The sequence below is a fragment of the Muscardinus avellanarius genome, assembly GCF_963383645.1.
Source record: "Muscardinus avellanarius genome assembly, chromosome: 3".
Taxonomy (NCBI): Eukaryota; Metazoa; Chordata; class Mammalia; order Rodentia; family Gliridae; genus Muscardinus; species Muscardinus avellanarius.
Genome location: NC_137788.1, coordinates 147,228,878 through 147,350,870, shown reverse-complemented (window position 1 = coordinate 147,350,870; position 121,993 = coordinate 147,228,878). Strand labels below are relative to the sequence as shown.

Sequence of the window (121,993 nt, the reverse complement as noted above, 5' to 3'; positions counted from 1 at the left end):
ATGCTCCGGGCACAGTCTTGTCTGGCAGACATTTGTGGAGCAGCAGCTGAATGTTGGGCCCTGGTTCCCCGGTCCCTTAGGGCTTGTCCTCAGGAAGCCAGAGCCTGCCTCTGGTAGAGGTGGAAGGAAGGACCCTGTATCTGTGACCTCCATAACCTTGAGTTGCAACAGCCTGCAGCCCCTCCAGAGAGGATGGCCAGCCATCGTGCCTTCTTGTCCAGTTTCCCAATCAGCTGGTCACCTGGAACAGGGCTTTTCAACCTGGAGGTTTGTGACATCTTGAGCTGGGTCAGTCTCTGTTCTAGGACCATCCTGTGTCCTGTGGGATGCTCGGCCACCTCCCGGTCTCTAAACCCTCGCACCCCCACTCCCATGGCAACAACCCAAAAGGTCCCCAGACATTGCCAACATTCTGAGTGACGACCTCACTCCTAGCGGAGGGCCAGCGATACAGCGAGGAGCAGGACGTCACCGGGCGGAGGCAGATGTGTCAGAGTTGGGGGCAGCAGGAGTGGAGGGCTGAGGACCGCAGCAAGACAGTGCCCAAGCCCCGAACCGCCTCAACATGGCAGTACCACCCGGGCCCTTGGTGCCGAGGGCAGTCATGCGCATCTCATGACATCCGAGGACATCACTTTCAGAATATCAATGATAATGCTGACTCAAGGGTAATCCAAGTAGCCTGCGTACCTGTGGTCCTAGAACCAGGGAGGCAGAGGCAGGAGGGCCTCTGGAGTCCCTCAGTTTGAGGCCAGCCTGGGCAACATAGTGAGACCTCCATCTCAAAAATAATACACACACACACACACACACACACACACACACACACACACACACACCAGCACAGTGGTATACACCTGTTACCCCAGCTACTCCAGAGGCTGAGGCTGGAGGACTGCAAGTTGAAGACCAATCTGGTCAACTAAGTGAGACCCTGTCTCCAAATTAAAAATAAATAAATGAATAAAGCCGGATGTGGTGGCACACACTTGTAACCCTAGTACTTGGGAGGCTGAGACAGGAGGATCATAGGTTCACAGACAGACTCAGCTATTTAGTGAGGCTCTCTGCAACTTAGTGAGATCCTGTTTCAAAATAAAGAATAAAAGCCGGGCGTGGTGGTGCACGCTTGTAATCCCTGCACTTGGGAGGCTGAGACAGGAGGATCACGCAGGTTCGAAGCCAGCCTCAGCTACTTAGTGAGGCTCTCAGCAATTTAGTGAAACCCTGTTTCCAAATAAAATATAAAATAGGTCTGGGAGTATAGCCCAGAGGTAGAAAAACCCCTGGGTTCCACCCCCAGTACCACCAAAAAATAAAAAATAAAGAATAAAAATAGGGCTGGGGGTGTAGCTCAGAGGTAGAATGACCCTGAGTTCAATCCTGTCCCACAAGAAAATAAAAATAAATAAATAAATGAAAATAACTGGGCATGTAGCTCAGTGATAGAGCACCCTTGGGTTCAGTTACTGGTACAGTGAAATTGAATTGAAGGCAGACATGGTGGCAGATGCCTGTCATCCCAGTACTTGGGAAGCCGAGACAGGATGACCACAGGCTTGAACCTCAGCACAGCCTCAGCAACCTGGACCCTCAGCAACTGAGCAGGACCCTGTTTCAAGATAAGAGAAGAGGGGAGCTGGGAGTGTAGAATGCCCTTGGGTTCAGTCCTCAGTACAAAAAAATTAATCATTTAATTAATTTAATTATAAGGGCTGAGGGTATGGCTCCGTGGTAGAGAGCTTGCCTGGAATGAGTGAGGTCGTGGGTTCAATCCCTAGTCCCACAAAATAAGTTAACAGAACAAAAAAAAGCACCATCCTCGAGCCGGGCGTGGTGGCGCACGCTTGCGGTCCTCGTGCTTGGGAGGCTGAGACAGGAGGATCACAGGTCCGCAGCCAGCCTCAGCGACCTTGTGAGGCCGTCTGCAACTGAGTGAGACCCTGTTTCCAAATAGGGCTGGGGGGTAGCTCGGAGGTAGAATGCCCCTGGGTTCCATCCCTAAACCCGCCAAAAAAAAAAAAAAATACTTGCAGTTTATGGTGCGTTAAATATTATGCCTCATATGAAGCTGTTTTTGTTTTGTGTTGTTTTGTGGCATTGAACCCAGGGGCATCCTACCTCTGAGTTATTTCCCAGCCCTATTTTATTTATTATTATCATTATTATTAGTGGTATTGGGGATAGAACCCAAGGACATTCTACCTCCAAGCTACAGCCCCAGCCCTATTTTTTATTCTTTATTTTGAAACAGGGTAGCCGGGCATGGTGGCACACACTTGCAATCCTAGCGCTTCGGAGGCTGAGACAGGAGGATCGCACAGGTTCGAAGCCAGCCTCAGGTACTTAGTGAGGCTCTCAGCAACTTAGTGAGACCCTGTTTCCAAATAAAGTATGAAAATAGGTCTGGGAGTATAGCCCGGGAGGTAGAAAAGCCTCCGGGTTCCACCCCCAGTACCACAAAAAATTAAATTAAATTAAACAGGGTCTCACTGAGTTGCAAAAGGCCTCACTAAGTGGCTGAGGCTGTCTGTGAACCGCAATCCTCCTGTCTCAGCCTCCCAAATGCTGGGATTACAAGAGTGCGCCACCACACATGGCTAGTTATTTTATTCTTTATTTTGAAGTAGGGTCACACTAAGTTTCAGAGGGCCTCACAAGTTGCTGAGGCTGGCCTCAACCCTGCCATCCTCCTGTCTCAGCCTCCCAAGTACTGGGATTACATGAGTGTGCCACCAGGCCCGGCTATTCTTTATTTTGAAACAGGGTCTCACAGAGTTTCAGAAAGCCTCACTAAATTGCTCAGACTGGCTATGAACTTGAGATCCTCCTGTCTCAGCCTCCCAAGCACTGGGATTACAGGAATGTGCCATCATGCCTGTCTGATAGGTTTTTCAAATGTTGTTATTTATTTATTGTTTTGGAAAGAGTCTTGCTAGGTTGCCAGGAGCCTTGCTAAATTGCTGAGGCTGGCCTTGAACCTGTGATCCTCCTGTCTCAGCTTCCCAAATACTGGGATTTCATGTGTGTGCCACCATGCCTGGCTTACAGTGTATTTAATTATTTAAAGTATTAGTGCTTGAAGGGCATTATTCTGGAGATTCTTGTGGAGTAGCCCATTTCTTGACTGTGCTACGTAAATGAGTAGTCATTATAAATCCTTAAAAAGGGAGAGAGCGCCGGGCGTGGTGGCGCACGCTTGTCATCCCCGCGCTTGGGAGGCGGAGACAGGAGGATCGCGCAGGTTCGAAGCCAGCCTCGCTGGCTTAAGAGACCCTGTTTCCAAATAAAAAATATAAAATGGTCTTGGATGTAGCTCGGAGGTAGAAAGGTTCCATCCCCAGTAAAAAAATAATAATAATAATAATAAGATCCAGGAGTGGTGGTCCACGCCTATCATCTCAGTACTAGGAAGGCTGAGACAGGAGGATCGCAGGTTCAAGACCAGCCTCAGCAACTTAGCGAGGCCCTCTCCAATTTAGTCAGACCCTGTTTCAAAATTTAAAAAAAAGTAAAATAGGGTTGGAGGTTTAGATAAGAGATAAGAGATGTTCCTGGGTTCAATCTCCAGTACCACAAGAAAGAAAGAAAGAAAGAAAGAAAGAAAGAAAGAAAGAAAGAGAAAGAAAGGGAGAGAAACAACCATGAGTGCAGGGTTAGCCTAAAGGACAGAACAGCAGGCTCCGTGTCCGTCCAGCAGCAGCCTGTCCTCAGCTTAGGAGAGCACTGGAGAGTCTTTCCATTGGGTGATGCTATCAAAACATGTCTAGAACGGCATTATCAGGGGCTTGAGAAAGTAAAATAACAAATGGAGTGCTAGCTGCCAGGAAGGGAACAGATGATTCTGGAAATTACAGGCTCCTCCACTAACTTTAATCCCTAAAACAAACATTGCTGGGGAAAGAGTTACCTAATACCTGGAGGCGGGCAGGCGGGCACAGAGCACCTGGGAATGATGCGCACCTCCGGGAGCAGGTGCCGTCGCCGGCGCCGGCCTGCTCGTCACAGGCTGCCCGAGGGGCCACACTGGCAGGGAGGGATGCCTGAGACAGCCGGGAGGGACAGCTCCGGGAGGCGACAGCCAGGGCCCTCCGCAGGGCCCACCAGGTCCTCAGAGGCCGAGCTGGGCCGGGACCAAGGAGGGGGTGGTGGTAGGGATGTTACACGTGGGAACACAAACCTCTGCCCTGGAAGCCTGAGTGTGTACCAGCGCGTCACGCATTCGTTTGGGGGGTACCAGTTGAGCACCTACTGGATGCAAGACCTCTCCCAAGGCCCCGGTGTGGTGAGAGGGACTGACAATGCACGCGCGCACGCTCCAGTTAATAAGGGAGGTTCAGATTGCCACGAGTCCACGGGACAGCAAGAATACAGAGGGCGATGTGGCTGGTGGCGCACACCTGTTGACCCAGAGGATTGCACGTTCAAGGTCAGTCTGCGTAACTTGGTGCGACCCTGTCACTACGGTTCTCACTAATAAAAAGGGCTACAGGTGTAGCTCGGTGGTAGAACACGAATCCAGCATGGGTGAGGCCCTGGGTTCAACCCCAACACCACAGTCACAAAAAGAAGGAGTTAGCCGGGCGTGGTGGCGCACCCTTGTAATCCCCGCGCTTGGGAGGCTGAGGCTGAGACAGGAGGATCGCACGGGTTCGAAGCCAGCCTCAGCTACTTAGGCTCTCAGCAACTTAGTGAGACCCTGTTTCCAAATAAAATATAAAAAAGGTTTGGGAGTATAGCCCGGAGGTAGAAAGCCTCTGGGTTCCACCCCCAGTACCACCAAAAAAAAAAAAAAAAAAAAAAAAGGGGTTAATATGGGGTACTGGGGGAAGGAAGGGCGACTGTCCTTGGGGGTATCAGGGACAGCCTCTGGAAGGAAGTGATTATATATATATATATATATATATATATATATATATTTTTTTTTTTGCGGTACTGGGGATGAAACTCAGGGGCATTCTACCTCCGAGCTATACCCCCAGCCCTATTTTTTATTCTTTATTTTGAAACAGGGTCTTACTGAGTTGCAAAGGGCCTCACTAAATAGCTGAGGCTGTCTGTGAACCCCATGATCCTCCAGTCTCAGCCTCCCAAATGCTGGGATTACAACCGTGCACCACCATGCCCGGATCAGGAAGTAATATTTGAACTGAAGCTCCAGAAAGAGGCAAAGACAAAGATCTAGAGGGCGGGGCCTCCCAGGGCAAGGATGGGCCAGCGATTGGGCTCGTGCACCTGCAGTGCAGACACTGCTCGGAGCAGCACCAAGAGAGGCCAAGAGAGGGAGAGACAAATGAGGGGTGACAGGGGCTAGATCGGGGTGCACTTGGCAGGCTGCTAAGATGATGGGCAGTGTTTGGAGAATTTTACTGATTTACCTTTTTTGTGTGGTAGTGGAGATTGAACCCAGTGGGCATTTTGCCAATCTCAGCCCTATTTTTAAAATGTTTATTTTGAAACAGGGTCTTACTAGGTTGAAGAGAGTCTGCTGTCCCTGATCCTGAGATGTTCCTGTCTCCGCCTCCTGAGTACTGGGGTAACGGGTGTACACCACCACGGCCGGCTTAACTTTTTTTTTTCAGTGCTGGAGATTGAACGTAGGACTACAAACATGCTAAGCAAGTGCTCTACCCGAGCTGCACTCCCAGCCCTTTTAATTTTATTTTGAGATAGGGTCTAAGTTACCCAGGCTGGCCTTAAACTTGCAGTCATCCTGCCTCAGACTCCCAAATATCTGGGATTATGGTGTGGGCCACCACATCTGGCTAATTTACCCCCACTCTTTTTTTTTTGTACTGGGGATTGAACATATATGTCCAAGCTACACCCCAGCTCTTTTTATTTTGAAACAGGACCTCACAGACATGTGGTGGCACACACTTGTAATATCAGTATTTGGGAAGCTGAGACAGGAGGATCACAGGTTCGCAGCCAGTCTCAGCTAATTTTGAGGCCCTACACAACTTAGTGAGACTCTGTTTCAAAATAAAGAATAAAGCCGGGCATGGTGGCGCACACTTATTACAGTGATCCCGGTACTTGGTAGGCTGAGACAGGAGGATCTCAGGTTTGCAGCCAGACTCAGTAACTTGTGAAGTCCTCTGCAATTTACTGAGACCCTGTTTCAAAATAAATAATAAAATAGGACTTGAGGTTTAGTTCAGAGGTAGAATGCCCCTGAGTTCAATCCCCAGTACTGCAAAATAAAAAATACATAATAAATAAACAAACAAATAAAATCTCTCCAAGTTGTTGAAGGCCTCACTAAACTGCTGAGGCTGGTCTGGACCCTGCAATCTTCCTTCCTCAGCCTCCCAAGTATGTGGGTTACAAGCATGTGCCACTGTGCCTGGCTAAATTATGCTTTTTAAGGGACTCTGTTTACTGTGGAAAAAAAGAGATATAGGGAGAAAGAGTGGGAATCCACGACAGCCCTACGCAGAATGCACGCCAGGTGACCCTTCCCCGGTGTTGTATATTGGGAGCCTGGCTTGGGGGCCGAGTGACTGTCAACAACCAGTAGAGCAGGTGTTGGGGCCTAAGTAGGGCTGGGAAAAAAGGTCAGCAAGTCGGCACACGTTTCTCCTGGGAGAGGGGGTTTCTGCAGAGCACGAGGTGGTGAGGGAGCCGGGCCTGGGGTCCTGCCACCCAACTGATGCTTCTCCCTAAACCACAGCCCATGGGTATAGTTGTCAACTTGGCAACAAAGAGATGCTTTGAATTAAAAGCATCTGGGGCAGGGGTGCCACCATTGTCAGCTCTATTTTACAGACTCGGACACCGAGGCCTAGAGCGTTACTGGGAGAGCACTAGGAGGAGGAAGCCTCGGGATGGACGTGGAGGCACGCGAGTGGGAAGCCCACGCACAGGCCACGCTGCGGCTGACAGGCAGATCCGCTCAGGCGGGGCCACGTGGGAGACGAGCCTGTGAGTCACGCGGCCTGGCTCACCTGCCTTCTCACAATGGTCCACGGTGGGTTTCCTATTAGGTCTGTGATGAGTCATCACTGAAGTGCGCCCCCACCCCAACCCCACCCACGAAACCCGATGGCGTGCGGGTGGGCAGCCCAGTCTTGGATTCAAATTCAGCTCTAAAACACTCTTGAATGCCTACCCTCCCAGGGCCTCAGTCTCCTGTGAAACAGGACACCACGGTAGCCAGCTCATCAGGTGACAACCTGAAGTGGCTGGCACGACCCGGGCCAGCACCGGAGGCTGCCACACCTGCGTGACCTCCTCCTTCCTGCCGGACCCAGAGCTCTTCCAGCTGGCTGGCCCACGAGATTTTGCCAGTCTTTCTACTTTGACCTGAACCCAGACCTCCTGGGTGGTTTCCACCCCCCCCCCCCTCGGCAGTTCTTTTCCTTTGGTTTCTTTTGTGATACTGGGGTTTGAATGCAGGGGCGTTCTACTTTTGAGAAACCCTCAGCCCCCCCCCCTTTTTTTTTGCAGTACTGGAGATGGAACCCAGGGGCATTGTACCTCCGAGCTACACCCCCTGCCCTATTTTTATTCTTATTTTGAAACCGGGTCTCACTGAGCTGCGGAGGGCCTCACTAAGTAGCTGAGGCTGTCCGTGAACCACGATCCTCCGGTCTCATCCTCCCGAATGCTGGGATTACAAGCGTGTGCCACCACGCCCGGCTCTTTTTATTTTTGAAACAGGGTCTCACTGAGTTGCAGAGGGCCTCACTAAGTAGCCGAGGCTGTCCGCAAACTGTGATCCTCCGATGTCCGCCTCTGGAATGCTGGTATTACAAGCGTGTGCCACCATGCCCAGCTCCCTTTTTATTTTTTATTTTGAAACAGGGTCTTGCTAAGTTCCTGAGGCTGGCCTCCAGACCCTTGGTCCTCCTGTCTTAGCCTCCCAACTACTGGGATTCCAGAAGAGCCGGCACCGCCCTTCTTTTGGCGCTGTGGGCGGCTTCTTTTCCTAGGCAGGCGAGCTGCCAGACTCCTAGCACAGTGTGTACCCTCACTGCAGCCTTTGTGTGGCCTGGCGCCTGGCTAGCTCATGAAGTGCCCTGTGCCCCTTTTGCAAGCCACTTGACCCTTTGCCCCTGAGGTCAAAGGCCAACAAACAGTTCTCTGAGGCAGCACCTCCCCACTTGTTCACCTCTCCGCACATGGACCATGGCGCGGGTGGGTGCACAGGCCGGGCTGGTGGGGCCTGTAGGTGGCGCTGGGCCTGGGGCCTGCGTGGGGCGAGACGGAGGGACCTAGAGTGCATGTGAGGGACACTGGTGGGCAGGGCTCTCTGAGGGACAGTGGCTATTGCTAGCTTCTTTCCTCATGGGGTCTCAGCAGCTCCATCTTCCTGACCTGGATTTGGAGAGGAGTAACTTGCAGATAGGGCCTAGGGAGAGTGTTTTCCGGGAAGGAGACAGGGCTTGTTCTTACCAGGACAGTGGGTCTCAGGAAGGGGATTCTCGAAGCCTCCCAGTGCCAACATAATTTTTTTTAATGTTATGTATATATTCCTTTTTCTTTTCTTTTCTTTCTTTCTTTCTTTCTTTCTTTTTTTTTTTTTTTGGTGAAACCCAGGGCCCTTCTACCTCCAGACTTTATACCCAGTCCTATTTTCTTTCTTTTTTTTTATTTTATTTTTTTATTTTTATTTTTATTTTATTTTTTATTTTTATTTTTATTTTTATTTATTTATTTATTTATTTTTTGGTGGTACTGGGGTTCCTGGAAGCCCTTCTACCTCCGGGCTACACTCCCAGACCTATTTTTACATTTTTATTTGGAAACAGGGTCTCCTAAACCAGCACGCGCGGCTGGCTTCGAACCTGCGCGATCCTCCTGTCTCAGCCTCCCAAGTACTGGGGTTATAGGCATGTGCCACCATTTCTGGCTTATATATTCCTTCTTACTGCTTTTATACAACAATTAATGTAAGATGTACAGATAATACATGATTCAGAGGTCAAAATTACCTAGAAAAACACAGCCAGGCATGGTGACACATGCCTGTAATCCCAGTACTTGGGAGGCTGAGACAGGAGGATTGTGGGTTCACGGTCAGCCTCAGCTACTTGGTGAGGCCCTCCGCAACTTAGTGAGACCCTGTTTCAAAATAAAGAATAAAAAATAGGGCAGAGGGTGTAGCTCGGAGGTCAAATGCCCCTGGGTTCCATCCCCAGACCCGCAAAAAAAAAAAAAGAAAGAAATAAAAAACCCAGGCATAGTGATGCATGCTTGCAATCCCAGCATTCGGGACTGAGACAGGAGGATCGCACGCTTGTAATCCCTGCGCTTGGGAGGCGGAGACAGGAGGATCGCGCAGGTTCGAAGCCAGCCATGCGGGCTTAAGAGACCCTGTTTCCAAAATAAAAAGTATAAAAAATAGGTCTGGGAGTGTAGCCTGGAGGTAGAAGGGCTTCCAGGAACCCCAGTACCACACACACACAAAAAAAAATTATTTGGAGACAGGATCTCACTAAATTGCTAAGGGTGACTTCAAACTTGTAAACCTCCTGTCTCCGCCTCTGAAGTGTGAGCCACCATGCCTGGCTTTTTGGATTTAATTTATACATTCAGTGTTGCTTTTTGCGAGGAAAAAAAAGTAGGCACATCACAAATCATAACACATTTATCTTTTTTTTTTTTTTTTCAGAACTGGGGGTTGAACTCAACCACCATACCTGGATTTCTTTTCTTTCTTTCTTTCTTTCTTCCTTTTCTTTTCTTTTCTTTCTTTCTGTACTGGGATATTCTACACTCCCAGCCTGATTTTTTTCCCCATAACTGGGGTTTGAAGCCAGAATCATGTTACCTTTGAGCCATACTCCCAGCCCTATTTTTTTTTTTATTCTTTATTTTGAAATAGGGTCTTACTAAGTTGCAGAGAGCCTCACTAAGTAGCTAAGGGTGGTAGTGACCCTGCGTTCCTCCCATCTCAGCCTTCTAAATACTGGAATTACAAGCAAGCGCCACCACCCCCAGCTTTGATTTAAAATTTTTTTTTAAATTTTATTTTGGTACCGGGAACTGAACCCAGGGGCATTTTACCCCCAAGAGAAACCCTCAGCCCTTTTCTATTTTTATTTTTATTTTTTATGGTACTGGAAATTGAACCCAGGGGCATTCTACCTCTGAGCTACATTCACAGCCCTATTTTATTATTTATTAATTTATTTATTGAAGTACTAGGGATGGAACCCAGGGGTATTCTACCTCTGAGCGACACCCCTAGCCCTACTTTTTATTCTTTATTTTGAAACAGGGTCTCACTGAGTTGCAAAGGGTCTTACTAAGTAGCTGAGGCTGTCTGCAAACTGTGATCCTCCTGTCTCGGCCTCCCCCCAGAGTGCTGGGATTACAAGTGCATTTTTTATTTTGATACAGGATCTCACTAAGTTGCAAAGGGCCTCACTAAGTTACTGAGGCTGGCCTCAAATTTTCTATTACCCTGTCTTTGCCTTCCAAGGTCTGGGATTACAAGTGTGCACCACCATGCCTGACATATACATACATATATATATATATATATATATATATATATTTTTTTTTTTTTTTTTTTTTTTTCGGGTCTGGGGGTGGAACCCAGGGGCATTCGACCTCTGAGCTACACCCCCTGCCCTATTTTTTATTCTTTATTTTGAAACTGGGTCTCACTGAGTTGGAGAGGGCCTCACTAGGTAGCTGAGGCTGTCCACGAACGGCGATCCTCTGGTCTCAGCCTCCCAAATGCTGGAATTACAAGCGTGCGCCATCACGCCTGGCTCCTGGCTTATATTTTTACTTTTAAAAATTGTCTTGTTATGCCAGGCATGGTGGCACATGCCTGTAACCTCAGTACTTGGGAGACTTAGACAGGAGGATCACAGGTTCCAGGCCAGCCTTAGCATTTTAGTGAGACCCTGTTTCAAAATAACAAAAGGGCTTTGGATGTAGTTTACTCTTTTTTTTTTTTTTTTCGGGTCTGGGGGTGGAACCCAGGGGCATTTGACCTCCAAGCTACACCCCCTGCCCAATTTTTTATTCTTTATTCTGAAACAGGGTCTCACTGAGTTGCGAAGGTCCTCACTAAGTAGCTGAGGCTGTCCGCGAACCGCGATACTCTGGTCTCAGCCTCCCGAATGCTGGGATGACAAGCGTGCGCCACCGCGCCCGGCTTGGATGCAGTTTAGAGGTAGAATGTTTCTGGGCTTAATCACCAGCACAAAAAAAAAAAAAAAAAAAAAGAAAGAAAGAAAGAAAAAGGAAAGTCTCCCTAAATTTCTGAGGCTGTCCTCAGATGATCCTCCTGTCTCAGCCTCCCAATCACTGGGATTACAGGTGTGTGCCATCATGCCTGGCCTTATTTCCTATTTTGAAACAGCGTCTCACTAACTTGCTGAAACTGACCTTGAATCTGCGGTCCTCCTGTCTTAGCTTCCCAAGTACGGGGACTACGGGTGTCTGCCACCACACCTGGCGTCTGTCTTTCTATTCTTATACTCTCCCTTTTTTTAATAGGTGACATAATTAGTTTTTTCATTTAGCAACACATCTGCATGAGAGAACTGTGTAGTCTTCATGAAAACAGGGCCAATGCGTAGCTCAGGGGTAGCGATGCCAGCATCCGTGAGGCCCAGGTTTAGCCCCAGCGCCACAAACTGTTAACCAGTAAAATACAAAGCAGTAGCGTCCGGTTTTGCTCTCCCCACCTCCGCGGGCTAAGGACCGAAGGACTGAATTCAGGTTTATTTATTTTTATTATTATTATTTTTTTTTATTTGTGGTACTGTGAATGGAACCCAGGGGCCTTCTACCTCTTGGCTATACTCCCAAACCTTTAAAAAAAAAAGTTTTAAACTTGGAAACAGGGTCTCGCTGTGTTGCTAAGAGTCTCACTAGGTTAAGGAGGCTGGCTTTAAACCCGCCATCCTCCTGTCTCAGCCTCCCAAGTACTGAGGTTACAAGTGTGTGTCACCACACTCAGCAGCCTTCCTATCCATTTATTTATTTATTTATTTACTTACTTATTTTTTATTTATTTATTTATTTAATTATACTGGGGATTGAACCCAGGGACATTCTACCTCTCAGCTACACCCCCAGTACTATTTTATTTATTATTTATTTATTTATTTATTTATTTATTGGAACTGGGGATTGAATTTAGGGGTGTTCTACCTCTGAGCTACACCCTCAGACCTATTTTTTCTTTTTTTTTTTTTGCGGGTCTGGGGGTGGAACTCAGGGGCATTCAACCTTCGAGCTACATCCCCTGCCCTATTTTTTATTCTTTATTTTGAAACAGGGTCTCACTGAGTTGCAGAGGGCCTCACTAAATAGCTGAGGCTGTCCGTGAACCACGATCCTCCTGTCTCAGCCTCCCGAATGCTGGGATTACAACCATGCACCAGTACACCCGGCTTCAGAACTATTTTTTATTCTTTATTTTGAAACAGGGCCTCACTAAGTAGCTAAGGCTGGCTGCGAACCTGCAACCCTCCTGTCTCAGCCTCCCAAATACTGGAATTACAAGTATTAACCACCACGCCTGGCTATTTATTTATTTATTTATTTATTTATTTATTGTTTTCTGTGGTACTACGGATTTAATTCAGGGACATTCTACCTCCAAGCTACCCCCCCCTCAGCTATTTTTAATTCTTTATTTTGAAACAGGGTCTCACTAAGTTGCAGAGGGCCTCACTAGGTAGCTGAGGCTGTCTGCAAACCTGCGATCCTCCTGTCTCAGCCTCCCAAGTACTGGGATTACAAGCCTGCACCAATATGCCTGGCCTGTTTATTTTTGAGACAGGATCTAGCTAAATTGCCAGGCTGGTCTTGAACTTGTGATCCTCTGGCCTTAGCCTCCCAAGTCCCTGGAATCACAGGCCTGTGCCACTGGGCCCGACAGCAATACCAGTTTAATAGGAAGATGATGTTTGACGGATGCCAAATTGCTACTCACGGGAGACAGGCCTAACCCACGGCAGCGGGTCCCTCCTGGCTCGCCGTGCCGTGGAGGCTGACGGGTACCGGGAGTGACTCAGTCCCCCCGTCCTCTCTATTTGAATTACCGCAATAGTTCTGTTTGCACAGTGGGCTGTTACATCATTTGGTCTTCTCTTGGCTTCAACGCATCATTTACGCATTAAATCCGCCTCTGTTCTTTTCTTGTCAGCCAGCAGCAATTAAAAAGGACTGCTTGATGCCAACACAATCATAAACACAAACGCAAACTTGGGCAGTGAAATCCTGTGTCAACAGTAAATTGTAAGGTGGTCACGCGGACAGGAACGATAATGAAAATAACCGTAGCGGCTGGCTTGCCGTGAGCTGGCACCAGGCTGAGCGCTTTCCGTGTGGGTCTTATTTCGAAATAGCCTCCTGACATCCCTGTAAAGTAATCACAGCCTATTTTACATGAGAACATTTAGAGCTGGGCGTGGTGGCACCCGCTTGTAATCCCAGTACTTGGGAGGCTGAGACAGGAGGATCACAGGTTCAAAGCCAGCCTCAGCAACCGAGTAAGGCACTCAGCAACCTAGTGAGACCCTATTTCCAAATAAGAAATAAAATCAAGCTAGAAGCCGGGCGTGGTGGCGCACGCTTGTAGTCCCAGCATTCGGGAGGCTGAGACCTGGAGGATCGCGGTTCGCGGACAGCCTCAGCTACTTAGTGAGGCCCTCTGCAACTCAGTGAGACTCGGTTTCAAAGTAAAGAATAAAAAATAGGGCAGGGGGTGTGGCTCAGAGGTCAACTGCCCCTGCGTTCCATCCCCAGACCTGCAAAAAAAAAAAAAAAAAGAAAAAGAAAAAAGAAAAAATCAAGCTAGAGGTGTAGCTTGGAAGTAGAATGCCCCTGGGTTCAATCTCCAGTATCAAAAAATGAGAGAACATTTAGAAGCCGGGTGTGGTGGCACACAACTGTAATCCCAGTACTTGGGAGGCTGAGACAGGAGGGTCACAGGTTTGAAGCCAGCCTCAGCAATTCAATGAGGCTCTCAGCAACTTAGCGAGACCCTGTTTCAAATAAAAAAATAAAATAGGTCTGGGAGCGTATCCTGAAGGTAGAAGACCCCGGGGTCCCAGCCCCAGGGCAACAATAAATAAAAAAGGCTAGAGGTATAGTTTGAAAAAGTCAGGCGTGGTAGCACACACTTGTAATCCCAGCATTTGGGAGGCTGAAACAGGAGGATTGAGGTTCGGGGACATCCTCACCTAATTAGTGAGGCTCTTTGCAACTCAGTGAGACCCTGTTTCAAAATAAAGAATAAAAAAATAGGGCTGGCGATATAGCTTGGAAGTTGAATGCTCCTGGGTTCTACTCCAATTACTGCAGAAAGAAAGAAAGAAGAAAGAAAGAAAGAAAGAAAGAAAGAAAGAAAGAAAGAAAGAAAGAAAGAAAGAAAGGAAGAAAGAAAGAAGAAAGAAAGAAAATAAAAAATAGGGCTGGGGGTGTAGCTCAAAGGCAGAATGCCCCTGGGTTCCATTCCCAGTATCTCAAACAAACAGAATCCTCTGAGCAGATAAGTGACCTGCCCCAGGCCACGTGTTTGGGAAGTGGTAGAAGGGGCTGTAGGCCTGTGTCTGACTGACTTGGGGACCACCAAGGTTGGTGGCCACGAAGGCACCAGGCTGTGGTCTTTGCCCTCCGTCCCCAGCTGTGACTACTGCCCTTGACCAGGCTCTGCTGGGCCCAAGCCAGAGGCTGGGAGAGAAATGGCTCCGTCCCAGTCCCTGCTGGGGCCCAGACTCTGCGGAACCTTCTCCCCGGAGTCCTGGATGACAGAGTGCCAAGCCCGGCCACGTGTCCCTGAGTCCTCTTGCCCAGTATCAAAGTGAATAAACACACGCACACGCCAAAATACCATTTAGAAGATAATGGTCTGTGTCTGTGAGTGGAACAGTGACACCCTGTCAGGTCCTGGCGGAGGCCTCAGGGCTCCTCAGGAGGTGTGGCTCGGCGGTGGAGAGCTTCTGTGGGAGGCCCTGGAGTCCACCCCAGCACAGCGGGAAAGAAGCACACCCTCGGGCCGGGTCTCCTCCCCCCCACCTCCCGCCCCCTGCGCACCCCTGTTCTGGGCCGCCCCTCGTCCAGGTTGGAGCCTGAACCCCGAGCTGCATTCCGAGCCCGCAGGCAGGCCAGCCTGGAGTCGGAGGCCATGCTAGAGCCTAGTTCGGAGGCCCGACGGGTCTGAGCTCATGTGCTTTCTGGACACCAGGTGACCGTCCTGTCTGAAGACCACCCATGGTGTGTCCTATGGCAGGGGAAAGCCGCGGCCTGGAGAGCAGCCCCAGGGTGGAGGCGCCCTCCAGGGTCAGGACACTGGGTGGACCCCCTCTGGGTGTGACTCACACAGGCTCAGGCTAGCACAGGCGCTCTGTTCTAGGGTTCAAAATAAAATAAAAATAGAGCTGGGGGTATAGCTTGGAGGTGGAATGCTTCTGAGCTCAATTCCCAGTAACACACACACACACACATTAGTTTTTTGTAACTGGGCGCACACTTGTAATCCCAGCATTCGGGAGACTGAGACAGGAGGATCGCAGTTTGAGGACAGGCTCAGCTACTTAGTGAGGCCCTTTGCAACTCAGTGAGATCCTGTTTCAAAATAAAGAATAAAAAATAGGGCTGGGGGTGTAGCTGTAGCTGGGAGGTAGAATGCCCCTGGGTTCCATCCCCACTACTGAAAAAAAATAGATTTTTTGCATTACAAACAATGTACACTTTTTAAACTGGGTCTCTCTAGGTTGTTGAGAGTCTGACTTCTTGCTGAGACTGTCATGGAACCTCCATCTTCCTGTCTCGGTCTCCCAAGCACTAGGATTACAAGTGTGCACCACCACGCCCAGCCATCGCACATCTTTTATAAAGACGCTGTTGCAGAAACTCTGGACTAATTGGCCCAACACTAATTCGGGCGGAAAAGAGGAAGTTTATTACACCGGGGGTCCAAGTTAGGATCCTCCTGAAAGACTCTGGCCCTGATCTCTAGGTGAACACTCATTTTATAGAATAAAGGGGCAGTGGGCAGGCGGACTTGCAGCGATTGCATGTGTAACGCCTGCAAGGGGTCTCAGGTGTGATGATGTCACTGACTAGATGCGCTTCTCACCCTGTCCGCAGAATGACGATCTCTCAGATGGTCAGATCCTGTGAGTTCTTGTTCTGAAGGCAGGTGATACATACGTAGGAAATTAACTTTTCACCACAATACCACCCCCAGCCTCTCACCTCATGTCCCAGGGCCCACCACTGGCTCATTATTACCAACTCCTCTGGCCTCCTGCTGTTCCTCTCACCCTCTACCTCAGGGCATTTGCACTGGCCACACAGCTGCCCAGACCTTTCCCCTCCCACACCCAGTAATTTATCCCCATCATGTCTTTCAGGACTTTTTTTGTGTGATACTGGGGTTGGAACCCAAGGGCATTCTACCTCCGAACTACACTCCCAGCCCTATTTTTATTTTATTCTATTTTTATCTTGATAAAGTGCTAAGAGTCTCCTTAAATTGCTGAGGTTGGTCTCAAACCTGTGATTCTCTGGTCTCGGTGTCCCAAGTACTGGGATCACAGGCATGCACCACCACGCCGACCTTTCAGGACTTTTGAACATCACTTTTGGTGACTGTCATGTGTGAACGCACACGTGTGGCACCTCTACTTCCCTTTATTTATTTTAATTTTAATTTTTTTTTTTTTAGTACCGAGGACTGAACCCAGGGGCATTCTGCCTCCAAGCTACATCCCTATTTTTTTTTTATCTTTTATTATTTTGAAACAGGGTCTCACTCAGTTGCAGAGGACCTCACTAACTAGCTGAGGCTGGCTACGAACCTGTGATCCTCTTGTCTCGGCCTCTTGTCTTGGGATCGCAATCATGCACCACCACGCTGGCTCCTTCATTTTCCTTTAAAGCAGTCTCCACCACCGGACATCTTCTGTCTTCTCATTTTTGCTTATTGTCTGTCTCTCTTCCCCCACTAGAATGCCAGGGCTTTGGGGGCAGGCAGGGATTTCTGCCTGTTTTGCTTGCTGCCGTATCTCCCACGGCTAGAAAAGTGCCTGGCACACAGTAAATGTTCCATCAAAATATTTGCTGAGAAAATTATTTCCCTGTTGAAAACCTGATTCTATGTGAAAACAGAAAGAAGAAATAGAAGCTGCCTAGAAATAGAAGACCGCCATTCTTTCCAAGCGAGCTCCCTGACTCTGGAGGTCTGGAGGCGTCTAAGCAGAAGCCAAACAACCTTTGGGCGAGGGCTTTATGAAGGGCGTCTGCATGGGATTATGGGTCTCCAATTTTCCTCCTTTCAGGAAAATTCTGGAAGCTTGAAAAAAAACGCTCTCCCCTTCCCAGGTCATAGACTGGGAATCTTGGGCATGCAGACAGATCCCTCCAGCACAGGCCTTTCCCCAGGCCCTCATCCTGGGTGGGGAGACCTGCGACCCAGAAGCCTGGGCAACAGGGTGGAGAACAGTCACCTATCAGAGCCAACAAGGCTATCCTGGGAGGAAGTGCCGGAGACCTGCTTGGTTCTGCAAACAGTGACAGAGGTCGGTGAGGCCAGCCTGGACACTGACCACCCGGCGGACTTGAGGAACGGCAGGCAGTTCCCATGTCCCCAGGTGTGTCCCTCTAACCCCCCGCCACCGTGCCTGGAATTCCACAGTTAGGAACACTTGGGTTTCTGTTCTTAAAATGCACTCCTGAGCCGGGCGTGGTGGCGCACACTTGTAATCCCAGTATTTAGGAGGCGGAGACAGGAGGATTGTGGTTCCTGGACAGTCTCAGCTACTTAGCCGGACCCCTCGCAACTCAGTGAGACCCTGTTTCAAAAATAAAAAGACAAAAAAAAAAAAATAGGACTGGGGGTGTAGCTTGGAGGTAGAATGCTTCTGGGTTCCATCCCAGTACCGCAAAATAAATAAATAAATAAACTAAAAAATAGGACTGGGGGTATAGCTTGGAGGTAGAATGCCCCTGGGTTCCATCCCAGTACTGCAAAATAAATAAATAAATAAACTAAAAAATAGGTCTGGGGGTGTAGCTTGGAGGTAGAGTGCCCCTGGGTTCCATCCCCAGTACTGCAAAAAAAAAAAAAGGAGGATCTCAGATTTGTGGCCAGCCTCAACTACTTAGTGAGGCTCTCAGCAACTTAGTGAGACCCTAGTTCATAATAAAGAATAAAAAATAGGGCTGGAGGTGTAACTTGGAGGTAGAATGCCCCTGGGTTCAGTCTCTAGTAAACACACACACACACACACACACACACAACTGCGTTCCTGAGCCAAGCGTGGTGGCACACACCTTAGAATATTTGGAAGGCTGAGACAGGAGGATTGAAGGTTCAAGGGCAGCCTCAGTTACTCAACAAGTTAGCAAGACCCTGTTTCAAATCGCATGGTACTGGCACAGAAACAGATACATAGACCAATGGAGCAGAATAGAAGACCCAGAAACAAGTCCACACACTTTCAGCCAACTGATTTTTGACAAAGGGGCTAAAACATACACTGGAGAAAAGATAGCCTGTTCAACAAATGCTGTTGGCAAAACTGGTTAACCATATGCAGAAAATTGGAAATTAATCCCACTTTCTCACCCTGCACAAGACTCAGTTCAAAATGGATCAAAGACATGGAAATCAAACCAGAGACCTTGAAGCTCCTTGAAGAGGGCATAGGTCCAACACTGTAACACATAGGCACAGATAAACACTTTCTCAACAAGACCCCAAAGGCACAACAAATTAAAAGGCAAATCAACACGTGGGATTGCACGAAACTGAAGAGCTTCTGTTCAGCAAAGGAAACTGTCAAGAACCTCAATCGAGAGCCAACAGAATGGGAGAAGGTTTTCGCCACCTACACCTCCGATAGAGGACTAATATCTAGAATGTACAGAGAACTGAAGAAACTCCACACTAAGAAAACAAAGCATCCAATAACAAAATGGGCAAATGAACTAAATAGACACTTCACAAAAGAAGAAATTCAAATGGCCAATAAATGCATGAAAAAATGCTCAACATCACTGGCAATCAGAGAGATGCAAATCAAAACTACCCTGAGATTTCACCTAACTACAACTAGAATGGCCATCATTCAAAACACAAACAACAACAGATGCTGGCGAGGATGTGGAGAAGTGGGAACTCTAAAACATTGTTGGTGGGATTGCAAATTAGTGCAACCACTTTGGAAAACAGTATGGAGAATCCTCAGAAGAATGGGAACAAATCTACCATTTGATCCAGCAATACCACTGTTGGGTATCTACCCAAAAGAAAAGAAACCAAACTACCAAACTAATGCATGTGTATCTATGTTCATAGCTGCACAATTCACCGTAGCCAAACTATGGAACCAGCCAAGATGTCCATCAACAGATGAATGGATTACAAAACTGTGGGATATGTACACAATGGAATTTTACTCAGCCATCAAAAAAAACTCAATTACATCATTTTCAGGGAAATGGATGGAACTGGAGGACATTATGCTAAGTGAGATTAGTCAGTCACGAAAAATAAGAAATCAGATGCTTTCCCTAATATGTGAGAGTTAGGGAGAAAAGGGTCATAGGAGGAACTCTAGATGAAAAAGGAAATCCTATAGAGGAGCAAACAAGACAACCTAAATAAAGGGATGGGAGGGGTTAGAGGAAATTCTCTAAAACACACAATGTACTTAAACATATCGAAGTCAACCACTAAGCCAAGCAAGGGAAGGAGGGACGGGGAGGGAATGGGGTGGGAATTGGGTAGGGGTTAAATCGGTGATGTGTACATGTATGTCCACACAAGTTTTTTACCCCAATATGATGTATGAATATAATGCAACAATGAAAATTTTGAAAAAAGACCCCGTTTCAAAATTTAAAAAAATAGCCAGGCGCATGCTTGTAATCCAAGTACGTGGGAGGCTGAGACAGGAGGATCGCAGGTTCACAGCCAGCCTCAGCTACTTAGTGAGGCCCTCCGCAACTTAGTAAAATCCTGTTTCAAAATAAAAGAATAAAAAATAGGTCTGGGGTGTAGCTCAGAGGTAGAATGCCCCTGGGTTCAATCCCAGTACTGCAAATACATTAATTAATAAAAAAATAAAAGGCTTGGGGTATAGCTTGGAGGTAGAATGTCCTTAGGTTCAATCTTCAGTAACAACAACAACAACAACAACAACAACAAAAACACAACAAAAAACAAAACAAAACTAATCTTGGAGCTGGGGTGTAGCTTAGTGGTAGAGCGCTTGCCTGGCATGTAGAAATTCCTGGGTTCCACCTTGAGCACACCCAAACAAACAAATAAAATGCACTCCCAGAGGGTCAGATGACCCACCATGGCAGCCAGAGGAGCCAGGTCTGAATTTGCATCATCTCTGACTGGCCCAAGGGCGTCTGGGTTTTGGCACTGGGAGCATTCAGAAACAGGGCGCCAAAGCCGGGCGTGGTGCGCACACTTGTAATCCCAGCATTCGGAGGCTGAGACAGGAGAATCGGGGTTCACACACAGCCTCAGCTATGACTTAGTGAGGCCCTCTGCAACTCAGTGAGACCCTGTTTCAAAATAAAGAATAAAAAATTGGGCTGGGGGTGTAGCTCGGAGGTAGGATGCCCCTGGGTTCCATCCCCAATACAAAAAAAAAGAAAGAAAAGAGAAAAGAAACAGGGCACCTACAGGAAATGAGCCAGCTCTTCTCCATGACTGGAATCCTCAGAATGGAAGGCCTCAGATCACAATCGTGACCTCACAGGTGAACCCAGCGCGGGCCCTGGAGTGGTATCTGGGACAGGAAGTGGCTTCAAGAAGCAACGGAAAATTCCCCTCACTGGACAGCAGTCTTTTCCCCATGGCAGTCTGCACAGAAATGGGTCATGGGGACACCTCACCTCTGGGGAACTCCTTGAGGGTCGGCTGGGGTTACAGTCTGACAAACACAACACAGGTACATCCCCTTCTTTGGCCCAGCCCATGGCAGACATCGCTAATCCATCCCGCACAGCCCTGCTCTCCTCACAGGTGAATTCTGACAGAGGCTGGGGCAAAAAACCTGTGAGGTGAATTTGCCTGAGGCTGGGGCGAAAGAAGTGGTGGGCGTGGTGGCCTCTCAAGTACTTGGGAGGCAGAGACTGGAGGATTGCAGGTTTGCTGCCAGCCTCAGCTACTTAGTGAGGCCTGCTGCAATTTAGGGAGGCCCCGTTTCAAAAATAAACAATTAAGACAGGAGGATCGCGCAGGTTCGAAGCCAGCCGCGCTGGTTTAAGAGACCCTGTTTCAAAAATATAAAAAATAAGTCTGGGAGTGTAGCCCGGAGGTAGACGGGTTTCCAGGAACCCCGGTACCACCAAAAAAAAAAAAAAAAAAAGGGCTGGGGTGTAGCCCCTGGGTTCCATCCCCAGTATTGCAAAAAAAAAAAAAAAAAAAAAGTTGGGCATGGTGGCACACGCTTGTAATTCCAGTACTTGGGAGGCTGAGACAGGAGGATCACAGGTTCACAGCCACTTAGTGAGGCTCTCAACAACTTAGTGAGACCCTGCTTCCAAATAAAATATAAAATAGTTTTGGGGGTATAGTCCAGAAGCAGAAGGCCCCTGAGTTCCATCCCCAGTACCACAAAATAAAAAAAAAAAAAAGAAAGAAAAAGAATTTTAAGAATGAGGGCTTGGAGGTAGAATGTCCCTGGATTCAGTCCCCAGTTCTAAAAGTGTGTCTCCACCATCCGTGGCCTGTGGGAATCCTGAGGCTGGGATTCCACAGGAGAGAAGACCCACTGAGACTCAGGACGCAGTGAGGCTGGGCTGAGGTCACATGGAGCGCGAAGGGTGAAGGGGAGGACTGGTGGGGAGGAGCCTGCACCCGGAGGGCCCACCCAAGAGCTGGGAGATGGGAGTGCCCGTGCCCCACACCCAGCCAGAGACACCTTCTAGGCCCATGTGTCAACAGAGTGGGAAGCCCCAGGGTGCCTGGATGACCTTCTAAAGTTCAGACTTTCTGGGCTCCATGAGTCAGCCGGGCAGCAGAGGACAGAGGCCTGGGGCGAGGATGTGGCTTCTGATCCTACATGTCCATCGGAACCTTTTACCTGGGCCTGTATCCAAGGGCCGACTCCCAGTGCCAGCGCTGCCCAGCATGTGGGCACAGGGGCACACGTGTGCACTGTCTCCCAGGCGAGCTGTCCAGGCACAGGCCGCAGAGCCAGGGGCAGAGATGGGAAGACCAACGGCTCACAGGGGCAGCCAGGATGGCCTGGTGGACATGCTCACCCAGGACGACACTTTCTAGACGGGTCCACTACCTAGGAAGCTGACCTGATGCTTAATTTTCTGTTTTGCTTCTTGAGATGGAACCCAGGGGCATTCTACATCTAAATTACACCTCCAGTCCTATTTTTTATTCTTTTTTTTGGGGGGGGGTTGGAATCCAGGGGCATTTTACCTCTGATTTACACCCCCTGCCCTGTTTTTTATTATTTATTTATTTATTGGCAGGTCTGGGCATGGAACCCAGGGGCATTTGACCTCCGGGCTACACCCCCTGCCCTATTTTTTATTCTTTGTTTTGAAACCAGGTCTCACTGAGTTGCAGAGGGCCTCACTAAGTAGCTGAGGCTGTCCGCGAACCGCGATTCTCTGGTCTCAGCCTCCCGAATGCTGGGATGACAAGCATCATTCTTTATTTTGAAACAGGGTCTCAGTCAGTTGCAGAGGGCCTCACTAAGTAGCAGAAGTTGGCCATGAACCTGCAATTCTCCTGTGTCAGCCTCCCAAGTACTGGGATTACAAGCCTGTGCCTCCACACCCAGCTTATTCTTTTGTTTTGAAACAGGATCTCACTAAATTGCGGAGGCTGGCCTTGAACCTGAGGTCCTTCTGTCTCAGCCTCCCAAGTACTGGCATTGCAAACGTGCGCCACCACGCCTGGCCACCTGACACTTAATTTTGTGGAGCTGCAGTGTCTCCGTCCATCAAACGGAGCAATGATCCCTCCTCTGCTAAGATGTCACAAGAACAGGACGAAGTAATTCCATAAAAGGACTTTTCCAGCAGTGGGTGCCTGGCCCGCGCCTGCGCCTTGCCGTGAGTACCGGGCACCTCGCTCCTCTGTAGTAGCCGGGGCTGAGACGGGTCGGTCCAGCCTAGGGCTGAGAGATTCGGGCCATTGAATTCACGAGGGAAGGTGTGGGGGGGCCTCTCCTGCTCAGATTCCAGGTTGCCTGAAGCTGCGGGGGTCCGTTTGAGACTCTCCTGCTTGGCAACGGGAGGGAGGTGTAACTGCGCCCACTCTGGCTCCCCCAGGCCTGCTCCCAGATTCCCAGCCTTAAAACCACTGTCCACAGCGTAGCAGAGGGGACAGGGCCAGAACAGTTGGGCAGTTGGATTTGCCTGGTTGATACTGTGTGTGTGTGTGTGTGTGTGTGTGTGTGTGTGTGTATGTATGTGTGTGTATGTGTGTGCGTATATATGTGTGTATGTGTGTGCGTATATATGTGTGTATGTGTGTGCGTATATATGTGTGTGTGTATGTGTGTGTATGTGTGTATGTGTGTATGTGTGTGTATGTGTGTATGTGTGTGTATGTGTGTGTATGTGTGTGTATGTGTGTGTATGTGTGTGTGTGTGTGTGTGTGTGTGTTTGTGTGTGGTATTGAGAATTGAACCCCAGGGTATTCTACCTCTGAGCTATACCCCAAGCGTTAATTTATTTTTATTTTGAAACAGGGTCTTGCTAAGTTGATGAAAATGTTAGCCAGGCGTGGTGGCGCACGCTTGTAAGCCCAGCATCCGGGAGGCTGAGACCTGGAGGATCGTGGTTCGCAGACAGCCTCAGCTACTTAGTGAGGCCCTCTGCAACTCAGTGAGACCCAGTTTAAAAAAAAAAAAGGGCAGGAGGTGTAGCTCGGAGGTCGAATGCCCCTGGGTTCCATCCCCAGACCCGCAAAAAAAAAAAAAGAAAGAAAGAAAATGTTTCTGAGGGTGTTCTCAAACCTGTGATCCTCCTGTCTCAGATTCCCAAGTACTGGGATTATAAGCGTGTGCCACCATGCTCAGCTCTGGTTGATACTGTTTTAAAACAGAAAGTGGCCCACCATGTGAAATTAAAAGAAGCAGCTGCCCAGGCGTGGTGGCGCACGCTTGTCATCCCCGCGCTTGGGAGGCGGAGACAGGAGGATCGCACGGGTTCGAAGCCAGCCTCAGCTACTTAGTGAGGCTCTCAGCAACTTAGCGAGACCCTGTTTCCAAATAAAATATAAAATGGGTCTGGGAGTATAGCCCGGAGGTACAAAGCCCCTGGGTTCCATCCCCAGTACCACCAAAAAGAAAAAGAAAAAGAAAAGAAAAGAAGCAGCTGGAGCAGCTGTGATGGTGCAGGCCTATAATCCCAGTACTGGGACGATCACAGGTTTGAGGCCAGCCTCAGAAATTTAGTGACCCCTTAATAATTTAGTGAGACCCTATCCCCAACTGCAAAGTAAAATAGGGTTTGAGGTGTAGCTTAGAAATAAATTGCCCATGTATGACTATAATGCACCAATTAAAAAAAATTAAAAATACCCCTGGGTTCAGTTCCAGTACTACCAAAAAAAAAAAAAAAAAAAAAAAAAGCAGTTTGTGATACAATAAGATGTGTGAATAAAGTTTAAATCCACACAGAGAAAAATACCTGAAATAAAGATCCCAAGGGACTAATAGTAGTTGGTTGCTATTGGTAAAGGGCTGAGGACATGGTGGCCCGTGCCTGTAATCCCAGGACATGGGAAACTGAGATAGGAGGACTGCAGGTTCAAGACCAGCATCCGCAACTTATTCGGGATAGTCTATTTTTTGTATGTATGTGAGACTGCAGATGGAACCCAGGGGCATTCTACCTCCGAGCCACACCTCCAGCCCTATTTTTTTGGTTGTTTTACAGTACTGGGGATTGAACCCAGGGGCATACTACCTCCGAGCTACACGCCCAGCCCCATTTTTTATTCCTTATTTTGAAACAGGGTCTCACTGAGTTGCAAGGGCCTCACTAAGTAGCTGAGGCTGGCTTTGAACCCCAATCCTCCTGTCTCAGCCTCCCAAGTACTAGGATTACAAGCGTGTGCCACCACGCCTGGCTTCCAGCCCTATTTTTTTTTTTTTTTTAAATTGGTGGTACTGGGGGTGGAACCCAGAGGCTTTCTACTTCTGGGCTATACTCCCAGACCCATTTTATATTTTTATTTGGAAACAGGGTCTCACTGAGTTGCAGAGGGCCTCACTAAGTAGCTGAGGCTGGCTTTGAGCCTGTGCGATCCTCCTGTCTCAGCCTCCCAAGTACTGGGATTACAGGTGTGCACCACCGCGCCCCACTTAGATAGTCCGTGTATATGATCATTCTGAGCCCGGCATGATAGCTCCTGCCTGAAATCCCAATACTCGGGAGGCTGAGAGTCTGTCAGCAACCTAGCAGGACCCTGTTTCAAAACAAAAAATAAAAAGACCTCCTAAGTACCGGGATGCACCACACTTGGCCCTTTTATTTTTTATTTTAAAACAAGTGTCTTAGCCGGGCGTGGTGGCGCGCCCTTGTAATCTCAGTACTTGGGAGGCTGAGACGGGAGGATCTGGGTTTGCTGCCAGCCTCATTTGCTTAGTGAGGCCCTCTGCAACTCAGTGAGACCCTGTTTTAAAATGAAGAATAAGAAACAGGGCTGGGGGTAGAGCTCAGAGGTAGACTGCCCCCTGGGCTCCATCCCCAGCGCGAAAGAAAGAAAAAAAAAGAAGAAAGAAGGAAAGAAAGAAAGAAAGAAAGAAAGAGAAAGAAAGGCCTTGCTAAATTGCTGAGGCGGTTGTGATCCTTCTGTGTGCTCAACTCCAGCAAACACAGTCTTGAAACAAGAATGGAGGGGCCTCAGGTTTGGGTCCAGCTGTGAATCTGAGACTCCTTCACCGGGTCCCTTGGGTGTGGCCCTGGGGCTCAGGAGGGGCCAGGTCCACCGCTGGGAGGTGAGATCTAGAGCTCCTTCTCCCTCTGCCGGGGGCCCCGGGAGGAGCTGCGGCTCAGGACGCCCACAGGAGCCGACTCCCTGCCGGGAACTGGGTCTGGCGGGCGGACAGACGTGACCAGCAAGTGACGTTTCCCACATCCTTCACCAGCCCTCCCGTGTCTGCTGCTGAGTCAGGGTCCTTTTGGGCACAGTCGGTGGTGATGTGACATGACTCACCGGGCAGCCCCTGAGGGCCATGCGGGCTAGAGAGAAGGGGAGGTCAGAGGAAAGGCAGCTCCCTCCAGCAGACACTGCACGCGCGCGCACACACACACACACACACACACACACACACACACACACACGAAAACATTATAAGTTTTCAACATTGGAACAAAAAATCTGCATAATATTTTAATATATATTTATTTAATATGTAATTATTTTTTGTGGTACTGGGATTGAACCCAGGGACATTCTACCTCTGAGCTATACCTCCAGCCCCATTATTTGTTTGTTTGTTTAGTTAGTTTTGTGTAGTATGGGGGATGGAAACTTGGGGCATTCTACCTCCAAACTACATCCCTAGCCCTATTTTATTCTTTTATTTGGCAACAGGGCCTCGCTAAGTAGCTGAGGCTGGCTGCGAACCTGTGATCCTCCTGTCTCAGCCTCCCAAGCACTGGGATTACAAGCGTGTGCCACCACGCCTAGCTTATTTTTTTATTTTGAAAAAGGGTCTTACTAAATTGCAGGTTTGAGACCAGCCCTGGCAATTTAGTGATACCCTGTCTTAACATAAAAAATAAAATCAGATTGGGGGTGTATCTCAGAGATAGAATGCCCCTGGGTTCAATCCCCAGTAACACACACACACACACACACACACACACACACACACACGGTGTTGTTTTCCCCATGGCCAGATCTCTCTGTTTCAGGATGCTTGACCTTTGAACCCCTCTGCCATGTTGTGAGGAAGCACAGGCCACAGGTCAGGGTCACACGTAGAACAGCTGCACCCAGCTGAGGGCTCTGCTCATCTTTTGCTAGAACCAGCCTGTATAACACGGGGTCTCAGGACTCCGGCCCCAGCCTGCAGGTCTTTCAGGCCCTGTGGGGCTCCTCTCTAAAGTATAGACCTAACTCAAAGCCCCAGTATTTGGGAGGCCAAGACAGGAAGATTGTAGGTTCAAGGCCAGCTTCAGCAACTTAGCGAGGCCCTCAGCAACTCAGCAAGACTCTATCTCAAAATAAAAAGTAAAATAGGACTGGGGGTGTAGCCTCAGTCTCCTGACTCACTGAGCTCAAATTTGGCTTTATAGCTGATACTTTTTGTGCCTGTCCCAGTACTTGGGAGGCTGAGACAGGAGGATTGCTGGTTCAAGGACAGCCTCAACAAGTAGTGAGACTCTCATCAACCTAGTGAGACCCATTTTCAACTAAGAAATGCAATAGGGCTGGAGGTGTTACTTGAAGGTAGAATCCCTCTGGGTTCAATTCCTATTACCACAGGGGGGAAAAAAAAGAAAAAGAAAAATAGGGCTCAGGGTACAGCTCAGAGGTAGAATGCTCCTGGCTTCAATCTTCAGTACCAAAAATGAAAAAGAAAAGGCACAAAAAGTATCAGCTATAAAGCAAAGTTTGATCTAAGAGGTGAGGCAGAAGGATCACATGTTCAAGGCCAGCCTAGGCAACTTAGTAAAACTGTCTCACACTTTTTTTTTTGTTTGTTTTTTGTGGTACTGGGGATGGAACCCAGGGGCATTCTACCTCTGAGCTATACCCCCATCCCTATTTTTTATTCTTTTGTTTCACAGGGTCTCACTGAGTTGCAAAGGACCTCACTAAGTAGTAGTTGAGGCTGTCCTCGAATAGTGATCCTCCTGTCTCAGCCCCCCAAATGCTGGGGTTATAAGCCTGTGCCACCATGCCCGGCTTGTCTCAAATGTTAAAAAAAAAAAAAAAGCCTGGCATGGTGGTACATGCTTGTAATCCCACTTCTTGGGAAGCTGAGACAGGAAAATCACAGTTCGTAGACAGCCTCAGCTACTTAGTGAGGCCTTTTTTTTGCGGTACTGGGGATGGAACCCAGGGGCATTCTACCTCCGAGCTACACCCCCTGCCCTATTTTTTATTCTTTGTTTTGAAACAGGGTCTCACTGAGTTGCAAAGGCCTCACCAAGTAGCTGAGACTGGCTGCGAACCATGATCCTCTGGTCTTAGCCTCCCAAATGCTGGGAATACAAGCGTGCGCCACCACGCCTGGCTATTTTTTAATTCTTTATTTTGCAACAGGGTCTCACTGAGTTGCAAAAGGCTTTACTAAATACCAAAGACTGGTCAGGAACCCAGATCCTCCTATTTCAGCCTCCCAAATGCTGAGATTATGCCCAGGTCAGCGAAGCCCTTTGCAACTCAGTGAGACCCTGTTGCAAAATAAAGAATAAAAAGTAGAAAGGGCTGGGAGTGTAGCTCAGAGGTAGAATGCCCCCGAGTTCCACCCCCAGTACCGAAAAAAAAAAAAAAAATAAGGAAACGAGGGCTGGCTGTGGGTAGAAGACTCTAGGCCCCAGCAGCAAAAAAACAAGAAGTAAATAAACTGAATAGAAGTGAGTTATCTCTAATAAGGTGCCCAGAGGAGCTGTGTGGAGGCAGGACGGGCCTCTGTTAGATGGGCTCCAGGAGGGGCCTCCTGTGGTACCCTTCATCCCCATTCTGCTCCCTCCTCACAAAGGCCAAGGTGCAGCGGCCTCCTCAGCGGCCTCCCCGCCTCTCCTCCACTCTTGCTCGAGGCCTCGGACCAACGGCGCGGTGGCCACGTGTTCCTGTGGTGCAAAGCTTCTGCAGCTCCCCTGGCCGCTCACTTAGGTGGAAACCCTTAGCAGCTTCCTAGTCACCAGCGCAAAACAGCTTTATTGGGCTCACACTTGTGTGTGTGTGTGTGTGTGTGTGTGTGTTACTGGGATTGAACTCAGGGGCCTTCTACCTCTGGGTTATACCCCAAGCCCTATTTTTTTTTAATTTTTTTTTAATTTTTATTTATTTATTTATTATTTATTTATTTATTTTTATTTTTTTTTTTTTTGGTGGTACTGGGGTTCCTGGAAGCCCTTCTACCTCCGGGCTACACTCCCAGACCTATTTTTTATACTTTTTTATTTGGAAACAGGGTCTCCTAAGCCAGCGGCGCGCGGCTGGCTTCGAACCTGCGCGATCCTCCTGTCTCTGCCTCCCAAGCGCGGGGATTACAAGCGTGCGCCACCACGCCCGGCATTTTTTTTTAATTTAGAAACAGGGTCTTGCTAAGTTGCTGACAGTCTCACTATTTGGCTAAGGCTGTCTTTGAACCTGCGATCCTCCCATCTCAGCCTCCCAATTACTGGAATTACAAGCAAGTGCCACTACACCTGACCATATTTAATTAATTCATTAATTAATTATTATGAATTAATTAATTATTTTGCGGTATGGAATCCAGCGAGACTGTACCTCTGAGCATTCTATCTCCGAGCTACACCCCCTGAACTATTTTTGTGTGTGTGGTACTGTAGATTGAACCCAGGGGCATCCTACCTGTGAGTTATACCACCAGCCTGATTTTTTTTATTCTTTATTTTGAAATAGAGTCTCATTGCCGGGCGTGGTGGCGCATGCTTGTAATCCCTGTGCTTGGGAGGCTGAGACAGGAGGATAGCACAGGTTCGAAGCCAGCCTCGGCTACTTAGTGAGACCCTGTTTCCAAATAAAATACAAAAAAAATAGGTCTAGGTAGAAAGCCTCTGGGTTCCACCCCTAGTACCACCAAAAAAAAAAAAAAAAAAAAAGAAATAGAGTCTCACGAAGTTGTGGAGAGCCTTACTAAGCAGCTGAGGCTGGCTGGGAACCTGTTATTCTCCTGTCTCAGCCTTCAAAGTAATGGAATCACAAGTGTTTACCACCATACCCAGCTTCATTTTTTTAAATTTTGAAGCAGGGTCTTATAAATTGCTGATGAGGCAGGATGTGGTGGCGCACGCCTGTAATCTCAGTCCTTGGAAGGCTGAGACAGGAGGATTGCAGGTTCCCAGCCAGCCTCAGCGACTTAGGCCCTCTGAAACTTAGTGAGACACTGTTTCAAAATAAAGAATAAGATAGGGCTGGGGCATAGCTCTGTGGTAGAAGGTTCCTGAGTTCTGTCCTTAGTACCACACACACACTTAAAAAAAAAATTTTAAATAGCCAGGTGTGGTACCGCATGCTCGCAATCCCAGCATTCAGGAGGCTGTGACCGAAGGATCACGGTTTACGGACAGCCTCAGCTACTTAGTGAGGCCTTTTGCAACTTACTGAGACCCTGTTTCAAAATAAAGAATAAAAAATAGGGCTGGGGTTGTAGCTCAGAGGTCAATACCCCTGGGTTCCATCCTTAAACCTGCACACACACACACAAAACCCCTCAAATTAAAGTTAAAATAAAAAGACTAAACAATAGGGAGGGCTGGGGGTGTGGCTCAGAGGTATAATGCCCCTGGGTTCCATCCCCAGTTTTGAAATAAATAAATAAATAAATAAATAAATAAATAAATAAATAAATAGGGCTGGGGCTGTGGGGGTGTAGCTCAGAGATGGAATGCCCCTGTGTTCAATCCCCAGTACAGCAAAAAAAAAAAAAAAGATTAACTAATGGAAACTAAAATAAAATTATTGAGGAAGCTGGGCGTGGCGGCCCATGCTTGTAATCCCAGTGCTTGGGAGGCTGAGGCAGAAGGATCAGTTTTGCAACCAGCCTCAGCTACTTAGTGAGGCTGTTCTCAACTTAGACCCTGTTTCAAAATAAAGAATAAAACGCTGGGCGTGGTGGCGCACGCTTGTACCCGCGCTTGGGAGGCTGAGAGAGGAGGATCGCACAGGTTCAAAGCCAGCCTCAGCTACTTAGTGAGGCTCTCAGCAACTTAGTGAGACCCTGTTTCAAAATAAAATATAAAATAGGGCTGGGAGTATAGCCCGGAGGTAGAAAGCCTCTGGGTTCCATCCCCAGTACCACATACACACACACACAAAAAAAAAGAATAAAAAATAGGGCTGGGATTATAGATCAGAGGTAGAATGTCCCTGGGTTCAGTTTCCCATACCACAAAATAAAAGAAGGAAAAAAAAGGGAGAAAGAAAGTTAGTTGCTGAGGGTCTTACAAAATTGCTGAGTACTAGGATTACAACCACATCGGCTACAGGTTGAAATTTTGAAGTTCACTTAAAAGAAATTGTTCTTTACCCCGAGGTCATAAAAATACCCTCCTATATTTTCTTCTCAATATGTTAAAGTTTTGTTATTTGCTTGTGAGCCCTGAATCCACCTGGAGTGGCGGGTGCCGTGCTGGTGAGGAGCTAATTTTATTTTCCCATATGGATCCCCACTTGTCCCACTACATTTAGAAAAGAGTCTGTCTCTTCCCCACGGGTTGGTGATGCTTCTCTGTCACATGGCAGCGTCTCCTGTAGACGCAGTCCCATCTCTGGGACATTCTTTTGTCCACTAATTCTCATTAGAGCCGGATGCCAAAACTAGGGGCATTCTTCCTCTGAGCTACACCCCCAGCCCTATTTTTTCATTTTTTATCTTGAGACGGTCTCATTAAGTTGTGGAGGCCTCACTAAGTAGCTGAGACCAGCCACAAACCTGCGATCCTCCAGTCTTGGCCTCCCAAATACAGTGATTACAAGTGTGCACCTCCACGCCTGCTCTTTCTGTCTTCATATCTGTAAAAAGGTTTTCTAACCAGATGTGATGGTGCCCGCCTGTAATCTTAGTACTTGGGAGGCTCAGACAGGAAGACTGCAGTTTCAAGTCGGCCTCAGCAAGTCCTGAGGCTCTCATCAACCTAGTGAGACACTGTTTCAAAATAAAAATAAAGTAGGGCTGGGGGTATGGCTCAGAGGTAGAATGCCCCTGGGTTCAGTTCAGTACCACACACACACACACACACACACACACACACACACACACAAGCCAGGCGTGGTGGTGCACGTTTGTAATCCCAGCATTCGGGAGGCTGAGACAGGAGGAGCATGGTTTGCAGACAGCCTCAGCTACTTAGTGAGACCCTGTTTCAAAATAAAGAATAACAAGTAGGGCTGAGGTTGTAGCTCCGAGTTAGAATGTCCCTGGGTTCCATCCCTGGTATCATAAAAAAAGAAAGAGAGAGAGAGAGAGAGAGAGAGAGAGAGAGAGAGAGAGAGAGAGAGAAAAGAAAGAAGGAAGGAAAGAAGGAAGGAAGGAAGGAAGGAAGGAAGGAAGGAAGGAAGGAAGGAAGGAAGGAAATGCCTTTAGTTCCTAAGACATGGCATCTGGGCCTGCAGACGACTGGCCCTCTGGCACGCCTGCAGCCGGCGGGTGTCTTGGCTGGGCCCGGGCGGGGCTCTGTGTGGGTCTGTTTACCCTGTGGGCGGCCACAGGTGGCTTACGTATCCACGCAAGTCCAGGGCATCACCTACCTTCAGTCGCTTACTTACTGAATCATGAACCATTTGTAACTGGGTGTGATGGTGCACCCTGTAATCCCAGCTACCCAGGAGGTTGAAGCATGGAGAGGTCGCAGGTTCAAGGCCAGGCTGGGTAACTTTTCAAGATGCCTGGTTTAAAAATAAGAAAGAAAACCTGGGTGTGGTGGAGCACACCTGTAATCCCAGTACTTGGAAGGCGAAGACAGGATCATCCCAGGTTCCAGACCAGCCTCCGCAATTTAGAAAGGCCCCTAGCAACTTAGTGAGACCCTGTTTCCAAATAAAAAATAAAATGTTTTATTTTATTTAGAAATAAATTGGGCTGGACTTCAGAGGTAGAATGCCCCTGATTCAATCCCCAGCACCACAAATATATATATATATATAAAGAGCCTTTCTGCCAGGTGTGGTGGTTTATATCTGTAATCCTAGTATTTAGGAGGCTAACACAGGAGGTTTGAGGATAGCCTTAGCAACATAGCCAAGTAACTTAATGAGATCCTGCTTCATTTATTTTATTTATTTGTTGTGGGGGACTGAACCCAGGGACATTCTACCTTTGAGATATATCCCCAGGCTTATTTTTTTATATTTATTTATTTGTTTATTTATTTATTTATTTATTTATTTATTGCAGTACTTAGGAAGGAACCCAGGGGCATTCTACCTCTGAGCTACACCCCCTGCCCTATTTTTTATTCTTTATTTGAAACAGGGTCTCACTGAGTTGCGGAGGGCCTCCCTAACTAACTGAGGCTGTCCGTGAACCTTGATCCTCCGGTCTCAGCCTCCCGAATGCTGGGATTACAAGCGTGCGCCCCCATGCCCAGCGCTTTATCTTTATTTTGAAACAGGGTCTCTCTAGGTTGCTGAGAGTTTCACTCCTGGATGAGGCTGTCTTTGAACCTGCGATACTTCTGTCTCAGGATTACAGGCATGTGGCACAATGCCCGGCTGAACACATTTTTTTTTTGGTATTCAATATTGAACCCAGGGGCATTCTACCTCTGAGATATATGACTAGCTCCTTTTTTAAAAATCTTTATTTTGAAACAGAGTCTCGCTAATTTGTGGAGGATGTCACTAAATTGCTGAGGTTGGCCTCAAACCTGCAATCTTCCTGTCTCGGCCTCCCAAGTACTGAGATTATACATATGGACCACCACACCTGACTTTGAACAAAATCTTTAATTTTGTGTATTCTTTAAAAAAAAAAAATCTCTGCCAGGCATGGTGGCACACGCTTGTAATTCTAACATTTGTGAGATTGAGACAGGAGGATTGCAGTTTACAGCCTCAGCTACTTAGTGAGGCCCTTTGCAACTCAATGAGACCCTGTTTCAAAATGAAGAATAAAAACTAGGGCTGGGGGTGTAGCTCAGAGGTAGAAAGCCCCTGGGTTCCATCCCTAGTACCACACACACAAAAAAAGTCTTTGATGAGCATGGTGGTGTGTGCCTTTAATCTCAGTACTTAGTAGGCTGAGATAGGAGGATCATAGATTCAAAGCCAGCCTCAGTAATTTAGCAAGACCAACTTAATAAGACCTTGTTTCAAAATAAAATATAACCCCTAAAGCTGGGCATGGTGGCACACGTTGTAATCTCAGTACTTGGGAGGCCAAAAGGAGGATCACAGGTTCTTGGTCAGCCTCAGTAATTTATCGGGAGCCTCAGCAACTTAGCCAAAATAAAAAATAAAAGGGCTAATGGGATAACATCGAGGTAGAATGCCTCTGCTTTCAATCCACAGTACCAAAAACAACAGCAACAAAAATGTCCCCCAAACCTCATGTGTAGCTAATATAGCCAGGTCCAAAGGTGGGGAATGGCTGGAGGAGTCACTGGGACGGGCCTTGGGGACCGTCTGTCCCTAGCCCCCCTCTCTCTGGCTGTCTGTCCTGCTGGCAGGAGGTGGCAGCAGCTTTTCTTCCCTCCATGCCCGAAAGCCCAGCCACTGTGGCTTCTGCCCTGGAAGCAGCGGACAATGGACTAGAACCTTTGAAACCTCCGAAACCTGGAGCCCCCATAAAGCTCTCCTCCTCTGAGTTGCGCTCATCAGGTATCTTGGCTATAGCAACAATACCAAAACAAAAACCCAAACCGACTAAAAACAGGCCACCAGCATGTCCAGCCCCGGTTGCTTTCTGTAAGGGTTAAGACAGAAGGGTTATGCTGACTCAGGCCAACTGGAATCTTGTTTTCAGGAAAAACTGGTCTGTTTGGGGATCTGTCTGTCTTCTCAAAGCTTCGGTCTGACTGCGTGGCATTTAGTGTGGATGATTCCATTTTGGTTTGCTCTAGTCTGCTGGGCCCCGTGTTGGCGCTCAGTCCAAAACGATGGCCTCTTGTCATCTCGTTCCACTCCAGGGAGAGTCTGCGCGCACTCATTTGAATTCCTAGTCCTGGGTACAAGAGCCCTTGAATCAGTTAACTAAAAAAATTCCCTAAAGCCAGGTGTGATGGTGCATACCTATACATCCCAGTATTGGGAGTCTGAGACAGGAGGATCACAGGTTCAAGGCCAGCCTCAGCAACTTAGCGAGAACCTCTGTACCTTAGTGAGATCTTATTTCAAAAAAATAAAAATAAAAAGGGCTGGGGTGTGTAGCCCTGGGTTCAATCCTCAGTATCAGCATCATCAACAACAAAAACAACAAAATTCTCTGAAATGCACACACACACACACACACACACACACACACACACACACACACACACACCAAACAGATCGGACTCTCGTAGGAATACCCTGTGCTATCTGCAGCCTTGAGGGAATGGGTACTAGGTCCCTCCAGCCTGGCCCGGGTGGGCTTCGGGCTCAGGAGGCAGGCAGCTGGCTTCTCTTCTCTCTCCCTGTCCTTGCTGGGTGGGGGCAGAGGTCCCGAGGGCGGTCCACACATGGTTCTCAGGAGGTCTCGTCAGGGAGGCAGCACACTGGGGTGCAGCCTGGCGGGATGAGGTGCCCTGGGCAGCTGTGGACACAGAGGAAGCCCCAGGGGACGTCCCTGCCGCCAGAACTGGAGAAGGGGAAAAGCGGGACCATCTCCGCCCGGCCCCATTGAGACAGGCCTTCTGAGGGCCTGGGTGGGGCTTCTTCCCTGGCAGACAGGGGGGGACCCGCTGCTCTGACTCCCCAGCTCTGTTTCCTCATTTGATTTGCATAACAATCTGCCCAGACCAGCTGTGTACCTTTGTACTCAGGGCTGGTACCTAGCACTGACCTCAAACAAGGGAAAATAAATAAAAAGCTCTTACCTTGAGCAAAGCCACTGGTGCCCCGGGCAGCCTTCTCCAAGAATCAGCAAAGTTGAGCTGGGCCAGTCCCAGGTGAGGGGCCCTCTTCAAATCTGCCCCTCCTGGCATGGGCCCAGAGTCCCTTCCCTGGGGCTTGCTAGAGCCTGGCTCCTATAGAGTTTTCCCTGATACTCACAGCCCAAGGATGTGGTCACCACAGCATCACTAGTCTTAGCAGAACACTAGAAGTCACCTGTGTGGCCACCAGGCAGGGGACCAGGACTCTGGGCATCCCTGTGACAGAGCAGAGCCCTTAAGAAGAATGACGTAGCTGGATGTGGTGGCACTTGCCTGTAATCTTGGAAGGCTGAGACCGGAGGATTGCAGGTTGGAGGACAGCTTCAACAACTTAGTGAGGTCCCCTTTGGCAATTTAGTGAGACCCTATTTCAAAAATTAAAAAATAGGCCGGGCGTGGTGGTGCATGCTTTTAATCCCAGTATTTGGGAGGCTGAGACAGGAGGATTGCAGTTCATGGACAGCCTCAGCTACTACTTAGTGAGGCCCTTTGCAACTCAGTGAGACTCTGTTTCAAAATAAAGAATAAAAAATAGGGCTGGGGGTATAGCTCAGAGGTTGAATGCCCCTGGGTTCCATCCCCAGACCCGCAATAAATAAATAAATTAATTAATTAATATTTAAAAAATTAAAAATAGTGCTGGGGGCATAGCTCAGAGATTGAGCACCTCTGGGTTCAGTCCCCAGTACCAAAAAAGAAAACACAAACAAAGGAAGAGGTTCCCCTGGATGTAATGGCGCACACCTGTAATCCCAGTACTTGAAAAGCTGAGACGGGAGTGTAAGGGCAGCCTCCACAATTTAAAGAGGCCCTATTTCAAAATAAAAGGAAGCTGGGCATGGTGGCGCATGCTTGTAATCCCAGCATTCGGGAGGCTGAGACAGGAGGATCTGGGTTCAAAGACAGCCTCAGCTACTTAGTGAGGCCCTCTGCAACTCAGTGAGACCCTGTTTTAAAATAAAGAATAAAAAATAGGGCTGGGGGTGTAGCTAAGAGGTAGAATGCCACTGGGTTCTACCCCCGTGCTCCAAAATAAATAAATAAAATAAAAAGGGCTGGGGGTGTAGCTCAGAGGGAGAAGGGCCCTGGGTTCAACCCCGGTACCACCTCTAAAGCAATGAGGCCCACTGGAGGTCGTCACGCGGCAGTGGCAGCTGTTGTGCCCATGGTGTTCCATGCTCCGGGGAAGCCTTAGCTGGGGTGCCCACGGGCTTCGGGCACAGCCCCTGCTTGGCACGGCGCCAGGCCTTCCTGGCCTGTTGGGCAGACGCAGATGGCAGAGCTTTGGGGCTGGCGGGATCCTTCAGTGCCAGCACTGTGACCTTGAGTGACTCCGCCCCACGTAGCCTCAGTTTCCCCTCTCTGAAGCGAAGGCAGTTTAAGCAGCTGGCGGGTGAGGTGCGCACAGGTGGGCGGGTCGGCGGGGAGGGCCATGGCTCCAGAGGCACCTGGTGCTGCGGGCGCTGAGCTGCTCCTGTCGACTGCAGCCCAGAAGGGAAAGTTCGTACCGAGGGTGCACCTGGCCTGCGGCCCCTGCCCTCCCCTGCTGCCTGGAATAGCCTGCTGCAGCTGGGAGGTGACCTCAGTTCACCTGCGGGGACTGCTGAGGTGCTTAGGGGTGTGGGGGCCCTGCCCCCTGGCACCGCAGAGCCCTGGGGCTCCCCAGGAAGCACGCCTGCACTTCTGTTTAAACTCCCCCACCTCCTTCCCCTCTGACTTGATTTCCCCTCACTTTCCTCCCCCTCTCCTCCAGCTCATATCTCCAGTAGCTCATTAGCATTCTCTCAACAAACCTCAAACTAAAAATAGCTAACATTTCACACATTATTTCCTTTATTCTCTGGAAGGAACTTCTCAGGTCCCTGACTCTCCTCTGAGGACGCAGATGTGGGAGGGCACTGGGTGAGGTGGCCCGGCTGGACCCCGGCTCTGAGCCACCCAGGAAGGCCGAGCCAGGGGTCTCAGCCAGAGGGGCCTGGGCTGGCAGATCCAGGGGAGGGGGCTTCTTGGGGAAGGGAGCCGGGTAGAAAGGGATCATGGGAGGGGAGAGCATGTGCAAAGGCCAGGTGGTCTTGGGAGGGCTCGGCCCAAGGCTGACTGAGGTGCAGGAGGCCCAGCGGGCTGCGCTCTGTCTAAAGGTGGCCCCAGTCTGCCAGAGGCCCAGGGCTCAGTGTGCTCACCCCATGGCGGCCTGGGCACTGGCCTGGAGGCTCAGGACCCCGCATGGGGCCTGGCCCTCTGCCAAGAGGGGCTCAGTGGTTCTTCCTCCTGGGGCGGGGGCCAGTACCCTGAGGACCAGCTTACCTTCAGGGCTCTTTCCAGGGACTCAGCTGCCCACAAGGGAATCTTTTTTTTTTTTTTTCCCTCTCTTGAGACACAGTCTCCCTGTGTGGCCCAGGGTGGCCTCCAACTGGACTCAAGAGAGCCACAGTCATGATAGATGGTACGGGCTCTGGCAGGAAAACTGTGTGTGTGTGTGTGTGTGTGTGTGTGTGTGTGTGTGTGTGTGTGTTACTGGGGATTGAACCCAGAGAGCATTCTACTTCTTCTTCTTCTTCTTCTTCTTTTTTTTTTTTTTTTTTTTTTGGTGGTACTGGGGTTCCTGAAAGCCCTTCTACCTCCGTGCTACACTCCCAGACCTATTTTTTTTTTTTTTTTTTGGTGGTAATGGGTGTGGAACCCAGAGGCTTTCTACCTCCGGGCTATACTCCCAGACCTTTTTTATATTTTATTTGGAAACAGGGTCTCACTAAGTTGCTGAGAGCCTCACTAAGTAACTGAGGCTGGCTTTGAACCCATGTGATCCTCCTGTCTCAGCCTCCCAAGCACGGGGGATTACAAGTGGCGCCACCACGCCCGGATTTAAAAAAAAAAAAAAGATTTACCGTTATTTTTTATACTTTTTATTTGGAAACAGGGTCACTTAAGCCAGCGCAGCTGGCTTCAAACCTATGAGATCCTCCTGTCTCCGCCTCCCAAGCGCAGGGATTATAAGCATGCGCCACCACGCCCGGCGGAGAGGCATTCTACTTCTGAGCTATACCCTCAACCCTTTTTTTTGTGCTTTGAAACACAGTCTTGCTAGGTTGCTGAGAATCTCACTATTTACTGAGGCTGTCCATGAACCTGTGACCCTCCTAGCTCAGACTCCCAAGTACAGGTTTATAAACCTGCACTACCACACTTGGCAGGAAATCTTACCTTTTTTTTTTTTTTAGGTAGTACTGGGGATTCAATCTAGGGGTATTCTATTTCTGAGCTACACCCCCAGCCCTATATTATTATTACTGTTTTATTTTGAAACAGGGTCTGGCTAAGTTGCAGAAGGCCTCCCCAAGTTGATGAGGCTGGCCACAAACCTTTAGTCCTCCTGTCTTCGCCTCCCAGATACTCGGATCATAGCATGTGTCTCCAAGCCCGGCGAGGAAATCTTATCTTTAGCTGAGACTTCCAAAGACTTTGAGTCCTCACACAGTCTTCCTGAAAACATTATTCACGCAGAATTGTCAATGACTCAGCAGATTAAAATGTAATGTTTTTCAACTCAGAGGGTTCAGAAGGATCATCTGAGGGTGTGTGTGTGTGTGCGCGCGCGCGTGCGCTCGTGCACGCACATGCACAAGAGCGTGTATGGAAAGGTGATAACCCTTGTTTATGTGTGTGCTCGTGGTTCCCAGGGCCTCACGGGAGTTAAGTAAGTGTTCTACTACTGAGCTGCCCCTCAGCCCTTACGGTCTCACTGAGCCAGCAAGTCTGGCCTTGAACTTGCAATCCTCTTGCCTTAGTCTCTTATTGTACTGGGGCACCCAGCCTACAATTGTTTATTTATTTTGGTACTGGGGATTTAGCCCAGAGGCATACTACCTCTGAGCTCTACTCCCGGCCCTTTTTATTTTTATTTTGGAACAAGTTCTCGCTAATTTGCTGAGTCTTGCTGAGTTGCTGAGGCTGGCCTTGAACCTCCCATCTCAACCTCCCAACTATTAGGATTACAGGAACATGCCACCTGCTGGGATTGATCATTGTGTTTATAAAGATGACGAATGCTCAAGAGCTTCCAGCACAGGGCAGGTGCCACCACAGGCCTGAGCTGGCATTTGGTATCATGTCACCTCCACACCGAGGTGTCTGGAGAGAGAGAGACGGACAGGGAGAGAGAAAGGTTAACTTGTCCAATATTTTTTTTTTCAGTACTGAGAAAGAAACCCAGGGGATTCTACCTCTGAGCTATACCCCCAGCCCTATATTTTATTCTTATTTTTGAAACAGGATCTCACTACGTTGTGGAGGACCTCACTAAGTAGCTGAGGCTGGGCATGAACCCCAATCCTCCTGTCTCAGCCTCCCAAGTACCAAGATTACAAGCATATGCCACCATGCCAGGTAAATTGTCCAATTATTATTTTTATTATTTGCTGGGGATTGAACCCAGGGGCATTCTATCTCCAAGCTACACCTCCAGCCCTACTTAAAAAATTTGTTTTATTTTTAAACAGGTCTGACTAAGTTGCAGAGGGCCTAAGTAGCTGAGGCTTGCTATAAACCTGCGATCCTCCTGTCTCAGCCTCCCAAGTACTGGGATTACAAGTGTGCACCACCACGCCCTGAAAATTTGTCCAATAATTTTATTTATGTATTTATTTTGCGGGTCTGGGGATGAAACCCAGGAGCATTCGACCTCTGAGCTATACCCCCTGCTCTATTTTTTTAGTCTTTATTTTGAAACCGGGTCTCACTGAGTTGCAGAGGGCCTCACTAAGTAGCTGAGGCTGTCCACGAACCGCGATCCTCCGGTCTCAGCTTCCTGAATGCTGGGATGACAAGCTTGCGCCACCACACCCACCTGTCCAATAATTTTAAAATCTGGTAAGTCAGCAGACTCTACTGACGCGTACTCATGTTTAAAGCAGCACAACTGACATTAGCCAAGTCCTGGAACCAGCCGAGGTGCCCGTTCACAGGTGGAAGGCTAGAGAAATGCAGCGTGTACACCCAGTGGAGTCTTACTTAGCCATAAAAGGATCGAAATCATGCCATTTGCAGGTAAATGGATGAAACTGGAGGATATCATGCTAAATGAGATCAGCCAGACTCAGAAAAGCGAGGGTTGTATGTTCCCTCTCTTATGTGGCAACTAGAGGCAAAGAAGGAAAGAAAGAAGCGTGACCTCAAGAAAATAGGAAGGGGGTGGGCAGGGAGGGAGTGGAGGAGGGAGGGGAGCACGGGGAACGAAGCCAGGACATTGTTATGTCATACACGGATGTATCACAATGAATCCCACCATTGTGTATAATTATAATGTACGATTAAAAAAACAGAAGAAAAGATGGGACTGGTGCCAGGGGTGTAGCTCAGGGGTAGAGCGCCTGCCCAGCATGTGCGGGGCCCTGGGTTTGAGCCCCCGCACTAAAACAAAGTGTAAGGAGGAGAGTGGGACTGTGCCATACCTGCTCTATTTTTTTTTTTTTTTTTTTTTTGGTGTGGTACTGGGGATGGAACCCAGGGGCTTTCTATCTCCGAGCTACACCCCCAGCCCTATTTTTTATTCTTTAATTTGAAACAAGGTCTCACTGAGTTACAAAGGGCCTCACTAAGTAGATGAGGCTGGCCGCGAACCAAGGTCCTCCTGTCTCAGCCTCCTGAATGCTGAGGTTACAAGCGTGCGCCACCAGGCCCAACTTACCCGCTCTATTTAAAACTAAAAAGATTGACTTTTACTTGAGTTTATCAGAAAAAATTAAGCATCCACCAGGCATGGTGGCACATACTTGCAATCCTACTACTTGGGAGGCTGAGGCAGGAGGCTCACAGGTTCAAGGCCACCCTCAGCATTTAGTGAGTGCCCCTGGGTTCAATCCCTAGTAACACACACACACACACACACACACACACACACACACACACACACACACCATGATTATGAAACTCGTTGAGATTGGGGTCTTGGAGGAGTGAGCAAACCTTCACTTAGAGCAGGAATGGTCACTCACTTCCTGGGACAGATGGACCAGCCCCTCACATCCTCCCTCCTCCCCACCCACCCCTGCTCCTGAGGTCAATGCTGATGTTTTTACTTCATGAGGTTTCTAACACCAATCTCCTTTGCAACTGTAACTCTCCTAGTACTTGGTTTTAGTCATATGTATATGTATATGTATGTATATATGTATGTATGTATATATATATGGTGTGTGTGTGGGGGGGGTCTGGGGATGGAACCCAGGGGCATTCTACCTCTGAGCTACATCCCCTGCCCTATTTTTTATTCTTTATTTTGAAACCGGTCTCACTGAGTTGCAGAGGGCCTCACTACATAGCTGAGGCTGTTCGCGAACCACAATTCTCTGGTCTCAGCCTCCCGAATGCTGGGATTACAAGCGTGCGCCACCACGCCCGGCTTTAGTCCTATATTTAAGTAAATTCCATTCTGTTTTTCACATTTTGTCCCCAAGTTTTGCATTTGAGTCGTCTTTTGGTTGTATAAGAAGAAATTGTAGCTGGGTGTGGTGGCGGCACACCTTCCCAATGCTTGGGAGCTGAGGCAGGAGGACTGAAGGTAGAAGGCTGGCCTCAACAATTTAGCGAGACCCCATCTCAAAATAAAAATAAAAAGAACTGGGGCTTTTTTTTTTTTTTTTTTGGCAGTACTGGGGAAGGAACCCAGGGGCATTGTACCTCTGAGCTACACCCCCAGCCCTAGTTCTTGGTCTTTTTTTTTTTTTTTAACAGGGTCTCACTAAGTTCTTCTCTGCCTCCCAAATGCTGGGATTACAAGCGTGCGCCACCACACCCACACCTGGGGGCTTTTTAGTCACTGGTGCTCAGCGATAGAGCACCCTGAATTCAACCTCCCCGCCATACAGACGCACAGAGCTGGAAACAGAAAGTATGTAGCCGGGCTCAGGGGCGCACGCTTGTAATCCCCGTAATCCCCGTGCTTGGGAGGCGGAGACAGGAGGATCGCGCAGGTTCAAAGCCAGCCTCTCTGGCTTAAGAGACCCTGTTTCCAAAAATAAAAATGTATAAAATAGGTCTGGGAGTGTAGCCCGGAGGTAGAAGGGCTTCCAGGAACCCCAGTACCACCAAAAAGAAAGAAAGAAAGAAAGAAAGAAAGAAAGAAAGAAAGAAAGAAAGAAAGAAAGAGAGAAAGTGTGTAAAAGACTTTGCAATGCTCCTCCCCAACACACTCCAAAATGATACCCTGTCTGGGTCATTAGTTTTCCTTTTTTATTTTTAGCTGTGCTGGGGTTCACACTTGCTAAGCAAGCACTCTCCCACTGAGTCCTATCCCCAGCCCTGGTTACCTGACTCTAGTGTGTCTGTGTCTTTTAGCAAATCTGTCATAGAACATACTTGTCATAGAAATGCAAATGAACCATGTCCCCAGGGCTGCAATTGGTTGTCGCCCTGTGGGTCCGGATCTACTTTGCATATATATGTAAATCCATCCCAGCAATCCTACTTTGCCTATAAACATGTGTGTTCCAATTTTCCTTCGAACCACCTGTCATGCGTTGCTTATTCTCTAATTACTTAATGATTTAAGTAAAATTTTTGACGTGTTCATTTTATATTTGTATAACAGTCATGATTTTACCTCTTAAAAAAAAAGGACCCTTTTATTTATTTATTTTTGTTTCTTTATTTTTTATGGTACTGGGGGTTGAACCCGGGGCATTCTACCTCCAAGCTACATCCCCAGCCCTATTTTTATTTACTTATTTATTTTGCAGTACTGTGAATTGAACCCAGAGAAATTCTATCTCCTAGCTACACACCCAACCCTATTTTTTATTCTGTATTTTAAAACAGGGTCTCACTAAGTTGCAGAGGGCCTCACAAGTTGCTGAGGCTGGCCATGAACCTGCGACTTTCCTGCCTCAGCCTCCCAAGTACTGGGATTACAAGTGTGTGCCACCATACTTGGCTTATTGTTTATTTTGAAACAGGGTCTTATTAAGTTGCAGAGGCTGGCCTTGAACCCACGGTCCTCCTGCCTCAGCCTCCCAAGTACTGGGTGTAGTATTCTGGTCTTTTTCTTTTCCACAACTTTGACGGCTCAGGCTCAGCTGTCTTGTCTTCTGGTATCAAAAGTTGCTTGTGGAAAAATTTGAGGCCAGATGTTTTCTTCTCCCCTTTTTGGGGACATGCTTTTTCTTTCTTTCTTTTGGTTTGTCCTCCTGGGTGCTAAAGACTTTTCTTCTTTAACCTTAAAAATACAGTAACTAACTAGGTATGGTGGTGCACAGTTGGAATACCAGGCCTTGGGAGGCTGAGATAGGAGGATCACAGGTTCAAGGCCAGTCTCAGCAACTTAGAGAGACCTTGTTTTATAATAAAAAAATAAAATAAGGCTGGGGTGTAGCTCAGAGCTGGAAAGCCCCTAGGTTCAATCCTTAGTACACCCCCCCCCCCCAAAAAAAAAGTTCAGTCCTCAGCCGTGCGGCCTGAGGCTGCCATTCTAAACCCGCTTCCTAGGTGGCTCTCCATCCCCCGCTGGTTCCTTCTTCCTCCATCTCAGGAGTTTCTCGAGATCTTTGTGCGTGTGCGCGCGCGTGTTGCTGGGGATGGAGCCCAGGGCCCGGGCCTGCTCGCCGGCGCTCCACCCCTGAGCCGCGTTCTGGCTGAGGGAGACTCTGCCAGGGTGGGAGCCGTTGCCTCAGAAGGGCCTGCTGTGGACCCGGGGTGGCCGTGCTGGCGCCGCCTGCCAGGCCTCTTCAGTGTCTCCCAGGCAGGGTCTCTAAACTTCTTCGGGGTGCTGGCTCCTTTGACAATCAGACAATCATAATCTCTCTTCCAAAAGTTTCCAGAGACAGGAAAATGGTTTACACTGTGTGTGTGTGTGTGTGTGTGTGTGTGTGTGTGTGTGTGTGTGTGTGTGTGGTACTGGGGGTGGAACCCAGAGGCTTTCTACCTTCGGGCTATACTCCCAGACCCATTTTATATTTAATTGGAAACAGGGTCTCACTACATTGCTGAGAGCCTCACTAAGTAGCTGAGGCTGGCTTCCAACCTGTGTGATCCTCCTTTCTCAGCCCCCCAGAGGCTGGGATTACAAGCGTGTGTCACCACGCCTGGCTAGAAAAATGGTTTATACAGTGGAGGAGCTTATGGGTCCTCTGGGTCTTCCAGCGGTTCCTGGAGTCTGGATAGAGGCTCCTATGCTATGGGCTGCTGTGCACCTGTTCTGCCAACCTCCAGGACTCTGGAACCTTTTCGCTTAGAATGGCTGGGCAGATGGACGTAGCCATGCTGCTAGGTTTTGTTATTTATTTTTATATTTAGTATTTATATTTAGTATATTTATATATTTTATATTTAGTATAGGGCTATACTCCCAGACTTATTTTATATTTTATTTGTAAATTGGGTCTCACTAAGTTGCTGAGAGCCTCACTAAATAGCTGAGGCTGGCTTTGAACCTGTGCGATCCTCCTGTCTCAGCCTCCCTAGCGCGGGGATTACAAGCGTGCGCCACCGTGCCCGGCTGGAATGGTTCTTGATCGGTGTGCTCAGTCAGTCTCAACCTGGTTTTGTTCCTTTTCTTAGTGGTGGTAGTGCAAATTGAACCAGGAACATTCTACCACTGAGCTGCATCCCCAGCCCTCTTTATTTTTTTATTTTGAAACAGGGTCTCGCTAAATTGTTGAGGTTGGCCTTGAAACTGCAACTCTCCTATCTCAACCTCCCAAGCACTGGGATTACAGGTGTGTACTATTGCGCCTGGCTTCAACCTAGAACTTTTATGAAACCGCTGTCAAAAAACAAAAACAAAAACCTTGGGCCAGGCGTGGTGGCGCACGCTTGTAATCCCAGCATCTGGGAGGCTGAGACAGGAGGATGGCAGTTTGTGGACAGTCTCAGGTACTACTTAGTGAGGCCCTCTGCAACTCAGTGAGACCCTGTTTCAAAATAAAGAATAAAAAATAGGGCTGGGGGTGTAACTCGAGGTAGAATGCCCCTGGGTTCTATCCCCAGTACCACCAAAAAAAAAAAAAACAAAAAAAAAACAAAAAAAACAACCTATTCCAGTTTATCTGCTGGTCAGTGTCTGTACAAATCTATACAAACTCACAACTCAGGTCTAAACGTGCTGAACAACAGCCATGTTCTGTGAGCGCTGGCCTGTGCTACAGTGTGGTTAGTGTTCGTGACAATGGAGACCACAGGGTTAGGCCGCTGTGATCTCTTTGGGACCCAGATAAGCTAAGTAACTCACTTAAGGTCACACAGAAAACAACACAGAAAACATTATAAGTAGCAAAATTGGCATTTAACATCAAGTAATCTGACTCAGGAGCCTTTTTTATTTTTCTTTTCTTTTTTTATTGTACTTAGGATTGAACTCAAGGCATTCGACCTCTGAACTACAACCCTAGTCTTTTTATTTTTTTGTTTTGAAAAAGGGTCCTACAAGCCGGGCGTGGTGGCGCACACTTGTAATCCCAGCATTTGGGAGGCTGAGACCTGGAGGATCATGGTTCGTGGACAGCCTCAGCTACTTAGTGAGGTCCTCTGCAACTCAGTGAGACCCGGTTTCAAAAATAAAGAATAAAATGTAGGGCAGGGGTTAGAGCTCAGAGATCAAATGCCCCTGGGTTTCATCCCCAGACCTGCAAAAAAAAAAAAAAAAAAAAAAAAAAAAAAAAAAGAAAAAAAGAAAGAAAAAGAGAAAGAAAAAGAAAAAGAAAAAGAAAAAAGGGTCCTACAAAGCCAGGCGTGGTGGTACACACCTGTAATCCCAGTACTTGGCAGGCTGAGACAGGAGGATCGCGGGGTTGAAACCAGCCTCAGCAACTTAGTGGTTGCACATGCTTGTATCCCAGCATTCGGGAGGCTGAGACAGGAGGATCACGGTTTGCAGACAGCCTCAGCTACTTAGTGAGGCTCTTTGCAAGTCAGCGAGATCCTGTTTCAAAATAAAAAATAGGGCTGTGGGTGTAGCTCAGAGGTAGAATGCCCCTGGGTTCCACCCCCAGTACTGTAAAGAAAAAAAAAAGGAAAAAGGGTATTGCTAAGTGGCTGAGGGTCTTGCTACATTGATGAGGCTGGCCTTGAATCTGTGATCCTCCTGTCTCAGCCTCCCAAATACTAAGATTATAGGCCTGTGCTGTCTTGTAGTTCAGGAGCCTTTCAATAGTCTATCTCTTGGCAGGGGGCTGGACCCTGTCCTGTGCAGAGACTGGAATCTGTTCCTAACCCAGCCGGTGGCTCTTAGCAAACACTGAAATGGCGGGTTTTTTTTGTTTCTTTTTTTTTTTTCTCTAGAAAGCCTGGGTCACACTTGGTGCCTAGGGTCCCTGTCAGGTTCTGGCCTGTGAGCACGGGGTCAGAACTCGGCTCTCAGGCAGTCACGTGACCCCTTGACCTGCAGGCTGGCGAGGCCTGGGAAATGTCAGCTGGCACCCTCCACGGTCCTGGGTCCTTGCCTCCAGGCTGCGCTGCAACGGGCCTGCTGGGAATGGCCTCTGCTCCCCTCCCCAGCCAAGTCTCTTCAAGGTGGAAGGGTTCACAGCCGCTCTCCCACGGCCCCTGGCCTCCACATCCGCATCCACATCCGTCAGCGCCACTGGCCACCTTGACGGCCGTCACGGCGGCTGGCATTGAGGACAAAGGTTTAGCCTGGCGGGGCCCCACGCCTTCACTGCCACAGCTGAGGAGTGAAGAAGGAACGAGAGGTGTGGCGGTGTGGGTCTGTCCTCCCAGCACTCGGGAGGTCGAGGCAGGAGGATCGCTCAAACCCAGGAGCACAGCTATCCAGACAGTCCCTGTCTTAAAAAGGAAAAAAAAAAAAAAAAAAAAAAAAAAGTGGGGGCATGGTGGGGAACGCTTGTAATCTCAGTACTTGGGAGGCAGAGACAGGAAGATCACAGGTTCACAGACAGACTCAGCTACTTAGTGAGGCCCTCCACAACTTAGTGAGACCCCGTTTCAAAATTAAGAATAAAAAGTAGGGCTGGCCAGGCGTGGTGGCGCACACTTGTAATTCCTGCGCTTGGGAGGCTGAGGCAGGTGGATCACGCAGGTTTGAAGCCAGCCTCAGCTACTTAGTGAGGCTCTCAGCAACTTAGTGAGACCCTGTTTCCAGATAAAATATAAAAATAGGTCTGGGAGTATAGCCTGGACGTAGAAAGCCTCTGGGTTTGATTTCCAGTACTGCAAAAACAATCAAACAAAAACAAAGTGGGGTTATAGCTCAGTGGTAGAGCGCTTGCTAAGTATGCACAAGGCCCTGAGTTCCATCTCCAGCACTGCCAAAATAAAGAAAAAAAAATCTTAAAAAATGGAAGAGAGGAGAAAGCTTGGCTGGGGCCACGCAGCTGATTCCGGCCGCTGTCCTCTGTGCGCCCTGGGGCCGCCCCTGGCGCCCCTTCCTCCGCAGGAGCCCGCCCGGTGTTCTCCAAACGCAGCGCAGCCGCTTAACGCAGACCCGGCCCCTCCACACTTGCCCTCAGTGGCTGTTCTCACCAGCGCCCTGGGACTGACGCCGCGCAGGCGGTTCTCCCAGCCCCTCAGCCGGGGCTCCAGACGCTGCGCGGGCAGGAGCCTGTGACCGTGTGGAAACCTCGCCCCGCCAAGCCTCCGCACATCCAGGTAACTCCAGATGCACAGGATGGAAAGGGAGCTGGACGCAGGGGCTGGGGACGCTTGTCCGTGCCGAGGAGCTTCGCACACGATAAACGAGGCAGGGCCCAGTCTAAGCAGGGGAACTGACTCGCTATGAGAACAAATAAGACGCTAATCAAAGACATCAGTTCACACACACAAAAGAGATTCCGTGTGAATACTGAGAGCAACTGGAAGACAGCTTCACTCGTCTTGGTGAAGCCAGCAAAACCAACAAGGAGAGACGGCTCGGTGACCCATGCCACCACCCACAGACCGCCAGGGCCCCAGCCCAGCCTCTGCCTTATCCTCTCCTGGGAGGGTAGTCTAGAAATATTCCTTCTCCATTCATCCATCCATCCATCCATCCATCCATCCATCCATCCATCCATCCTCTTACCCACCCACCCATTTATCCATCCATCCATCCATCCATCCATCCATCCATCCATCCATCCATCCGTCCATCCGCTCATCTGCCACCCATCCACTCAATCATCTACGAAACAAACCATTAACAGGCGTCTGCTGTGCACTAGTCTTCTGGGACAGACCTAGATCTGGGAGGAAGGGTGGGTGTCTCGGCGTTGGCAGGTGGAGGGTGTGGCGGGGCCTGTGGGTAGCGGTCTGACTTGGCCTGTTTGCTGTTGCTCTAATAGAGTACCTGAGACGAGGCGATTCAAAGAGAAAGCTTCTTCAGCTCCCAGCTCTGAAGGCTGGGAAGTCCCAGATTCTGGAGCGGGGCCCTGTGCTGCTTCACTCATGGCAGAGCCTGGAAAGGCAGGCAGGGGCCTGAGGAAGAGATGAAACCTGAGGGGCAGACTTGCTTCCTCACAGCCTGCTCTTGAGGTAACCAAGCCAGTCCTGCAAGAATGACCCTCACCTCCCAAGAAAGGTCTTCACCCCCCGTAAGGCCCCGGTCCCTGCTCAGAGGCTGCACCTCCCAGCACCAGTGCACTGCAAGCAAGTTTCAGCAAGTTCCTGAGGGGGCAGACCATTACAGGAGACCCTTGATGAGGCCCCGCCCCAGCCCGCTCTGCGCCCAAGCTCCTGCGCTGCCCAGGCCAACCATGCGGCCTCCCGGGCAGGAGCCTGGCCCACGCGTGTCCTCTGGGCGAGGGGGCCAGGATGGAAGGATGGAGGCCAGGAGAGGCAGGGATGGGGTGGCCCGGAGGCGGCACGGCTGCCTGAGGCTCCTGTGCCTGGCTGGCTGCGGAGCCCCCCCACTCCATGCTCCCATCCTGGTCTCATTTCTGGGGGGCTTCTGCACTGTGCGCAGCCTTGCGAGGCCTGGGTCCTTAATGCACACTGCTCTGTGCTCTGGCCATGAGTCTACTCTACTATGACTACAGGACGTCCCTGCACCTCGGGAGGCGGTGGGCGGGCTTCTGCTGACTGCAGACAAGAGGGTGAGGCTGGGGCGGCCAGGAAGCTCGCTGAGCGAGGGGTGGGGTCCTGCAGGCTTGCGAGCAGCTCTTGCTGGGCGCAAAGACCCGGTGCTGAGGACACACAGCTCGGTGCTTTGCCATGCTGGTGCAGTTGTGTGTCTGAATGGGGCTCCGGTGGGCGCCTCCAGTGGGTCTCTGGTGCTGTTGACCTCCTGCTCAGCATTGGCCAGACACTGGCCTCCTCTGACCTCAGCAGGCGCCGCCTCTCCTGCCGTGGGAGGCTCAAGGCGCCTCCCAGGAAAGGCCTGAGCGGGCCAGGGCTCACTCTCCTGGGGCCCACGGCTCCGGCAGGACTAGGGCGTGGAGCAGGCATGTGGGCACCTGCAGCCCCGTGGGGTGAGCTCCCACAGCCCGAGTAGATCTCAGCCAGTGGTCCATCTGAGTGCCGTCCTGGTATGGCCACCAAGCCCCCTATGGGGTGGAGGAACTGTGCCATTGAGCCTTGAGGATCCCAAACTCTCCAAACCTGGCTGCCAGCAGAGACCCAGTCCCGGGAGCATCGCTGGGGCTCTGTGGACTCCAGCCGGCTTCTGCTCTTCCCTTTCTGTGGTCATCAAACAGGGCCCACGGGCCACCCGGCTGTCATGGGGACCTTGCTCCAGCTCCTCGCCTGCCGACCAGAACATGGTCCAGCCAGGCAGAGCCTTCCTGGGGGCGGCCAGGGGCTGCGGTGCCTGGTGCTGCCCAGCATGGCTGCAGGAGTCCAGCCCCAGGAGCCCAGTCTGTGGGCTGTGGCACCTAGCACGGTCTGGCAGGGCTCGGGTCCCGGTGTACCCCATTGGCCTGATTCTCGGCCCTGGCAGCCAGCCACGCGGGGGCTGTGGCCTGCCCCGAGGCAGCTGTTGGAACTTCAAGAGGACTCCACCCTGGCCACCGCAGGGCACCCCAAAGGCCTCTGCCAGGATGGGACCCAGGACAGCGAGGCACAGCTGCCTCCTCACCCAGAAAGCTGCTCAGAGCTGGAGGAAAAACCAGGGTTGGGCCTCCGGGGACAGGCAGGCCTCAGGGGATTGGTGCAGCTCCAGGCTGCCCTGTGAGGTAGGAGGAGAAGACAGTTTCTCAAGAAAATCGAGTGGGCCTGGACCGCAGCCTCCGCTTCCTCTTCTGGAGAAACGCCACAGCTCAGCTGTGCATCCACGGCCTCCGTCCCTGAAGCCTGCAGTTTGGAGCAGAGTAGGTCAGAGCAGGTGGTCTCTGAGGCTCTGGAGAAATAGTTGGGAGAGAAGGATGCTGGATCATCCAGCACAAACTCGGATCCCATCTAATTTACTGTTCTAATTGGAACACTTTTGATAATGAAAGGGCTGTGTTAATTATTATACCAGGACAACAGATGCAAACTGGGACTCTTAGGGCAAGCTGCTGTGTGTCACCCTACTCACCACCACTTCCTAGCCGTGTGGGTTTGGGCACGTTGCATAACCTCTCTGAATTCTGCTTTCCGTTTAAAAGGGGCGCTGATGTGCGTGCGGCCTCCCAGGCTGTGGGGGAAATGAGGAGTGGGCTTCCTCATGGGAGTTCCTTGAACAGCCCTGGCATGGCTTGGTCCTGGTGTTTGTCCCTTGTGAGTTACCCACCCTTGGCGTGAGCAAGGGGCTACCAATCTGCATCCAGCCTCAGGGGGTGTGCGCACAGCTGGCAGAGTCCAATGTTTCCTTTGCCCAGGGGCCAGGGGGTGGTGTGCCAGTGATTGTCTTGGGCTGGAACCCCAGGTGGCCCTGCCCCCGCCCCGCAGAGGGCCGCAGCCCGGAGCTTTGCTCTCGCCGCTGTGCTTGCTTGCCTGCGCCTGCCCTCCCGGGGTTACCGCAGTGGAACACCTGTGCTGGCCAGGTGTCTGGAGAGCTGGGGCCAAGCAGGAGGCAGCTTGTGTTTTCTGGGCTCACTCCTGGAGCGAGCCTGTCCCACCTAGAACTGTTTTGCTGAGCAGGGCACGGGGCTGGCGCCGCTGCTTGTGGCTTTTAGGTCCCGCGGAAGTCAAAGGTCCCCGGGCTTTGGGCTCGGTCGGGAGAGCGCCCTACTCGAGGCTGTGGTTAAGAGGTGGGGGCCCACGCACGCTACTGAACCTGTGTCTCCCTGGCCCCCCTGCAAGCAGAGCTCGCCGTCCTGAGAGCACAAGCCACATCTCCGGTGCCCACTGGAGTGTGTAGGAATCATGAAATTGAACTGTGGCCGCACGCGGGACCCTGGGGCCTGCCAGGCACCTCCATGCCAGGACATCACCTGGGGGCTCAGCTGCCACTTTTTACCCCTAAAGGTCTTTCTAGCCCCTCAAGTGAGGGCTTGCCAGACAGGGGGGTTCTCTAAATTTAGGTGATGGAGTCGGCCGTCAGCAACCTTAGCCCTCGATGCAGCTCGGGCAGCAGGAAGTAGGCTCTGGGTGCAGGGCCCACCTCAGTCCTGAGGCCCCAGGCGTGGCCTGGGCTTCTGGCCAACCTTCACAACACCTGCGGCCCAGGCAGGGCCTCCCGGCCATCCTCCTGATGAGGCCGCGCCACGGGACAGCAAACAAAAGGCGAAGCAAGAGGTGCGTCAATATTTAATATACTCACTCACAGAACCTCTCTCCCAGTGTTGACATTTTCTTTCTTTTGGTGCTGGGGAAACTCAGGGCCTCCTGCGAGCTGGTCAAGCACTCTGCCTCCAAGATATTCTGTCCTCAGCCCTTTTGCTTTTGAAATAGGGTCTTGCCAAGTTCCTCCGGCTGGCCTCCACCCTGCAATCCTCCTGTCTCAGCCTCCCAAACACTGAGATTACAGGCATGTGCCACCACGCCTGGCCAGTTTAGATTTCTATTTGTGGGCCGTTGGTATTTCTTTTTCTGAAACTAGCCCACTACTTATATCCTTTATTAGCTGTTTTCTGTGCTGACGTTTTCGTAGATTTCTAGGAACTTTTTTATATTACGGCTACTGATCCTTTGTACCATTTTTTTCTGTCGTTTGTCTTTTAATTTTGTTGATATTGTCTTATTCAGTAAGTTCCAGTTTCACAGTGGAGTTCATGTTCTGCTTAGAATTCCTCCGAGGGGTGTGGTGTCAAGCGCCTGTAGAAGCTGAGACAGGAGGATCACAGAGCTTACCCTTGGCAACTCAGCGAGATCTTGTTTTCCAATTAGAAAAAAAAAAAAAGATTTTCTCCTTCTGAGAGATGATTCAGCTACCACTTAGACATTCTGAGAAAAAAATGGCCACAATGTTTGTGGCAGCAAAACACGCTATTCAAAAGAAGTTGTTTATTTAAAAAAAGAATGATCACTCCCAAGCATTTATTTAACTATTAACAGATACGAGTAAAAACTCCAAATAGTCTACTAAGACTAGCAGCTCTGTGTCCACAGATGGTCAGATGCCGAGAGCAGGCTGGCTCTGCGTACACCGAGGCGGTTAGGAAAGGGCGTACGAAGGCCTGAGAAACGGTCTATTTACAGGCTTTGGCGGAGCCATGATCCCCAGTCTTCTACCGGCTCCTGAAGCTGTCTGAGAACCATACGAGGCTGAACTGCACCCGATGTTAGAGGACTTACTTCTAGAAGATGCCTTTCTGCCTGTGATAGGTCCCCTAAAATGTGACAAAGAAAAAAATTAAAATGGTAAATAACAACAGTGAATGGTCTCCTAACCTCCACAGCGCTACAGTCCATGATTTTCCTGGCCTCCTGCCTGTGCATTTTCTGCCTATAAACCCCAGGGTAAGGTAAAGGACTGCGGTCTACCACACAAATTTGCCCTTCTAAAATGTCAAGGGGTAGGGTGGGTGGCACAGGCCTGTAATTCCAGTACCTGAGAGACTGAGACAAGATTGCAGGTTCAAGGACAGCCTCAGCCAGGAGTGAGACTCTCATCAACCAAAGGAGACCCTGTTTCCAAACAAAAAGTAAAACAGGGCCCGGATGTAACCCAGAGGTAGAAAGCCTCCCCTCTTCCAAAATGTCAAGGATTGTCTTAAAATTCTGTGACTTGTCAGGAACCCATATCATCAGCAGCCCACAAAGTACCCCAGCCCAGCCCCCAGGGACACAGTTGAGATCCACACGCCCAGATAAAGGGAGAGAAAGAACAACAAAAAAATCAAATACAAAGCCGGGCGTGGTAGGCTGACACCCGAGGATCGAGGATCGAAGGATCGCGGTTCGCGGACAGCCTCAGCTACTTAGGCCCTCTGCAACTCAGTGAGACCCGGTTTCAAAATAAAGAATAAAAAATAGGGCAGGGGTTGTAGCTTGGCGGTCAGATGCCTCTGGGTTCCATCCCCAGGCCTGCAAAAAAAAAAAAAAAAAAAAAAAAAAAAAAATTATATAAAACAATTTTTTTCTTTTTCCTTTTTTGGTTTTAACCTGGGGACATTTTATCTTCAAGCCCTATTTTATTTTTAAGTTACTACTATTTTTTTTGTGGTATTGGGGATAGAACCCAGAGGCATTCTACGTCTGAGCTATACCCTCAGCCCTATTTCATTCTTTTATTTTGAAACAGGGTCTTGCTAAGTTGTGAAAGGCCTCACTAAGCTGCTAAGGCTGACCCTGAACCTGTGATCCTCCTGTCTCAGCCTCCCAAGTGCTGGAATTATGTGTGCCACCACCGGCTTGTCCTTGACTTTGTGATCCTTCTACATCAGCCTACTGAGTACCTGAGAATACAGGGGTGCCATGCTGAGCCAGGTGAAAATATCTGAAGGCCCAAGCCCCTGGCCAAGAGACAAGCTGGAATTAGTGTACCTGCACAGTGCCGGAGCAGGCAGCTTCATGGGCAAGTGGAGACGGGGCAGAGCTGGTTCCTTCTGGTTCTGACCCTGCTGCCACAGCCCCCGGGGTGGCCAGGCGGAGCAGGGCTGAGCCTCCTCCTGGGCAGGCCTGGCCGGGGCACTCAGCAGCGATGTGGCCCATACCCACAGACCAGCCAGCTCCCTCGCCCTGCCGCTGCCTTTTAAAAGCAGGAAAGAAGCCCCTGCACTGGCTGGTTACAAGTCCTCCCAGCACGACTTCCCATGCCGCTGACCTCAGGATTCTTCTCCCATCAGATCACCATGCCAAGGCAGGCGGAACCCCCTCGGGCCCTCCTGCTGCTCTGAAGGCCCAGACTCCAGGGCGACAATGCTTCCCCAGCTCTGATCTGGGGTCCAGGAAAAAAGGGCCACCGCCTCTAGGCAATGGCATTCTGCTAGGCTGGAGGAGTGGCTTTCCAATACTTTAAAAACTCTTGCTCTAGGGCAATTTTACTGCAGATCTGGCGAAGACCTGCTGGAGAGGCAGAGGAGCAGCCTCAAGTTTCCCTATGCTGATTTCCCGCTGAGAAATTAAGCCCCAAGCGAAACCCTGCTGTTTATGTTGATTTACAGGATGCCTCTGCCAACAGCAGCCTCCATTTCAATGGGGCCATCCATTTTCCTCCCACTCGGCGAGCCTAGAACACAACTGGCTCATTGTGCGTGCTGGAGCCAAGGTCTCAGAGGAGAGCCGAGGTCTCAGAGGAGAGCCGAGGTCTCAGAGGAGAGCCGTCGCCCCGCACTGCAGGACGCTCCACCAGGGGAGCGGCCCGGAGCGGCCAGTGGGAACCTGGAGAATGGCATGAGACGTAAAGAGGCCACGGCAGGGTGCAAAGTTAGGAAACTTACTGTTTCAGCCAGTGGGGATTAGACGAGAATCCCACGGCAAACACACAGGCTAATTAAAACCTGGCATGGAAGCTGGCACTGGCTCCTGGACAGGTATACGCTTCGCCACTTATTAATGAGGTTCTTGGTGATACAGCAAAGCACTTCACTCTCCACAAACAAATACTGTGAAAATTAAACAGGGAGCCGCAGTGGCCAGCACCGCAGCTGCTTTGCTCGTTTCTCTTTTCCTTGGCACTAGGGATTGAACCCAGGGGCATCCTACCTCCCAGCTATAGCCCCTGTGCTTTTTAATTTTTATTTGGAAACAGCGTCTTGCCGAGTTGTTGATGCTGTCTTCGAACCTGTGATTCTCCTGCCTCAGCCTCCCAAGTACTGGGATTACAGGCGTGTGCCGCTGCACCTAGCCATGGTTTCCTTTGTTCATTCCCCAGGGTTGGGGACGCCAAGGCAACCTGCGGACGTGGGCGCGCTCTGGGCAGGCCAGGGTCTGACCAGAGGCTAGGCTGGAGCGGGGACTAGCCTCCAGTACAGCCGGCTGCAGCTTCCCCACAGAGGCCTTTTAAGGTCTGCTCGGCCTGAGCGACCGAGGAAACGAGTGTTTCCCAAGGCGGAGGAATAAATGAGGGAAATAAGAAAATGTTCTCTCTGAGGGATATCTGCCGGTCACTTGCGCACTAAAACCCACAAAATTAAACTAACAATTACTAATGCCTTTCATTTCTGTACTCTGGCAGAAGGCTTAGCACACACAAGATGTTTGTTTATGGACTTAACGAGAACTGACAATTTGGTAACGTTTGCCTTCCTTTCTCTTCCCCCACTCAACTTTTGTTTTTCATTACCCAGAAGGAAAAGAGGTAGAAAACTGTAGAAGCAAACACGACAGCTTGCAGAGTTGCCTACAGACTCATTTCCCTGTTTCTTTCTTTTTTTTTTTTTTTTGCAGTACTAGGGATGGAACCCAGGGGTATTTTACCTCCAAGCTATACCCCCAGTCTTATTTTTCATTCTTTATTTTGAAACAGGGTCTCACTAAGTTGCTGAGGGCCTCACTAAGTAGCTGAGGCTGGCTGAGAACCTGGGATCCTCCCGTCTCAGCCTCTCAAATACTGGGATAATAAGTGTGCGCCACCATGCCTGGCTTCATTTCCCTATTTCTACAAGCAATTCTGTTACCGTATGCTGTAATTTGGGGGCCACATTCTCCAGACAGATGGGGTGGTCCCTATTCTGCCAGGCCTCACCTACAAGACACAGGTCAGGACAGAGAATATTATTAGAGGCACTTGAGTTAGGAAAAATAAGCACAAAGCCAGGTGTGGTAGCTCATATCTGTAATCCCAGTACTTGGGAGGCTGAGACAGGAGGATCACAGGTTCAAGGCCAGCCTCAGCAACATAGCAAGAACTTCTGCAACTTAGTGATAATTCCAACAACTAAAAAATAAAGTAGCCTGGGGTTGTAGCTTGGAGGTAGAATGCCTCTGGGTTCACTTACAGAACCAAAAAGGGAAAAAATGAAAACCAAAAACCAAAGAAAAAGCAGCACGCTGTCACTGCTCTTCCAATGATGACTGCCCCAGACGGACACATCCCGGCCCAGAGTACATTTATTTCTGCAGCCCCCAAGCCTGGTGTGCTGACCTTTGGCTTCCCGTGACCTCTTCTCTGCAGAGGCTGGGAAGGTCTCCTGGCCACTGCCCGTTCACTCCTGAATGCACGGAGGGCACCCAGTGTCCAGGTGGCCGTGCACAGAATTCTGCAGCCATAAAAGAACCGTAGCAAGCACTGGCAGAACCGTAAGAGCCAGGAAGACAACGCAACCCTTTTGTTAATTGTTCAGCTAGTGCATGATTTATAGTATTGTTGAAGGAAAAGTCGCTTAAGAAAAACAATTATTCCACACTAAAAAAACTTTCCAAGGTAAGGTCAAAATTGGAGAAGCTTTAAAAATTAGACAAGTTTAGTCATAATCAACTTAGGAGTAGATTGTTTGAAAGTCTGAAGCAATGTTTTTGTTTTGGGTCAGACCCTAATTATTGGTCCATTAACTGGAGAGGCACTATTTAATAATGGCTAATTTTAATAAAGGCTTCAAAGCAGGCCAGAGGAGCTCTGCGTCCTCTTGTCCGTCCCTCCCTTTACCCTATATTGCAAAAGACATACCCCTTCGCCTTGAAGCCGCCGAAACTAGTCTTTCTCCTCTTAGACCTCTGGGAGGCTGGCATCTTCTTCCTCTTCCTTTCACTTCTGGCTTTATTCGCAAAGTAGTGAGAAGACACCGGCATCTCCTCGTCCAGCCCTTCCGGGGCATTCTTCCCAGTGTGTCTGCAGCCCGACAGGCTCAGCCCAGGGGAACTGTCCTCAGCTACGAATGAGAAACGCAGACACTGACAGGTGGCCCGGCGCTGGGGCTCAAGTCCACACGGTTTGTGTGGAGACACGTGGCGCGGCCGAGGCAGTCGACCCTCGGTGCCGCCTGGCGCCTGCCAAATGTATGCGCCTTAACGATTCAGCAAGAACCACACATTCTGTCAAAAAGTCCCACCGTGCTTAATGGCAATTGATTTTTAATGAAAGGGAATCAGAATTCCCTATTTAATAGAAAACTGATCATCTTTAACTCAGCCAGAGAGGTCAGGCTTAACTCATACGTGGCTGTTATGACCTGTTCTCCTGGCGAGTGATCTAAAAAGTGCAAGCAGTTTATTTATCATTGTAAACATGCTGAAAAGTTAAGCTTGATATACGGGAAACATACACTGTGTTCTGCCTCATCCTCATCCTTAAACACTACTTTCTTTCTCTTTGGTACTAGGGATTGAACCCAGGGGCATTCTACCTCTGAGCTACACCCCTAGTCCTATTTTATTTTCAAACAGGGTCTCACTAAGTTGCTGAAGGTCTTGCTAAACTGCTGAGACTGGCCTTGAACCTGCCATCTTCCTGTCTCAGCCTCCCCAGTACGGGGATTACAGTGTATGCCACTGTGCTGGCTGAACACTCATTTCTTCATAAATGAGTATCAAAAAGTTCTAGGCCATATTGTACTCTTCGGAGACAAAGCTGCTTCTTTGTATAACTGTTATGAACATTTCATACCTTATGCAGGAGAAAGTCTGTATGAAAGCTTGTGTTTGCAAAGAGGATAGTCATTTCCACATATATTTTCACCTCAAGTCAGGGAACCTCCCTGTGGGTCTCAGCGGTCTGGCTCCATTGCCTGGTGGCCCCGCATGTCCTTGGGCACCCTGACGCCTGGAGGAGGGACAGCTCGGAGGGCCCGGATTCTACCACGGCTCAGGGGGAAGTGATCTGGTCGGGAAATTGACAGGCTGCCCCTCACCTGCAGACTGGGGGGCTGTGAGGGTGAGGGCTTAGGGCAGGCCGCTCCACGCCCTGGCCCTGTGAGGCTGCGCCCCCAGAGCAGCCCTGTCTAAGTCAGCAGAAGCCCCCCCCCCCAACCAGTTACTATGCTAAATGTACTCAGAACATGGAATTGAATGGAATAATTATCATATAAAGGAATTTGTGAAAACCTGGCTTTTCAGCACTGTATTAACAAATAAGTGCTGTGGAGCGAGAGCTGCCCTTTCAGCCCGGAGCAGGCGCCCACCCGCCTGCGCGGCTGGAGATGCGGCCTGGCTGCTCTTGGCCTCCCTGCCTGGCAGCCTGGCAGCGGAGGGCAGACTCCTGCGCTCTCACTATTTCCCTTGCTCACAGTTTCCCCTTGGTTGGTGAGGCTGGCGATGGCGCCGCAGGACAGGCCTTGGTGGCCTTTGGAGACCCTGCCCGTCGTCCTCCCTCGGCAGGTTCTCTCAGTGACTAATCGGGACAGCATTCTAAAGACATTCATTTTTCCAAAAGAGTTAAACCCTTGGCTTTTATCTTTAGACATGCTTGTTAGATAACATGTTCCCTCCTCAGATAAGGACTCTGAAGCACAGAGAAGTTGCTGGAAGCCTGCCAAGGATCACACAGGGGAGATGGCGGCAGATAGGACTTGGGCGCGGGGCTCCTGACTCCTACTCACATGCTTCACCAGGGGCAGCAATGACCTGTGGGCCCTCTGCAGGCTTAGCCACTGGCTTTCCTGGGGAGCTAAGCCCAGCGTCTTCTCCGAGGCGCTGGACACACTGCTGGGGTGCTAAGAACTTGAACTTCAATGTGACAGGTGCGGGGCATCATATAACCCACTAGTGACATGAGTCTAGTCCTAATTCTTATGGTGCATCTCAGCATACTACAGTTTCATGTTGAGGTGCGTCGCTCAACGTGAAAAACAGGCCTTTACAAAACACGTCTGGCTGAATACTAAACCTGGCAAGGTCCACTCCGAGTACTTCTGTAATATTGGAATCACTTCTGCGCCGTATTTTTCAAGCTTGTCTTCAGTAACACCATCAATTTGGAGCAAAACCTCAGGATCGGAAGATAAAGATTCTGTGCATGGGTATAAAATCAGGAATTTAGATTACCACCCGTGGAAGATCCACTGACTTCTTGCTCGGTCACTCATTCAGCTGGTGTTTGCTAAGTGCCAACCGACTGCAAAGCACCGGGTACACAGGCCAACTTTCTAAAGGACAGAACTAGCACCGCAAAGGCAGCGGACAGACCCCGAGCGCAGGAGCTCACCACGGAGCACCAGCAGGAAAGGGGCGGCAGCCAGGGCAGCCAGGGGGAGCGCGGGCCTGGGAGCCAAGGCTGGACCCGCGGGCATGCGCAGACTTCAAGCTGACTGGACTGCCTTGGTCCCCACTGCCAAGACTCGTCTAGCTGCAAGACCCTGGCTGCTGGGATGCCCGCATCTCTACTTCCAGCTCCTGTCCAGCCAGGGAGGCACTGCTGAATCGCCGCCGCCCAGCCTGGCTGCTCTTGCTCCAGCCTTGCCTGTTATGGACTGGGAGAATATGGTTTGGGAAACTGTTCCCCGGGAACCCCTGCTAGGGTCCCGGACACCCTTTCCCCAACCCATAACAAAAGCCAAAATGACCAAAAACAGAAAAATTACAGTGGGTTCTTGTCCTAAGCTAAGAATAAATATGATTAGCTTGGACAGTTGCTGAAGATTTAAAGAAGTTTATTAGAAAGATAGAAATACAGAAAATAGAAATACAACCCCATGACAAATGGCATGGGGGGGGCAGTGACTCGAAATGAATACACCAAAGGGATTACACGTGGACCAGACTTTTACACCCATGACCTCCATCTTGTTTGCGTGACTCTGATGTAGTGAACATCCCTGTAAGGTACCTCCCCCAGCAAGGTGTCTTCTTTCATGAAGGGCAAGGTCAAACCCTGTTCCATCCTCCCTAGATCATCATGTAGATCTGTCTTTAGATAAAAGCTTAGTTCTCTTCTTAAGATCTGGCTTTAGATAGAGAAAGGCCTAGTTCTCCTCTCCTATTGACTGGTTAATTACTTTGAGCTAGGTTAATTTACATTGAAATAGCTGCCTGTTTTAGGCAGAAATCAAGTCCTTTCTTTACCCATGACTGCCGCCATTTTGACACAACTTTTTAAAATATATCAATTATTTTCTTTTGAAATATATTAATAATCAGAGCTTTCCCAAATCTTCCTAGGCAATTCCAATACTGGTACATTGCCCACCTGGGGTACGGCAGGAAGTGGGCAGTTCAGGGTCATTTGCAGAGAGATGGCACATCGGCTTGCAACTGGACAGGCCTGCCATCTCAGGGGTCAGCCTGGCTGCTAAGGGAGAGTGGGACCCGGGGCCTGGGGGAGGCCACCGCAGCGGCGTGAGGAGAGCTGGGATGCAGGAGTGGAGGCGGGGAGAGCCCGCATGAGCTTGGAGGCGAGGGGGCAATAATCCTGTGTCTGACTTGAGCAAAGGGCAGATTCCAGATCTTTTCCAATCTGTGATTTTCACATCATTCCTATGTTTAGAGGAAAAGCGGCAGACTGTGGGACAGAACAGAAGGTTTATGAAAGGGGCCAGTGGAAGATGAAGAGGGAGAGACGAGCAGAAATGTAGACCCTCGACAGAATTTATAACTTATCCAGAGAGCTGTTGTGGTTTTTTAGTGGTTTTGGAAAGATTAAAATGTACCAGTTAGGAAACTACACTACTAGCCTTGGGAAAAATTACTGTTTTTCATTGATTCTAAGTCACATAGCCTTTTCACGTATTAGCGTTCCTGAAGTCAGGATGCGTCCTACAAGGAGTGGCTATACGGCAGATGTCCTGCGGCTGTTACTGCCTGTGCGTGAGAACCTAGTCACAGCTACTAATACTGCCGGCAGTCCACAGAGACTGCGTTACTGGTACAGTACATATTCACTTTAACTGCCACATAAAATGTCTTCAAAAAGACTGTGCAGTGATCAACATTGAAAAAGGAACTGTGCATGTACAAAAGCTCTGAGACACAGTAATGGTGAATAAATGTGGCATTAAGAAGATACTATCTGTCTTTAAGGAAATGACCACAATTTCATAGTTTCTTTCAAGCAACAATCAAGTGTTTTGCATGACCTAAAAAAAAAGATGCCCAGAGTAGAAAATTGCCCAGAGTATTGCATTTTCGTTACTGAGAGACATGCAACCTTCTGTTGACACCTTCTGGTGCCATTCAGAAAGCACCACCAGGGAAGGAGCACGGGCGGGCTGGCGGTGCGGCTCAGTGGTAGAATACAGTCTGGCACTCGGGAGGCCCTGGTTCACTCCCCAGCACCGTTAGTGAAGCCAAGGAAACACAAAGACGTGGGGGTAGAAAAGAGAGGAGGTGATTAGGAGACTTCATGAAGGGGGAGCACAAGGGAACGTACACCAGGCAACTAATAAACGTATTTTCTAGAGACTTGACTACTGAAATTCTGAGGTAAGCTATCTTGTACTTAGAAATCACTTCAATCAGCAAGTCCTTCCTTCCTCCCTCGCTCCCTCCCTCCCGCCTTCCCTCCCTTTTTTCCTTCTGTGCTGGGGATTGAACCCAGAGGTATTCTACCTCTGAGGTATATTCCTAGCCTTATTTAATTTTTTATTTGGAAAAAGTCTCACTAAGTTGCTGAGGATGACTTTGAATCCACGATCCTATCTCAGCCTCTCAAGTACTGGGACTCCAGACCTGTGCTACCACGCCAGGGTCAGCAAGCACCTACCTACCTACCTACCTACCTACCTACCTACCTTCCTTCCTTCCTTCCTTCCTCCCTCTCTCCCTTTTCTTTTCTTTTCTTTCTTGTACTGGGGATGGAGCCCAGGGACATTCTACCCCTGAGCTACACCCCCAGCCCTATTTTATTTTGAAAGAGAGTTTCACTGGGCTAAGTAGCTGAGGATAGCTGGGAACCTGTGATCTTCTGTCTCAACCTCCCAAGTACTAAGATTTCAGGCATGCATCACACCTTACAAGTCTTTTTTTTTTTTCCTTCCTTCCTTCCTTTCTTTTGGCATTGGGGATTGAACCCAGAGGCATTCTACCTCTGAGCTAAACCCCCAGCCCAATTTTATTTCTTATTTGGAAACAGTGTTTCACTAGGTTACAGAGGGTCATGCTAAATTGTCAAGGCCAGCTTCAAACCTGTGATCCTCCTGTCTCAGCGTCCCAAGCACTGGGATTACTAGTGTGCATCACCATGCCAGGCTACTATTTCCTAACTAAAAACACAGCAGTATGCTATATCCAGATTTAAATAAACAGAAAGCATAACCTCTTTTCATAGGGAACTTAGCTTTTCATAGTAAAGACATTTGTACAGAAATATAGCTAAACATTATATAAGGCATGTAAATAATCAGTATGAATAATTAAGTGACATCTGGTTTTTTAGATTACTGTTATCTTTTAACATTCAGCTTTAGAGCAAAGCATAAAATTAAAATCATACCACATATATGAAATTCCAATTATCTGTCTACCTTTTTTTTTTTTTTTTTGTGGTACTGGGGATGGAACCCAGGGGCATTCTACCTCTGAGCTACACTCCCAGCCCTATTTTTTATTCTTTATTTTTTGAAACAGGGTTTCACTGAGTTGCTGGGGCTGTTTTTGAACCGCAATCCTCCTGTTTCAGCCTCCCAAATGCTGGGATTACAAGCATGCGCCACCAGGCCCGGCTCTTATCTACCTATCTTGCTGTGCTGGGGATTGAACCCAGGGCCTTGTGCATGCTAGGCAAGCACTCTATCACTGAGCCCCATACCTTAAAACTGGAATATACCTTAAAGAATTATATTTTTATCTCAAGAATGAGTTTAAATGGATCCACTGAGCTACTGAGCTTTCAATCTAGATAAATAAAAACACTTAAGTAGACTATATAAACATACACACACACACACATATATCTATCTATCTATCTATCTATCTATCTATCTATCTATCTATCTATCTGTTTTTTGTGGTACTAGGGATGGAACCAAGGGGCATTCTACCTCCAAGCCACACCCCAGTGTTATTATTTTTTTTATTATCTTTATTTTGAAACAGTCTCACTGAGTTGCAAAGGACCTCACTAAGTAGCCGAGGCTGTCTGAGAACCACATTTCTCCTGTCTCAGCCTCCCAAATGCTGGGATCACAAGCGTGCGCCACCATGTCCGGCAGACTGAGATATATCTACTACTTTAAAAGTTCCTTAGCAGCTGGGCACGGTGGTGCAAATCTGTAATTCCCATACTTCGGGCTGAGAGGAGGACCACAGTGGTAGTGAGACTCATCAACTTAGTTTTAAACATAAAATAACCGGGCGTGGTGGCACACACTTGTAATCCCCGCGCTTGGGAGGCTGAGACAGGAGGATCGCACAGGTTCGAAGCCAGCCTCAGCTACTTAGTGAGGCTCTCAGCAACTTAGTGAGACCCTGTTTCCTAACAAAGTATAAAATAGGTCTGGGAATATAGCCCGGAGACAGAAAAGCCCCTGGGCTCCACTCCCAGTACCCCCTCACCAATAACCCCCCCAAAAATAAATAGGGCTGGGGGTAAAGCTGGGAGGTAAAATGGCCCTGGGTGCAATCCCCAGTGCCAAAAAAAAAAAAAAAAAAAAAAAAAAAAAAAGAAAACAAAATAAAAGTTCTTAGCAAGATGAACGCCTGGCTACTCGATCTGTGACGGCACAGAAGGTGCCACGTACCTACCTGCAAGCTTCTTGAGAGTGGCAGTGTTAAAAATATTGAAGTAGTGGACCCCAAAAACTTTCCCTAGAGATTTGCAGACCTCCGTAAGTTCCCCAAGGCATTTCTTAACCATTTCTTCCCTTTGAGATACTTTGGCCACCAAAGCTTTTTGTTTCTTCATACTGCTCGAATTTTCCGTTTCCATGAAGTCTACCTTAGTGAGAAAAAGGAAAAAACCACAAGAGTGAGGATATTTATGTTCTGCCAATAGCGACAAAGCCCCTTGGGGATGGGGGCTATGCATTCCCCATCTTCCCATCAGGATGGTTCCATCCTCAGTACCCCCCCCCCCCAAAAAAAAAGATTTAGTAACCAAAAACCCATTACATTAATGTTGACAGACACCACTTTCCTTGGGTTCAATGTGAAGATCTCTTTCCAAGTAAGGAGATCAGAATATGCGCATGTAGACAGTATATATAAATCCAGACCTGTGAGCTTTGGAAAGGAAATCGCACTTTATGGTAATATATGTTGATGCACTCACTGTGGACAGCTATAAATTTTTAAAAATACCGTACCTTTAAATACCCACTCAACACAGCTTGGGCTTTAGCTCCCGGCGTCAGGTAGGCGATCGCCTGGTCATTGGCATTGATATATAAGTCTTCATCCAAAATCTTGTCAAGTATTAGTTTTTTAAAAAGTCTCTCTGCGTTGTGTCGTGAATAAGCAGACCCCTTTCCAAATATACCTGTCTGAAGTTTTGCACTTTTACTCCCTAATAAGGTACAAAACGTTAGGTAAGTCAATACAGGTGTATCATGAATTCCATAGAGAAGAGGCTAGAAAGGCACTGATGGCTGTTTAGACAATAGATCATCTTTCCCGTGGCAAGAAGACAACTGTTTAATGAGCATCTGAGTAGAATTCTAAAATTCCTCTAGTTGCAGCTTTTTACGTGGTGGGTGCCGGGCCTGCAGCTGGGCCTGTGCTCGCTAAGCCTGCGGGGCTCCACCCCGTCCCCGGCTATCTCCACTTTTCCTCATTTCTCCCTCCTTGGTGGTAGCAGGGATAGAACCCAGGGGCATTCTGCCACTGAGCTACATCCCAGCCCTTTTCTTTCTTTCTTTCTTTTTTTTTGGTGGTACTGGGGATGGAGCCCAGGGGCATTCTACCTCCGAGCTATACTGCCAGCCTTATTTTTTAGTCTTTTATTTATTTTTCTTCTTCTTCTTTTTTTTTTTGTGGTACTGGAACCCAGGGGCATTCTACTTCTGAGCTATACCCCAGCCCTTCCCTCCCTCCCCCCACCCCCCTTTCTCTTTCTTTGTGCTACTGAAGGTAGAACCCAGGGGCTTTTCTACCTCCGGTCTATACTCCCAAGAGCTGGGATTACAAGCATGCGCCACCACACGCAGCCTTATTATTTTGAAACATGGTCGCACTAAGTTGCAGAGGGCCTCACTAAGTAGCTGAAGCTGTCTGTGAACTGCAATCCTCCTGTCTCAGCCGCCCAAGTACTGGGATTACAAGCCTGTGCCACCACACTGGGCTCTAGTCTTTTATTTTTTGAAACAGGGTCTCACTGAGTTGCGAAAGGCCTTGTTAAGTAGCTGAGGGTGTCCGTGAACTGAACGACATCCTCTGTCCTCTGCCTCCTGAATGCTGGGATTACAAGCGTGCACCTTCACGCCTGGCCCTCAGCCCTTTTTAAAATTTTACTCTGAGAAGGGATCTTGCTAAATTGCTTGGGTTGGCTTGGAACTTGTGATCCTCCTGTCTCAGCCTCCCAAGCAGCTGGGATTACAGATGTGTGCCACTGAACCTGGCTTCTTTTTGCAACACACATTTGACCAAAAACCACTGAAAATAAACCAGGCATGGTGCCACCTGCTTGTAATCCCAGCATTTGGGAGGCTGAGACAGGAGGATCGTAGTTTGTAGACAGTCTCAGCTACTGCTTAGTGAGGCCCTTTGCAACTCACTGAAAACCTGTTTTAAAATAAAGACTAACAAAATAGGGCTAGCCGGGTGTGGTGGCGCACGCTTGTAATCCCCGCGCTTGGGAAGCTAAAACAGGAGGATCGCGCAGGTTCGAAGCCAGCCTTAGCTGGTTTAAGAGACCCTGTTTCCAAATAAAATATAAAATAGATCTGAAAATGTAGCCCGGAGGTAGAAGGCCCTGGGTTCCATCCCTATTACCACCACCACCACCAAAAAAAAAAAAAAAAAAAAAAAAAAAAGTTCATCTTTTTTTTTTTTTTGTATTAATGGCAATGGAAGCCAGGGACATTCTATCTCTAAGCTACACCTCTAGCCCTATTTTTTATTGTTTAGTTTGAAACAGGGTCTCATTGAGTTGCAGAGGGCCTCACTGAGTAACTGAGGCTGGCCAAGTACTGGGATTACAAGCCTGCGCCACCACGCCTGGTTTAAGTTCATCATTTTAAAGCTTAGTATTTCCAGCTTATAAAATCAAGCTAGAGCAAAGAAATCAAAGAAAGGGATTATGTAAGTAGTAACAGCTTCATAACACTGTGCTATTTAGGACAACTGTGTTACCAATGCAGTTACAAAACACTTGTGTCCAGTTCTGTGTGTGAGTGGTGCTCAGGATCAAGCCCAGCACCTCACACAAGCTGGCAAGCACTCTAGCACTCAGTCACAATGGCAAGCACTCTAGCACTCAGTCACAATGGCAAGCACTCTAGCACTCAGTCACAATGGCAAGCACTCTAGCACTCAGTCACAATGGCAAGCACTCTAGCACTCAGTCACAATGGCAAGCACTCTAGCACTCAGTCACAATGGCAAGCACTCTAGCCCTCAGTTACAACCCCACACTCTGGTGACGTTTTGTTCTTTTTGTGGTACTGGGGATAGAACCCAGGAGTATTTTACCTCTGAGCTATGCCCCCAGCCCTATTTTTTGTTCTTTATTTTGCCAAGGGCCTCACTAAATAGCTGGGGCTGGCTACAAACCTGTGATCCTCCTGTCTCAGTCTCCAAAGTACTGGGATTACAGCATGTACCACCATGTCCAGCTATGGCAATATTTTATTTTATTTTATTTTTGGTGATACTGGGGTTCCTGGAAGCCCTTCTACCTCAGGGCTACACTCCCAGACCTATTTTTACATTTTTATTTGGAAACAGGGTCTCCTAAGCCAGTGCACGTGGCTGGCTTCGAACCTGCGCGATCCTCCTGTCTCTGCCTCCCAAGCGCAGGGGCTATGGCAATATTTTATAAATACTATCTCTGGCTGAGCATGGTGCTGTACTCCTGTAATCCCAGGACTTGGGAGGCTGAGATAGAAGAATCCCAGGTCTGAGGACAGCCTCAGCAAGTAGTGACACTTTCATCCACCTAGTGAGACCCTGTGTCAAAATAAAAATAAAAAAAGGGCTGGGGTGTAGCTTAGTAATTGATGCCTCTGGGTTCAATCCTCAACACACACACACACACACACACACACCCCTCTGGTTTGGGTCCCTGAAGTTGCTGCTAGTTTCTACCCCAGGTATTTAAGTCTGCACCTACCGCCACCCTCCCTGACAAAGCCAATACAAATTCCAAAGCCAAAGCGCTACACCTGAGAGACGCCCCAGGACAGGGCTGAGGACAGCAATGTGCCCGCGGCCCTCTCCTGCCCGCGGACAGCACTGCGCAGGACGCTTTGTTTCTTACCCCGGCTGCCACAGCCCTAGTGTCTTCATAGGATACAGATTTATCATAACAATTCTACTTAAGAAAGAAGCCTGCAACACTGATGATAACGAGGATTAGCTTTGGAAAGCTTTCTTGTAAATTTCAGATGCTTTGCTCACACAAGCTCAGTTATTCAAGGTTTTTCTTTCTTCAAGTGATCTGTATGGAGATCCTGATTAGAATCCTGCTCTGTCCTGGTGGCTTGGGTACGGAGCTGTCCTGCGGCTGAGGATAACCAAAACACAACCCCTTTGAACACACGTGAAGCACACTGGAATGTGTGAGGACACGTTTGATCTCATTATCTTTCTTTTTTTGGTGTGTTTAGTACTGGGATTGAACCAAGCGGCATTCTACCTCTGAGCTATGCCCACCAGCCCTATTTTTTATTCTTTATTTTGAAACAGGGCCTAAGTAGCTGAGGCTGTCTATGAACTGCGATCCTCCTGGTTTCACTGATTGCAGAGGGCCTTGCTAAGTAGCTGAGGCTGGCTGTGAATGAACCAAACCTCGATCCTCAGTCTCAGCCTCCCAAATGCTGGGATCACAAGCCTACGCCTGGTACCCGGTGTATGTATTGTAACGTAGAGCAGTTGAGCATAGAGCGCTCTGAGGAACTGAGTAAATCATCTTCCCACTCCAGTCTAGGCTACTGTTATTATTTTATTATTATTACAGGACTAGGGATTGAACCCAGGGGGATTCTACCACTCAGCTATATCCCCAGTCCTTCTTATTTTTTTAAATTTTGAGACAGGGTCTGGTTAAGCTGTACAGGCTGGCCTCGAACTCTTGGTCCTCTGTCTCCACCTCCTGAGTGGCTGGGGTACAGGAGCACCGCAGTGGTGACAAACACTCTTTGGAGGTTTTATCGTCAGCTCCTCTGCGGCCACCTCCACACAGACCTGGACTCCGACGTCCTTGTCCCGGCAGGTTGAGCACTTGACTGACCTGCTTACACCACCCTTCACTGCCCTCTTCCCAAGATTTGCTAGCTAGCCCTGTACCCTCAGGCAGAACCCCTGGCACCTCTTCCACATTCTCGGAGAGGGCATGTGTCTTCCCACACTGCGTTCTTCCCACTTTTACTTTCAAATCATTGAGGTTAGCACTGACATGTGGCCTGTGTGTACCATGGCTAGATCTATACGTGGATGGATTCCAACTACTTAGGACACATTTCCTTCCCGACGTGGAATAATGTCCTCTTATGCAACTCTTGTACGTGTGTGTGTGTGTGTGTGTGTGTGTGTGTGTGTGTGTGAGAGAGAGAGAGAGAGAGAGAGAGAGAGAGAGACAGACAGACAGACAGACAGACAGACAGACAGCCTGATTTTATTTTTTATTTTGAAACTGGGTCTTGCTAAGTTGCTGAGGCTGGTATCAAACCTGTGATCCTCCTGTCTCAGAATCCCAAGTACTGGGATTATAAATGTGCACCACCACGCCTGCCTTAACCTTTGTACATTATGTCAATTACTCAAAATCATGTTAAGAATTATTTTATTTTATTTATTATTTTATTTTTTTGGAGGTACTGAGGTTCCTGGAAGCCCTTCTATCTCCGGGCTACACTCCCAGACCTATTTTATATTTTTTTATTTAGAAACAGGGCCTCTTAAGCCAGCGGGGCTGGCTCCGAACCAGCGCGATCCTCCTGTCTCCGCCTCCCAAGTGCGGGGATTACAAGCGTGCACCACCACGCCCGGCAAGAATTATTTTATTTTTGTATGATACTGGGGATTGAACCCACGAACATTCTACCTCTGAGCTATGCCCCCAGCCCTTTTAATTTTGAAAGAGGGTCTTTCTAAGTTGCTGAGGCTGGGTTTGAACCCGTGATTCTCCTGTCTCAGCCTCCCAAGTTCTGGGATTACAAGCATGTTTCACCACACATCCCACTGATTTCATTTGACCTTGGGTCTCTTTTATAATCTTTTCCCTGGAGTTTCTAAGTGCCTCTCTCCCTTTCTGATTGAGAAGTAATATTTTGCATTATTCACAGATACCAATAAGAAATCTGTTTCTTATTCTTTCTAAATCTGGCCGTGCCTGTTCTTGACTGTTACGCGCAGCATCGTAAGGCTGCAGTGCCACAGGCGGCGCCGGGCCACGGCAGGTGCGCACCACCGCTCCCTGCATCACGACAGGGCTCTCTTGGCCTTCCAGTCTCCAGAACCGCTCAAATTAATCTGATGTCAGTTGGTTTTAGCTCCTGTTTTTCTTTCCAAAGCTTTCAAGAACATCTCTGAAGGGGTCCAGAATACGCCACTGTGGCATAAAAATTATCCTGAGCAGAAGGCATTTTAAGTTCCTGAAATCCTTTTCTGCCAAAAGGCAGAGCCTGCTCAAAAAACCTCATCTGACATCTTTTTCCTCCTGGGACAACCCGGGAAGGCCTATCTTCTAAGTGGAGCGAGCCGCTCCGCACCACACTCAAGCCTTCCTACCGCCCATCTGGCCCCGCGAGGGCCCACTTGGCTTCCCTCTCAGAAGTCACTGCCTCCCCGGTCCCTGTCAGGATGGCCTGTAAGCGCCAAGTTCTACCTGCCCCCGAGCCACAGTTCTGGAACTCCAGGTCACCGCGGTTAAATCTGCCTTTTCTTTTGCTAACCTGCCTTTTGTCACTTCAATCTGCAGGCTGCGTCACAGAAGCTAAGAGAACAGAGAACAGTTGTCTTCCCTGACATGTCTTTACTCTTGGTACTGTCAAATCTCAGGGAAATTTATTTATTTACCTTATTTATTTTTTTGCGCGGTACTAGGTATGGAACCCAGGGGCATTCTACCTCGAAGCTCTACCTCCAGCCCTTTTTACTTTTAATTTACAAACTGGCTCTTACTAAGTTGCCACGGATCTTGCTAAACTGCTGAAGCTGGCCTTGAACTCGCGATCCTCCTGTCTGGCCTCCCAAGTACTGAGATTACGGGTGTGTGTCACCATACTCAGTTTTCTTTTTGTTTTGAGATAAGGTCTTGCTAAATTGCCTAGATAGGCCTCAAACTTGTGATCCTCCTGCCTCCCCAAATCTCTAGGATAATAGGTGTGTACCACTGTACCTGGCTGATTCTTTATATATTTATCTATCTTTCTTTCTGCTCTGTTTTATTTTTATTTTGAAACAGGGTCTCACGAAGCTGTTGGACGTTCTCACTACTTGGTTGGATAAAAAATGGCCCTTTAAAGAGCTCATAAATTGGAGTTGAAATAATTGAGTCTTGAGGGTTATGATTCCAGCAATGAATAAATCCACTGTAATGGTTTACCTGGGCGCAGCTGGTAGCCGGGGCTGGATCCCGGGCGTGCGGCCTTGGGGATTATACTTGGCTCCTCTTTCCCCTGCTCTCTTCTTCTGGCCTCCTCCATGATGTGAAGAGCACAGCCCACGTGCTCTCCTACTCTATCTGCCTTCTACCACCATGCCCTGAGATCTGTGGTCCCTGGTCTCACACGGATTGAACCCCAAACCCTAAAAACATATAAATCTTTTCTCTAAGATACATGATCAGTCTTTTAGATTATAGCTGCAAGAATGCTGAACAAAACACTCAATGTCTGAGGCTGGCCTCTAACCTGGGATCCTCCTGTTTCAGCCTCCCAAATACTGGGATTTTAGGTGTGTGCCATCCCACCCAACTAGATATTTAATTTCAATGGATATAATTCAAGCAACAGAAGAGATGACTTACCTAGAAAGATGTCAACCAGCATGTTCATAGTGAATCTTCCAGAAGGACCTATGTGTTTTATTCTTCCTGTTCCTTGTGATGAACTATGTTCTTGAACAAAACTTACAATATTTTTGACATCATCAGTCACATCTCTTGTTTTGTAATCCTATAAATAAAAAGATTGCCTTCTGCTATAATTAAGAAATGATAAGCCAGATTATCAGAGCTTAATATTAACTGTGGTAGATTTATAACTTATTTCCAGACCAAAACCAAGACTAAAATTAAGGAAGTTACCCCCAATTTTTTTTTTTGGGTCAAAATTCTAGAACAATTAGTACTCTACGATCTACTTTATTACTATTACACAGACATGTCTGTCTTTCAACATTCTGATAGCATTCTGTAGGTAGAAAAAAAAAAAAAAGAGAGAAACCCTTCGTATCTTCTGGGCCAGTACTCTATTACTTATGGGACAGGGACTTGTGATCAGAAGCGCTGTCCAGTCATGGGAACGCGTGAGTTCCAGTTTCTTTCAGGACGTGGTGATACAGTCAATTCTTTGCTTTGTACTGTGAACTGAACCCAGGGGAATTCTACCTCCAAGCTCCGCCCACAGCCCTTTTTATTTTGAAACAGGGTCCTACTAAATTGCTGATGCTGGCATAGAAACAATAATCCTCCTGCCTCAGGCTCTCAAGTAGCTGGAATTACAGGTGTGTGCCACTAAGCCCGGCTCTCTTCTGCCTAAATTTATACCTCTGAAGATTTTATGTTCTTATGGCCTTAAATATCACCTGTGTGCCAACAATTCCTAACTCTACACAACTTCTTTTCAGATTTCTTTTATTTTTGTGGTACTGGGATTGAAGCCAGGGGCATTTTACCTCTGAGCTACACTCCCAGCTCTATTTTATTTTTTAATTAAAAAAATTTTTTTTGCAGTGCTGGGGAATCAAACTTGGGACCTTGTACATGCTACACAAGCTCTCTACCACTGAGCTACACCCCCAGCCCTCTTATTTTTTAAAACACAGTATCACTAAGTTGCAGAAGACTTCACTAAGTTGCTGAGACCTGCTGCTAACCTGTGATCATCCTGTCTCAGCCTCCCAAATACTGGGATTATGGTGTGTACCATCTGCTCACGAAAGAGAGAGGAGAGAGGAGAGAGGAAAGAGGAGAGAGGAGAGAGGAGAGGAGAGGAGAGGAGAGGAGAGGAGAGAGAGAGAGAGAGAGAGAGAGAGAGAGAGAGAGTGTGTGTGTGTGTGTGTGTGTGTGTGTGTGTGTTGCTGGGGATAGAACTCAGAGACATTCAACCTTTGACCTAAACCCCTAGCCTATTTTATTATTTTGTGGAGGGCCTCACTAAGTAGCTGAGGCTGGCCGAGAACCTGTGATCCTCCTGTCTCAGCCTTCCAAGTACTGGGATTACAAGTGTTTATCACCATACCTGGCTTTCAGAATTCTTGAATCAAACAGACCTGCACCACTCACGCCTCACCCGCAGCTCTTCCCCGCCAAACGGCCCTCTGCACTTTGGCTAAAGGTAACTCTGTCTTCCTTTACTCCAGTCCCTTAGCCCTCCTGCAACTGCTCTGGCCTCCATCACCTCTCCCCCTGACAGAGCGGCCCTGTGTGCTGGTTACCCCTCAAGTATTTTTATTTATTTTGTTCAATGATAAATCCTAAACTCTAGCTGGGTTTGGTGGTGCATGCTTGTAATCCCGGTATTTGGGAGGCTGAGACAGGAGGATCATATATATGTTCTTGGCCAGCTTCAGCTACTAAGTGAGGCCCTCCACAACATAGTAAGACTTTATTTCAAAATAAAATAGGGCTAGGGGTTTAGCTCAAAGGTTGAATGTTAAGCCGGGAGTGGTGGAGCACGCTTGTAATGCCTGCGCTTGGAGGCTGAGATAGGAGGATTGCACAGGTTCGAAGCCAGCCTCAGTTACTTAGGCTCTCAGCAACCTAGTGAGACCCTGTTTCCAAATAAAATATATAAAATAGGCCTGGGAGTATAGCCCGGAGGTAGAAAGCCTCTGGGTTCCACCACCAGTACCATCGAAACAAAAAACAAAAAGTTGAATGTCTCTGGGTTCTATCCCCAGCACCACACACACACACACACACACACACTAACAAAAAAACTGAAAAGAAGCGAGCAGATGGTATACACCTATAATCCTATAATCCCAGTATTGGGGAGACTGAGACAGGATGATCAGAGGTTAGCAGCAGGTCTCAGCAACGCTAGTGAAGTCTTCTGCGACTTAGTGATACTGTTTTTTTTTTTACATTTATTATTTATTTATTTATTTTTGGTGGTACTAGGGGTGGAACCCAGAGGCTTTCTACCTCCGGGCTATACTCCCAGACCTATTTTACATTTTATTTGGAAACAGGGTCTCACTAAGTTGCTGAGAGCCTCACTAAGTAGCTGAGGCTGGCTTCGAACCTGTGCGATCCTCCTGTCTCAGCCTCCCAAGCGCAGGGATTACAAGCCTGCGCCACCACGCCTGGCTTTGATACTGTGTTTTAAAAAATAAAATAGAGGGCTGGGGGTGTAGCTCAGAGGTAGAGACCTTGTGTAGCATGCGCAAGGTCCCAAGTTTGATTCCCCAGCACTGCAAAAAAAAAAAAAAAAAAAAAAATTAGAAAATAAAGCAGACGTAGGAGTATAGCTCAGAGGTAGAATGCCTTTGGGTTTAATCCCTAGTATGCCCCCCCCCCAATCCTACTTTCTCAGGTACTCAATAAATCTCTGTTGACTGAGTGAGCAGAAAACAGCCACCAACCCGCAGGCGCCACACCGAGCACATCACCCTCTGCTCTGACCAGTGCTGCATCTTTGAAGAGCACACAGCACCACACTTATATAAACAGGTGTGTCTCTCCACTCGAGCCTGGCCCACACCAGTGCATTTAGGAGTATCTAGCACCTTAAGGGCATTTGAAATAATATACTGAATGCGAAAATTCTCTATAAATAGTAAAGTACTACAGATACTAAAATGTAAAATAGCCACGATAGGTAAAATAAGTACCTAATGACTGAATTTAACAACCTCTCCCCAAGCTACGTGAGGACAGGTAATATTAAACTCACTCAGAAGCCACTGTCATTATTCTTTATACTTTTTTTCTTCTCGCAGTACTGGGGATGGAACCCAGGGGCATTCTACCTTGAGCTACACCCCCAGCCCTATTTTTTATTCTTTATTTTGAAACAGGGTCTCACTAAGGTTGCAGAGGGCCTCACTAAGTAGCTGAGGCTGGCCACGAACCTGTGATCCTCCTGTCTCAGCCTCCCAAGTACTGGGATTACAAACAAGTGCCCAGCGTCTTTATACTTTTTTTTCTTTTTTAGAACTGGGAGTTGAACCCAGGGACATTTTACCTCCAGCTATACTTTTTATTTTTCTCACTAACTTTCTGAGGCTGGGTGTGGACCTGAGATCCTCCTGGCTCAGCTTCCCAAGTACTGGGATTATGCTTTACCACTGACCCCACCCCAATCTATTTGTTACATTTCATCATGAGATAGGGTCTTGCTAAATTAACTACTTGGCTCCAAAGTTGTCATCTTCCTGCTTCAAGTCTCCTAGTCACTGGGATTACAGGTGTGTGTATACCACACTGCCTGGCTGAATGAGATCTTTAACTATAGGTTATAAAGTGGTGCAGTGTGTATAAGTCTATAATCCCAATACTTGGGAGGCTTAGACAGAAGGATCTTGGGGTTGAAGCCAGCACACCATAACTTAGTAAGATACTGTTTCAAAATTAAAAATAAATTAAGCCAAGCGTGGTGGCGGCGCATGCTTGTAATCTCAGCATTCGGTAGGCTGAGATCGGAGGATCGCGGTTCGTGGACAGCCTCAGATACTTAGTGAGGCTCTCCGTAACTTAGTGAGACCCCGTTTCAAAATAAAGTATAAAAAATAGGGCAGGGGTGTAGCTCAGAGGTCGAATGTCCTTGGGTTCCATCTCCAGACCCGCAAAAATAAATAAATAAATAAATAAATAAATAAATAAATAAATAAATAGTGCTGGGGTAGCTCAGTGGTAAAATGCCACTTGGTTCACTCTCTCGTAACCCCTGCCACATATTTTTGCATAGGCTATAGTTTGCATATGTTGGATTTTTTTTTTTACATGTTTGTATACTAATATTTATTTATTTATTTATTTATGTACTAAGGATTGAACCCAGGGGCATTCTACCTCCAAGCTACACCCCTTGCCCTATTTTATTTTTTATTCTGAAAGAGGGTCTCACTAAGTTGCAGAGGAACTCACGAGGTTGCTCAGGCTGGCTGTGAGCCTGGGATCCTCCTGTCTCGGCTTCCCAAGTACTGAGATTAGAGGTGTAAGCCACCACGCCCAGCTCATGATATTTCCAAAATATCCAGAAAGCACCAGTGCACACATGGCACCTCAATATTTTAGACGGACGGATGTCTCATGTGTTTTTTATAGGCTTCTAAATCACAAAAGAAGGTATGTCACAAAATACTTTAAGGCTGTTTCTATTCCAGTGACAACAGGGAGGATAATTCCTTTCCCTTGTTGAGTCTCTTGTGGCCACAGCCTGGGATCTAACTTGTATCTACTTTTTTTTGTGGTCCTGGAGACTGAACTCAGGGACGTTCCACCACTGAGCCACACACGCACACTCTTATGCAGGCTGTATCTAACATTCTTATTTTTTTAAATTTTTATTTTTGTGGTACTAGGTATGGGATTCAGGGGCCTTCGACCTCCAGGCTATACCCCTAGCCCTATTTTATTTTATTTTTTTGTGGCACTGGGGATTGAATCCAGGGGCATTCTACCTCCGAGCTACTCCCCTAGCCCTATTTTGAAAATAGGTCTCTTGTTTATTTTGAAACACGGTCTCACTGAGTTGAAGTGGGCCTCACTAGTTGCCGAGGCTGGCCACGAACCTGTGATCCTCCTGTCTCAGCCTCCTAAGTACTGGGATTACAAGCGTGCACCACTACGCTGGGATTTGTTACATGGGGCTTTGTATCTAACTTTTTAAAGTAGAGAAGAAAAAATCATGTTTGCAATTTACTTAATCATTAAAGAATTTTAAAAATTAATAATTTTACCTTTTGTTTACAGCAATTATCGCAAGAAACTTCTGGGTATTTTTTACAAAAATCAGGGTTAAATCCATTTTCACCAAAGTAAGCCAAAAGCTGTATTCTCCTGCATTCCGTTATATTTTCACAATAATGCACCATGCTATACAAGTTATTGAAGTGAGTCTCTCTTGTATGATGGTTGCCGTCTTTTTCCACTAAAAGACAAGAAAAACAGAAAAATATACTTATTGCGGTAGGAAACTTGGGAATATCATAGAAATATATCTATATCTATATCTATATATATATATATATATATATTTTTGGTGTGTGTAGTAGTGGAGACTGAGCCCAAGGGTGCTCTACCGCTGAGCTATACCCGTCAGCCCCTTCTATTTTCTATTTTGAAACAGTTTCACAACATGCTGAGGCTGGCCTCAAACTTGTGATCCTTCTGTTGTAGCCTCAGAAACAGTGGAATAACAGGTGTACCCCACCATGCCCAGCTTCAGAAATATTTAAGAACAGACTCATAGATCGTTAAATAATAAGTAAGAAAATTACATTAACAGCACTATATCAAAATAGCATAATTTTACACAATTATCTGGGTGTTTTTTATTTTCAAGGGTAATTTTTGTGTGTGTGGTACTGGGGATGGAACCTAGGGGCATTGTACCTCTGAGCTACACCTCCAGCCTTATTTTTTATTCTTTTCTTTTGAAACAGGGTCTAAGTTGAGGAGGGCCTCACTAAGTAGCTGAGGCTGTCTGTGAACCACGATCCTCCTGTCAGCCTCCCGAACTCTGGGATTACAAGCGTGTGCCACCACGCCCAGCCTTCAAGGTTAATTTTATAGGAGTAAATTTTATATTAATTTTTTCCAAGCAGAAAGAAATTATTTTGGGGGGCTGGAGACTGAAGCCAGGGTCTTGCACATGTCATCTTATCACTGAACTATAGCCCTAGTCCCTGAAGTAAAATTTTTTTTCATACATTTTCCTTATTTATCAGCTAGGCATGTGGAAACTGAGTATCCAAAGGAAAGATGGCGTGGAACTAGGGCAGTGGGTTGTGTACCTTCCCGAGTCTGAGGTCAAGGTAGTGCAGCCAGTCGTTCCAAAACTATGTTCCAGGGCTGGGGCGTGGCTCAGTGGTGGCTTGCCTAGAATGCCCGAGGCCCTGGGTTCTGTCTCCAGCACCACAAAACCCAACCAGCCAACCAACTAACAACCACAAGAAAACTGGTGTCCTCCGGTGAATTCACAGGGGCAGGTTATTTTATTTTTGTGGTACTGATGATTGTATCCAGGGGTGTTCTACATCTGAGCTATACCCCTGGCCCTTCTGACTTTGAAAGAAGGTCTCACGAAGTTGCCAAGGGCCTCACTAAGTTTCTGAGGCTGTCCTGGCACCTGCAATCCTACTGTATCTGCCTCCCAAGTATTAGGATTACAGGCATACACCACCACACTCAGCTGGGGAAGGTTGTTTTATTTTTATTTATTTTATTTTTGGTGGTAATGGGGTTCCTGGAAACCCTTCTACCTCCAGGCTACACTCCCAGACCCATTTTTATATTTTTATTTGGAAACAGGGTCTCTTAAACCAGCGAGGCTGGCTTCGAACCTGCGCGATCCTCCTGTCTCCGCCTCCCAAGCGCGGGGATTACAAGCGTGCGCCACCACGCCTGGCTCAGGTTATTTTAAATTTAAGGGAAACAGCAGTAACTGAACACCACACAAACTAATAGTCTGAGGTAGTTCACAGTTTTAACATTAGACTGTACTTTACTTTTCAGTTGTCATGGTCCTTAGGAAGCTGAGCCGTACCCCTGTACTTTTGCATTATTGTGGTGCTGGGGATGGAAGCCAGGGGCATGCTACACCTCCAAGCTATATCCCCAGCCCCATTTTGTATTCTTTATTTTTTTTTTTTACAAATATTTTGTTGAACATATTTGGTTTACATTTAAACTATACTTGGTGCCCCCCCTGCCAGTGTATTCTTTATTTTTAAACAGGGTCTCACTGAGTTGCAGAGGGCTTCACTAAGTAGCTGAGGCTGTCCGCGAACCGTGATCCTCCAGTCTCAGCCTCCCAAATGCTGGGATTATAAGCATGTGCCACCACACTCAGCTTGAAGTACTCTCTTTTTTTTTTAGTACTGGGGATGGAACCCAGGGGCATTCTACCTCCTAGCTATACCCCCAGCCCTATTCTTTATTTCTCATTTTGAAATAGTCTCCCTGAGTTGCAAAGGGCCTCACTAAGTAGCTGAGGCTGTCCTCAAACTGCAATCCTCCTGTCTCAGCCTCCCAAATGCTGGGATTACAGGCATGTGCCACCACGCCCAGCTTGAAGTACTTATGTTTATCATAGCAAATGGCCAAAATTCCAGTTTCCCAAGGATAATAACATGACTGAAAAGTAAAGTATAACCTAATGTTAAAACTGTGAACTACCTCAAACTGTAGTTTGTGTGGTGCTCAACAATGTCAGTTACTGCTGTTTCCCTTAAATTTAAAATAACCTGCCCCAGCTGAGTGTGGTGACGTTTGCCTGTGATCCTTTTTGTTTGAGACCAAGTGTTGACCATGTTGCCAAGGCTGCTTCACACTCTTCTCCACTCCTTCCGCCTCGGGCTCCCCAGGGGCTGGGCTACGGGAGCTTGCTACTGTACCTGGCCTTGCTGCATTTTTTAAACTGGATGGCGGTACATAAGAGTTCATTATTGTCTGCTTTTTATCTTTCTTTGAAATATGTGTGATATGCAAAGATGCATGAGAAAATTGGGTCTGGAAAGATACAAAAGAAATCAAGAACTTGGGTAGAGGTCTCTTGGGGGTAAAGGTCTGAGGACTTTCTGCTTTACACGTGTTTGTATTACATGAGTTTACGTAACAAGCATGCACCACTTTTATAATAAAAATAAACTAAAATGAAATTTGCAATCTATACAAACACCTCTATTTTTCTATGACAATTTAAGGAAAACCAGACCCAAATACCACTACAGAAAAGTAGAGCAGCCCGTGGGGCCGAGCGTGCCGGAGGCTCGCGGGACTGAGCGTGAGGGAGGCCCGGTGGGGCCGAGCGTGCCGGAGGCCCGCGGGACCGAGCGTGAGGGAGGCCCACGGGACTGAGCATGAGGGAGGCCCGGCGGGGCCGAGCGTGCCGGAGGCCCGCGGGGCCGAACTTACTCATGATCAGTCTCTTCAGTCTGGTCACATCATGGTAGGTATAGAACAGCAGGCAGTGAGACATTTCCCCATCCCGTCCAGCTCTGCCAGATTCTTGGTAGTAACCCTCCACAGACTTAGGCAGAGATGCATGGATCACAAATCGCACGTCGGGTTTGTCAATCCCCATTCCAAAGGCAATTGTCGCGCAGATGACCTGATGTAAAAGCAGGCCTATTAGACTCAGAATGCATTTAAAGGAACATCTTAATATTGGCCGTCTCTAGAAGCTCTATCCCTTATTTTACTTTCAAACGCAGTCTATACAACAAGCTGAAGTCTTAGCTTGGTCCTGCCATTTAGTAAGACTAACGTGAGATTTTCATATTGATAACCGGCAATTCTATTAAGCTCACAAAGATAAGGAGACGCTTCACGTGGCAGGCACTTTCTTGCACGATTCGGCATGAGCTCCTGTTGCTGGAGGTGTGGGGGTGTTGCTAGCTCACGCTGAGATCCAGGTCAGCGCACACCCGCAAGGTGTTGATCGGGAGCCCAGGGCGTTCCGTGGCTCCAGCTCCTTGGGTGACTCAGGCACAAAGGCATTCTCACCTGCTCCAGCGCTTACACTGGGTTTCCCCCATCGCAGCAGCTGATCACCACCACCACCTTTACTCATCAGCTGATTTCAGAGTCAAGCTTGTGAAATTTTAATTGAAACTCAGGTGGTTAGTAAAAGTCTGAGAGTGGCTTAAATTAAAAAAAAAAAAAAAAAGTCCAGGAACTATGGCTCTTGGCCTATGTAAACTCCTTAGTGGAAGCAAGGTGATCGTTAAATTTTAGAAGCTTGACAAATCAGTTTTCAAGAACACCCATTTTGGCTGCAAATTTGGGATCAATTTAACCCAGACCAAAATGCTCTATCTCCAGGAAAAATTACATTATACAAATAAAGCTGCAAGTCTTTTTTTTTTTTTTTTTTAGTGCTTAAAAAAATGAATTGCTACTGCAAGAATAGTATTTCAAAAGCAACGGAAATATCTGGCAGCTGTTGAGGCTAATGACTCGATTCGAGTAACCGTGAGTGCCAGAGAAGGAACTGCAAGCTACGAGACGAGGCTACGTACCGACACTGTCAACAGTAGCCCGGCTCTAGCTCAGCTGTGCATCTCGGTTTATGGCACTTTGGTCAAGAGAAATCTAGGAAGGAGGAAATGGCCCCTGGTGACGGAGAGCAGGTGGGGAGGCTGGGCAGTGAGGTGTGCTGGCCCACAGCTTGGCAAGCGCGGCCTGCAGGCTTCCTGAGGCCCAGCAACGCCTCCCACGGCTGGATGGGCTCATGGCTGTGAAGACTCCCCAGGCTTTGAGGGAGGCCGTCATGATGACGACTCTTTCTGAAGCTTTTATTTAACTGGAAAAACTGGCTTTGTCGAATTGTAACTGCTATTTCGGTGTTGTTTTAAATTTTAGGCAATCACTCTTTGTGAAGAAAAACAACCTAGTTTCATCTTTCTTTTTTTTTCTTTCCCAGTACTGGGGATTGAACCTAGGGATATTCTATCACTGAGCTATAACTCCAGCCCTTTTTCTTTGTTCTGCTTTGAGAGAGGGTCTTGCTAAGTTGCCCAGAGTGGCCTCGAAATTGTGATCCTCTTGTCTCAGCCTCCTGCTTCACCGAGGTTTCAAGTGTGCACCACTGTGCCCCATGCGTGTTTTATTCTAAATCACAAATCTACCAAGATTGAGCCTGTCCACCTGGCATAAACTAACATACCTTGATGATAAGGATTAGCATGTTTGAGAGTAGAAACAGTAAGATAAGTTGGGGAAAATCTGTTTTTGTTTTTCTTTTTCTATTCAAGTTTCTTTCTGTATGCTTGAGATTTTGCACTTTTTTTTGTGTGTGTGGTTCTGGGAATTAAACACAGGGGTGTCCTAGCACTGAGCTCTATCCTCAGCCCTTCTTATTTTGAGACAGTCTTATGCAGTTGACCAGGCCAGCCTCAAACTTATCATCTTCCTGCCTCGGCCTCCCGAGTCATGGGGAAATAGGTGTGCACCACCACACCTGCCAGTTCCCTCTTCTGATTTTGAAAACCGTCCTATTTCTGATGTCTATCATATATTTGATGGTTATATCCTCTCAGCCAGCCTGCTGTCTTCCTTAGGTACTTAATCTTAGGTTAGATTCTTATTTCCTATTGCTAATAAATGAATAACATATTCTTTTTCCCCCCTCAATTTTTGTCTTTCGCTCAACATTCTCAAGTTATGACTGATTATTTTCAGTCTTTTGGTCCTGGGGATAGAACCCAGGGGCATTCTTCCTCCAAGCCACACCCCCAGTCCTATTTTATTTTTATTTGGAAACAGGGTCTCGCTAGGTTGATGAGAGTTCCACTCCTTGCTGAGGCTATCCTCGAACCCACGACCCTCCTGCCTCAGCCTCCCAAGTACTGGGATTATAAACCACCATGCCCAGCTCAATTTCAGCCTCATTTTGGTGTTTGTTAGCTTTTAAGATGAAACATCTTGCATTCTCTATGTACAAGTTTGCTTATATCCTCTAAAAGCGTGTTCCTTGTTTGCTGATTTGTGAGCGTCACCTGGCAGCCATCCTGATTGATCCACTTGTGCTGCACCTCGTCTCTGGCGGAGTCGCTGAGGCCGGCGTGGTACGAGAGAGCGGCAAGCCCGTCTCTCTGCAACGTGTCAGCCATGGTGTCACATTCGCGCCGGGAGAGGCAGTAAATTATCCCTGAGTCATCTGCCAAGAAACCAAAACAGTATTGAGAAATGAGGACTTTTAGCATAAATAACAACACAATTTACATTATGTTCTTAGAAATATATAAACCACAAATAGAACTCTGTGGTGTGCTTACTGTATGGAATGATCACCCACACAGAATAATTCGAGCTCTGGAAATCAGATTTGACTTTTAATCCTGTACCCGTTAATGCCTGGTGAGGTGGACCTGGACAAAGCCTGGGCTCTATTTCACACAGGCTCTAAAATGGGACGGTTCCCTTATACAAATGTTGCAGAAAACATACGGCAAAGTGTTTATCCAGAGTGTTAGAAACACCTTTGATTCAGTTTCCTTCTAGAAACTAACCTATGAAATAGTGGTCTAAGGACTTATGCAAAAGTTTCCTTAATAATTTTCAAAGTTGTAACTGTTTCATGAACATTATGGAAATAACTAAGACAGAAGATTGTGAAGTAAAATATACTGTAACTATTAAAAGTGTTTTCTAAAATTGTAAAAGTCATGGAAAACTGCTCAAGATGTAGAAAAGGGGCTACATGGAAACTGCTATGAATTTCAGAATCTCATCTTAGTTAATATAACTCAAAGACAAATACACTTAGCAGAAGGCACTAAAACAACAGGCTGTATTATTCACACACCGTGGAAGCCAGAGGAAAGATATTAAAACCAAGAATTATAATACAGGTGTGTAGGAGGGAGTATTAAACACATTTTTTGTTAGCGCTTATTGTTTTCTAACCAAATGAGGTTTTATAATTTTCAGAATTGAAAGAGTTACAATATTCTGCTCTATAAATAGGTGAGTGGTATCATAATGCAAAAAGAAATATTTAATATGTCATTTTCTGTCTTCTACTGTGGTTCTAAAAAGACTTTATTCCGTTTAGACACAATTAATCATATGATTGTACTTACATGGGTGATGCTTTCGGATCCATTCTAAGCAATCAAATGCCACCTTTTTAGGCTTCTTTGGTAATACATAGTATTTCAGATTGTGTCTGTTAAAGCTCATGCTAAACCTAAAAGAAGTGCCAAACATAATACAGGGTTAGCCACTGTCACCAACTGGACGCGTCTCCCAAGCCGCACCCCCACGTGATGGCATAGGTCACCACGAGGCCTGTGCAAATATGGCCTTATCCCCCCTCCAATTTTAAACTACATTTAAATTTCAGAAAAGTATTTTAATTATGAAAAAAAATGCTTTGGCCAAAAAAAGTACAAAGCTGGTGTTGGGAAGGACGTAGAGAAATAGGACCCTCATATGTCAGCTGGTGGGAATGCAAACTGGCGCTGTTGCTTTGAAAACAACAGAGCCTGGCAGTCCTTCAAAAGGTGAAAGACAGTTACCACACACCCCTACAACCCCTCTCCTGGATATATAAATACCCAAGAGAAACAAAAACATTTAACCACACAAAACCTTGTACATGTATGCTCAGAAAGAAGCCTATTACCCATCAATTGATAAGCAGATAAGAGGTGGCACATCTACACAATGGAATGTTATTCAGAAACAAACCCTGAAAACATTACACTAAGCCAGGTATGGTGGTGCACACTTGTAATCCCAGTACTTGGGAGGCTGAGACAGGAGGATGGCAGGTTTGTGGCCAGCCTCAATTACTTAAGTGAGGCCCTTGTCAACTTAGTGAGACCCTGTTTCAAAATAAAGAATAAAAAATAGGCCTGGGGAGTAGCTTGGAGGTAGACTGTCCCTGGGTCCAATCCCCAGTATTGCAAAACAAAACAAAACAAAACAAAACAAAACAACAACAACAAAAAACTAAGTAAAAGCAGTTAGTCACAAAAGATCACATGTTAAATGACTGTTTACATGAGAGACTGAAAATAATTCTCTACACAGAAGGTACATTAGTGGTTGTCTAGGGCCGATAGGGAGATGAGAAGGAAAAGGAGATGGGACCGCTAATGGGTAAGGTTTAAGGTTTTCTTTTTTGGGTGGAGGTGATACTGGAGATTGAACCTAGAGGCATTCAACTCCAAGCTACAAATTTCAGGCTTTTTTTTTTAGGTTTTTTTTTTTTTTTTCGGTACTGGGAATGGAACCCAGGGGCATTATACCTCTGAGCTACACCCCCAGACCCTATATTTTTGGGGGGCAGTCTGGGGATGAAACCCAGGGGCATTAGATCTCTTAGCTACACCCTGTCCTATTTTTTTTATTCTTTGAGACAGGGTCTCACTAAGTTGTGGAGGGCCTAAGTAGCTGAGGCTGTCTGTGAACCATGATCCCCTCTAGTCTCAGACTCCCGAATGCTCGGATTACAAGCGTGTGCCACCACGCCCAGCTTTATTTTTTATTCTTTATTTTGAAACAGCGTCTCACTGAGTTGTGTAGGGCCTCACTAAGTAGCTGAGGCTGGCCGGGAACCAAGATCCTCCGTCTCAGCCTCCCAAATGCTGGGATTACAAGTGTGCCTCCGCCGGGCGTGGTGGCGCACACTTGTAATCCCCGCGCTTGGGAGGCGGAGACAGGAGGTTCGCGCAGGTTCAAAGCCAGCCGTGCTGGCGTAAGAGACCCTGTTTCAAAAAATATAAAATAGGTCTGGGAGTGTAGCCCGGAGGAAGGAGGGCTTCCAGGAACCCCAGTACCACCAAAAAAAAAACAAAAACAAAAACAAAAAAAACAAGTGTGCCTCACCACGCCTGGCTGTCCCTTCCAGCCTTTTTAAACTTTTACTTTGAAACAGTGTCTCACTAGGTTGCTAGGTATCTTGTTGAGTTGCTGGGCTGTCCTCCTGGAACTTGTAATCTTCCTGTCTTAGCCTGAAATTACAGAAGCGTGGCTAAACGGGTGTTTCTGGAGGGTGATAAAATGTTCTAAAACTGTAGTGATGGTGCACAACTCTAAATATAACAAAACCCACTAGATTGTACACTTATGTGAACTATATGGTATGTGCATTACATCTCAATAAAACTCTTATTAAAAACATCTGGAACATAATCTGAATTTTTTTGATTTGTGACATAATTAAAAAACTTAAAACTGTTTGCTAGTTAATTTAGTCAAATAAATTACTTTTACTAGAAGTAATAAAGCGAGATGAGATTAGAACACAAAAGTCATAGATCTCAAATCTAATTAAAGCCAAGAAAAATAGCTCTTCAACAAGAGGACGGTGGGTAACTAATTAAGAGCAACATTCACAGTTTGTTAGAGTGGAAGAGCAGACAGACCCCCAGACTTTATTACAAGTACCAAGTCTTACACTGCGTGTTAGAATAGAGTGTTAGGAATTACCAAACATCAAGTTAGAGACAGTTCCCATCATAAACAGAATGTGAAAGATCTGTAAAAGAAAAAAAAGATTATTCAAATATAAAAACCAAGTGTGTGTGGAGGTCTGAACATGCAGCTCAGTGGCAAGTGCCTGGCTGGCATTTGTGAGCTGTGGCTTTGACCCTCAGCGCCACACATAAAAGAATCCAGATCAGCGCTTCCACACAGATGGTCCCTGCAAACACCATGCTCGGGGAAAGGAAGCAGGCACAGCTGAGAAGGGGGAGAAGAGCCACACTGACGAGCACCAGAATCCTAGCTGGGCCTGGTGGCACACGCCTGTGATCCCAGTGCTTCAGAGGCTGGGACGGGAGGGCTGCAGGTTCAAGGACAACCTCAGCAAGTAGTGAGCTCTCATCAACCTAGTGAGACCCTCTTTCAAAAAAAAAAAAAAAAAAAAAAAAAGCTGGTGTAGCGCAGAGGTGGAATGCCCCTGGGTTCAATCCCCAGAACTACACAAAAAGAAAAAGAAAGTGTTCTAAATTTAGACTGTGGGAATGTGTATATGCTTCTGTGAAAATAATAAAACCCACTAAACGGTATCTTATAAAGTAATGGGTTTTATGGTATGTGAATGACATGCCTTCTTTTGGTGTGTGGTACTGGGAATGGAACCCAGGGGCATTCTGCCTTTGAGCTACACCTCTAGCCCTAGTTTTTATTCTTTATTTTTTGAAACAGAGTCTCACTAAGTTGCAGAGGGCCTAAGTAGCCAAGGCTGTCCACAAACCCCGATCCCTCCCGTCTCAGCCTCCCAAATGCTGGCACTACAAGGATGGGCCACCACGCCTGGCTTCTATGAATTATATCTCAATGAAGTTTTTTCTTTTTTTTTTTTTTGTGGTACTGGGGATTGAACCCAGGGCTTTCTACCTCCAAGGTACACCCCAGACCTATTTTTATTCTTTATTTTATTTTTGGTGGTACTGGGGTTCCTGGAAACCCTTCTACCTCTGGGCTACACTCCCAGACCTATTTTTATACTTTTTTTAAATTTGGAAACAGGGTCTCTTAAGCCAAGCGCGGCTGGCTTCAAACCTACGCGATTCTCCTGTCTCTGCCTCCCAAGCGCGGGATTACAAGCGTGCGCCACCATGCCTGGCTTATTCTTTATTTTGAAACAGGATTTTGCCAAATTGCGAAAGTTGGCCAGCAACCTGTGATTCTCCTGTCTCAGCCTCCCAAGTATTGAGATTACATGCGTGCCACACTATATTCGGTCTTATTTTTATTTTAAAACAGGGTCTGCTAGGTTGACTAGAGTCTCATTACTTGCTGAAGCTGCTCTTGAACTCGTGATCTTCTTGTCTCAGCCTCCCAAATACTGGGATTACAGGTGTGAGCCACCACACCACCTTCAATGAAGACTTTTTTTTTTTCTTTTTGCAGTACTGGGGATGGAACCCAGGGGCATTCTACCGCCAAGATATACCCCCAGCCCTATTTTTAAAATTCTTTATTTTTTATTTTTTAAACTGATTATAATTTTTATTATTGTTTTTATGTGGATCATATTGAAAATGGCACACATTCAAACTGTACTTGGTGTCCTCTCTCCTCCCCGCTTCCCCTTCTCCCCCAACAATGCGTGTCCAGGTTGACCATGCTACATTCATACTTCTACACATATTCGGATGTAGCTCCTCCATCAATCAACCTCGGCCTTCTTCCTCTCCTACTCTTCCATTTCAGCTTTGCTGAGGTCTCCCCTCCATCATCTGGAGTCCCTCTGGTATTCCTAATACTCCTTACTTTGGGCGTATTAAACATATGTCCCTGCTCTCGCTGTGCCTGCTGATCCCACTTTCCATCATCTGCTGATGGATCTAGGTTGGTTCCAGAGTTTGGCTATGACAAATTGTGCTGCTATGAACATGGGTGTGCATATATTACTGTAGTTCTCTCATTTCAGCCCCTTTGGAAAGATACCCAGGAGTGGTATAGCTGGATCATATGGTGGATCTATCCCCAGTTTTCTAAGGAATCTCCCCACTGATCCCCATAGTGGCTGAACTACTTTGCACTTCTACCAACAGCGTAAAAGAGCTCCCCTTTCCCCTCATCCTCGCCAGCATTTGTCGTTTGATTTCTTTATGCTTGCCACTCTGGCTGGAGTTAGATGGAATCTCAGCGTAGTTCTGATTGTATCTCTCTAATAGCTAATGACATTGAACATCATCAATTCTTTATTTTGAAGCAGGTCCTCACTGAGTTGCAGAGGGCCTCACTAAGCAGCAGAGGCTGTCTGCAAACCACGATCCTGTCTCAGCCTCCCTAATGCTGGGATTATGAGCGTGCGCCACCACGGCCGACTTCAATGAAGATTTCTAAAAAATCAATTCTGGCGAGATGCAGTGGTGCAAACCTAAAATCCCAGCACTTGGACGGTTTAAACAAGAGGACTGCAGGTTTGAGACTAGCCTCAGTAACTTAGTGAGACCTTGTTTCAAAATAAAATAGGGCTAGGGGTATAGCTCAGAGGTACTAATGCCTCTGTGCTCCATCCTCAGTACCAAAAACAAAAACCAATTCTGGGCTTGGTGTGGCTCGGCGGCACAGGGCTTTCCTAGCACATATGAGGCCCTAAATCCAATCCCTCGCCCTGCAAAACAATCACGATAACAATTCTGAGTTCCATTGTATTGTGAATAAGGCTGTGCTGGATGCTGCAGCTAAAAATAATACCAGGTGCAGGGAGTCCAATAGGGTCAATTGAAAGTGACGTGTGAGCTGGACATGGTGGTTCATGTTTGTAGTCCCAGTACCTGGGAGGCCAAGATAGGAGTGCAGGTTCCTGGCCAGCTGCAGCAACTTAGAGACCATCTGCAACTTAGTGAGACCCTGTTTCCAAATAAAAAAATAAAATAGGTCTCGGGGTGTAGCTTAAAGGTCGAATGCCCCTGGGTTCTATCCCAAGCTCCACAATAAATAAATAAATAAATTAAAGTGACGTGAGAAATGAATTCTTTTGTTCCCAGAATTGAGACAGTTGTTGTAGAGATGTTTACTAAGTAGTTTATGTGAATTAAAAAAAGAAGACAGAAGTTTTTTTATATAAGGAAATAAATTTTAGCTGGCCAGCTGGTTTTTCAGTGAAGACTGACATTGCTAATTAGGTTATATATATATCAGTCTCTTCCCATCGTGTGGAAGATCTTATCTATGGCCACAAAGTTTTGACAATTTTTTTTTTTTTTTGGTACTGGAGATGGAACCCAAGGGTTTTTCTACCTTTGGGCTATACTCCCAGACCTATTTTATATATTTTATTTGAAGAAAGGATCTCACTAAGTTGCTGAGAGCCTCACTAAGTAGCTGAGGCTGGCTTCGAACCTGTGCAATCCTCCTGTCTCAGCCTCCCAAGCACGGGGATTACAAGCGTGCACCACCACGCCCGGCTTGACAATGTTTTAAAAAAGCATATCACACAATAAAAACATCATTTGAAAAGGTGTACTGAAACTAACAAGATTTTTATTTCCCCCAAGTCTTTCAAATACACTGGATACATGGTACAGGGTTCTTGTTGAAAGAGTAACAAGAATACTTAGTAATCACTAAACAAGTCCTTACTAAGGCCTTTTTAAGGACCTATTTCCCAGAAATATAAAGTGAATAGCTAATGACTGTGCTTATTTTGCCAGTCAAATCATTTCCAATTCTTTGCCTCCCACAAAATTTGGCGGCCTAATTGAGCTGTCAGTTGATAGATCATTAAAAATAATTTTTGATGACAGATCATGATGTAATTTTGGCATATACTTTAGAAGAAATTCAAATAATTGAGTGTTACTGCTACAATAAAATGCCTTCCATTCCCATCTACGTGTTTACGTAAGCAACATTTCTCAGTGCTTACATCTATAAAAATAAGAAACACAAACCGATCCAGTTCATCTGTAGATTTACGAATTGAAAAACAAAACAAAAAAATCTTATCTCATTAGGAGACACTTTATTTATTTTGGGGGTACTGGAGATTGAGCCCAAGGGCATTCTACCTCCGAGCTATATCCCCAGCCCTATTTTCATTCTTTATTTTGAAACAATCTCACTGGTTGCAAAGGGCCTCACTAAGTAGCTGAGGCTGTCTGTGAAAAGTGATCCTCTTGTCTCAGCCGCCCAAATGCTAGGTTTACATTTACAAGCGTGCACCCCACACCTGGCTACTTTAATTTTGAAAAAGGGTGTTCCTAGGTTGATGAGTCTGACTACTTGCTGAAGCTGTCCTTGAACCTAGGATCCTCCTGTCTAACCTCCCAAGTACTGAGATTACATGCATATGCCATCACGCCCAGCTAGAATTACTTTTAAAATACATTAGCCAAGCACAGTGGCACACTTTTTGTAATCTCGATACTTGGGAGGCTAAGATAGGAGAATCGCAGGTTCAGGACCAGCCTCAGGAGGCGGGGCCAGGAGCCAGTGAGGCGGGGCCAGGAGCCTGTCCTGCAACGGGGCTGGGACCGGGCCTGCTCCACAGCAAAGGGCCAGCGGGTCCCTGCAACCATGCGGCCAGGAAGCACTGGAAGCTGCTGCTGCCTCACCTCATCTCTCAGCAGATCCCCAGATCCAAGTGATCTCTATTAAAAAAAAAATTGGTTGTGAGTGGATCATCTTGTCAAAGTTACTCGCCTAGCTTTCAGGATTTCAGTAAGTGTGAATAAGTGTGAAAACTAAAAGAAGGACTTCCAAGGAAGAAAGAAATTGTAATTGATCGATGTAGAGAAACAGAAGCTCTAATACATTGTTGGTGGGATTGTGAGTTGGTGCAACCACTTTGGAGAACAGTATGGAAGATCCCCAGAAGAAGGAAAATGATCTTACCATATGATCCAGCAATACCACTTCTGGGTAGCTACCAGAAAGAATGAAAACCAAAATATCAAACTAATGCATGAGCAACCAGGTTCATAGCTGCACAGTTCACCATTGCCAAACTGTGGGACCAGCCAAGATGTCCTTCAACGAATGAGCGGATTACAAAACTATGGGATGTGTACACAATGGAATTTTGCCCAGCCATAAGGGAGAACAAAATTATGGCATTTACAGTGAGATGCCACAAAGGTAAGAAATCAGATGATTTTCCTAATGTGCAAAAACTAGGAAGAAATGGATAACAGGAGGAACTCTAGATGAAAAAGGGATCCTCTAGAGGAGCAATGAAGGGGACAGATCTGAGATGGGAGGGGGAAGAGGGAAACTCTTTAAAAAGCACATGATGTGCTTAAACATCAAAGTTAATCAGGAAACCAGGCACGGGAAGGAGGGAGGGGGAGGGACTGGGTAGGGGCTGATTGGGTGATGTGTGCATGTGTATCTCCACAAGGTTTTTATCCCATTAAGATGTATGACTACACTGCACCAATAAAATTTTATTAAAAAAAAATAAAAAGACCAGCCTCAGCAACTTGGCAAGACCTTGTTTCAAAATAAAAAGAGCTGGGTGTAGTTTGGAGGCATATACCCAGTACCACCAAAACAAACAACCGACCCGCCCCAAGCCAAAAATATTACCTTTGGGCAAAATTCTGTGGGAGAAATGAAAGGGAATTCAAAGAGAAAAGAGGAAAATGTAAATGGTCTGACAGTTAAAGAGTTAAACTATCTGACTCTTTATTGGGGGTGCTAGATATTTTGCCCGGGGCTTCCCGCAGGTCAGGTGCTCTGCCCCTGAGCTACATCCCCGGCCTGAGAGTTAAACTTGAAAACTGTGTTTGCCAGTGCACATGCTATTATACTGTACGCTACTAGACATGTGTTAAGGAGCCAGGTGACAGTTTTATTTTAAAATGTTGATATTTAGAATGGACCATATTCTCTATCTAAACTTATGTTGAAGAATTATAGGTGTCAGGTTGAAAACATGCGTGTGGCCGGGCGTGGTGGCGCACGCTTGTAATCCCCGCACTTGGGAGGTGGAGACAGGAGGATCGCACAGGTTCAAAGCCAGCCATGCTGGCTTAAGAGAGCCTGTTTCCAAAAATAAAAAAGTATAAAATAGGTCTGGGAGTGTAGCCCGGAGGTAGAAGGGCTTCCAGGAACCCCAGTACCACCAAACAAAACAAAACAAAACAAAAACCCAAACATGCGTGTGGTTCAGGCTTCTCCTAGGAGGCATGGTGGCCAAGGGTGTGCTCGGCTCCAGGCACCCCCACGGAGCCCCAACACCGCGTGCCTAACCCCAGCCCTCTCTGCTCTTCCCCTCCTACCTTCCAAACAGGTCACTGGGTAACTGGCAGCAGCCACCTGCCCCGGAAACCTGTATAAACTTCAAGCCCTGCCCCTTTGGGTCATGCTGGTTCCGCTCTGCCTCTCTTTTGACTTGTTCCCTCCTTCCTGTTACCACCACCATTTACAGTTTCAGCAACCTTTATCTGGAGATCTGAACTGCTCCAAAATTCAAAACACTCTGAGCAACAATGCGATGCCACAGGTGTAAAACTCCATGCCTGGCCTCCCAAGAAGGGAGGGCAACACATATAGGCATAATGAAACAGCACACAAACTTATTTTCAGGTACCTCACAAGGTATGGTGTTTAGACCTAGATACTATCCCCAAGATATTTCACTGTATATATGCAAATATCCCCAAATCTGGACAGCCCCACATTTCTGTATTTCAGGATATTCAAAATCTATTTATTAAATGTAGACAAAAAGCTATGGAGCCAAAAAGTAATGTGATGGGTGATTGGTTGCCTAAGGCAGAAGGGGAAAGGCATTGGCTGTTGGTGAGCAAGGAGTGTGTGTGTGTGTGTTACTAGGGATTGAACCCAGAGGCATTCTATCTCCAAATCACACCCTCACCCTCATTTTTTTTTATTATTATTTTGAAACAGGATCTCACTAGGTTGATGAGAGTCTCACTCCTTGTTGAGGCTGTCCTTGAACCTGCGATTCTTCTATCTCAGGCTCCCAAGTACTGGGATTATAGGCATGTGCTATCACACTTGGCTGTAAGAAGCCCCCCCCCCCCCCTTTGGTAATTACTAGAGATTGAACCCAGGGGCATTCTACCTCCAAGTCCTCTACACCTCTAGCCCTATTTTTAATTCTTGACTTTGAAACAGGGTCTCACTAAGTTGTGAAGGGCCTCACTACGTAGCTGAGGCTGTCCACGAACCCGTGATCCTCCTATCTCAGCCTCCCAAGCACTGGGCTTACAAGAGCATGCCACCATGCCCAGCAAGAAGTCTCTTTTATGGAAGACAAAAATGTTCTAAAACTAGAGAGTGGTGTTAATTACGCAATCCTATCAACAAACTTATAAAACAAATCACTGAATTGTACGCCTTTTGTCTTTTGAGGTACTGGGGATGGAACCCAGGGGCATTTTACCTCTGAGCTACATTCCCAGCCCGATTTTATTCTTTTATTTTGAAACAGGGTCTCACTAAGCTGCATAGGGTCTCACTAAATTGCTGAGGCTGGCTGAGAACTTGCAATCCTCCTGTCCCTGTCTCCCAAGGACTGGGGTTACAAGGTGCACCACCACACCCACTTGAATTGTATACCTTAAATAGCTAAGCTTAGCCAGGCGTGGTGGCGCACGCTTGTAATCCCAGCATTCAGGAGGCTGAGACTGGAGGATCGCAGTTCGCGGACAGCCTCAGCTACTTAGTGAGGCCCTCTGAAACTCAGTGAGACCCGGTTTCAAAATAAAAAATAAAAATTAGGGCAGGGGGTGTAGCTTGGAGGTCGAATGCCTCTGGGTTCCAGCTCCAGTCCCACAAAAATAAATAAATAAATAAATAAATAAATAAATAGCTGAGGTTAATGGTATGTAAAATTATTTCTCAATATGGCTGATTAAATTTTTTAGAAAACTACTCCTTCTACAATACCTGTTTCGTCACTATTATTATTATTATTATTATTATTATTATTATTATAATACATTTGTATGAGTGTGTTTGTGTATATAACTAAGGATTGAAGCCAGGGCATTTTACCTCCAAGCTACATCCCCAGCAATTTTTCTTTTTCTTTTTGCAGTACTGGGGTTGGAACCCAGGGACATTCTACCTCTGAGCTACACCCCCAGCCCTATTTTTTATTCTTTATTTTGAATTAGGTTCTCACTGAGTTGCAAAGGGCCTCACTAAGTAGTTGAGGCTGTCTGCAAACCCGAATCCTCCTATCTCAGCCTCCAAAATGCTGGGATTACAAGCGTGTGACACTCCGCCTGGCCTCTTTTTGTTGTTCTGAAACAGTCTTGCTAAGTTGTTGAAGCCAGCTTTGAAACCTGTGATCTTCCTGTTTCAGCCTCCCAAGCACTGGGATTATAGGTGTGAGCCTCCCTGCCTGATTTGTTGTACTTGAGTTTTTTGTTGTTTTTGTTTTTTAATCTTTGGGATGGGGAAAGAGAGGACTGCCTACCTCATAAGACTTTTGTGTGCTGAGTTAATACTCATAAGATGCTAAGAGCAGTGCCTGGCGTACTGCAGGTGCTAACTATGTAAGTGTCAGCTCTCATCATAGTTGTATCCTAGCTGGCTCTGTATGTCTCTTTGCTCTCTCCTTCTTTCTTTCTTTCTTTCTTTCTTTTTGTGCTAGAGATTGGACCCAGGGTCTTGCATGCTAGGCATGTGTTCCACATCTCAGCCATATTCCCAGCAATCCCAGTTCAACTTTAAAGATCCTAAAGGAATGGCATATGTACCTCCCAAGGAGAGATTATTACCACAGACTGGCAGGAGGAGAGCAAGGGACCGTGGCTCCAGCTGGAGGGACAGTCGCAGGGCTGCGACACAGCAGCAGTTGGGCAAGTCAAATCCCAACAAGCGGACCATCGGCAGAAAAAGATCGGGAAACAGTGTACCAGAAAGTGGGCCTAAAAATCTAGTTCCACGACAGGATCTATGCCCTCCCAAATGCAAAAGCACCAAATATATTAAGGAGTCAACAGACGTATCCAAACTCACACGTTTCCTCCAACTCCTCCATATGTCTCGTTTATTCATTCTCACCGAGTGCCAGTTACGCACGCAGCGCCACACGCTAGAGAGACGAGAGCGTTTCTCCCAAACACGTCTCCTCTCCAGGCACCAGGGAAAGGGATTCAAGGTGCTGGTCTCTAAACAAATATGTGCGCTGTTTACTCAAACAGAAACCACAGAGCCTACTCTTACAAAAAGTTATTCAAATGTAAAAGGAATTGGCATATATAATTTCTTTTAGCTTTGCTTTTTTCAATTAATATAATTAACAAAAAAAAGGGGGCCTGGGGGTGTAGCTCAGTGGAGAGCACTTGCCTGGCATGTGTAATGCCTCAGGTTCAATCTCTAGCACGGCAAAAAGACAAAAAACAAAAACAAAAAGAAACAAGAACCCCCCAGTAGATTGTATCTGGCATAAGCAGATGGAAAAAAAGCTAAAAACAGTGCCCGTTAGAGAAAGGGAAAATTTTACAGATCAATGTAGTACTTATAAAACAAATCTGCAGCATAGTTATTTATTAGAATCTAGGATATAAAGTCTTAAGCAGTTTTTTCTAAATACATACCAATTATGGAAGCAAAAGCTCTTCCCCCACAAATTTTACACAAACACTTCTCTGCAAGTGAAATTAAATTAAGATATTTAATTATAAATTTTGTGATCACACACACAAAATTCTGAGGACTCTAAAATTCTTGCTTTTGAGTGTGGTTATTAGTGCTATAAAAAGTGCTATCAGCAACAAGATACTTTGGGCTGGACCCAAACAACTTAAAGACTGGAAGAAACTCAAAAGTTTCTAAAACAAAGTGTCTAAACCAAAGTTCCTTGTTTTAGATCAGATAACTCAGGAGTCAACTCAATCTGCAAAGGCCTTATAGTTACCTTAATCCCGTGTCCCTCCAGGAAACTTTCAATTCTGTTCATAACCCTGAGAGATCCTATTGTCGTTTTTGCTTCTTACACTATTTGTAGAGCCGAGCTGCCCTTCTGTCCTACACACACACAGAGATGGGGCTTCACTTCCCTGTGTTCCTCAGGCTGGACTTGAACTCACGGTTCGTGACCCTCCTGTCACAGCTTCTTGAGCGCTGCCACTACGAACATGTGCCACCCTGTCTAACTTGTCACTGAAGTGAACAGAAGCTGTGCTTTAAAGTTTACCACATTGGGTCGGGCGTGGTGGCGCACGCTTGTAATCCCCGCGCTTGGGAGGCAGAGACAGGAGGATCGTGCAGGTTCGAAGCCAGCTGCGCGCGCTGGCTTATGAGACCCTGTTTCGAAATAAAAAAGTATAAAAAATAGGTCTGGGAGTGTAGCCCGGAGGTAGAAGGGCTTCCAGGAACCCCAGTACCACCAAAAATAAATAAATAAATAAATAAATAAAGTTTACCACATTATTCTCTCTTCTCCCTCCAAGATATACCCCTAGCTCACGTTTTTTATTTTGAAACACAGTCTAAGTTGATAAGGCCTCAAACATTTGACCCTCCTGTCGTGGCTCCCAAATACTATCCACTCTAATATTCTGTTTCATTATTGTCCCTTTGGGTCTTCCATGTTAGTGATGGCTAGACTTCAAATTCACAGAGCCTGCTAAAGCAGGAGGAGGAGGAGGAGCAGGAGGGGGAGGGAGAAAGAGAGAGTTTTTGTGTGTGTGTTTTATTTATTCTTTGTGTTACTGAGAGGATGGAACCCAGGGGTCTTCTACCTCTGGGCTACATGCCCCAGACCTGTTTAATTAATTAATTTATTATTATTTCTTTTTGGTGGTACTGGGGTTCCTGGAAACCCTTCTACCCTGGGTTACACTCCCAGGCACATATTTTTTATATTTTTATTTGGAAACAGGGTCTCTTAAGCCAGCGAGGCTGGCTTCGAACCTGCGTGATCCCCATCTCCGCCTCCCAAGCGTGGGGATTACAAGTGTGCGCCACCATGCCCGGCTAACTTATTATTTTTTTTTTTGGTGGTACTGGGGTTCCTGGAAGCCCTTCTACCTCCGGGTTACACTCCTAGACCTATTTTTACATTTTTTTAAATTTGGAAACAGGGTCTCCTAAGCCAACGCGCGCGGCTGGCTTCGAACCTGCGCGATCCTCCTGTCTCTGCCTCCCAAGCGTGTAACTTATTTTTTAATGAAAACAAGGTCTCACTAAGTTGCTAAGAGCCTTACTAAGTTGCTGAGGCTGGCGTTGAACCTACAATCCTCCTGTCTCAGCCTCCCAAGTATTTGGATTTTAAGCGTGTGCCATCACACGAGGCTTAGCTCTATTTTAATATTATTTTGAAATAGGGTCTCACTAAGTTGCAGAGGAATTCACTACGTAGCTGAGGCTGGCTACGAACTTGACATCCTCTCATCTCAGCCTCCCAAGTACTGGGATTATAGGGATGTGCCACCATGCCCAGCTAGAAAAAAAAAAAAAAAGATATTTTAACCTTGGTTCACAAACACAGTAAATAAAATAAATATATACTAAATGAATAAACCTAATAGAGAATGAATGTCTCTACAAACTCAGGGAGAGGAATAAAATAATCCAGTACAACCTGGATACACATGTGGGAATGATTTTTACAGAGGTTTTTGTTACTTAATAATTATGAACTTGATGCAACAAGAAGGAGGTTGCTGCTGAGGTGAGGACCGCAGAATATGAGAGGCTTTCAGAGAAAATGACCCGGTGTGGTCACGTGACTTTTCTGTGACCTATACCCTGCGATACACGGAAGCCCAAAAGAGAAAAGTAAAAGGTAATTTATTACTGGGACGATACCAGCACCCATAGGTGCAGTGTGCGACTTGCCCCCCTTTCCAAGGAAGTGCTGGAATAGAGTTTTAACTTTGGTAATGCAGAAAAAAGTGCCAGGGCCCTGGCTTTTTTCCACGCTGCTGCACGCCCGCCTCATTTGCCCGCGGCCCCAGGCGGCGTGAGCTGGCTGCGTCAGGCCCGCCCCGCGCACTGGGATGTGCGCTCCAGAGGTGCCTCTAACGCGCAGCAGCTCTGCCCCGGGTTTGGAGGACACGCGACTTGGAGGGACTTACACCTGCGGTCTGAGGATCTTCAGCTGCGTGAGGATGTCCTTCTGGACCCTGGGATTCGCTGTGGCCGTCAGAGCCATCACTGGAACAGAGGGGAACTTCTGGCGAAGCATGTTCATTCTCTTGTAATCCTGACGAAAATCATGTCCCCACTAATTGAAAGAAATGCCACTTTCAGATTATTTGGATCCTTCTTACAGGAAAAGCCAACACTGGCGTACCTAATCGGAACCCCTTGTTCTTCAGTGAAACAGCACAGCAGCTCACTCAGCGAGTTTCCTCAGTACTGGACATTGCGTACACGTCACTGGCAGCATACGTTTACTGATATTCCACGGTATAAACGCAGGACTCACCTGACTCACACAGTGAGCTTCGTCAATAACGAAACGCGCCAGGAGCTTGCGCTCATACAGATTCTCCAGAGTGGAAATCAGCCGGTTGCTCGCACAGACCTAGACCAGAGGCACGGGAGACGTTAGACGCATCGCCCGAGCGAGCCTGCTGTCCTTGTGTTCCATGACAAGTACACTGTCTTAAATGTTAACACGGAACTGGCTTGTGCTTCAGTTTAGGGAGGGAACACAGGAAGTAACAGAAAACAGCAAGTCGGACATTTTAGAATGTTCTCCCACGTTCAGCAATTTATTTACTAGGCAAGTGATTCTAAAACTTTTTTATGCCTCAGTATATCTGAAGCCCACCATATGTAATAGGGTTAGAGAGTATGTTTATGTATGCATAAGTCATTCAGGAAAATGACATATGTGTATATACATATTACATATATCGATGTATGTATGAACGTATGTCTTTTAGAGCTTTGTCCATGGCAGGCCTAGGAACAATGAGATTCCAGTAGCACCAAGCATACCGGGCAGCCATTTCCTGACTGGGACATAAAGAAATAGCACAGGAGCCAGCATGATGGAGCCCTTTAACTGGTCAAATCTAGGATCAGTAGAAAGTCAAAAACAGAACGAGGCCAGGCGTGGTGGTGCACGCTTATAATCCCAGTACTTGGGAGGCTGAGACAGGAGGATTGCACAGGTTCAAAGCCAGCCCCAGGAGCTTAGTGAGGCTCTCAGCAACTTAGTGAGTCTCTGTTTCCAAATAAAATGTTAAATAGGTCTGGGGGTATAGCCCGGAGGTAGAAGGTCTCTGGGTTCCATCCCCAGTACCGCAAACACACACACACCCCCCACAACACACCAACACACAAAAAAAAAACAACTTTCGGGAAAACTTTGGTGCCTAACAGGTTATGTATGTGGTGAGTAGCCACAGGAGTGGCCTGGCCAGTATTGCTGCGACCACATGCTCAGTTACTTAGCACATCGACATCAGGTCGCCTCCCAAGGACGTGCGGACACCCACCAACTCGCCTGTGGTAGTCCTGCCAGCATGAGAAATGGAATCCAGTCAGGAGCAAACCTCAGATAAACTGAGGGATGGTTCTCAAAACAACTGACCTTTATATTTCAAAAATGTCAAACTCATGGAAGAGAAAACAGAAACTGCTTAGATGAAAGAAGATTAATTTGAGGTTTTCTTTTGCTACAAAAGAAGCTATCAGGGCTGGGCATGGTGGTGCAGGTTTGTAATCCCAGTACTTTACTTGGGAGGCTGAGATAGGAGGATCATAGGTTTGTGGCCAGCCTCAGCAACTTAGGTCCCCGCAACTTATACAATAGTGAGACACTATTTCAAAGTAAAAAACCAACCAACCAACCAAACAAAAAGAAATAAAATAGGTCTGGGGGTATAGCTCAGAGGTAAAATGTCCCAGGGTTCAATCCCCAGGAAACACACACACACACACACACACACACACACACGATTCTATGATTCTAGTTGCTTTTAACACTACATTTGAAAAAATGACAGAAATACACAAACCTTCTCTGGAGTAACATACAGAAGTTTTATGATTGGGTCTTTCTTTGATAACTGTAGGTAAATACTTGTAGCTTCTGAGTCAGTCTTATCACCTGTCAGATATGTAGCTGGAATCTAAGGGCAAAAGTAACAAAAAATTTAAACTTTATATACTAATCTGATAAGATTACATTTATCTTTAGGCTTTATAAACACTTAATATATTAAGCCTATCAAAGGAAAATTATCTCATCCTAATAACAAATAATCTGTACACATATTTTTTAAAATCCTTTGTTAAGCATAACTCAAAATAGCCCTCTCATTGTTTCCTTTCTTTTCTTGCTTTACTTTTCATATCTGTAAATAAGATAAGTATGAATTTAGCATCCAAGAGAGCTGAGTGCTAATGTACGGCTATATTTTGTTTTCCCAGGTAAACGTATCTTTCTAATGCACAGTGTGATAAAAGGGTCATAACAATGGCTACCACCTGACTTCCCCGGAAAAACAATCACACGAGCGGTCCTGGAGAGTGGAGACTCATACCCTGCAACCGGTTCTGTGATAACAACATAAAGAACTTAGCAGCATAGTCATATGCTTCCTTAAACTCAGCCACAAGGAAACAGGACCTCTGTATGTGGACACGCACATGTGTATGCAATTTAAGACTTACAGGAAACAGAACTATGCTGATCTGACAGTAGCGAAAAACGAAAGCCCTTTTACGTTACCGAAATGTAGGTTAAAAGTTCTTACTCAGAGACATTCTTGTAGAAGAAAAAAAGCAGACAGAATTACAGTTATCTGGTTCAGAATTTTTGAACTTGTGCTTCACTGTACAAGTTAAACTTAATTTAACTGCTATGCTTGATTCAAATAATTCACGAACTTTTTAGTGAAAAAAAATACTAAAATATAATTGCTTCAAAGGCACATTTTTATTAGTGCTTTGATGTTAAAACTTACATCCAAGGAAGTTAGCTTCTGGACTTGATCTACTATTAGTGATCTCAAGGGAGAAATGACGATGGTGACCCCCGGAGAAACACAGGCGGGTAGCTGGTAGCACAAGCTTTTCCCACCGCCTGCAAGAGACGTGATGAAAGAGCCCTGTCAGCGTCTAGCTTGAGTGCATGAAGGCAAACGTCACACCGGAAATCACAAAAACATTCAAAATAATCAACAGGACACCAACTGATGCCACCTATGGTGTCAACAATTTGCAATACTGAATGAGCCAAACTTTTGATTCTGTTTTGTTTTTGGGTGCTGGGGATTAAACCCAGGAGCATTCTGCCTCTCAGCTATACCCCTAAGTCAATTTTATTTTGAAACAGGGCCTCTCTGAGCCACTGAGGCTGGCCTTGAATCTGTGTCCTCCTGTCTTGGGCCCCCAAGTCCCAAGTACTCCTGGGACTGCAGGTGCGTGTCACCATGCCCGGCTACACCCTACTTTTGCTTACCTAATATTGTTATGTGGAGACTACCAACCACAGCTGTTTCAAGCTTTAAGTGGCACAATGAAAAGTCCGGGGCTCCTCAGAACTGGGTCCAAGACAGAGCTGTGCCAAATGCTTTCTGTTTAATCCCCACCACACTCTGTGAAGCAGGCCCTTTATTACCATCCCCATGATTGCTCACGAAGGAAACGGGCCCGGGTGCCTTGCCCGTGACCACACCGCTGCTAAGTGGCAGAGCCGCACACAGCCAGGCTACTGCTCTGGAGCTAAAGATTTTACCCATCAGGCAACATGAGACTGTATCCAAGAAACTGCTGGAAATGGTCATGATCTCTGACAGTGATTTTTTTGTTTGCTTTCCAGGCTTATTTAGATTAGAAAAAAAGGAAAATTCCAGAACAAGCCAACACAATGAGCTTTGAGTTAAAATGCTTAAAGGGCTATAAACTCCATCATGAAAACAACTAGAACAGAGAATATGGGGTGATGTGCTTTCTTTCTGTGGCACCGGAGGCTTAAGAGGTCCCTCAACAATAGAGATACAGTGTAGGTATTCTTTTTATTTCTATTAAAGGGCTTTCATTTAACATCTGCCAATGGATTCCTGCCAATTCCTATCTAAAAATACATACCAGTGGGCATCAGGATAAAGCAGTCTTCACCAAGCAGTGCAGCATTGATCGCTTCTAGCTGATTAGTTCTAAAATTATGCAGGCCAAATTTTTTATGAAAAATCTTCATCATTTCTTTTGTATGAGGAAAACTAAGACCTTGGAAACGCTCATGTTTCAGATTTCTAGATGCCAAATTTTGCGTCAACTTGTCTACAAAAAAAAAAAATTAACGTTAAGAAAAATCCATGCATTAATGTAACAAGTTTCAGCACTGACCCTCTCCCTGCAGAATCACCAGCACACCATTTTCTACGGCACACTTGGCTGTCCAAGGGGTTTCCTTCCCTCCAGTCTTAAGGCCACCAGAGAATCCCTAAGGGTCCAGTGAAGTCTTCCATCAGCTTCTGCAGCCCAAACCAACATTATTTATTCCCCCTTCCTGTTCTTCCTTGACTTTTAAGACAATCATAGATTTTCTTGCTTTAATTTTATTTATTTTTTTCAGGTTCTATCGCAAGATAGGCCCAAACTCTACCACTGAGCTACATCCTAGTCCTCCACTTACTTTACATGCATGCATGTCTGTCTGTCTGTCTGGGGATTGAACCTAGGGTCTCCTACAGGCTAGGAGGAGCTACACTCTGAGCCTCTCTACTGATCTATTGGCTTTAGATTCCCTTTTCTAGCTCCATTTTTCCTCTGTATCTTAAATTTGAGAGTCTTCCAGATACCTAGAAACACAGTTTTCTGGAATTTTCCTAGCCCTGGGATCCTAAACATAACCCATGCTCAGAAAATGCCTAGATCGCTCCTGACAGCCCCCTCTGTCCCTATCCTGTCCACACCTCCACTTGCCTGCAAGATGGTACCTGGACTCACCCACACGTTAAGGTGGACAAGGCTTCCGATAGCCTCCTCGGCCCTCCTCCAGGCCGGCTGCCTCCCAGCGCCTGTTCCTGCGGTGCGGCTGCAGTTTTCCCAGTCACCTGGACTGCTCAGACCCCTCCTCCACGGGGCCTCTCACATTTGCCCTGCTCTGCATCCTTGCAGGGGCAGTGCCAGCTCAGCAGGAACAGAGACCCTCACGCCAGCGCTGGGGCTACGCTCCCCCAACACTCAACGGGCTCGAAGACAATTGCAAACATCAAGTATGACACATTCTAACATGATACCAAAATAAATCCATTGACGACTATTTTAAAGGTCAACGGCGTAACTGTGAGAACAACCTCTGAGGTATGAAGTCATCAATGGCAAAAATAGGGAGAGCTGTAGTTTATAAAACTTCGCACATGTGCACTTGTTTCAGCTAAAAACACTTTATGATAACTTTATAGGGCTGATGTAAGGTTTTAAAATTAATTTGGCTTTACTTTATTTTTATTTATTCATTTTTTTTGTGTGGTACCGGGGATGGAACCCAAGTGGCATTGTACCTCTGTGCTTCACCCCCAGCCCTAGTTTTTAGTCTCTTTATTTTTTTATTTTTTATTTTATTTTATTTTATTTGCGGGTCTGGGGATGGAACCCAGGGGCATTTGACCTCCGGGCTACACCCCCTGCCCTATTTTTTTATTCTTTATTTTGAAACCGGGTCTCACTGAGTTGCAAAGGGCCTCACTAAGTAGCTGAGGCTGTCCGCGAACTGCGATCCTCCAGGTCTCAGCCTCCCGAATGCTGGGATTACAAGCGTGCGCCACCACGCCCGGCTCTAGTCTCTTTATTTTTGAAACAGGGTCTCACCAAGTTGTGTAGGGCCTCGCTAAGTAGCTGAGGCTGTCTGCGAGCCACGATCCTCGGGTCTCCACCTCCCGAGTGCTGGGATTACAAGCGAGCGCCCCCACGCCCGGCGCTGGCTTACTTTATATCCTTTACAGTAGATAAATTCACGCCTCTAAACTTGCATCTCACTAAACTGTGAGCTCCAAGAGGGCAGGAACTACTTCTTATTCATCTTTAGAGTTGTGTGTGTGGGTGTGGGCTAGAGATTGAACCCAGGGGCATTTTGCCTCTGAGCTACACACTCAAGCTTTTTTTTTTTTTTTTGGTGGTACTGGGGGTTGAACCCGGGGGGCATTCTACCTCCAAGCTACACCGCAGCCCTATTTTGTTTTTATTTTGAAATAAGGTCTCACTAGGTTGATGGGGATTTCACTACTTGCTGAAGCTGCCATGGAACCTGTGATCCTCTGTCTCAGCCTCCCAAGTAATGGGATTAAAAGCATGCGCTAATCACACCTAGCTCCTCAGACCTGTCTTATTGTTTATTTTGAAACCTGGTCTTGCTAGGTTGCTGAAGGTCTCACTAAGTTGCCAAGGCCAGTCTTGAACCTGTAGTCCTTTTGTCTCAGCCTTCGAAAGTACTGAGACAGGCACGTACCACCACACCCAGCATTTGTACAGCATTAGTATCACCCAGCACAGTACACAGCTCACAGGGAGCACTCAATTAGTAGCTGATGAATGGATGAAAGGAATCCACAGCCCAGAGAGGTTCTGTGGATGAAAGGAATCCACAGCCCAGAGAGGTTCTGTGATTGCTTTTAAGAATTTTTTTTTTTTTTCGGTACTGGGGGTGGAACCCAGGGACATTCTACCTCCGAGCTTTCTCTCCAGCCCTATTTTATTATTATTTATTTTGTAAAAAGGTCTCACTAAGTTGCAATGACCTCACTAAGTAGCTGAGGCTGCCCACGGACCCACGGAACTCCTGTCTCACCCTCCCAAGTACTGGGATTACAATTATGCACCACCACGCCTGGCTTGCTTTAAGAAAATTTTGACTTCAAAGCCTCCTTAGCTTGCCCTATATTTTAAGACATAAAATGTATTTCCCTATTTCACAAATTAATTATTTCTCATCAATCCAGAATTCTAAAATATAAGCACATTTCTCTCTCCCTCTCTCTCTTTTCTCTCTCTCTCTCTCTCTCTCTCTCTCTCTCTCTCTCCAAATAAACATTTTTGTGTGTAGTACTGGGGATTGAACACAGGGGAATTCTACCTCTGAGCCAGGCGTGGTGGCGCACATTTGTAAACCCAGCATTCGGAAGCCTGAGACTGGATGATCGTGTTGAGGCCCTCTGTAACTAAGGTGAGGCCCTCTGCAACTCAGTGAGACCCTGTTTCAAAATAAAGAATAAAAAAATCAGGCTGCATGTGTAGTTCTGAGGAAGAATGTCCCTGGGTTCCATATCCAATACTGCAAAAGAAAGAAAGAAAGAAAGAAAGCAAGCAAGCAAGCAAGCAAGCAAGCAGGCAAGAAAAAGAAGAAAAAGAAAAAAAGAAAAGAAAGGGTCTCACTGGGTTGATAAAAGTCTCACTACCTGCTGAAGCTGTCCTCGAACCTGTGATCTTCCTATCTCAGCCTCTCAAGTACTGGGATTACAGGCATGTGCCACCATGCCCACCACTATTAAACACACATTTAATACATAAATTCTTTATGCCCATCTCAACTTCATTAAAAACTTGACTTTCATGACCGTGATTGTTTGGGAGACTAAAACATGCTAATTTAAAGGCAAAGCACATTTCTAATGACTTTAGAGCTTTAGTACAATAGATTATAATTACACATTTTATAAAACTACAGCTGTTACAGAGACAAAAGAGCAACTTGCTTTTGAAATTGTGATTTGTAATTCATATTATCAGTAGAAATTTGCATAGAAACAATGTGGTTTTCAGGCAGTGATGGCTTGCTGTGCTCATTCTTATACAATCCCTATTTAGACGGTTTTGTTTTCCTATAATATTTAAGCATTCGATTTACTTTAAACTTACCAGAGCAATTGTGAATTGACTCTGAGGCGCGTTTATTCTGTGCAGTAGACACCACTGGAGGAAGGTCTGTCGTGGCGGAAGAGCTCCTCTCCGGTGCTGCCGTGAGCGGCCAGCCCTCCTTGGCGGGTTGGCAGGCAGCTGTGGAGGACTTGCTGGCTGCTAAGCTGTGCATTATATTTTCCCAGTCATCATCATCATCATCGAAGTCATCGATGTCAAAATTATCAATATCATGGGAAGCCTCGAGTTCTAAGTCACTTATGGAAGTGGTAGGTTTTTTCTGATCTTTCACAGCAGTGCTTGTAAGAATGTTTCCTTGGAAATAAGAGCTTTCATTTCTTTTTTCTATCCTTGGGGTTTCAGCCTTACTTACAAAGGACTTTTGAGAATGGAAATTGAATAAAGGTTTTTCAAGGAGATTCTTGGTGGTGGCTGAGAATCCTGTCTTCTCTGGGGTGGCAGCCAGTAAATATGCCCCAGTGGAAAGAGAATTTGAGGGAAGGTATGAAACATTTAATTCCTTAGCAGAACTCCCTGTAGGGCTGGAATCACCCTCCGTGAAGCTACCAAGTAGAGCCGGCCTGTGACGGTGCGTTAAACCAGAGAGATGAGCAGTGTTTCTATCAAAATTTGCTTCAGCTAGGAGCTTCCTTCTGAAGAGAGAAAACATCAAACACCAATAGCCCACCATGGTCAGGTCAAACAGAAATGGTAGCAAAATATATCCTTTTTCCAAGTCTCAAAAATGTGAATAGCAATGCTGAAGGGATGGTTTAAAAATTAAAAGTTTAAACACCGTGACATGACGTTATACTCACGCAATTTCCAGGCCGGTAAGCCTGGACATTCTGCTCTGTACATTTTTGGACTCAGAGTTGTGGAAGTGCATTCAGATATATTCCAGAAGGAGAAAAATCAAGATACCTTATGCTCAGCTGTTGAAGCAATTCATTCCCACAGTCCAAAGCTTTCAGTTCATCAACAGGAATGGCATCCACTAGTTTACAGATGCGGTCCATCACGTGAAAAAGCTGCTGCTGCGAATTTATCTGTATGGCTGTAGAGCAGTTATGCTGTTAATAGTTTTTCCTTGAAAACAACAGACTTAAGGCTTTGAAAGTCATGAGTGTAAAATGTGAAGCGGTTATGAAAGCAAGGGCACATGGGCACACACCACTACATGTTGTCCTATTTTCTGCCTGGGAGTTACCTTGAGGTCCTATTATTTCTGCCTGTGTCATGGGAGCTCATAACTGTGCTGTCGTTCAGTTCCACGACAGCAGTTCCAAGGTCACAGGAGGGCATGAAGGTTTACCAACTGACTGGTTTTTCCTCACCGCGTGTGTGAATGTCACCGTGCGTGCTCCCCCGGCACGGTTCCTCCTCCCTCGGAGGCCTCCTTGCCCTCACTCCCTCCGTGGACATCTGGTAAGACAGCTCATTGGAAGCAGCTCTGGAAGTTTTTCCACTGACAGGAAAAGAGTATCTTTCCTTTTGGTTCTGGGGATTGAACCCAGAGGCTTTCTACCTCCAAGTTGTACTCCCAACCCATTTTTATTTTGAAACAGGGTCTTGCTAAGTGGCTAAGGGTCTCAGTAAATTGCTGAGGCTGGCTTCCAGCCTCTGATTCCCCTGCTTCAGCCTCACGAGTACTGGGATCACAGGCGTGCACCACCATGCCCGGCTGTCATTTCTGTATCCTATATAGGAGACCAGGGACTACACCGGGAAGAGAATGCAATGTTTGAGGGAAGTGAGTCAAGGCAGGCTCAGAGCGCCTCAGGTCCCCAGCTCCCGGGAAGCTCAGGTCTCCCTGCCAGACTACAAAGGAAGCTCACAGACGAGATCCAGAGCCCCTGCCACGGAGGCGAGACACAAGGCGTCTAGTGGCTCAGAGAGTGGATGGAAAGTGAAGGCAGACAAATGCTCTAAGAAAAAAAAATTTGATTGCCAAAAGGTGGTGACTTAATGTCAATTCAAGGTAAAATTCTAGAACAAGTTATCAAATGGCTGCTTTGTGAGCTGCAAAAAGAGGAAACAAGAGTTCGTTAAAAACAAAGCAGGCATCTGAAAGCATTTCCTTCTTTGAAAGAATTACTAGACTGGCAGGTAACAATTGCTACCATTTATAAAAGGCCTACAGTGAGTCTGGAAACCTGACAAGTCTCCAGTAAGGTAGATATTACTCTCCTTATTTTGCACAAAAAAAGCCCGCGGTCCAGAGTGGTCTAACCACTTTGCCACAGTCACCGTCAGGGGCAGGAGAGGTTTCTACTGCAGCTCTGCCTTGCTCTGGAGCTGACGCCCAGCCGGGCCTCACAGCTCACACCCTGAGCTTCCTGAGCCAAGACTCCGAGTCTTCCGGATCCTCCTGCAGAAGAGAAATATAATCTGAAGGCAGGTCACAACTAGCCAAAACAGGAAGTGGTGATGAATGACCTGGTGTCAGCTAAGACGGAGCCTCTACTGACACTCAGTAGGACACTGTCCATGCCTGTCCTAGGAATGATTTTATCAGTGGAACTTCATGACACAGAGACAGCATAACGCAGCGGTTATCAATGTCAACAAGAGCCTCCGACTGCTAGGTCTGAATCCCAGTTCTGCTGCAGATTCTGTGAATGTGTGTCATTATTTAGTTCTCCTGGACTTCAGACTCCTTATTTGTAAGATGGTGATAAGAGAAACAACCTTCGAGAGCTGGCACGGGGCTGACTGAGTGAACACCGTAGAGCGTGTGGAGAACGCCCGGGGCGCCAGGCATTTCAGGAACATCTCTAACAATTCAGGGCCAGAAAAAAGGGGGAAATACGGAAAAAACCAAAAACAACACACAGGAAACACTTCACCATGTGCATGTGCACACGTACAGCAGAAGAAAAGTCCAGCATCTGGCAAACAAAAATAGATGCTTATAGAAATCTTGGGAGGACAAGAGAGCTCTTGGAAAATGAATGACTAAAAATGGAAAAGTTTAAGCCAAGTATGGTGGTGAACGCTTGTAAACCCAGTACTTGGAGGCTGAGACAGGAGGATCGAAAGCTTGAGGCCAGCCTCAGACACTCAGCGAGGCTTGCATCAACCTAGAGAGACCCTGTTTCCAAATAAAATTAAAGAGCGCTGGGAGTGCATCTTGTAGGTAGAATGCTCCTGGGCTCAGTGCCCAGAACCACACACAATAAAAAAATCAAGGGTGGGAAAGAGGACTGCTTCTTCAAAGTCATAGAGAACTGTTTTGTGTTTGTTTTCCTTTGTTTTTGACAGGGCTAGGGATTGAATCCAGGAGCATTCTACCTCTGAGCTACACCATCAACCCTAATTTGAAACAGGGTCTCAGTAAGTTGCTGAGGGCTTCACTAAAATTGCTGAGGCTGCCCACAAATCTGCGATCCTCCTTAGCCCTCCAAGGACTGGGAGTAAAAGGATTTTGCTAGCACGACCAGCTTTTTTTTTTCCCTTTCCTTTTCTTCTCACTCACTATCTCTCTTTCCTTTTTGTGGTAAAGGGGAATGAACCAGTGGCATTCTACCTCTGAACCACACCCCCAGCCCTATTTTATTTTATTTTTATTTTACAGTACTGGGGATCGAACCCGCTTGACTATTTTATTTTTTTATTTTGATGAAGGGTTTCACTAAGTTGCAGAGGGCCTCACTAAATAGCTGAGGCTGGCCATAAACCTGCAATCCTCCTGTCTCAGCCTCCCAAGTACCGGGATTACAAGCATGTACCACCACACCCGGCTTATAGTAGATATTTAATAGAAAAATCCAAGCATAGCTGGACCTGATGGCACATCCTTGTAATCCCAGTACTTGGGAGGCTGAGACAGGAGGATCGCAGGTTCACATCCAGCTTCAGCTGATTAGTGAGGCCCTCTGCAGCATAGTGAGACCCTGTTTCAAAATAAAGAATAAAAAATAGGGCAGGGGTGTAGCTCAGAGGTTGAATGCCCCTGGGTTCTATCCCAGACCCGCAAAAAATATAAAGAATAAAAAATAGAGTTGGGGGTGTAGCTTGGAGGTAGAATGCCCCTGGGTTCCATCCTCGGTACTTCAAAAACAACAACAAAAAATAGGAATAGGGATGCAGTTCAACACCTGCCGAGCATGCACACGGTATTGGGTTCAACTCCCAGTACCACAGAAGAGGAGGAAAAGGACAAACGAATCAGAAGCAACTGAATCAATCAAGAAAAACTTATTAAAATTTCAATGGCTATCAACGCCCAGACCCTGACCGATGTAAGGGAGAAGCAAGAAGAAAAGGTCTAGAGACCAGTATCTCCAGAGGAGAGTTAAAGGCCAACAACAGTTACTGCAGAGCAGGACTTCTAGATTCTTTTTTAGTTATAGAAAAGTAAATTCTGAGTGAATATGTTAAATAATTTTCTTTTTTCTTTTTTTTTCAGTCTCACTGGGTTGCAAAGGGCCTCACTAAGTAGCCGCGGCTGGAACCTCCTGCCTCAGTATCCCAAATGCTGGGATTTTAAGCGCAAGCCACCAGCCCGGCGTAAAATGATTTCCTAACAAGAAACATTTTCAAGATAGAGAATGAATCCTGAGACCAGGAGTTTATGAGATCTTTTTTGGTAGTGGGGGTTGGGGGGAGTACTTGGGATTGAACCTAGGAGCATTCTATCTCCAAGCTATACCCCCAGCCTTTTTTTATTTTTAAATTGAAACAGGGTCTCACTAGGCTGCTGAGAGTCTCATTATTTGCTAAGGCTGTCCTTAAACCTGCGCTCCTCCTGTTTCAGCCTCCTAAGAACTGGGATTATAGGCATGTGTCACCACACCTGGGTAACAGAATCTTATTTTGTTTACAAAATGCAAGTAGTTGAATCAACTTAGGGAGACCATGTTACAAATAAAAAATAAAATTGGGCTGGGGGTGTAATTTGAAGACAGAATGCCTCTGGACTCAATCCCCAATTCCACAAAAAATTAAAAAACAAAAACCAAGTAGTTGAAATATGTGATAAGTAAAATATTTTTTGTACCTTTACAGTTTGCAGTGGTTTCTGCATCAGGCTCCTGCGCAGTTGTCTCTGGTTTTGATAAGGAGTACCCTGGTGTGTCAAGAGCATTCTTCTCTCTGTCAGAGGTATCAAGAGCCTTTAACATACTGCAGATAAGGAATGTTAAACCAGGAACACTGGAGACTACATGTAAAATGTAAAAATTCCCCCCTAATATATTTCTACAATTGGTCACACAATGTTCCAAATGAATAACATTTCCCTCTCATCAATCTCCTCCATTCTTTTTGTTTGTTTTGCGGGGCTGGGGATGGAACCCAGGGGCATTCAACCTCTGAGCTACACCCACTGCCCTATTTTTTATTCTTTATTTTGAGACAGGGTCTCACTAAATTGTGGAGGGCCTCACTAAGTAGCTGAGGCTGTCCAAGAACCGCGATCCTCTGGTCTCAGCCTCCCAAATGCTGGGATTGCAAGCATGCGCCACCATGCCCGGCTAATCTCCTCCATTCTAAAACCTCTTCGGCTGGCTCTTAAAGTCTTCTATCTTTTCGTTCTGAAATACTTTTTTTCTTTTCTTTCTTTTTTTTTCAGTACTGGGGATAGATCCCAGAGGCATCTTACCTCTGAGCCATACCCCCAGCCTTATTTTTTATTCTTTATTTTGAAACCAGGTCTCACTGAGTTGCAGAGGGCCTCACTAAGTAGCTGCAGCTGTCCACAAATGAGATCCTCCTTTCTCAGCCTCCCAAATGCTGGGATTACAAGCGTGTGCCACCTCACCTGGCTCTGAGATCTTTTTCAACTTTCTTTTCTTTTTTGTGGCACTGAGGGTGGAACTCAGGGGCTTTTCTACCTCCAGACTATACTCCCAGACCTATTTTTATACTCTATTTGGAAACAGGGTCTCACCAAGTTGCTGAGAGCCTCACTCAGCAGCTGAGGCTGGCTTCAAACCTCTGCGATCCTCCAGTCTCAGCCTCCCAAGCACTGGGATTACAAGCGTGCACCACCACGCCCAGCTACTTTTTCAACTTTCATCTCCAACAATGCTCTTTCAGTGACATAGGCTCTGCTCACATGCACCACTTACATTCCTCCTAAGCCCTGCATGGTGTATTTTAGGAAATTTTTTTCTCTGTTCTCTCAATATGGAAAACCTATCATCCTAAACTCCTATACCCAAATCACACCTGCACTCACAGGTCCAGCCGAAGCATTACCGCTCTGCTGTTTCCAGCAAGTAACTACTAACATCTTTTTGAAACTCCAAAGCATTTTATCTGTACTTTTTTTTTTTTTTAAACTCAGGGACATTCTATTCCTGAGCTACACACTTACCCCCCCTTTTTTGTGTGTGGTACTGGGGATTGAATCCAGAGGCATTCTACCTCTGAGCTATACCTCTAGTACTCTTTTATTTTTTTATTTTAAAACAGGATCTCACTAAGTTGCAGAGGGCCTCACGGGGTTGAGGCTGACCCAAACGTGCAACCCTCTTATCTCAGCCTCCTAAGCACCAGGATTACAAGGCTGCTCCACCATGCTTGGCTCTGCCAGTTTCAGTATTGAAATAGAGTCTCACTAAGCTGCTGAGGCTGCTCTCAAATCTATGATCCTTCAGTCTTAGCTTCCCAAGTACTGGGATTACATGCATTTACCACCATGCCTGGCTACCTATACTTCTGTATTATACCAATATATATGTGCATGCTTCTCTATATATAATTAACTCCTACAGGACAAAAATATATTAACTATAAACATGGTCAGTCTGATAAGATAGAAAAATACTATAGTAAAAGTAAAAAAAAAAAATAAGCTGGGTGTGGTGACACAGGCTTGTAAGCCCAGCACTCGGGAGGCTGAGACAGGAGGACTGTAGATTCACAGCCGGTCTCAGTAATTTAGTGAGAGCCTGCTTCAAAATAAAGAGCAGGAGCCAGGTGTGGTGGTACACACTTGTAATCCTAGCATTTGGGAGGCTGAGATAGGAGGATCGCGGTGCTCAGACAGCCTCAGCTACTTAGTGAGGTCCTCTGCAACTTAGTGAGACCCTGTTTCAAAATAAAGAATAAAAAAAAAATAGGGCTGGGAGTGTCCCCATTATTAAAAAAAAAAAAAAAAAAAAAAGCTGGGCATGGCAGTGCACGCTTGTAATCCCAGTACTTGGGAGGCTGAGACAGGAGGATCGCACAGGTTCAAAGCTGGCCTCAGCTACTTAGCGAGGCTCTCAGCAGCTTAGTGAGACTCTCTTTTCAAATAAAATATAAAATAGGTCTGGGAGTAGAGCCTGGAGGTAGAAGCCCCTGGGTTTCATCCCTAGTAACACACACACACACACACACATACACACTGAATGAATGAATGAATGAATAAATAAAGCAGGGCTGGGTGTGTAGTTCAGAGGTAAAATGCTCCAGGGTTCAATCCCCACTATCTCACACACACACAAAAATAAATAAACATAAAAGCAACAAATAAATTAGAACTGAATGAGTATTAAAGAGAGGGTATTGGGGAAAGCCAATGATAGCACTTTTGTGTGTGTGTGGTACTGGGGATGGAACCTAGGGGCCTTCTACAGCTGGGCTACAATCCCAGATGTAGTTTTATATTTTGTTTGGAAACAGGCTCTCACTAAGTTGCTGAGAGCCTCACTAGGTACCTGAGTCTGGCTTTGAACCTACTCGATCCTCCTGTCTCTGCCTCCCACGTACTGGGATTACAAGCGTGCGCCACCACGCCCAGCCTATGATAGCACTTTTTGAAGTCTGAGAAGGCTTCTCCAAGGACATAGGATCTGAGGATACTTTCAGTGATAGGCTAGGGAGAGGGACAAGTTATGAAGGAAACATAAAAAAGACACTTCTATTGTTTGATAGCTAGGAATCAGCTGTATTTTCCTAAAGCAAGATTTTGAAATGCAATTTTCTAACTAAATAAAAAACGAGTAACTATTTTTATATTGTTTTTTATTTTTTATATTTTTTTATTTTAATTTTTTGGTGGTACTGGGGATGGAACCCAGAGGCTTTCTACCTCCAGGCTATACTCCCAGACCTATTTTTATATTTTTATTTGGAAACAGGGTCTCACTAAGCTGCTGAGAGCCTCACTAAGTGGCTGAGGCTGGCTTCGAACCTGTGCAATCCTCCTGTCTCAGCCTCCCAAGCGCAGGGATTACAGGCGTGTGCCACCACGCCCGGCTTTATATTTTTTTAAAATAATACCATATAGTAGGGCATGCTGGCACATGCTTGTAATCCCAGTACTTGGGAGACTGAGACAGAAGGATCACAGGTTCAAGTCCAGCTTCAGCTACTGAGGCCTAAGCAACTTAGCGAGGCCCTGTTTCAAAATAAAGAACGAAAAATAGGGCTAGGGGTGTAACTTGAAGGTAGAATGCCCTGGGTTCAATCCCCAGTACTGCAAAAAAAAGGGGGAGGCGGGGGGTCACACAACCTAGAGCTCTGGGTTATTTACTGCAAGGACATAATTGAAGACGAAGCTAAGAAGGGGAACCGGGCATGCAGGCGTGCTCTTGCTAACGCGTCTGCCCAGGAGGCTCGGGGAGGAGAGTTCCTGAGTCCAGGAGTTAAAGGGCAGCCTGGACAACGCAGCAACCCCCCCTCCCTCCAAAACAGGTGATTCAGGCCAGAAAGTGAAGAATTCTGAAGGCCAGCTAAAGAGGTTTTAAAATAAAGGAGATAGATACATCTCTCTTTCTGTTATATAATGCCTAACCATCCAATCTTGGAAATTCGGAGGTTACAATTAGCATTTAGTTTTATTAATTTATGTATTTTGGTACTGGAGATTGAATCCAAGGGCACCTGCCTCCAAGCCACATCCTCCATTATAATTTTGGAATCAGGGTCTTGCTAAGTTACTTAAGGTCTCACTATACTGCTGAAGCTGGCCTCAAACCTGTGATCCTCCTTAGTCTTCTAAATACTAAGATTACAGGCATGTACCGCTGTGCCCAGCTTGCATTTCTTTCCTTCTCTCTCGCTCCCCCCTTTCTTTTTCTTTTTGGTATTGGAAATTAAACCAAGGGCCAACTCACATTTTCACTTTTTTTTTTGGCGGTACTAGATGCAACCCAGGGGCATTCTACCTCTGAGCTACACCCCCAGCCCTATTTTTTATTCTTTATTTTTGAAACAGGGTCTCAGTGAGTTGCAAAAAACGTTACTAAGTAGCTGAGACTGTCTGCGAACCACAATCCTCCCGTCTCAGCCTCTCAAATGCTGGGATTACAAGTATGCACCACCACACCAAGTGGCTCACTTTTTTTTTTTTTTTTTTTTTGGTCGTACTGGGGTTCCTGGAAGCCCTTCTACCTCCAGGCTACACTCCCAGACCTATTTTTACATTTTTTAAAATTTGGAAACAGGGTCTCCTAAGCCAGCGCGCGCAGCTGGCTTCGAACCTGCGTGATCCTCCTGTCTCTGCCTCCCAAGCGCGGGGATTACAAGCGTGTGCCAACACGCCCGGCTCACATTTTTTAATAAAAACAAAAGCAAGGCATTCAACAATGAGTCAGGATGGCAGAGGAAAAACCACTATACTGGATTTTAGTCCCTCTGCTGAGGGATTAAGCTTCACATCTTAAGAGTAATACTAATTTCTTTTATTTTAATGAATTAATTTTTTGTGTGTGTGGTTCTGGAGATGGAACCTAGGGGCTTTCTAGCTCTGAGCTATATTCCCAGACCTATTTTATATATTATTTGGAAACAGGGTCTAAGTTGCTGAGACCTTCACTAAGTAGGGGAGGCAGGCTTTGAACCTGTGTGATTCTTCTGTCTCAGCCTCCCAAGTACTGGGATTACAAGCGTGTGCCACCAAGCCCAATTTATAATCTTAATTTCAAAACATGTATAAAAAAAAAAATGTATAAAGAAGGCTTTTCTGGTGCCTTCACTGAGATGTAAAATAAACCATATAGAGGCACAAAATAAATTTATGAAGAAATAATGCCACAGAGCTCTATTATATTAAAGTATCCTAGAAACAGTGTTTATTAATTATTCTAGTTTACCTGAAGCTTTTCAAAGAGGAAGAAGTGGCAGAAATAACTTCTTCTGGAGAAGGTGGAACAAAGTCTAGATCATAATCCTCACCATGAATCTCAGCACATGGAACCTTCTCAGTTGAATCAAATCCAACTTCTTCCGCATTTTCCTTCTTTTCGCTGTTGTCTGAAGTAAAGCAGTTGATAAACATAGGCTATGCTAATAATTAATGAGTCAGACAAAACAGGGTGTGAGCACAGGAGTCTGCTCCTTCACATGGGGATAGCTGGCGGCTGACTTCTTCAGCACGATGACTCGCTGGATTAAGTGCAGTGAATGCTGGACTCAGGCCGAGGAGCGCTCAGGGACTTCCACGCGCGTCTCCCGTTACGTCACGAAGCCCCGGCTTAGCTTCAGCATCTACATCTTTCTGCTTTTCACTCATTTAAATAAAAGCAATGCGTGACAAATAAATCTAAAAGCACAAATACCATTCCCAAAGCTAATATGTGTGTTTGTGCTTTAGGTTTTTTTTTTTTTTTTTTGGTGGTACTGGGGTTCCTGGAAGCCCTTCTACCTCCGGGCTACACTCCCAGACCTATTTTTACATTTTTATTTGGAAACAGGGTCTCCTAAGCCAGCGCGCGCGGCTGGCTTCGAACCTGTGCGATCCTCCTGTCTCTGCCTCCCAAGTGCGGGGATTACAAGTGTGCGCCACCACGCCCGGCTGTGCTTTAGTTTTTAACAAAAATGTCCCAAAAGAAAAAAAAAAAAAAAAGGAACGTTTATAAAGATATAAGAAAACAGTACAGCAATACAATGTGCTCTGTTTTAAGCTAAGTGTGGTTGTAAGAGTCAAAAAGTTAAAAAACTGAAAAGTTTATAAAATAAAAAAGTTCCAGTGAGTTAAGATTAATTTACTACTACTCTTTTTCTCCTTTCTGTGGTGCTGGGGGTGGAACCCAGAGGCCTTCTACCTCTAGCTATACCCCAGACCGATTTTCTTTTTTATTTTGAAACAGGGCCTCACTAGGCGGCTGAGAGTCTTGCTGAATCTGTGGCTGGTCTTGAACCTGTGACCCTCCTGTCTCAGCCTCCCAAGTACTGAGGTTACAGATGTGCACCACTACATCTGGCTTTAGATTGCTTATTACAGAAATGCTTTATGGCTGTCTTGGAGCCCAAGTGCAGTGCTTATACTGTAGTGAGATGTCTTGGGCCTTCAGAGTCGCTCTCGACTCACTCACAGACTCACCCAGAGCATCTTCCGGTCCTGTCCGCTCCATTCAGGGCAGGTCCTAGGCAGGCCTACCATCTCTCTTATTCTCTCTCCTTTGTGTGTGTGTGGTTCTGGGCCCTCGGCTCTTTGGTTAATTGAGCGGGGTCTCACTAAGTTGCTGGCATCATGCCTGTGATCCACTTGTGTCAGCCTCCCAAGTACTGTGGGTATAGGCCTATCTCGCTGCGCCCAGCTCATCTGAAATCTTTTCTACCGTACCTTTACTATATTCTCTTTGGATACACAAGTATTTATCACTGTGCTACAAATGCCTACAGTACCCAGTACTTAACATGCTGTACTGGTCTGTAATCTAGGAGCCACAGGCTACGCCACAGAGCTTAGGTGTGCAGTAGGCTCTGCCGTCCAGGTTGCATAAGTGTCCTCTATGTCTGCCCTGTGATGAAATCGCCACATTAACAACATATCATCATTCGGCAGTGCCTCACTGTACTTAAAAACATGATTATATCATTGGCCCATCAATATTTCCTGTAGAGTTTATGGCAAGAAGCCATTAAGGAATTATGTATGTATAAAGGCTTAGTTTCACTTTCCCGTTCTATAGTAACCAGCACATTTACCCTCTGTGGCCCTTATTTTCCTCACATATAAAAACCAGAGCTATCCTTGGTGTTAACATAAAAATATTAGCAGAATAAAATCTTCCACTTCATCAGTACGCCCTGCCTCAAGAATGTGGCCTCAAGATTATTCAATAAGCATCGCAACAGGTCCTAAAATCCTTAAGAATAAAGGCTGTATCATACTACGGTTCCCAATGCTTAGCTTTAAGTTAAAATATGCAGTCAGCACACTGGAATGACGATCACGTAATTTTTACCTCTTTCGTCTCCCAAGTGAGTTTTCAAAGACTGACTTTCCCGAGCCTCTTCGTTTGCGAGCACGTCAGAACTGGGGTCCCCGTCGATGCAAATCACACCGCCGCCGACCCACTCCACGTCATCCCCGTCCTTAGTCAAATCCACCTGCTGACTGTCAGAGGAGGAAAGAGTCAAATCTACCTTTACTGCACTTGTTTTATGAGGCTGTGATTTTAAAAGGTTTCTCTGAGCCTTTTTTGACTTCTGGGCAGTGCTCACTCTCACAAAGTGACTTTTGTGGGGCGCCGCAAATGCTTTTGAGGTTGCCGAAGTCTCGAAGTCATCCATGTCACCCCAGTCATTGGCAGTGCTCAAAGAACCTGATGAAGAACTAAATTCTAGTTTCTTGAAAGCAGAGCTGCAAGCTTTCTTTGTAGCTGGCGTGTTTCGGGGGGTACACAAGACTTCCTGAGGAATATGCGACGATTCTGGCAACAGTGGCGTTGTGCCAGCCCCCCTCGCTTGCTGTCCTGCTGGAATATTCTTAAAGAAGCCATCGATCCTTGCCTGCCGAGGCGGCAGAGACTCGCTGAGGGAAAAGGCCTCCAGCACATTCACATCTTTGTCACTTAACACAGGTGTTTTTGCTACTGACACACTCGTTATAGATGCGCTGTTGTCTGAAGAAGTTTTCTTTTTAAAAGTAAAACCTCTGGAAAATGATGGAAAAACTGAATTAGATGGATTAACTTGTTTTTGGTGCTGGGACAGAACCCAGGTCCTTACGCGTGCTAAGCAGGCGCCACGCCATTGAACTAACGTCCATGGCCCCGAAATGAAATCATTTAAACACATTCACCAGCTCTACAATTCATTTCTCAAGTTAATGTAACTATCTTACAAATGGGCAGAGAATCTACTTTTACTAATTCATATGTCAAGTTATATTCATTGTACTCCAAATGGGCAAATAATCTGAGATTTAAGAATTTATTAGGTAACTTAAATTATATTTTGTATGCTCAGATCCTTCTGATTCAGAGGCTAATTATTCCATTCTGAGTACCCGAACCATTCCTTTTCTTTCTCTTTTGTTACTTACTTATTTATTTATCTGTGGTGCTACAGATTAAACCTGAGGCACTCTAACTCAGCTACATGTCCAGCCTTTTAAATGTTTTGCTTTTAATTCCTAGGTTACTGAGCATCTTGCTGAGCTGCTGAGGCTGCCCTTGAACTCGTGACCCTCCTGTCTCAGCCTCCCAAGTACTGGGATTACAGGTGTGCACCACCATGCCTGGGTCCATTCCTGCTATATTTCTAAGGCTGGTAGTCCTTAATAAATAGCACCTACAGACAGAAGCAGTAACAGATGCAAAAAAAAAAAAAAAAAAAAAAAAGAAAGACTCAAATGTGGCTACTTTTTCTTAATCTGAGGAGAATTTTAAGGGCAAAGAGTCCAAAACTGCTAACTCTGCTAAGATTTTTTTTTTTTTTTTTTTTTGGTGGTACTGGGGTTCCTGGAAACCCTTCTACCTCTGGGCTACACTCCCAGACACACACACACACGTACGTGTGTGTGTGTGTGTGTGTGTGTGTGTGTATATATATATATATATATATATATATATATTTTTTTTTTTTTTTTTTAATTTGGAAACAAGGTCTCTTAAGCCAGCGCGATCCTCCTGTCTCCGCCTCCCAAGCATGGGGATTACAAGCGTGCGCCACCACGCCCGGCTCTCTGCTAAGATTTGAAGGACAAATAAAGGAGGCAGGAGTCCTGGCTATCTGCTGGATTTAATCGCGAAGGTCCGTGGTGCCTTAAAGTCAAGCACCCAGGATAGCGTCTGCAACCTGGTAATGACACAGTACATAAGACGGATTATTATTAGATACCATTAGGAGCTCAGGGTACAGCCTGCACGAAAGGGCAGAATTGGAGAGTCACATTTGAAAATGATATAAACTTGTATTAAAGTATAACAAATACATATTTGCCCACATTTATAAAAATTTCATTATTCATCTACTCAACAAATCTTTATTGAACAAGTATGATATTCTTGTTCAGTTACCTGATTTTGCTAAATCATTAACTTGCAAAACGAGGGCATCGCTGCACCTCTCAGCTTGAGCCCTCACATACACCACGAGCAGGAGACGAGCGCTCATCCCTGCGGCAGGCGAGTCGGTGCCCATGCCACCCAACCACCAAGGTACTCACGAGGATTTTGGCTTTGAAAGACTTAATTTATTACTAAGTTTTCTGGCTGAGTGACGCTCCAGTTGTTCTTGTAGATTATTAACAGGAACAGCAGCCATTGTCCTAAAAGGTGAGGAAGGAAAATATCAGTGAAGCCAGGTACTTTATACTAACCCCGGTATTTACTAGGAAGAGGAGGGACTCAATTCAAAGACACTGTTCCAACTGTGCCCAGGAAGTGAGATTTTCTGGTCAATGGATTGTTCTAATATTTGCATTTGGTGACGTTAAAAATAAACCATTTTGACTACCTGAATACGTGCTTGAGTAACAGCCTCTCAAGCACTGGAATTAAAGTGTACGCCACCACACCCAGCTTTTATACTGAAACAGGACCTCGCGAAGTTGCTGAGGCTGGCCAGGAGCCTGCGATCTTCCTGTCTCGGCCTCTCAAATACTGGAACGACAAGCGTGTGCCACCACTCCAGGCTCTATTCCCTACGGCTGAGATCAACTTTAGCTTCTGCACACACGTGAGAACATTTGGCATTCGCCTTTCTATGAAGGACATGAGTGTGTGTGTGTGTGTGTGTGTGTGTGTGTTAGAGATAGAAAGAGAGACATACTAGGGAACCTAGGAGCCTTCTACCTAGGAATAAAAAATAGGGCAGGGGGTATACCTCAGAAGTAGAATGCCCCTGGGTTCCATCCCCAGACCCGGAAAAAAAAAAAAAAAAAAAAAAAAAAAAAGAAAGAAAGAAACAGGGTCTAAGTTGCTGAACGCCTCACTGTTGCTGACTCTGGATTCAAACCTGTGATCCTCCTGTCTCAGCCTTCCAAGTACCGGAACTACAAGGGTGTGCCCCCATGCCTGGCTACCCGACTTCTTTCGCTATGCCCTCTAATTCCAACCATGTTGCTGCATATGACAGGATTTCATTTTCTATGGCTGAATAATATTCATTGTACACACATCACACCTTATCCACCCACCCACTAATGAACAGCTAAGCTGACTTCACTTGGCTACTGTCAACAGTGCTACAATAAACAGACGCAAAAGATCCTTCGACCTCAATGAAAATGACTTCCCTTCCTGCGGCTGTAGGTCCAGCGGTGGGATCCGCGCCGCGTCGTAGTTCTACTTCTAGTGTTCGGAGGAACCGCCTGCTGGTTTCCATGGTGGCTGTGCTAGTCTACATTCCAATGACCATACGTGAGAGCATCTCTGCGCTCCCTAGCATGCCACTCTTGCCTTGATGAGAGGCAGTTCATCTGGAGTGAGGAGCTAGAGCACTGCACTTTAGATCCGCATTTCCTTGACAAGTAATGACGTTGTGCATCATTTCATATACTGACTGGCTAGTTGTATATCTTCTTTCTTTTGAAAAATGTTTATTCGGGTAATTTGCCCATTTTTAAAAGTGGGATTGTTTTTCCTTCTTGTTAAGTACCTTATATATTCTGGAAACAAGGCCTTTGTCAGAGCTGGGTGTGGTGGCAGCACTTGGGAGGCTGAGACAGGGTGATAACAAGTCCACAGCCAGCCTCAGCAACTTAGCCAGGCCCTCTGCAACATAGTGAGACTCTGTTTCAAAAATTAAAAAAAAATAAACATAAAAAAAGAGGCCTGGAGGTGTAGCTCAGAGGCACAGGTTTCAATCCCAGTACTACCTCCTCCCCCCAAAAATCCTTTGTCAGCTGTATAGCTTGCAAATATCTTCTCCCATTCTAAAAG

General features: G+C 46.8%; 1 protein-coding gene across 1 annotated transcript; it reads right to left on the bottom strand.

Moving 5' to 3' along the window:
- Positions 1–53,141: 53,141 nt before the first annotated feature.
- BLM (BLM RecQ like helicase) lies at positions 53,142–120,374 on the bottom strand (the record flags this gene model as incomplete). The annotated part of the gene is made up of 21 exons (XM_080690787.1): positions 53,142–53,316; positions 57,537–57,738; positions 59,691–59,813; positions 64,481–64,673; positions 65,041–65,240; positions 71,862–72,009; positions 76,964–77,154; positions 80,142–80,337; positions 82,727–82,887; positions 83,813–83,919; positions 98,204–98,352; positions 98,557–98,655; positions 100,100–100,213; positions 101,051–101,169; positions 102,177–102,368; positions 105,945–106,597; positions 106,869–107,001; positions 110,947–111,071; positions 115,973–116,132; positions 118,070–118,761; positions 120,277–120,374. 21 exons carry the CDS (start codon positions 120,372–120,374, stop codon positions 53,142–53,144), a joined length of 4,230 nt encoding a protein of 1,409 aa, XP_080546913.1.
- Positions 120,375–121,993: the final 1,619 nt, after the last annotated feature.